The sequence below is a fragment of the Macaca fascicularis genome, chromosome 18, assembly GCF_037993035.2.
Source record: "Macaca fascicularis isolate 582-1 chromosome 18, T2T-MFA8v1.1".
In the NCBI taxonomy this organism is placed as follows: Eukaryota; Metazoa; Chordata; class Mammalia; order Primates; family Cercopithecidae; genus Macaca; species Macaca fascicularis.
The window spans coordinates 19,300,708-19,444,886 of record NC_088392.1 but is presented as its reverse complement, the minus strand read 5'-3'; the positions used below and the strand labels follow the sequence as shown (position 1 = coordinate 19,444,886).

General features: G+C 39.4%; 1 protein-coding gene across 3 annotated transcripts; it reads left to right on the top strand.

Annotated features, from left to right (window-relative positions):
- The first annotated feature begins 56,876 nt into the window (after positions 1 to 56,876).
- On the top strand, positions 56,877 to 139,041 carry CDH20 (cadherin 20). 3 transcript variants are annotated; one of them, XM_045377969.3, is made up of 13 exons: positions 56,877 to 57,192; positions 74,819 to 74,868; positions 74,989 to 75,217; positions 83,650 to 83,944; positions 84,832 to 84,951; positions 87,391 to 87,558; positions 91,767 to 91,954; positions 111,524 to 111,777; positions 120,020 to 120,156; positions 122,196 to 122,317; positions 128,131 to 128,248; positions 133,268 to 133,519; positions 137,462 to 139,041. In XM_045377969.3, the coding sequence occupies exons 3-13, from the start codon at positions 74,990 to 74,992 to the stop codon at positions 137,965 to 137,967; spliced, it is 2,388 nt and encodes a 795-aa protein (XP_045233904.1). In that variant the 5' UTR covers positions 56,877 to 57,192; positions 74,819 to 74,868; position 74,989; the 3' UTR covers positions 137,968 to 139,041. The 3 variants fall into 3 exon arrangements, with proteins under 3 accessions (XP_045233904.1, XP_073878623.1, XP_073878622.1); XM_074022522.1 differs by lacking the exon at positions 56,877 to 57,192 and having other exon boundaries at positions 74,838 to 75,217; positions 111,620 to 111,777; XM_074022521.1 differs by lacking the exon at positions 56,877 to 57,192 and having other exon boundaries at positions 74,838 to 75,217.
- Positions 139,042 to 144,179: the final 5,138 nt, after the last annotated feature.

Genomic DNA, 144,179 nt, shown 5'->3' with positions numbered 1-144,179 from the left:
TTTTGATGTAGACATAATTTTATTTCTCACTCTGTTCTGTTGTTTTCATGCTTTCTGGTCTTAATCAAAATTGTCTTTTATTTGAATTCTTATGAATGAGTCTTCTTGTAGACTGCATGGTCCCTCCATTGTATTTTAGAAACTAAAAAATAAAGAATTACCAAATGTTGATGTGGCTGGCACTACAGATAGCAAGAAATGAAATAAAACCAGTGGGAAGCCAGACAAGTAAGGGACAGATGCAAAGTGTGGACTCCAAGGGGTCTTGGATACTGAATATTCAAGTATAAGATCTCAGAGTCTCGTGACATGCAGCTTGATTCAGAAATGAGAGAAGAACAAGAGAAGCTACTCAGCAAAACAAATTCATCTCAGCCACGTGAATGTATTCGTCTCCTATGACCCTCACATTGTGCAAGACAGTAGCTTCAAAAGAACTCAATGAATTAGGGCACTTCATCATTTTCTAGTTTAATTAGATTTTTCATAGATATTAATTGAAAACAGTATACTATAGTGTGCTCAAATTAATGTAGCCTCCATTGTATACAAGTGTCAAAATGAGTAATTTGGGATTCTCTATGCAAGCATTTGCTTTATTATATGAGCATATCTGTATAGTATAATAATCCATATAGTATAGTAATTCTGTCTAAAAATGTGGAGAACACCTAAAATAAAGGCATGAATGAGACAAATCTTTAATGAAAGCATTTTATAGAAACCAATTTAAGTTTTAAGTTGATTAATGTACATGATTGTCAGAGAAGGCAAGAATTTTTTTCAGTTTATTTTAAAAATTATTAAGAATTTTAAATATTCATAATTGGATAGAATATAAATAATACAAAATTAACTATTTTAATTATTTTCAAGTGTACAATTTTGTGGCATTAAGTACATTTTTACTGTTGGGCAAACATCACCACCATCCATCTCCAGAACTTTGTTATTTCCGAACTGAAACTCCATATCCATTAAATAACAACTCCCTACAGTAAGAAATTCTAAATGCAGGAATAATATCAACATGTATACAATGACATCATGTGCAAGTCAAAGTTAAAATAATAAGAAAAGGTTTTGATGTGATGTGTTTCCCCAACTACATATGTAACCTCTTTTGTGATATTTTCCTATATTCTAGCATTTTTATTCACTGGTACTATCATTCACTGTATATTTATCATCTAATTAGCTCCCTATTTTCAATTAACCCCCAACATACATACCAGAAAATATCATCGTCATTTATCATCTGAGTCCAACGGCTCCTTTTTTTAAATATATATTTTAAGGCATTTTACAAATAATTTATGGAACAATAAAGAGATAATGAAAAGCTTATTTAAAATTTCATAAGAAGTTAAACATAGCAAACCTCACTGGGTCAAGTAAATGCTGGAGCACAGGCAATGTAAAGGATGAAATAGCACTGTCACACACTTTGTGTGAGTCCCATCACAAAATATTGGTGGACTGGATCGAATCCTTCCTGACTGAATGACAAACTGAATGAAAACACCACATTTTCTTTTGTGCCCCTAGAAATGTATTGTTCACTCACCTTTTCTTGGAGAAAATTCATGCAGAATATCACCCTCTGAAAAATCATCTCAAATTTTGCACATATGATTAATTTCCACATCATCACTCAAAAGTAGAATGCTACTGTCCGCCTCTTTGCATGTATGCTTTGATTCATCTTAAATTTTGAACCAGATTTATCTATCTCTTTCCTTTATCATTTTGGGCAGAAAATATAAACTCTGAAATTCTTCACTGTTTTTAATGGAAGCTAAAAGCAGACCACAAAGATGGTGTCTTCCATCTCCTCTTATACTATTCTTAAAAGATGATATAATACTTTGGGCAGTATAATTAGAAAGCTGAAGAATTAATAATATATTATTCTTCAGCCTCAAATTTAGGGAATTCCATGATTCTTATGTCTTATTATTTTAGTCTGCTTAGCCTAATTGTTAATAATTGATGAGCAATGATGAAATAATTCCTAAGATCATGTACTAGCACAATGTTCCAAGATGTAAAAAATAATAATATTAAGATCGCTGTAAGAACTCATTATGTATCTTGGATTTTCAAAAGAGTTTAATGGGCCTATATAGTAAGTGCAAGATTTAATTTTTTTTGTTTAAAGTAATAGTAAATTTTCTCTTTGTTCTTTGGAAGGCTTTGAAGAAATAATAAAGTATCAGTCCTTACAAATAGTTAAAGCCATTTTTAAAAATTTCAAATGCAAATCAGATCCAATGGGCCTTAATGGCATACCAATGACATAGATTGATTTTAGAACTAAATTTTGTATCACTAACATGGGAAAACCAATAACATTTGCCATTTCGGTTAGGATTATGTCCGTTTATATACTCCACCTAAAGTGACAATGGTTTTAACAGATATATTTCTCACAGAAAAGTAGTCCAGAGAGAGACAGTCGAACCTTAGAAATGGCAGCATCATGGCCACTAGGGACAAGTATCCTTCTACTTTTCTGCTCTGTCATTCTTAGCATGAGTCTTTTTTTTCTCAAGATTGCCTCATTATCCAATTCAGCTTTTGTTGCTCCAGCCATCTCATCTACATGACAGGCAGGAAGGAAAAATGGGCCTAGGGAAGAAAGTGTGCACGTCCGAGATTAAGCAGCGTCCTGTGAGCATTTTTACCAGGTGTCACCTATGGCATTTCTGCTTATCTCACTGGCCAGGACAAAGACACATGACCACACCTAGGTACAAGGAAGGCTAGGCCTTACAGTGTTTTAGCTGGTACACTGCCACTACCAATAATAAAGAGATTCTTTAGGAAAGAAGCAGCAAATAATGGATATTGGGTGGCAAAAATAGTTTATGCTACAACTACCAAAAACAGAAGATGACTACAAACACATACAAGAAAAACAAACTATTATTAAACTATAGATATATATAGTTAATAACTAAAGTTCAAAGCCTAAAATCTTCTCACATTCAGTTTAAAAGGGAAAATATAAAGCACCAGAAAAATATTAAAAATCTTCTCTTTGACCTCAATCAAAAGCACTGAAGGAGAAAATAATTCTTTTCCTTCAGTGATTTGATAATTTAGTGATTTAGTATTATTTAATGTCATATTCATGTAACATGTAAAAATCACTTTCTAAATGACCAGTGGTAGGCAGCTCGCATTTGGGGAAAGTCTGGCTTTCACAAATAAATCACGAAAGGAGGTAAGATTATAGAGGTAAAATGAGGGTAAGGGATGATAAAAGAATTAGGTGCTAAATCAAAAAATTCTAAATTAAAATTTTGGAATTTTTACCTGTAAGGGTATTTAGACATTATCCAGCCATAGAATCATAATCTCACTGTTTACTGCAGCACTATTCACAATAGCCAAGATAGGGAATGAACCTAAGTGTCCATCAATGAATGAATGAAGAAAATATGTGCATATATACAACAGAATAGTATTCAGTCATAAAAAAAGAGTGAAATCTTGTAATTTGCAACAACACGGATGGAACTGGAGGACATTGTGTTAAATGAAATAAGCCCGGCACAAAAAGAAACATACTGTATGTTCTTACTCAGATGTGGGAGCTAATTAAAAAAAAAAAATTGAATTCATGGAGATAGGGAGTAGAATGATGGTTACCAGTGGCTGGGAAGGGTAGTGTGGAGGGGGCAGATAGATTGGCTAATGGGTACAAAATACAGTTAGATAGAAGGAGTAAGATCTACTGTTTGGTAGCAAAATAGTGTGACTATAGTCAACAATAATTTTATTGTATATTTCAAAATAACTAAGAGTAGAATTGCGATGTTCCTAACACAAATAAATTATAAATACTTGAGGTGGATGGGTACCTCAGTTACACACACATGCAGTTACACGGCATATGCTTGTATCAAAATATCACATGTACCTCATGAATATGTATAACTATTATATATCCATAACTAAAAATTAAAAATCTAAAACAGCTGTTCTGATTTTCTTAAAATTATGTCAGGTTGACTTGAAATAATCATAATAAAAATGACAAAAATTAAGACAATAAAGAATATCATAAGTTAAAAAGCAACAACAAAAAGTATCATAACCTTATAAAGTTGAAATTTATTTTACAGGTAATGTTGTCCATTGAATAGAACAATTCTTTGGAACCTAGTTATTTAAGCACTGTTTCAACCTTTTCCATGAGAATAAAATCAGTAACAGGCAACCAATTCCATTTTAAAACATTTCTAATCCTAAAAATGCTTCCTTATATGCATTTAAATAAATTTTCTAACACAATTCACTATTTCCCCTCTGGACCAATAATAAAGTAATTTAACAAGTTGTCCAGGTATAAAGGCTATATAAATTCTATTCACTCAGTTTTATTTGTAACTTCCACTTATTGGTTCTTATAGAGACCTGAATACATTTTTATGCAAAACATAAAATTTACACAAATAAGGAGCCCTTTGACTCATCCTTAATCCTACTGAGTGAGCCATTATTGTCAGTTTGTTATGAATTATTCCAGATATTTATCTCTTTATGCTCATAGGGAAATATTTTGTTTTATGGATTTTTTTCCATGAACCATAATAGATATATATTATATGCAATATGCTTTTATTTGAATTTGATAAATCTTGATCTCTATACATCAGAACCCATATATTTTCTTTCACTTTAACTGCTGCATGGTATTCCATAGCTATGCCATGTATACAACATAATTGCAATACACCCTTAGGATATCTTCTTTTTAAGACATGATCTTGCTCTGTCACCCAGACTGGAGTGCAGTGGTGCAATCATAGCTCACTGTACTCCGGAACACCTGAGCTCAAGTGATCCTCCTGCCTCAGCCTCTTGAGAAGCTGAGACTGCAGGTGTGCACCCCCATGGCCTGGCTAATTATTAAATTTTTTTGTAGAGACAGGGTCTTGCTGTATTGCCCAGGCTGGTCTTAAACACTCGGCCTCAAGCAATCCTACTGCCTCAGCCTCTCAAACTGCTGGGATTACAGGTGGGTATTTTCAGTGAAGGGCAATTAATAAAACTGCCAGAGTAAACATCCTTGTAAATGTTTTTGTGTGTGTGTGTCTGTACCTTTGTGTATATTCATTTGTATACAAAAGTTTTCAAAATTACATATAAACAAATGTGCCTTTTTAAAGCATTGATCATACCAAATTACTCTGCAATAACAACCAAGCAATTTTACACCCACTAGCAGATTATGAGAATCTCCATTTCCTCACATTCTCACCAATATTTTATATATCAGTATTTGTATCTTTTCCCAATCTGAAACAATTACTTTTTTGAAGTCATATGGAATATTTCTGTAAAACCTTTTCTTCTTCAATACTCTCCGGTTCCTTTAATTCCATCTTTACAGGTCCTGATTTTCAGACCTTTCACTATCCCAGCTTGCCTCCTAGAGATGCTTCAATTTATCAATGTCTGTCTTACAACGTATTTCCAATAACTGATTATAATGATATAAGTGTACTTTGACCTGACCTGTGTACAAAATAGAACTATTACCTACCTTGTTCTGAGCTAGTAGATCTTAATATTTTGTGAGTCACTGTTCTCATTGAGAATCTAACAAAAGATAGGAGCTTTTCTGCCCCCCATCCCCCACCAAAATACACAGGCATGCAATACGTACACAAGGTCAAAGATTTTGTGAACCACAGATCCAACATTAATCATTTATTAATGCAGTCCCATATCACATTTATATTTTGGTAGTGACCTCACAATATTGTTGATTCATATTGAGTTTGCAATCAACTACATCTCAAGTCTTGTTTACATTAACTACTGAAACATTACATCTTTCTCAGCCTATATTTTTTATACTTTTTAAAGCTGGCTACTGAGTGTTTGTATTATTCCTTTTAATTTTGCCTGTTCCATCAGCCCACTGAGCTGTTTGTTAACTGTAAGTCTGCTACTAACCTAACTGATGAATGTCTTCTTTCATGTCAATGAAAATGATTTAAGTAGGAGCACAACAATATGTCATTCAGCCTGTCTTCACAGGCTTTTTTTTTTTTTTCCAACAAATATTTTTTGAGTGACTTCCATGGGCCAGGCTCTGGAGTAACTATACTGTGACCTAACACACTTTTCTTCCCTGCAAAGAAACCATATGCAAATTGTTCAATATACTTGCTGAAATTCAGCTCTAATTTATGCGTAGTACTCACAGTCTACCAAATTAGTAACCTAAACATTAGAATAGGAATTGATATTAGTTTTCATTTCCTGACTGGTTTATCCTTTCAAAAAAAATTTTGACTGGTTTCCAGGGGAGAGGTGCTGTGCCTGGGGCTGGAACTGCAGTGGTGCACAGGACAGAATGAGGCCTCCCTTGCAGCCTGTACTCTGGCAAGGAATTGCAATGCTGAGACTGACTCCTACTCATCACCACATTCCTTGCTGATTCTGCAAAAAAAACCCTATTAAAAAGTCCGGCTGGGCACGGTGGCTCACTCCTGTAATCCCAGCACTTTGGGAGGCTGAGGCGGGCAGATCACCTGAGGTCAGGAGTTCAAGGCCAGCCTGGCCAACATGCAAAACCCTGTCTCTACTAAATATACAACAATAAGTTGGGCGTGGTGGCGTGCCTGTAATCCCAGCTACTTGGGAGGCTGAGGCAGGAGAATCACTTGAATCTGGGAGGCAGAGGTTGCAGGGAGCTGAGATTGTACCACCGCACTCCAGCCTGGGTGACAGAGTGTTACTGTCTCCAAAAGAATAATAATAGTACATACTAAAATTTTGTCAACTATAAAGAACAAAGGGAGAGGGTCATGACCTTGCTCTTTCCAAACTTAAATAACTAACGATTACACTTGACATTATTTGATCAACAGTTAGAGTGGTAAAATTAATGAAATGGTGTCTAAAATAATGTTCGAGAAATTTTTTGTAAATAAATGAAGCAGAGAAGTAAAACAAAGAGATAGCAAAAATATTGCAACATTAAAAACTAGTGTAATCTAATCCATGGACCATGAAGATAAATGTCACTTAATGAAATTCATAATATTCTTATTATCTTTGCAAATTCACTGTTATCACCAGAGGCATAACTCCTACTTTATATTCCAAAAAACGAAGTCCCAGATCTAAATCTCCGAGCCTCTGGCAATCAGGCTTAAAGGTTTCACTATCTAATCATGTCATTGATAATTATAAAGTGTACAGCTCTATTCCTGGATTTGTGGGTCTCTCACAAATATAAACTATCACCTGGTATTCAATAGATCAGTAGAGCGATTATAGTTAATATGATTCAATTATACATTTCAAAATAGCCGGAAGATAATATTTTGAATGTCTATAGCATAAAAAAAGAATAAATACTTGGCGTGGTAGATATATATACCAGTTGACCTGATTTGATTATATGAATGCATGAAATTATCACATGTACCTCAAAAATATATATACCTAATATGTATCAATAATAAACCAGAGAGAGAGAGAGAGAGATGGAGAGAGAGAGAGAGATAGATAGATAGATAGACAGATAATCGTGAGTCTTGCTTCTCCAGAGGGGCACATAACATAGAATTAATTCCAATTCTACTGGAAAAATTTTGTTTGATCTGATTAGTGTCAATGAGGGGGGGGAAATCAGGAGTTTTCATCTAAATAGTCACAAATTCCATTTTCAATAACATTCATATCATACAATGAGCTCATTTTTCAAGCAACTTTTCAAAAATCTGTACAGTACCATGCTTACTGTACTTAATATGTAAAATAACAAAAGAAGCATATTGATTTGGGATTAATATGGCTTCAGGTCCATGCATTCATGGACCTTAATGAGGATGGTAATATTTAAAAAAAACACGAAATTCACTATTAAATTAACATGAGTGGTTTTTTAGCTCCACGGGACAGAAAAGTGATTTCCTACATAAGCTTAAAGACATAATTAAACATATATTTCATTTCTCTTTCAAGAATATTCTTCTGAGCTTATCTAACTCAGCTGCAGGGAAAGCAACCGGCAGTTTCCAGGCAAAAGGAAAACTATCAGTTCTTTATAAGCTGCTTTATGGGTTGTCAATTTCTCTTTTTGTCTTTCCACACTGTCCTCCTCTGTCTTGATATTGTTAAATTAGAAATTAGTGTTTTACTGGGAAAAATAATATTGCTACAAGTAAAATAAATAAATAAATAGCCAAATTATGAGAATTGTTCTAATTACTTTCTAGTTAGCCAGGCAGTTCTGTTGACCTTTACTCTGTGTTTTAAGGAGAAGCTGTTACCAGAAGAAAACTCCACAGTTATAACTGCGCATTACATTTTCTAAAAAACCTCAAACTATTCCTATGTTCAGGGAAGTATTTTTACTCAGCATGGGAGCCAAGACTCTGAAAAACATTATCATACTGTGAGCTTTTGATTACATGACATTTAATAAGAAATTATTCACAGTACACAATATAAAAAGAGAACAAAAAATATTTTTGTTAAATGTTTTAAGTATATAAAATATATTTATATATACTTTTTCTACACAATAGTTACCAAGTGTGAACGAGCCTATAATTCATAAATAAAACTGTCCAGGACTCAGCTAATGTAAATTTTATGAAAGAGGAGGAGAAAATAGTTCCAATGATTGTATTTTGCTTTTGACTATGTTTATAAGGGAATTCTCTTTTACACAGATAGCACAATTGTTATTTTTGTAATTTAGGATAAGTCTTGTGGGTAGGCAAATTATTTAGCTACTAAATAAAAATACAACTTTATCATAGTTGGTTTTTATTTCTTTCTGTTCTTTTTATCAAGAATATTCAACGGCTGGTCCAATGGGAGAAGGAACAGGGTAAATCCTGGGGAGGTCCAGAATCACGTGAAGTGCAGACCAGTAAGAATGTGGTCAGCAGCCTCAGATCAGCATCAAAGATGCAGACGAATGAGGTATACAGAGTGCAGGGAGAATGATTTCGGGAGGGCGCCCTGCCTTCTCAGGGTCTGTCTTGTCAGCCCAGGTAGGGTAGCCCCCATCAGAGTACTTAGTGTTACAGAGACACAGCCTGGACCCTCTTCCATCTTGAGCTCCTGTAAGTGTTTCTGAGGATTCATGCCTTCTTGTGAAGAACTCACTTATCTGAGAGTCATAGTTTCATAGTACAATCCCACTCACTTGTTTGTCAATAATCTCTGCATCATCCACCAGGGCCTTCCTATCTTACCTCTACCCTAACTCCCCTGAATATGCTATACTACAAGATTAAGCATCTATTAAGTCCAGGCTGACTCTCTGGAAATTTCTTTTTTTTTCTTTTTAATTTAATAGATCTATGCTACATTTTATAACATCTAGCAGTAAAAGCCACTGTTTAATCATGACGCATATCAGACTCCCTGTTCCTGCTTCTCCTCAGCCTTCTCCCCATTAAAAAAAAAAATTGCTAAATTCAAAGTTTTTTTTATCTCATTCTATAAATCTAAAGTTCCGGAAAATTATTTTACTTAATATAAGTTGTCTATATTTCACTTCCAAATGCTAGATTAAATTCTTTCAATGTGACAGTGTTTTATAGTTTTCTAAAATACAAAAATTAATTAAAGAGTATAGCATATGCACAGAGACAATCATATCATTTTCAAAGATGTTAATCCTTTCTAAATGTTTATACTGTTTTCTAATTTTATCTTCCTTCATTCTCTGGCAAGTATACCCTTCTTTGCCTCCTACGCTCATCAAAAAAATGGCAGCGAGACAACCTCCAGCACTGCATTCTATGCAGACTTGAGTATGCGTGACGGTGTCTTCAACTATGTTTGTTTGTTTTACTAATACATAATTGTACATATTTATGGGTTACACATATTTTGATACATGCATATTATGTGTAATGATCCAACCAGAGCAATTATGATATCTATCACCTCAAACATTTATGACTTTTTTTGTGTTGGAAACATTTCAAGTCCTCTCTTCTAGTTCGTCTATTTTGAAATATACAATAGATTATTGTTAGCTACAGTGAGCATTTCATCAGCAGACTTAATCAACTCGTGTTTACAAGCAGTGTGCTACAAGCACTGAAGACTTGCCTGCCATCTTGTGCAATGTTTACTAAATGGGAGGCCAACAGAAACGAAAATGTGTCTCTCTGAGCATTGGAAAGCATGGCAGTGTTAGCACTGATTATTATTTGTGTCTAAATTAGACTTAATTTGCTGTAGGTTAGAGACTATGCCCTTCTCAATCAATACAATATTCATCATGCTACGGAAAACTGTAAAATATACAGTGATTACTGAGATCTCATGCATCTAGAATTTGTATGTACCAATTTTATTTAATGTCAAATAGCATTGATTTAGAATTAGTCAATGTAGTATGTGAAAAAACATTTCTCAAAATGCATATTCTTTTGCATATTTACTTTGAAGTAGACTTCTTAGTATCATTGGAATAATACTGGAATCCAACCTGATAAAAGAACCTACCCTTGGCTAATACAATTTTAACTCACGTTATTTCTTCTTCTTCTTTCATATTTTTGTTTTCTAACAATAAAAGATATGAAATAAGAACCTAGCCCTGGGCCACAAACCATTTTGGGAAATTCCTCAGTATTCTCATCTCAAATTTTTAACCAGAGAGAAAACAAATCAATAATTGGATTAATAATTCATTTCTTGAGCTTCTAAAATGTCTTTCATTACTTGATGGGTTCTTTATTTTTTTCTCCTTCTTCCAGTGCCTCTCCCTCTCTCTCCCCCTTTCCTCCTCCTCTCTCTCTCTCTCTCTCTCTCTCCCCCCCCCCAACTCTCTCTCTCTCTCTCTCTCTCACTCACTCCGGCTCTAGGTCTAGGTCTATCTCAACTCCTTCCCTCCCTGCCCACCTCCTGAAAACGTCTTACTGAAGACGCAAGACAAAGCTGAGGTATGTTGAGGGGAACTAAAGTCCCAGAGTGGCTTATGTCAGATCATAGGGTCTGTATTTACAGTTCAGTTTCCCTGACCCTCCTGTTTAGGTTTGTTCTCCAGCACAGGAAGACGGACAGGGAAGTGATGGGAACTTCCAGTAATGAGCCTGTCATAGCCCCATGGAAAGGAAAGTATCCTCTATCCTCAGAGAAGCTCTGAAGGAGACAGAGATACAGAAGAAGGGGTATAAAGAGCCGCCAATGGGGCAGAGGCATGAGTAAGGCCCAGTGCCTCTCTCACTGCCCCTCAGATGGTGGTGCCCAGGTAACCACAGCAAAGGCCTGCCCAGAGCATGTTTTTCCCAACTCACTGCAGCATTCGGTGACCCAAATTTTTCAGCAACTTGGATGGAGTTGGAGGTCATTATTCTAAGTGAAGTAACTCAGGAATGGAAAACCAAATATTGGATGTTCTCACTTATAAGTGGGAGCTAAGCTATGAGGATGCAAAGGCACAAGAATAATATAATGGACTTTGAGGACTCAGGGGAAAGGAGAGGGGAGTGAGTAATAAAACATTACACATTGGGTATATAGTGTATACTGCTCAGGTGACGGATACACCAAAAACCTCAGAAATAACCACTAAAGAACTTATCCATGTAAACAAAAACCACCTGTTCCCCAAAAATTATTGAAATAATTTTTCTTTAAAAATAACTAATTAAGGACCTAAATAAATGGAAACATGTTCCATGTTCGTGGATTGGAGACTTAATATTGTTAAGACAGCAACACTCCCAGTACTTCATTCTTTTTGATGCTATTACAAATGGAATTTAATCTGCAAATAGTTCATTGCAAGTGTACAGAAACACAACTGATTTTCATTTGTTCATCTCGTATCTGAACATATGAAAACACAACTGATTTCATATGTTCATCCTGCAACTTTGTTGAACTCATTCATTACCTCTCATAGCTTTTGTTTTGTTTTGTTTTGTTTTGTGTTAATTCTTTGGGATTTTCTATATATACTATTGTGTCATCTGGAAATAAAGTCATTTTACTTCTTCCTTTCCAAAAAATAAAATAAAATAAAATGGGCAAAAAGGGAGCCCCTTTTCTAGGTTGTTATGAGGATCAAATGAGTTAACAAACGTAAAGCTCTAGAACAGGGCCTAGTATACAACCAGCTCTCCCTCAATCATTTTATAAGAAATACAATATGGCGTACAAGAGGGCTAAGGACATAAAATTTAGAAGGGCTTTGAAAATGGCTCTTCAAAGCCTTAGGGGAGGAGAAGGATTATAGGAGGAAAATGGCGTTCTTTATCTTCTCAAAATACAGAATTTTTTAATAGACCTAGCAAACTGGTAAGGGAGCCGTTTTTCAGTTTATTTGCTTGTTTTGCTTTCCAACAAAACCTTAGTAAGGCTCCCTAACTGCAGCCTTACGGTTAAATCGGTTCCTTTGCATGGATGGAGACTGAGTAGAATTCATACATCTGCCCATTGACTCCCAGTGTTCTCTCCATGACAGGTCACTATTGCTTGTCCCACAAGGACTGACTTAATGGCCTGCATCAGCAGCATATTGTATGATTCATTTGCTTTGCAGGGAAGTCAGTCATAATTTTCATAAACATTTGCAGTCACTGCTCATCTTTGCTGCAGTGTTCCTGGGACACGTCCTCGTGGTTTTGTTAAGCAGCAGAGCCTCTGTGCTCTGTCAGGACATCACACATCCCTGGTAATCTCTGTGATGACTCCAGCAAGGAAATTAGAGCCCCAAACGAGGGGGCGCAGTCGTTGGGTCTGTGATCAGTTAATTGGGGACCTGACTGAGACTGCAATGACTGAAGCATGTTTTAAGAAGCAACAGTGTGAAGGGGACGCAGAGCAAATCAGGGGTCAGAACAGAATGAGAGGCAAGAACAGAATAATTAAGAAAATATTATTACTGTTGGTAAGGGGAGATTCGGGATAAAGAGAGGAAATAGGATCAAGAAAGAAGAGTCTACTGAGAAGTATGGGAATGTAGATTTCTGTTCACTTCCCTAAGTCTAGTTTTTCACCTGTGTAATTAATATCGACCAATAATTGTAAGGCATTTGCTATGTGGAAGGCCCCATTCTGTTTTAAATGTTTCAACCCATTTTACCTTCATGACAACCCAGTGAAGTACATACTAACATGTTTGTATTTATCATAACCCATTTTATAGCAAAGTGAGGAACAGAGATTTAAATCATTTGCCCAAGGTCACCCACCTAGAAAGCAGAGGAATCATGATTCCCACCTTTATAGCCTTGCTTCAGGGCCTATGTGCTTAACCATTATGCTGTACTGAAAAGGTAGAGAACTAACTAGAAACGTGGTCTCAAACTTTTGTCTGAGACTACCAAAAAGTCAGTACCTTCGTTCTTTTCATTTCCTATCCTTCATAAAGCAAGACGACTTTAGTAACACTGCAAAGATGAAATACTAAAAAAAGATTGCATGATTGGCTGTTGCAGCAGTGTCAAATCACAATAAAATTTCTAAATGTTTTCTATTTCTGTGCTTCTCTTATCACAAACTGATAAACAGTTCACAGCACTAGCTGGTTGATCACGCTGTATGTAGTGCTAAACTGCATGATCTCTAAAATCCCCTCCAGCTCTGTGGTTCTAAGAAAAACTTTTGAAAAGCTGGCCAGGTTTCCCTCTTCTCTACAAAAGCGAAATTCCAAAGGAGGTTAAAATTAAGCCTAAATAAAGCTTCTAAAACAATGCCAGCGTTGTTAGACATCTTCCATTCACCTACAAGATTTGCTGAGCACATACTTGGTTTCTGGTGTTGTCTTGGGTGTTAAAGATAGAAAGATAAAGATACAGCCCCCTCCACAAACTTACACTCTAGATAGGAGGATAAAAATACATCAAATGCTGTAAGATTGGCACAAGCTGATGACATTTAAAGCTAAAAAAGCAAAAAGAAGAGACATTATTTCCTCCCTCCCTTGAGTCCCTTTCAAGGAATAAAAGGAACGAATCCTGTGTTTCCCAAGTAATCCTTTTTACCTGCTGAGTATAGGGTGGGGAGGTGTCAGGGTGGTATAAAAATGGAATCTGCAATCAAGTAAGAGATTTCTCGGGCCCTGTTCTTACCCATGGTACAGCAACTCTGACCTACTATCACCTTAACATTACTACCAAAGAAGTGTAGGCGGCCCCAATGTCTCATGTGTGCTCCATAATGAATGCTTTTGAAACCCCTGGGACATCATGGGCCATTTTCCTCCTCCTCCAATCTGGTTCATTGTGGTGATGGCTCCTGCAGTGCATGTGCGTAAGTGGTAGCACAGCCACAGATGGCTGCTGGGGTCTCCTGTGCCTGATAATGAGGGTCTTGCTATTGGGTCAAGAGCTCCATTTCCCGTCACTGTAGATGATCCCCATCAACACTGACACCTTGCATCTCAATATCTCAGCTCTCTTAGCTTCCATTGGTTCTTACATTGTGCCTGCCTCATTTACTTTGGATAGAACTCAAATATCAGTTCACAGTGGTTGGGAAGACACAGATGGACTCTGCACAGAATCACCACATCTCTCAGACACTAGCCCGTGGTTCCTGAAACAGACTTTTTCCTCTGAAATGTGCATTTCACCTCTTCCTCTGAGATAAAATTATCCAAATTCTCTTAGATCTTTCCAACAAAACAGACCCATAAGGGGCCCACCCACCAGTCCTCCAGCCATTCCTGATACAAGTTTACGCTAGAACACCTATTTAAGAATATGCCAAGGCTCAACCTTATGCCCCCTCTTCTTTTCTTTATTTTTAATGAGTACCACTTCTCTATGCCACAGTAGTTCCCAGCTTCAGTTAGCCTCCACAGCACCACACCCTGTAACATATCTTAGGGCACACATCAGTGGAGAGCGTTATGTAGGAATTTCTGGGTGGTGAAGGGGGTTTTATCGAATTTCTGAGAAGTGTGGGAGTATGCAAAAAATCACAAGTTTTTGACTCCATTGCTACAGTCACGGTTCTTTTTCATTTCAAACAAGGAGAAATTTTAGGAAAACCATAATGTGCTGGATTTTTAAAATGCTAATTCACATGTCTTTAGACTTTGTTTAACTGTCCTCATCCCAAACACAGACCATTGTACTGAGTATTGATTCTGTGACTACATTTGGGAATTTTGCAAGAAACCTACTTCTGAGAGTTGCATTTCCTCTCACAGTTGTTCCAACCTGACTAAAAGTTGGCTTTAGGATGAGATTGTGTGTGTGTGTTTTCTGACCTTTCTGTTTTTTACAACCCCCAAAACAATCACAATTATTATGTATGTTGTTCAAGTACATAGCAAGCCAACTCAACTTCTCCCAGGACTTCAGCTCCAAAGAGAAATCATGTTTTTCTACTGTAGCCACAATTTATTTTTTTTAGGTTTTGTCAAATTTGGCTTATCTTCTCCAAACTACCTGGAGGAAGTCCAGAACACTCTACCCACCTCTTCTCCCCAGCACACCTGGACAGCCTCATCTCCCCCGATTCTCTCCACAAGAAAGAGTTACATCACTTCGGCAATTCTGTCCAATTCCCAATAAAATGCCTTCAAATCAAGAGCATAGAGATGCTTTGGGGAGTCCATTTGAGAAGCTGTCCCTTCTCAGATAAACAGTGATGATTTACAATTATTATTTCTTCGCTGAAATAATACTTTCTCAGATTTCAACAAACTATATTCCTTTGTAGTGGATACTCTGCAAAGAGGACTGTAAGCATCCTGATACTTCGGCTCCTATATATTGTGTCACATATACATGTAACTTCAAGGGAGCTATAACTTCAGAGGCAAACCACGGGGGTCATTCTGACAGCACATGGCTCTATGGAGGGGCTCAGCAACCAGAGTCGAATATCCACTCCTGGTTTTTTTATTGTCCCCTTACTCCTAGGCATCTTATTTTATTATATTTTATTTTATTTTATTCTACTTTGAAAAAAAAAGTCTGAATTGTTTGCAGTTTGGTTTTGGTCACGCTTGCAAGCATTTTATCTCACAGTATCTGGATTACACAGTATCTAGATTATAAACTCTCTGAGAATAGGAATACATCCCTCTACTTTTTTTCGTTCAAACAGTGATGGGTCTACATAGGATCCTCAGTAACTACCAGTCAGTTGATTTCAGAGGTAAGCCATGAAAGGAGAAGACCACAGAGGTAACTTACTATTCTCATCACATCATATCAGGATACATGTTGATAGTATCAACATGGCATCCTGTTGATGTTAACCTTGCTCACCTTGCTGACACACTGTTGTCAGGTTTCTCCACTATAAAATTACTATTTTTCCATACTGTACTCTTTCGAAGGAAGTTACTCTGAAGCCCACATTTAAGGACTTAGAAGTTATGCTCCACATCTTTGAAAGCAAAGTATATACACACATTATTTGGAATTATTTTGCAATGAGATTTGTCCCTTCTCTCCCATTTAATTTATTAAGAATTTTTTTCAGTATGAACTAATGGATATTCATTGTATACTTTGGGTTATAATCCAATACTATATCATTTATTTTACTATTCAAATTGTTCCAGCTTTGGCCATTGGGAGCTCTTCCAGATTGGCTCTTGTGACCCTTTGGCATGCATTTTTCAAGCACTTTCTTACTTTCTTGAAGTACAAGACCTTCCAGGTCCATCCTGGGTGTTTCTTGCCCCAATCCTAGAATCAGCCATTTCTTCGAGGAGCCCTAGTTCCTTTTCCTGGAGAACAGTGCTGGAAACCAAGATCTGAGCCCTAGGTGTGCTTGTGTCTGCAAGGGTTTTGTTACTTCTAGGCTCTCTCAAGCAACAGATAGGAAATATATGTATGTATGTGAACTTGTAGACTTATGTATCTATACTTCTCTGTTTCTATCCATCTGTATCTGTGTTAAGCTAAATATGAGTTCATACTTCTGTCTTGGACTCATCCAGCACCACATAGTTCTTTCTAGCATTCCATGTTGCCTTCCTGCAACCTCCCCTTCCACAGTGAGAAATCTCTCTGTAACTCCTGCGTAACTGCAAGAAAAACATCAGACAAACCCAAACTGAAGGACATCCTACAAAATATCATCATAATTGCCAAAGTCATCAAAGACAATGAAAGTCTGAGAAATGAAGGAAATATCATGACTAAATACAGCCTGGATGGGATCCTGGGACAGACAAAGGACGTTAGGTAAACACTAAGCAAACCCAAATAAAGTATGGGCGTTAGTTAATAATGATGTATCAATATTGATTCATTAACTAATTAAGTCCATTAAAGTATGGACTAGTTAATAACAACGTATTGATATTTGTTCATTAGTACAAATGTACCATAGTAATATAAGACAAAACTAAGAATAGGGTATATGAGAACTCTGTAACATCCTTGCAACTTTTCTGTAAATCTAAAATGACTCTAAAATGAAAAGTGTATATCTTAAAGATAGACTTAAGATCTTCTTGATTTGGCTATGTGACCTTGAATGAGTTAACTCTCTAGACCTCAGTTTTCACATCTGTAAAATGGGGATAAACAGTGTGTTATTATTATTAAAAAAAATTATAATGTCAGGATTAAACAAGATAATGTATATATATATCACTGATCACCGTGCCAAACACAGAATAGGTGCAAAATAAATGGCAGGTGTTATTATTAATATATGTCTAGTCAAACATTCCAGTATGGGCACCCTGTGTTTTGTTCAACAAAATACAAAACAGTTTGTGATGAAGTCTAGATCTGTATTATCATTTTTGGTGTTTATTTCTTTGTATCACGTTTTTTATTTTGAAATATAATCAAGACAAACATATGTTAAAACATAATTAATAAACATCACGTATTGCCTCTACTTTAGACACACTCTGGGAATTATTTCCCTAGGATTTTTAAACTTCAGTCTCACGCATGAAAATATGTGGGGCCACTTCAAAGTAGAAACATGAGGCCAGTGATATCCTTGGATGCCCTTGCTTTCATAAACACCAGCTCTTCACCCACATGTACCTTCTGGGTCCCGGTTTGATCTTGAAAACTAATGAGCTCCAAGGAATAATCTAAGCTGAATATAGTATTTATCACCAAAATATGAATAGAAGGTGGTTTCTGAATTTTATCTGGGCACTTGTCCCTCCTGGTGTTTGCTGTTCTATTTGGGAAAATGTCGTTTGCTGTTGTCACTGTGTTGTTCAAGAGCGGGGTTTAGGCTTGTATTGGCTTTCCCAACTGAGAAATAATAACCCAGGAAACAGTATAGAAAATGTCACTTCTGTTTACTCTTAGAAAACAGAACCTTCAAAACAAATTGAGAGGTAGAATCAATACAACACAGAGAAGGTATTCAGTTCATGGGTGTTTGACCAGATTTTCACTGAAGAAAGGTCTGGGACGGCTGATTATTTGGGGACTACATACGTGTATGTGCTCTTTTAGGCCCCCAACTCTGAGCAGTAACAGCCCTTTATACTGTGACATATGACACAGGACATAAGCAGCCTCTGTGTTTCTAGATGTATTTTCACATAGCATTCTATATGAAAAGAAAACCATGATGTGTGTAAAATCAGTGAAAGGAGGCTTGATGACGTAAATCTTGTCAGTTAATTAGCCCATTTCATCTATTAGAAGAAGTCCCCGATAGGGCCAGCTAGCATAGCCCCTGGCATTACAGGCAATGATAGATACTCGTTGAACTGATGTGAAGGTAAGTTGTTAGAAAATGTGGTATGGAATTCTGTATTTATTGTACAGGTTATGTGGTGGCAAACCACCATATAACATCCTTCAGAATTCGGCACAATTATTAAATGCTAACTAAGTGCCAGACACTGTAATAAGTATTTTGCATGGTAACCTCACTTTATCACCTCAGGCCCTGTAAGGGAGCTATTAGAATTACCTGATTCTTACCGATAGGGAAACTGAGGACTCAAGAGGCCTCACAACTGACAGGAGGCAGAGTGAGGCAGACACTTACCCACTTCTCCCTGCTGCAAAATTTGTCCTGGGAGGTCTGGTGGTCCATGAGGTCTGTGGGCTGGTCACTGTGCCTGCACCCCAAGCTCCCTGAGCCAGAACTTTCTTCCTGAGTCTTAATTTGTCATGAAGTTTTCCCCCTACAGCTTATTAATTATTGAGCTAACGATGATGAGAAGTATTATTATAACACAAATGAAAATCATGATGCAGCAGGACATTTTGACCCATAAAGTGAATGTTAATTGAATTTATTTCTAATTTTTATACATCTTCACAGTTCCTTCAGAATATTTTCTCTTAGGTGTGTAACATAAGGACTGAGACAGAAAACACACAGTTCCTAGAGTTCCTGTGTTTACCCTTTTATTATGACAGTGTCTGGGGACAGAACTAAAAGTCAAAATAATAATATAAAGACAACAGTGACAAAATATTTTCCCCCATATTACAGATAACTTTATGTGCATTCTCATTAAATCTTCACAATTCCTATACATAAGACTTACTGTCCTTTTTCTACAGATCAGGAAATTGATCTGTAGGAAATTTCAGGGGAAAGAGTTATTCAGGTCACCCAGCTGGGTTCACATCCTGGCCCCATCATTTACTATCTCCGTGATCTTGAGCAAGGCTGATATTCTGTCCATTACAAAATACTTCCTCTATATACTACACACAGGACCAATCCCAGGCAAAATTGTGATGTAGGCAGGATGTTGTCAATACCTAGCATATCCCATACTCTGCCCTTTTCTCTCCTTTCAATGTGCCCTCCTCTCCTAGGTTCTCAGGACTCTCCGACTGTCCAGGATCTCCATGGCACAGAGAAAAATGCTTCTGCCCTTCCCAGGACAGTTTGCATCATAAAGAGAACCTAACACAGGCCAGGCATAATGCTAGATACAGGTAGATAAACGGAAATAAGAAGTTGGCCCTTATAAAGAACACACAATACAGCCAGGAAATGCAGGAGGGATGCCATTATCCCAGAAAGAGGAAATATCAGAAGCAGCAGATTCACAGGTAGACATAGGACAAGTAAATTCAAGTTTTAATATATATATTAAAAAAACAGCTTTAAATTATATATTTTATGTATTATATTAAAATATAACAAATATAAAATACATATGTATATATATAAAAGCTTTGTTGAGACAGAATTCAAACACTATATAAATCACCCATTTAAAGTGTACAATTCAATGGTTTTAATATATTCACAAAGTTGTGCAACAATCACCACAATTACTTTTGGGACATTTTCAATACCCCAAAAAGAAACCCAGCACACATTAACAGTCACTCCCCCATTTCTACACACTCACCACCACAGCCCTAAGAAACCACTAATCTACCTTCTGCATCTGTCAAGTTGCCTATTCTGGGCATTTCATATAAACGAAATCATATATAGTATGTGGTCACTCTAATTCTTTTACTTAGCATAACATTTTCAAGGTCCATCTGTTTTGTAGCACATTTTAGGACTTCGTTTCATTTCTGAATAATATTCAACTATACGGCTATACCACATTTTATGTATCCAATCATCAGTTGACAAATATTTCGGTTGTTTCCACCTTTTGGCTATTATGAATAGCACTGCCATAAACATTCATGTACAAGATTTTATATAGACATAATGTTTTCAGTTCTCTTACATAAATACCTAGGAGTGAAACTGCTGGGTAACTGTATGTGTAACCTTCTGAGAAACCACCATACTGTTTTTCAAAGCAGCATTTTACATTTGCACCAGCAGAGCATGAGGGTTCCAACTTCTCCACATCCTCACCAACACTTGTTATTATGTCTTTTTATTCTAGCTATCCTAGTGGATGTAAAGTGCTATCTCATTGTAGTGTTCATTTCCGGATGACTAATGAAGTTCAGTTTTAGATACCTGGGTTTGACATGCCTGTGAAACACCTAGGAAGCTTGTGGTAATTCAGCTTTAAGTATACAGCAAGTCTAAACTGGGGATAGAGCCTGTGTTTACATTTGAGAGTCATTAGCGTAATAATATCAAATAAAGTATTTCTATTTGTGGGATTTTTAGGCACTGTGGCATTAGGTAGAAACCATTTGGGACATGAGATTCTCCCCAGAACCTCAGATTGTACCATGTGGGTACCTACCATCTCCATTCACATTCAAGAAGGCCTTGGCCAAGAAAATCAGGCTTTTCCTGTTCTGTGTTGAGTCTGGAGACTTTCTGAGGACCAGAGAGGCTATATAATTGGTAGTTAAAAGCACAGCCTGGGATAATAAATAGCCGTGTGAATTAGGGACACAGAATTTCACTTAACCTCTCTAGTCTCAGTTTCCTTTGCATGTAAATGAAGAATAAAAAATGTGTTCCTATATCATAAAGCTAACATGAGGAATAAAAAACAAGTAGAACTGGTCCTGGAACATAGTAGGCACTCAATAAATAATGGTTGAATGAATGTACTTAGCACAGTGTCCTGCACTTGGTAATTGTTCAACAGCCACAGTTAATATTCAATACACTCAAGCAGTAAAGAATAATGTGTGGCAAGGGCAAACATTCCATTGCCACCATCAGCCTTTGAGCAGAACAAAACATAAACGGCAGATGTCTTTATATGTTCTGCCCACTTGTCAGGTAGCTCCCTGGGGCCTGTCAGACAAGAAGGGTTCATGTCCACAGTCTCTCAGCTCTTTGAGCCAAGCAAATGTAATTTGTGAGCTGCCATGCTCATCATCCTCTTCCATCAGGCCATTTATGGCCCTTACAATTTCACTCTTGATGAGAATACATAAAATATTATTGGCCCTGTGTGCTTACTGTATAATATATGGAACTTACAATAGACATTATTAAATATTGTTAAATGAAAGGCTGAATAGGCACCCTAAAACGCTTTCACGTTGAAAGGATTTGTTAACCCCGCTGGTGCCATAGGAAGTAACTTCAACATTTCCCTGATTCCTCCTTGCACAAAAGTCACTGGCAAACGGTTCAAAGAGGTTATGCAGAAATGAAGTTCTGGGTTAAGAATAATATCCTGGAGACAGGAGCCTCGGTTCAAATATTGGCTCTGGCATTCACATTACCTTGAGCAAGGTACTTTACCTCTCTGGACATCAGCTCATGTATAAAATGAGAGGTTGACCATTACAGTGACTAGGTTCCTTTCTAGTCCTCGAATTCTATGATTCCATAAAACTATTCAGTGTAGATTTTATTTCTTCTACTCTTTCCCCCATGTGAGTTTCCTGTTCATTCTGTCCACATATGCTTTCACGTTGGGTTAAATGACTAATACAGGGAATCTCAAAGTGGAATTGCCTAAATTGCTTTCATTTAACAATTTATTAAATTGCTCCAACCAAAAAGAGAGGATTTGAGCAGCAGAGCAAAATCCTGTGGATGACCAAGAATCAATATTTTGAGGCTAGAAAGTGAGATCAATGGTATCAAACAGGTGCATTTCAGCTTGGCTGGCTGGTTTCCACCTCTGCTACATTCGAACTTACTATGTCTCAGTTTCCACCTATGGCTAGTCCACCTAGTCCTACTCTGCATTAGTTCTCTATTCTTTATTGCTTTTCTGCCCATTTATTTTGTTTTCTTTCCCCTTGACTCCCCTGACAATGAATGTTTCTAAAGAACACAACAAATTTCTTCTCTGGCATCATGTGTGCTCGGGTATGTGGGCTGTGACAGCAAAAAGAGAGGAGTGAATTCGGAGATGCAGAGAAGGTGGAGAAAGGTTCCTGGAGAGGGCGTAACTCTCCCCCAAGCACCTGTGCTCCTGCCAGAGGTGCTCTGACACTTTTGATACAGGAAGACAGGCAGAGGTTACCTTTAAAGAATAAATCCACAGAATAAACTGATCCAAAATATTTACAGTACTTACATTTTTTTGAAAATGTTATTAATGATGAAAATCAAAACCACAATGAGATATCTCACACCAGTCAGAATGGCTACTATTAAAAAGTCAAAAAACAACAGATGCTGGTGAGGCTATGGAGAAAAGGGAACGCTTATACATTGTTAGTGGGAATGTTAATTAATTCAGCCACTGTGGTAAGGAGTTTGGAGATGTCCCAAAGAACTTAAAACAGAGCTACCATTCAACCCAGCAATCCCACTACTGGATATATATTCAAAAGAAAATAAATCATTCTACCAAAAAGACACATGCACTTGTATGTTCATCACAGCACCATTCGCAACACCAAAGACATGGAATCAGCCCAGGTACCCATCAATGGAGGACTGGATAAAGAAAATGTGGTACATATATGCCATGGAATACTACCCAGCCATAAATAGGAATGAAATCATGTCCTTTGCAGCAATATGGATGCAGCTAGAGGCCATTATCTTAAGTGAATTAATGCAGGCACAGAAAACCAAATACTGCATGTTCTCACTTACAAGTGGGGGCAAAACATTGGGTAATCACAAACATAAAGATGGGAACAATAGAAACTGGGGACTACTAGACGGGGGAATCAAGGGAGTGGAGCAAGGGTTGAAAAGCTAAGTATTGAGTGCTATGCTTACTACCTGGATGACGAGATCAACTGTACCCCAAACCTCAGCATCACGCAATATATCCATGTAACAAACCCACACATGTATATCCTAATCTAAAATAAAAGTTGAAATTATTTTTAACTGTTATTTCAAATCAGTTCTTTTGATAAACGGTTGACATTGAGACACTAGTATATATTCGTTTTTAACAAAGAAAAATGGTTATCTGACTGTCACACTTTCCAAATAATAAATGGACACTGTTCAAGAAAAGACCTGTCAATGAAAGAAGCAATATTGAGAATCAACCACAAAAAACAATGTCTAGATTCTGAAACTCTCAGCTGAAGAAGATTCCAATATACCATATATAATAGGTGTTAGAGCACTTTTTTGTGTAGCATGTTATGTACAAGGTAAAGTCCTACATTTCTATAATAATATTAATTTAGTCTCTGATTTACCTGTTTCAATTCCATTTTCAATTCAGACTAAAAATCATTTTATAATTAGAGTGCATATTAGCCTACAGTAGCATATACAACTTTTTCTGGCTCCACAATTTTTTAGAGTAGAAGAAATATATTCCTATTTTTATTATACTGCAAACCTAAGGAAACCTCACTAAATGTGGGGTAGATAAATTATAAAACCAAGAGAAAAAGCATCACATAACTCCCATATGTGGAGAACATCAAGAAAAACTAGAGCCAGATAGGTGAGTTGACTAAGGAAAATGAAAACATTTTTGGCATATTCCTATTTCAAAGAATTTATGATTCAGGAAAACAATATACCACATTCACACTAGCATATTAATTGTTATAGGTCTTTGATGGGTTCTTTTGGCTTTTTCTATGGCAAACTCTTACTGCATTAATGAGTTTCATCAAGTACTTCAGAAAGCAGTTTCCCCATTTTGCCTTCTGAAGAGTTCTCCCTGTAGCCAATCATTGTTATTAATTCACTGTATCTTTCCTTAATACAATTACACCTCACTCCTTTGCCTATGACTTTGCAGAGCCTCGAGTAGTACAGATAAAGTATGCATAGTCACATTGGCTTTTGCCTTAGCCATGTGACTTTCCTTTCCCAATAGGATGTAAGTAGACATGACACAAAGACTTCATATTTGCTTGCATAATTTAACTTGACTCTGGTGTTTCTGCTATCATGAGAGACATGAGGAACAGTCCTGGACCCTACCCACAGCCTGAATTAAAGGTATCACAGCTAACCTCAATGCTATCAGAGAAATAAAAAAGGAAAAGAAATAGTAAAAACTACTACTATTTAGGAGTTGTTTCATAGCTTTATTGCAGCCATAGCTGACTAATACTCTTCTTCTGTGTCAGTTATCTACTGCCACAATAATGGTGTATAACAAAGCAACAGACTTATGACTTAAAACAACACCCACTTATAATCACTCACAAGACTAAAATCAACTTGACAGTTCTGGCCTCAGCTGGGTTCAATGAAACTCACTCATGAACCTGTAAGTCAGCTTCAAGCCAGCCAGGAACAGTTTCTGGTCTTGGGCGTCTCAACCTCTGGGAGTTTGCCTGGGGCAAATGGGCTGATTTGGCTCTGCCCCACAAGGTCTCTCCCCCTTCCACAGGCCAGGCGTATTCTCATGGTGTGAGTTCTGAGATGGGGAAGAGGGAATATGGGATGCAGGAAGAGCACAAGTCTCTTGAGATCTAAGCTTGGAACTTCTGCTTGAGGCCACTGTCACTTCTGCAGCATTCTACTGGCCACATCAGGCCATACGGCCAACCCAAATTCAAAGAGTCAAGGGAGCAGACTCTCTACCTCTTGATGGATGGAGCTGCAGTCACATTGCAGAGTACGTGGATATAAGAAACGGTAAGAAATTGCAGCTACTTTTGCAATCAATCTAACAAGTCTCAAAGCACACGGATAAATAGCAAACTGAGAAGCCCAAACAGAATATAGTGAACATTTACAGCAAATGACTGTTATTAATAGTTCTTGATCTAAGATCTTCCTACCTTCAAAAACCGATTGATCATGGGATCAGGTATAAGCTCTCTGAAATATAATAGCCTTCTAAGGTGCCATCCTCTCACCTTTGCATAACTCACTTTTCTTAAAATTCACCTCCTTAATTTCCCAGGTGGGAAAATGCATGATGATTTTGTATACAGTTGTGTTTGGGTTTACAACTCCAATCTACTCAGTGGTGGTATTCTAATTATTATAATTTTCTAAATCCTTTTCATAATTTTACCTTTTAAATTCCCTCCCTATATTCATCTTGTAAAGTATTGACTAAGTGAAACATATTTATGTCTCATGTGTGTTAAACATTCTGATGAATCAATTTTACTGAACTTCAGAAAGCACCAAATTAAGGGACTGGAGCTAATCCAGATACTGTCTGTTCTTTTTATTAGGTGAACCAAATAAGCAATAAATATAGACTTTACACACACAAGATTTCCAATAAATTACATTGAAGATGGTGAGACAAACAAAAAAAAAATGAATAGTTTTGTGCCTGTAAAATAGTCATGTGGATAGGGGCCCCATACCTTTGCAAAGGCAACTTAAGTATTTGATAGTACTCAGCTTTCGTCATTCCTTTATGGGGCATCCCTTTCAACAATTTTATATTGTTTATCCTATAGAGTATTTTCTATTTAGTAAAAGTACTTTATTTTTTATTTATACAATGTGTGTCTAAAAGTATGTGATCTAGATTAATTATAATGCAGTTTTTAAGACTTTCCTGTACACAATTCCACATTCTCTGCCAAGCCACCTCCCTACCTGTGTTACGAAACTTACAAACTATATTCTTTTTGTGTTCTCTACCCACATGTCTTGCTTCATATCCTGAATCAGTTGGCTTCAGACTGAGGAAAAGACGACCCCAGTACCTGATTCTCTTCCCATCTCTCTCAGTGTAGGACCCACAAAATATTATACTATTTTATAGCAAGTAAATAAATAAAAACAAGGAAAATGCAAAATAAAACCCAAATGGGCATGGTGGCTCATGCCTTTAATCCTAGCACTTTGCGAGGTCAAGGCAGGAAGACTGCAGGAGGCCAGGAGCTCCAGACCAGCCTGGGCAACATGGCAAGACTCTGTCTCTACGAAAAAAACCTAAAAATTGGCCAGACATGGTGGCATGTGCCTGTAGTCCCAGCTACTTGAGAGGCTGAGGCAGGAGGATCTCCTGAACCTAGGAGCTCAAGGCTGCACTGAACTACGATCTCACCACTGTACTCCAGCCTGGGCAACAGAGTGAGACCCTGTCTTTAAAAAAAAAAAAAAAAAAAAAAACAGAAGCAAAAGCTGGTCATGAGGACTTGCCAGGCAAGACATCTGTCTTAGAACATCAGTCGTTTTCCAGAACTTTACCTAAGTCTGGCCAAATAAGGGCTGCCCAAAATCCAGTCTGCTGCATCATAACAAGTACTCACTTATAATCTTCAGTTTCAATTAGCATACTTCATACAGCACAGAAAAATACAATTAAGGCTTCAAACCAATGGGAAAATGGCATCAAAAAGACTCTAACTAAAACCGGAGACTATTATGTGCTTTCACAGAAGTCAGATCAAACACCATTTTGTAAAATTCGTAAGGATTAGAGGGAGCAGTGAAAGGAGAATCTTTGTAACAAGATCATTGAACCATTAGAAACCAAAAGGCACTTTCTAAAGCAATACTTTGATTTGACCTGCTCTCTTGGGAAGGTTAGCAGTAATTCATCTCTGAGCAGTTAGCAATGGTACACAGATCTGGCCTTCTGAAGCCCTCACTGATTTGCCCTCAGATTTAAAGATCTAATTCCCCAGGATCCTGGAAAAACAGTGCTTGCCAGATTGGAACTACTTACTAGTGATTTTGCTGTGAGTGAAAGCGCGTATGCATATTCATCTTTCCCAGTCTCATCACTGAGCAGCTTCCACGCGATAAGGTTTGAGTACTTTTATGATGGAAAGGGTAGGAGAGAAGACCTACTGAACGGGTGAAAGAAGAAAGGAAGGAAGAAAAGGGACATTCTTAATCACACCCCTACCAGGTTTTTCCTCCCAGGGCTGAGTAACAATTGTGCTTGTTCAGTGAGCCCACTGATCCTTAGGGGTTTTGAAATCAAATGCCTCTTAAGGGCCAGCAGATGGCATAAATGAACAAATTGGGCCAAACATGACCCTTGTGTTCTTTAAAGGTATAGGCCCCATATAAAAGGGATGGTCACTTCTCAGTTCCATCTTTCTATTGCTATGTAGGAATATGGAATCTCTACATATCAGCTGTTGGAGGGACACAAAATAACGACATGATGAAGAGCTATTGAAAATGTCGAATTTTATTTAAAGTATTTACATTTTCAAATGTTGACAACAGTAAGCAGGCCAAAGAAAACATGACTGCGGGCTGGATGCAGCCACATGGATCCCAGAGGTACAGTCTACGCTCCAGAGCTGTGCTACTCAGAGTGTGGCCCACAGATTAGCACCTGTCCACAAACTATTTGTTCCCAGTCTGCAACAAGACAGGGAGCCCACAATAGAATGCAAATCAGCTGCACGCCCTGTCGTTCAGATGACATTTTTTTTCCATAGCAAGACTTTCTTTTATAGAGGATGCAGGGCACTGATTTACATTCTGGCATAAGCTCCTTATCCCATTGTGGATTGCTGTTTGGACAGCCTTGCTCTCTAGAGATACTTTCAGGGTCCCTCTCCCCATGGTGCTCTATTAGGAATTTGAATGGCCCAACAGACCATGTTGGGGACAGAAATGGAAAAGGAGAGAGTACAACACCAGTTATTGGGACCTGGGAAACTGCAGATGGCCCTAGACAGCCAGGGGATGGGGAGTCCACCACTGGGAATCTCCAGTAGCTCCCAGTGCACAGTGTCAGCAGGAAGTCAGCCATCTGGACCTGTTACTCTTTCCCCTTAACATACCCGATACCTGGACACTCTCAGGCCCTTTAGAGTTTGGGGCTTATAGCTAGTCAAGGTATATTGAATGTCTTGTACATTCTTTCTGGTGGTACTTGTCTATTAATTTACGTATGGTCCATCTCTCTGTCACTGCCACCTCCCTCCCCATTCTCCACCATAGGTTTCAACCTCCAAAAGGGTAGGGTATCCAGACTGGTGTCTAATACATAGTAGATACTCAGTAAATGTTAGATGAATGGGTGATGTTATATCAAAGGTATGGGTATATAAGACAGGTGTATACATGCTTATTAGACAGATAAAACAATTTTTTAAAACGTTTCCAGATGCTGACATATATCTTTCTTGGGTATACCTTGGTTTTTGAGTATACCTTGGGTATACCTTGTTTTTATGTCCAGACCAAAAGGGATGTTCAGTTGGCTATTAAATATGCTATGGGATATGCTTGAAGGCTAATATCCTTGTAAAAACAGACTGAAGTTAGCAGCTATGGGAAAAGTTGGTAAATGAAGGTTCTCAGGCGTTGAGATAGTCAATTACTTGCTGGTAGTCTTTTAAAGGAAAATAGATTAATCTGTCTCAGGAAGTTCAAGAGAGATTTGACCCAAAGGTGGAGGGCTGCCAGAAAGGTGCAAGTCCTGTGCAAGGCTACAACATGGGTGGCTAATGTTAGAGGACATAGCAAACTACGGCTACGAGCTGTCTGTTGAATGAGGCAGAGCTTTAAACCTTCCTCTTTTTTACTAAAATTCCTCAAAATAATCCTGCTTATCAATCATATTACTTTCCTGCCAGTCTCCTGACCTCTCTTGTTCTCCATAATTTCAAATTCATTATGTTGGAGTTTTGTGGCCTTTTCTAATATTTAGAAACTCATTACTTTTTTAATCTCCTTAGCCTATTTCCTCCCATTCCCAGTACTAGTTGAAGAAAGGGGTTGCTCTAAATGCTATTCTAAGTCTATTCTGTTCTCATCATTCAAAAGTTTCTTCTTTGAAAATTCATATCATTTATTAATATCATCCTTTCTGGAACTTCATTACCATCTTCTACTAATGCCTACCACCTTCTTATAATTCCTTCAAAGGTTTTAAAGCTTGGCTCTGAATTTTCTCATCCACCCTATTCCTGCCAGCAGCCATAATAAGTTCAGAGTTAAAATAGTAATTATTATATTTATAATTATATCTACTATTTATTTAGTGCCTACCGTGTGTTGGTCACTATATGGTGTCTTACAGGCACTGTTTCTAATCTGTAACAACCCTGCAAGGTATGTTTTATCCTCCATTTACACACACACAAAATGTACAAATCAGAAAAGTTCTGTAACCTGCCCTAAGCCACAGGGTTGTTAGCAATGTAATCAGAAAGAAAACACAAATCTAAATGATGCTAAAGCCTAACCTCATTCTAAGTTTCCCTAATAATAAAAAGAATAGTCACCATTTTTTTAAATGGCAGCCATTAGCTTTATATTAATTACTTCCAAATGTCACAACAATCCCACAAGGTGCCATTATTCTCATTTTAAAGATAGGAAAAATGAAGTTCAGAATGTTAAGTAATCTATTCTAAGTCACATAAGTGGTCAAAGATTTGAACTCAGATTATTCAAAGTCCAACATCTTGTTCTTTGGACAACTACACTGACAGATACAGAAATGTCTGTTTAGTACACTGCTAAAACCCTATTCCAATTTTCTATTGCTACAAACAAACCACTCAGACTTAATGGCTTAAGACAACTATAATCATTAATCTTTCTCACAAATCTCCACTGTGGGAAGGGCTTGGGAGGGAGGGTTCCTCTGTGCTCCGCATGGCCTCAGCTGGGGCTGGTCAACCCAAGATTTGAGGGTCTGCTTTCCAGACTGTTCACTTCCAGGATTGCTAAGCTAGTGCTGGATTTGTCCAGGAGCTCAGCCTAGGCTGAGGATCCCAGGCTTAAGTGCCCCTCTATATAGATCTCTCCATGTAGCCTGGGCTTCCTCAAAGCATAGCAGCTGTCCCAATGTCAAGCATCCCGAGAGAGAGAGACAGAAGCCGCATCACCTCTTAGGGCCTAGTCTCAGAACCCACACAGCATCATATGCATTGCATTTTATTTGTTAGAAACATGTGACTAAGGCTAGTCATACCTAAGGAGAAGGAAATTATACTATACTTCATAAGGGAAAAATGTCAAAGAATTTACAGACATGTTGTAAAACTACACACACACTGCTTCACACTTTCTCACCCACTTCACCTCCATTCCACTTAACTATTCATAAAAATAACACTCGTCAATGGCATCAGCATCACTGAAGAAACCATCAAACACAAGATTTTCACTCCAGAGCTCTCCTTCTTTAACCGTTTCCTGCTCTCACCTCTCTCACTACCTTACTTGCTTCTGAACATGATCTTCTCCGTCAAGAACTTGGATCTTTTTCTCCATATCCTTCAAGTCTGTCATCTCTCAGTTTAGGTTCCATGGTCAGGAATTTCACGGCTGCCCTTTCCAGTACCTTGTAGGTTTTTACACCCTCTACATTATCTACTCTCTTTTTCAACACCTTGTTATCTTTCTTTTCCACAATTTCCCTCATTAGTACCAAGCACCTCCTAATCCCCCTAATTACCTTTTCTCATTTCTCATTATTTTTGTTTCTGTATCATTTGATATAGTTGCTTACTCTGTCCTTCTTTAAAGTTTTCTCTGTTTGATATCCTTGGATAGGTCTGTCCTTGTCTCAATTCATTTCCATTTAACAGAGGAGTCCATACCAAACTGTCAGGAAGGCTCATCCTAAAGGCAGAACTAGGTGTAAACACCCAAGGATTGGTAGCACAGCAAAGCAGGCTGCCACATGCGGAAACCAAGAAATTGTGTTACATCCATGAGAGGCATGAGATTTAGATGAGAAATCTTGCAATATCCAACATTTTTAAATCCCAACCACTGGGATTGTGGTTCATGGGAAAGAGTTTTCTCCTAGGAAGAATGCAAAGTAGTTCTACATTTTTCTTGGGCCATGGAACTTTTAAAGTAGCGAATGAAAGTTCTAGACCTTCCCCTTGAGGGAAAAATTTACACGGAGAGCGAAACACAAATGTTTGAATATGGGGACCTAGTGAGTTCAGTTGGGACATATTAGATGTACTGATGTTGAGATGCCTGTGGGAATCCAAAGTGGAGTTTACAAGGAGACAGTTGGACACACAGCTGTGTTGCTCAGGAGAGAAATTTAAACTGAACTCACAATACTGGAGGCATTATACAGGATAGCTAAGGCCACTGGAGTTTATAACCCCCCTAAAACATAAGTATGGTTATGGGGGGAAGATATAGACACTTAACATGTGTGGTAAGGGAGGACTCTTGAAACATCACAAGATCTAAGAGAAAATACAACACACAAAGACATTGGTGAGGAGCAGCCAGGCAGTTGGGAGGACAATCTGGAGTGTGTGGTTTCCTAGATGTTAGAGAATTTCAAGAGGAAAGGGAATTGTAACATTCAATAAACATTTATTAACTGTCTTTGTATTAAAGCTTAAGGATGCAGCAATGAAAAAGTTGAGCAAAGTCTATGATTTATGCGGTAAGCAGACATTTATTCATTATGACTTTGAAGGGCTAAGCCAACAATTCTCCTTGGGGAGAGTTTAAATTTAATTTCACATCCTGACTTGAGTCACTGTCCTCTGCTCCCCTGGATGGCCAGTCTGAATCCGTGCTGCCGAACCTCACATATATGTAAGGTTACTCCTTCACTCCCAGCCTCCTCTTTTCAGTAACATTCTACCTCTCCAACTAATGCTCGCTCCTACCACTGCAACAGATGTCCTGGGCAGCCAATTTCTACCCACGCAAGAGCTGCTCTCGGCAGTCCTCTGTTACTCTATACCAGACAAGGACTCAATGCTGGTTTTGAACTCAGGTTTCACCACCTAACTAGCTATATAAACCTGAGCAACCCCCACTATGAACTTCAGTTTTCTCACCTGTAAAAAGAAGGTGAAGCTACCAAATACTGGCATTGCTGGACACTGAATCAGATAACATGTCTAAGGCAGAGAACACAATGCCTGGCCTAGTAGTGCTCATTAAATATCAAAAATGGAAAAAACAGACATGTTCAGGACAGTTCGACTCCTCTCGATTTTGAGGAGAAGCTATAGAAAGCCCAGCCCTCACCCAATTACAGCATGTATGGGAATAATGTGATTCCATGTATTTCAGAATACTTGTAAGTGCTTTCCCCATCTATCAGATACATTAGAGAGGTCAAGTAATTTAAGTCTAAACAGAGTCTGGGGACTGGGCACAAACACCTTGAGTTTTAAAACCACTTCAATTGATGCAAAAAGGCAAAAGCCAGGTCTCACCAGGTGATATAGAAAGCGATGAATAAGAAGTGAGGAAGTGAAAATTATGTAAACTGCCCTTTCAGGAAGTGCGACTGTGGCAGAGGAAGTTAAACTAGTTATTATTTAATTAATAATTAGCTCATGCTCTTCTACAGTCAGTCACCTGAGCCTTCCCTGAATCGAGGTGAATTGGTCTTATTTGCCTTATTTGAACAAAACTCCTTTGTTTTCATGAAGACATGGGACATGTTAAGGTTGTTTTAAATATTCTGTCCCAATCATCACCTTTCTAGCCTGCCAATTTGATGACATTTCCATATTAAGAGAAGTGACTAAATCTCTCTCTGGAGGCATTTTAAGAAATGGACAGACATTGTTGAAAGGATTCAACTTTGGTTTAAACAACGTGACCTCCGAAGTTCCTTTCTCAACAGCAGAGGTCAACACTCTTCAGGTTCCTCTACATAAAATCAATTCTAAGTGGCCATAGCAATCTCTTGACTGAGAAAGGAAAGCATATATTCCTACGCTACCTTCCCTTGCTGATGATATCAGATGTACACCCGACTCCAGGCACTCACAGAAGTTACTGATGGCTTTCAACCTCATTGCCCCATTTACATTTTGCTTTCAGTGCCAAAAAAGTTGAGAGGACCATATTCACACAGCACTTTTCTCATTAAAGTCAAACATGAACCCAAACTCTCCACCTTTACCACTCAAACCTATAACGACCTCATTTAATTCCAGCACAGAACAATGTCTTTCACTTAAAATTAATGTCTTGTCCACATAAAATTGAAATACAGGATGCAGCCTTCCTGATAAGTAGAAAGCACAAAGGTGACTTTTAAGGAGATAAATTTATTCTGTCAGGGAAGGAATAAAAACCTTCTGCTATTCACCTGTGACTTGAACACTCTAAACAATGAGTTCTTCCCTTATTTGTAGCTAAATATGATCTGTCACTCAGCCTTACCTTGCTGTCATGTGTTAAATTAAAATATATCATTTATATATACATTGTCTCTGATTCTCACATGGTTAATGGCTCCTCATTAATAGACCAGGCAGCATGTTGGCATCTGATAGTCATGTACACAGAATAATATATTGTCCAAGCGAATAGGTGGTAGGGAACACGGCACTTTAAATTATTTAAAATAGCATAATTGTATGGCTTCCATTTACAGAGAATATCAAGTAAGGCACTACAAATTGTTTTTAGTTAATGGAATCACAAAGAATTAGGATGATCCAACAGAGATTTCTGGAAATAAAATTATACAATATTATTTGTGTTGCTTAATAAGACAGCCCAGATTTTAAAATAGAAATATAAATAAATATATATATGTGTATATATATACACACACACACACACATATGCACACTGGATAACTGGACAGGGAGGGGGTATTTTCTTTAATAAATGAAAATCAAGAGTCTTGCATTCAATCTTTTATTATTTAGATTCTGGATATGACATGGGATGAATTATATTGGCTATTCTCTAGAAATAAAGAAAACTTAGGTTATGTTTTTATTCCATTACTTTCAGTGTAGATGCAACTTGTATTTGTTGAATACTTACTAGGTGTCAGATTTTAGTAAATGCAATCCCCACAACAAATCGTTGAGGCATATTTTAGTAGCAGCAGCAGCAGCATCCTATTCCGTATGTAATAAGAATAATCAAAACCTCTTCAATACCAGGCACATTATTTTACTCCATTTAATACAATAACCCTATTAAATAGGTACCACTATTACCATTATCCCCATTTCCCACAGGGAAACTAAACAGCAGAACATTTAAATAACTGGTTCAAAGTCATCAGTGAGAGAGTAAATAGTATGGATGAGAACACAGTCTACCTCCCTCTCAGATAAGGAAAATAAGGCTCAGAGTAGGTAATTATCCCAATCAAGGTCACACAGCCAGAGGAAAATGAAGATGAAAGGAAAACTCCTTTTAAAAAAAAAAACTTTTTACTTTTTACTATGAGAATTTTCAAAGAGATACCCGACTAAAGGGAATGATAACGATATTACAACCCCAAAGACTTAGTTTCAAGTCTAAAGCTCCTTTTCTAGAACATCCTTCAACTACGAGATAGAAGTACTTATCACAGCAATTTTTAATAAAAAGAACTTTTTTTTATTAGAGGTAATACATGTTCACTATAAACCATTCATTCAAAATAGAAAGGTTTGCCTTTTTAACAGTTCCAGATTTTCTCTACACATATATATGTATGTATAGAGATATAATTTTTTACAAAATGAGATTATACTATATGTACTCTTAAAGCCTAATGGTTTTGCTTTTAAGTATACCATGGCCATATTTCCATTACCATAAACATTGGTCTCCAGCTTTATTTTTAATGTTCACTTTGTATTCCATTATATCAATGAACCATCATTTACTTAGCCAATCCTGTGCTGGTGAACACTTACGTTTTTTTGACTTTTTTGTTATAATAAAAACATTGTGGCAAGCCTCCTCCTTATACATCTTTATACACTTGTGAAATTAATTCTTAGAACTTGCTGGCCCATAATACACTCTCAATAAATGTGTTGAATTAATGGATAAAATGAGACTTGGTCAAAGAATTGGTAAAGTTTATATTTTCATATATATTGCTAAATTGCCTTTCAGAAAGGTAACTAATCAATTTTCTGTTATTTGCATCTTTTTTTAACTTTATGATTTAAATATTTCAGGAAATTTAAAATCTTTTACTCTGTGGTTCTGCCTCAGGGACAGTGATATGTTGGAGTAAAAGCACAACAGCTTACGAAAGTCAATTGTCAAATTTTCAGAAATTTTGAACTACTTGTAAAATGCAGCCATTATTTAAAAATTATGGAAACTTATTAAATTATATAAAAAACAAAGGTAATAAATATAGCATAGTGGTTCCTAATTATTTTGCTATTATCTATGCTCTTGAAGTCAGTTATGACTATCACATCTGGATAGTGGGAATACCTGGCAGATGCAGGTGTACTGACCTGCATCTCTTCCCAATTCCACACTCAGTGACTACATCGATAGCTTAACATTGGTCATAGTGGAGGTATTTATTCTACGGCAATCAGCAAGTGCTAGAAATCAGGGCCTGATTTAGTGCTGAAGCTGAAAGGGTTTTTAATTAATTAATAATTTATACAAGGGTGAGAAATAGTTTAACAATAAGCCACATATCAGATTTAATGGCAATAAATTTATTGGGGAAAGAGTCAGCAGACTGGAATAAGCTCCATTTGTCAAATCATGGCTGAATGTTGACTACAGAGTCAAAGAAAAAAAAAATCAAGAGAAGCATTCTTGGTGAATCAATTAACTATATGGAATTATATTTATTTATAATAAAGAGTATTGTGTATATTTTATTATTTGTAAGTTGTGTGCTACGTATCCTTTGTATCAGTAAAATTTATAATAAATGTATTTGTATATATTTACATGCTTTTTCAGAGAGCTGATAGTTAAACATCTAATAGCACACTACGGCTTAGGGACGCTTTGGGAAGCTTTCCCTTAATAAAAACTGAAATATCACATGCACTGAATTCTAAGTTCCTACTTGTGGTCAGCTATTTCTGAAATTTGTGTTCCGTTCCATTGATCTGTCTGTTGTAGTCTTAGTACCATAATGATTAAATTACTACAGCTTTAAAATACATTTAGTATCTGGAAGGACAAAGACCACTCACTATTTTCCACAGTGCCGGCTATTCCAGATGAACTAAAAAAAAAAAAAACCCTGCCCACAGTTCTCCAGTGATATCTCCTCCTTCCATTCAGTTCTTATATTGTTAAATTCTTACCATTTTCTTCATCTATGTCCTATACGTGTCCAGCCTTCATAACTCTAGGTATTTGATACTTTTGTTTTTGATGTACTGTACATGTGAAATTTTATGTTTTTAAAAAATTATTTATCACAGCTGTTTTATCACCACTTAGAATTATCAAAAAACTCTTGCACCAAAAACTAAGTTAAAAAGAGCAGTTACAAACCAATTCCAACAAGAATAATGGCTGGATCTTTCTACGTTTGTTATCATCCTTCCAGTAATTCAGTTTTTTCCACCTACAAATTGATTGTGTTTATTTTCTTTAAATTTTCTGTTTTATAGGAAGAAAAGTATGGGCCATTTGTTGTCTTAGAAAGTGAGTTCTTAAATCCCAAAGTTTTATAATACCAATAAAAGCATCAATGTATTTGTCTACCAGGAATCGCCATATACAAACAGGTATAAATAAGGCATTTCTAATATATTTTTTACACTGTATAATATGAAAATAATCTTGGTTCCAAATATGCACCAGTCTTTGAATTACTTGTATTTTTCCGTCTACATAACAGCTATGTAACACTTTTATGTTTCCCTCTTGGCTGTGACTGAAGGGAAGCAATGAGCCAAGTTCTGTGTCTTAACAGTTCCTTAATTAAGACTCACAACTGTTTTACATTCTCCTTTTCTCTCCTATTTGATATTTTTATTGCACCAATAATTCGTGAATATCTGATCATTTAAAAAATTCAAACAAAGCTATTTTCAATAAAAAGTAGGCCCCCTTTCTTTCTAAACTCTTTGTTTTGAGGAAATTTTAAGTTCACATAAGGTTATTAAGAAATAATACAGTGAGATCCTGACTACCCTTTACCCAGTGCACCCCACCGCTAACTTCTTGGTAACTAAAGTCCAACATCACAGCCAGGATATCGAGATTGATATAGTCCAGATACAAAACATTTCCATCACCACAGGACCCTTTATGTTACCCTTTTATAGCCACACCCACTTCCCTCCCACCTCCACTCACTCCTTAATCCTTGGCAACCATTAATCTGACCTCCATTTCTGTAATTTTGTCATTCCAAAAATGTTATACAAAAGGAACCATATGAGGCCTTTTATTTTGGGACAGAGTCCCACTCTGTTGCCCAGGCTGGAATGCAGTGGCGCAATCTCAGCCCACTGCAACCTCCACCTCCTGGGTTCAAGTGATTCTCCTGCCTCAGCCTCCCAAATAGCTGGGATTATAGGCGTGTGCCACTGTGCCCAGCTAATTTTTTGTGTGCTTTTAGGAGAGACGGGGTTTCACCATGTTGACCAGGCTGGTCTCGAACTCCTGACCTCATGATCCACCTGCCTCGGCCTCCCAAAGTGCTGGGATTACAGGCGTGAGCTACCATGTCCAGCCAGTCTAACCTTTTCAGATTTTTTTCACTCAGCAATTTATCCAAGGCATTGCATGTGTCAATGACTTCCTTTATGGCTGAGTATTTTCTACTTTGTGGAGGTGCCCCAATGTGTTTATCCTTTCACTCACCAAAGGACAACTGGGTTGTTTCTAGTTTGGGGGCATTATCAGTAAAACTGATATAAACATTCATGTACATATTTTTGCGTAAACATGTCTTCATTTCTCTGGGATAAATGCCCAAGAGTGCAACTGTTGAATGGTATGGCAGTTGCATGTTTAATTTTTTTTTTAAGAAACTGCCAAAGTATTTTCCAGAGTGTTTGTACCATTTTACATTCTCTTCAGCAATGTATGAGTAACACAGCTCCTCCACTTCCTCACCAGCATTTGGTGTTGGCACTGTTTTATGTCAGCCATTCTGATTGGTATGTGGCACTATGTCACAGTGGCTTTAATCTGCATTTCTCTAATGACTAACGATGTTTAACATCTTTTCATGTGTTTATTGGCCATCTGGATATCTTCTTTGGTGATACGTTTCTTCATGTCTTTTACCCACCTCCTAATTAGACTGTTTGCTTTTTCCACTGCTGAGTTTTGAGAGTTCTTTATGTGTTCTAAATGCTAGTTTTTTGTTAGATATGTGGTGTGCAAATCTTTTATCCCACTCTGTTAGCTTACATCTCTTATTTTGGTAACTATAGCAAAACTCCACTTTAACACAGAAAGTAGACATACAGGAAGTTCTATTACATAAAATACGAAGTTATGAATTACAAGATTAATGAAAACAGTGTTTGAGTTTTTGTTTTGGTTTGGATTTGGTCAGCCTTCCAGTACCTGTCTGTAATAGAGAGGGAAGAATAAAAACTTATTTTCATTTATTTGACATGTAAGGAAAAAATATTATTGCAAGGAAAACACACACCACACACTGAAATAGAAAGGAGGAGTCACTTCCTACCTCAGTCCCTTGCCAAAAAAGATAAAAATTTCTGCCTTTCAGCCACCCTCTTCTAAAAATAAGGTCTGGGTAGAAGACTAGGACCACTTGCCAATCACATTATATCCAAATAACCTGCAGGATCTGGCTATATGTTTGTTTCACTCTCTTTTATTATAAGCCACCTCCAATCATCTTACATATAGTTCAAGTAGACATAGCACCACCTGACTCTGTAACTGCATTCACAAGACATTCTATGTGAACAATGCCCTTGCAGCATAAAACAGCATCCTTAGGGTGTGTAGGTCCCCACTGTGGTAACAGCATCCTTAGGGTGTGTAGGTCCCCACTGTGGTAACGTGTTTATTGGGTAGAGACAGATGCATTATTTGCATGGTGCCTTGGAAAAGCATCATGTGTGACGCAAAAGAACTGAGTGCTGATCCTGGCCCAGCTTCACCAGGCATCTGACTACAGGGAAGCCATTTAAACCATAGAGGCCTTGCTTTCCAAGGCAGTAAAACCAGGAATCTGGACTCATCAATAAAATGATTTCTGAAGTCACTTCCAGCTCATAAATTCTATGATTTATATTTTTAAGGTATGAAAATTTTACTAAATGGTATGATAGGCATTCTACAAAATACCTATCCAGTACTCTTCAAAAGTGTCAATATCATCAAAGAGAAGGAAAACTTAAGAAATCTAAGTCACAGATTAGAGGAGACTAAAGAGCTGTGACAACTAAATACAATGTGGGATCCTGGATTGAATCTTGGAATAGAAAACAGATATTAGTGAGAAAATTGGGGAAATCCAAATAAAGTCTGTAGTTTAATTAAAACATATGATTGATAGGTAAAATTTTTAATAGACCAGTTTGTAAGACAAAGATTCCGAAGCTATTAGTGAAATTATTTTTTGGAAAAGAGGGCAGCTCTTCTCTTTTAATATGAATACGCAAATTTAAATAACCATAAGGAGGCACACGATTTGAGTCATTTATTCTGGTTTGGGTTTCTTCAATATGGCAATTTATAAAACCACTGGAAGGTCATATTCCCCTAACAATATTTTTGACTACATAATCATCTTCTAAGAGATTATATGAGTTTAAAACTATTTGCCAGATGTGGGAATATAAAGATATGAGAACTCAAGTTGGAGAAGCAAGCAAAAGAACATGATTTATCAAAAAGAATAAGAACCTTATAATTCTGTTCTAAATGACATCGAAATGATGAACTTTCAATTTTATGTCAAATTAATATTTGTTATCTAAATTGTATAGGTAACAGCATCTTCATGTTGAGCATTGCTTTTGTAAGGAACTTTTCATAAATTACTGCAAAACATTTATATAGAGACATTTAAGTTTAAATTCTGGACCCCTTCACTGTAGAATTTACCCTACAGAGTTCTAAAAAATGAACTCTCGTAACCCTATCATTTAACAAGCTTCACCGTTTGGGGTGGCCCCATTCCACAGTCTATTGCTAACCTCAATCCTCTAGCCTATGGTTTGGGTGCCCCCATTCCTTTATTTGCTCCTAGGTGGGTATAGAAACCAAGTGGCTGCTACATAATAAACTTCAATGCATTTGAAGTAGTAGGCTTGAATTTTTTCTTTCCTTCTTTCAGTTATCAAATGCAAAGCGTGACCTGGCCTGGATAGTCTATGTTCTCTATAGGATTTGGGAGTTACCCCTCTGAGGTTTTCCCATACCTAGGATTGTCTTTTTTTTTTTTTTTTTTGTCATTTGTTCATGGGTAAGACCACAAGATGATGTACTTTTTATATTTGGCAGTTAAAACCTACGAACCAAATCTGCCTCCAATGCTTAAAGGACTTCTAATCTTAATAGAGCTGCTTTCATGTTTAAAAATTAAAACTATGCATGGTTAAACAGATAGTATAATTACACAACTTTTTAAAAACAAAAAGTTTGGAGAGAGTTGTCTTGGGAGCAAAACATTTTTAGCCACAAAAACCTAGCTTTGGATGGGAGACATTTTGGTTTTGGAATGGAAACACTTTTTTTTTTTTTTTGAGACAGAGTCTCGCTCTGTCTCCCAGGCTGGAGTGCAGTGGCCGGATCTCAGCTCACTGCAAGCTCTGCCTCGTGGGTTCACGCCATTCTCCCGCCTCAGCCTCCCAAGTAGCTGGGACTACAGGCGCCCGCCCCCTCGCCCAGCTAGTTTTTTGTATTTTTTAGTAGAGACGGGGTTTCACCGTGGTAGCCAGGATGGTCTCGATCTCCTGACCTCGTGATCCGCCCGTCTCGGCCTCCCAAAGTGCTGGGATTACAGGCTTGAGCCACCGCGCCTGGCCAGAAACACTTTATCTTAAAAAAACTTCTTGATTAATGAGTCTGTTTCAGGCAGTTCAGGCTTCTAACAGAATACCACAGATTAAGTGGCTGAAACAACAAACATTTATTTCTCACAGTTCTGAAAATTGGGAAGTCCAAGATCAAGGTGCTGGCAGATCTGGTGTCTGGCGAGGGCTCTCTTCCTGGTGTACAGATGGCTGTCTCATGGTTGTATCCTCAAATGGCTGAGAGAGAAATCATCTCCCTTGTATCTCCTTTCATTAGGCCACTAATCCCATTCCTTAAGGCTCCACCTTTAAGACCTAAGTACCTCCCAAAGGCCCCACCTTCTAGGGAGTTAGAATTGCATATGAATTTTAGGGCGGAGACAAACATTCAGAGCATGAATGCATTTCCAGGAGAACTTTTTCCAGTCAGAAACCTTCTAAACAGACCTTGTGTTCTGCTTGAAACCTCTGTGTTTTCTTCCATTGTAGAGCATCAGTGTGTGTTTGACACATTCCCTGACTCTGAAAACAGGTAGTAATCTCTGATTTCTCGCTGATTCCTCAGTGGTCGTCTAATTATAGTTTATTAAAATGAGCTCTGGGATGTGAATCTACAACACCTGGTCTGAATAGCTTAATCTCTCTTAATAATTAAGTCATACCGAGCATTTATTTAGCACTTAAGAGTTTTGCCAAACACTGTTCAAAGTGCTTGTTGTATTATCTCATTTAATGCTAACTACCACCCTAAAAATCAGGTATTCTTATTATCATTTTCATTTTCCTTGTAGATGAGGAAACTGAAGCACAGAAAAGTTAAATTACTTGCCCAAAATATCCTGGTGGCAGAGCCACTCCTTATTTAACCACTATGAATATGACTACTTCTTCCTAGCTAGGTAATTTTCTCCAAGAAATTCAATGCCAGGTCTGTTTCCTCATCTGCCTTTTGACTGGATGACAGTGGTATGAATACCTGTTCATTCTACTTCTCAGACTTGTTGGAAGGATCAAATATGATGGTGGGGTAATATGTTTGGAGGTTTTCCCTCATCTTTGGGTTTTTTTTTATTTAATATGGAAAATATGTGGCAAGACCTTAGCTCTTTGGGAATTGAGGAAAACCAAAACTTAAAACAGAGGAAGCTGAGAATTCTCCAGCCTCTACCCCACCCCGTTTTTCATCCAGGCAATCCATAGCTGGCTGTGTCCCAGGTGACCTCACACAGCTGCTACCCTCTTCTCTTATGTTCTAATTTTAAAATGCAGATTATCAGTGAATAATCTGGGTTCTCAGTCAACTCTTTTTATGAGTAAAGGAGCTAGTCGTCCTTCAAACACTCTTAAATAAGACCCATCTACAGCATAACGTGAGTGTTTAAACAAATATGGCTGTCTTTCTGCTCATGGCATTTCCTCTGCATCCTGCCTCTTCTCTCCAGCTCTGTTTCTCTTTTGTTGTCTGCCTGAATGTTGGCATGAGACCTTCTGCATCTGGTTGCCTTCTCATTCCCTACAACCTCCTTCTTTTGTCCCTCCATCCTCTTATTTTACTGTGATAATATTGAAACATTTTGTAGTATTTATTCTTTTTCAGAATAGGGTCTTCCTTACTGAAGAGGAATAGTAGAACATTCTAAATATCCTGTTTTAAAAAGAACTCCAAAACACCAAAAGTTGTTAATGATGTATTTGACCCTCAGTCATAATTTATTAGGACCATTCTTTGCCATATATGGGGAAAAGCAGGGTCAGGAAAGTTGCCCATTAAAAAGGCATCTTGGAAAATCTCTCTTCCCACTTGAGGCCACCACAGTCCTCTCCCTTTCAGAGCCAAGCAGCTGGGTGAGTTCTGCCAGACAACTGGCAAGCAATTGTTCTCCACAAACGCATTTGATTCTGTATACAGCATTAGAGCCTCCCTCAGGGTTGGGGAATCAGGCTTAAAGCTTAAGATGTGTATAACCTGTGATTCCTTCAGGATCTGAACAGAGGCTAAAGAGCCCTTATATGCAGTAATTTAACTTGAAGCTAGATTGCACATAAGCATCTGAAAGCAGAAATCAGCCCTGCAACTGCATGTGAATTAACGAAGGCAAATTAGCCCGGGATTTGTGTTTGTTGTGTGGGAAGGTGATGGCAGAGTAAATCTTCCAAATTTAAGTATATTTTATGTTAATTGCATAAAGTAGCATAGATTTGTTACTTTAAATCTCATCCATGGGGAGCTGGAGTTGGCTTGTTGATTTCTTTTATTATCCACTAAAATGACTTCAGTCCTTGTTTGTATTTACTTGAGAAGCACAGATCTATTTCTGAACAGCTTTACAACTTTAAGTGTGTTAAGAAACTTCTTTTTAGTACCATCTAGTTAATCGTACGGTAATAGCTCCTAAGTGGAACATTATATCTATCAGTCTTAAGTGCTGCTGTGGATATAATAGCTTTGGTCATATTATTATCATCTTTTTTATTTAGAGCTTTTGGAAAGCTGAAAATTAAATATGTCTCAATCAGCTATCATTGTGGCTATTACTTACCTTAGTGCTAAATACATAAAGAGGACACTCTATCACCTCTGGTAAAATTATATTCTGAATTCTCTGATGACGGAATATAGGTTCAATATAGATAAACCTCTTACCTTGTTTTCTCACGCTGTCCTCAATTAAAAATGTTCTGCAATGACAAGTTTCTGTGCACACTGATTTTTAAAATATCAGTTAGTGCATCTTGTGGGGAGAAATTTGGGATGAAGGAGAAAGAGGAAGTGGTGGAATTACATCCATGTATGGTAGATATTAATGCTAAGTCCTATATGCACACCACCATACTAAGCCCAGAAATGGCCAGGTGTTGGAAGAAAGTCTGGACCAAAAAAGTTGACCTAAACTAGATGTTCTCAAAGTGTGCCACTCCTTGCTACTCAAGATGTGGTCCACCAACTAGCAGTTGTTGGTACCACCTAGGAGCTTTTCAGAAATGCAAAAGCTTAGGCCCCACCCCAGGGTGACCTAAGAAAAATGTGCAGGCTGGCACGACCCTCAGAGGATTCCTATGCACTTTCAAGTCTGAGAAGCCCTGTCTACACCACTCCAGGAGCCTCCCCTGGGAAGATGGAAAAGTGTTGTTCCCCTCTGCTTAACCTCAGGTTATTAACTAGGAATACTCCAATCATTCCTCTTAGGAGAGAATGGTGCTATACTGACAACTGAGAGTGAAAGGCTGTAACTCTTTAAAAATTTAAATCAGGCATTGAGATTTGGTGTCTGGGGAAGGAGAGATAGGGAACAGGGAAAGTGTCCCATACTCAATTCCAACCAACTGTTGAAAAGAAAAGCTCCTGTTGGAACAATTTGACCTTCTTCTCTGTGAGATGTTATTGGATTTGAGTTCCTTCCTTTCTTCTAGAGGAGGACACACTGGTTTTCTTTCTTTTTTTTTTTTTTAAATGACCTAAATTCAGTATTCCATCCAGATGCTTTCAATTTGGCAGGCGGGAAGCAAGTTTTGCATAGAGACTGAGCTCACTGAAAGGGATTAGAATTTTGAGTTTAAAATTCCAAAGGCATTTTAAAGTCAAGAAACTGTTTAGGGGGAGAAAATAAATACAAGTGACCTTGATATGATTCTGCAATGATATTCACATCTCAGAGTCATCTTGGAATTAACTCCTTTGGGTACCTTTGCAACTAGTCTTCCTGGCACTGAATTCAAAACAACAGACTTTATGATAAATTTCACTTAGGCAAATGACAAGAAAAGTAAGAAGCTGAGTACGATCCAAAACACATCTAATTTAACAAGAGGAACAACTCACAGAAGCCTTATATGCAGGGCAGGGAGGCAGTGGCATAAACAGGCAACCACCACTACAAAGGCTGTACTTAGCTAATCACATCTCAGAATTGGCTGCCTTCTTTGCTGTTTAAAACAGTCCTGGAAGTCACGCTCATGACAGACACCCATGGGAGTGACTAGGGTAGCACCACCATCTTTCCCTGAAGGTAATTTGCAGGATCAGATGGACTCTGGTCTCAAAATAAATTTGAGACTTTGGATATCCCTTGACCATATGGTTTATTTATTGCATAAGCTGTTTTGCAGAGGCTTTTTATTTAGCCATTTGTGATTTTCTCTTGTTTTTGCTATCGTTTTCAATAATTAGATGTCCTAGACATAAATAGTGACCAATGTCAGGCAATATTTAAAAACTTTCTTAAAAGTATTTGTTCTGAAGTAATTTTTTGATTTAGGAGTAAATATATCTTTTGGTATTTTTAAGTCAGAATCTTATTTAGAATATTTCAGGTAAAAAGTACTAAAAAATTATATGATATTGTTATTTATATTTTCTGTTCACTAAGGATAATAACATTAATTTTTTAGTTTTAAAAGGAAAATAGCAATTTTGCATTTTGTGAAAAGGTAAATTTGAGTCATCACATATATAAATGATATAAAAATCATATACATGGCCTATACAAGTAGGGTATTTGAATTTAATATTAATTGGGAAAATATTTTGGATTTTTATTACTCTAACAAGTATTCTATCTCAAGCAGGAGTATATAAAATTAAAGAACTCATTCAAAATAGGATCAAAATGATTACTAACTATAGAAAAATAGTTATGCATGGTGTATTAGTCCCCTAAGTTGAGGGAACAAAGTACCACAACCTGGGTGACTTAAAAAAAAAAAATTATTTTCTTAGTTCTGGAAGGTAGAAGTTTAAAATTAAGATCTTGGGAGGGCCATGCTTCCTCCAAAGCCATTAGGGGAGGAGCTGCCTTGGCTCCTCCAGCTTCTCATGGCCCCACGCATCCCTTGGTGTGTAGCAGCATAAGCCCAATCTCTGTCTCTCCCATCTTCTCATGACCTCCTTCCCTGTGTGTCTGCTCCTATTCTTAGAAGGACATCAGTCATATTGTTACCAGTGGAGGGTGTCCAGGTTCTTGGCATTTTGAACAAAGTCTTGGACAAAATGCACAAACAAAGCAAGGAAAGAATGAAGCAACAAAGCAGAGATTTATTGAAAATGAAAGCACACTCTACAGGGTGGGAGCAGGCCAAGCATAGCGGCTCAAGAGCCCTGTTACAGAATTTTCTGGGGTCCAAATACCTTCAAAGTTTCCCATTGGCCATTTGGTATATGCCCCATGCAAATAAAGTAGTGGCCCTCAATCAGACGCTGAAGTGAAGTTATAAAGGTTATACTCCTATGCGCACGTCTGATTGGTTGCTTTCCACAATCAATCAGAAGCTAAATAGTTACAAGTTGCACTCCTATGCAAATGAAGACTTGGCCCACATTCAGAGGCTGCAGTGAAGTTACAAAGTTACACTGCTATGCAAACATCTGATTGGTACTCTCAATCTTCCATCTGCCAGGCAAAAAAGGGAGGGGAGTGCAAAAGGAGTAGCCTCTGGTCCTTTTGTTACTTAGGCGTGAAAAGTTGGGGTTTTCCTTTTCCTTTTGATTGCTAAGAGAGTAAATTTCAAATGTTCTCACCATTAAAAATAGTAAGAGTGTGAGGTGATGGATATATTAGCTTGCTTTAGTCATTCCACAATGTATACATATATCAAAACATCACCTCGTACCTTTAGTCATTCCACAATGTATACATATATCAAAACATCACCTTGTACCCCATAAATATATTACAATTATAATTTGTCAATTAAAAATAACGAAGTCGGCATGAATCTGCCTTAGGTTCTCTGCCTTCAGACCCTATTCTCCTGCCTCAATATTGGATTAAGGACCCATTCTAATAGCCTCATCTTAACTTGATTGTATCTGCAAAGACCCTATTTCCAAGTAAGACCACATTCATAGGTACCAGAGGTAATAAGGACTTCAACATATCTTCCAGGAGGGACACAATTCAACCCATCCCATATGGCTAGCATTTTCTCAGTGATGGAATATAGCCAGTAACTTTACCAAAATGATATATTATCCTCTCTCTGCTCCAAAAATTAAAAGATTTTTTCACTTTGCTTCACAAAAAGGAAACAGAAATCAAACAATAGCTGTTAATGTAAGATGCCCAACAAGTATTCAATATTAATCTCTTAGCAAAAAAAAAGGGGGGGGGCATCTAGGGCATGTCAATGGTGGCGGCACCAATAACAAGGGCTAATAACTCAAGATCCTTGAAGTTTTCCAGTAACACACCTGCCTGGATGGCACAGGGTTCAAGAAAACGAAGTTCAAAAGGTTCCTCAGAGGAAGAGATAAAAGCCTGAGTGCCTAAAGTCATTTGCTCCACAAATATAAATAATTTAGCATGGCAATTATTCTCGGATAGCAGTTGAATGTTTAGAAAGCATAATTCACACTAAGTTATATACCATTCAGGATTTCACATATTATAGTAAACAACTTCTTGTTATTACAATTCTGTGTTTGTATCTAAATACCTCGCTTTCTTCCCTGACTTAATTGTCTTCCTGGACTTACAATTTCCCATGTCCCCCTTGGAGTACCATTTCAAGGGCCCTTTCTGTTGTCTCTTTTCCCTTTTCCCCTCCAGGCTCCTTCTCTCTTTCTTGTAGGCACCTTCATGAGTGCTCTCAGCACTGCTCTCGTACTCCTTGTTTCTTCTAATCTCAGCCCCAGCTCCTCACCCCATCCCAGTATCATCCTCAAGAGAATCAATGGCTGATAGACTCTCAACTACCCTCCCTCATCCTCCCAGAGCTTTTTCTTGGTGGTCTGTGTGAATCTCTAAATCAAGGAATGTTAACCTGAAGTGTAAATATTGGTACATTTTTCTGAAGAGTGTAAAGATTGTTGTCAGACTTTCAAAGAATTCCCTAATCCCAAAAGATGAGAGAGCCAGACTCTAAATAGCGAAATGCTATTGTCAATGAACATGTTTAGAAGGGCATAAGAGGGATGAAGGTGGTGGGGCCTTCTCTGAAACGCACCCTTTGACTTCCTTCTCTTTGGGAGGCTGCGCATTGGGAGAGAAAGAGGAGAGCACTGCTGGGGGCTGCAGTGAGTCTCCTGTTCACATTCTCCTCAAAAACTATTGAGTTACTCTGAGTTCTGCTTCCTGGTATTCAAGCAGAAATCCCATCTGAAGGTAGGTTCGGTCAACTCCCAACTCCGGGCACTGTGTCCTCACTCTGTCCAGGGGTGACTAAGATTCCAGGACTCAGGAAGCACAAATTCCTAGATCAAGGAGATGTGACAGACACCTGGACCATTGGGAAAATGTGTGCCCCTGACAAGGAAAAGAGAATTCTGCATCTTTAGAAGGGTCCAGAAGTGTCATTTCTCCCTCCTCTGCCCACACTGAGTCTGGAAACACCTTGTTAGCGATACACTAAATGAGGTAACATATGTAGAGCACCCAGCAAGGAGCCCAGCAGATATTAGGGATTCAATAAATATTAGTTACCTTCCCTATTAAAAGTAACATCAGCTACAGTGTTTATGTGATTCGCTTGCTATTATTACTATATAGCACAGTAAGAAGTATGTGCATAATTAAATACATACCACTCTGGTAATTTTGTTTTTAAATTTTATTGATAACATCATTATACGCTTTATATAAGCTCAGAGTTTTTGTGCTTATCCAGCATGGTTATGCTTCTAACTTTCAAAAAAAATCAAGGGCACATCTGAGGGAAAAAGAGTTTGGTGGTTTAACAAGGTGTAAAAAAAGAAAAAAAAAAAGTTAACATACTGTGCAATTCTAATTTTTTTTCTGTCCAAACCTAGTCTCACCCCTTCCCCTAATATCTCCACCAACCCACTGTCCTCTCTGCCCATCACACAATGCTCCCTTCCCTTTGCCTCCATTAAAAAAATCAATAGCAACATAGATAAGCCAAAAAGCTTAACATGTCACTGATAGCAAAGACCAGGCTATCTCCAGGAATATCCCCTCCCATCTGTTTTCTGGATGCTTTGATTCACTTTGCTGGTCAACTTAGTTGACCAGCTGGGAACCCCAGCAGGATAGAGCTTGCTACAGTAGCTGACAGTTCCCTGCCAAAACTATCCTCACTACAGAATCACTGATCAAAACACTGGCTAGAAATGAATGTGGGCTGTGACTCGAAGCCACAGGGAGCTGAAAGCAACCACACCCATTTATCAATATCTAGGACTAGAAAGAAACATTAGCATCACATTGAGTAACAGCCAGACCTCTCAGACTTGAAAGCAGACATTAATGAACCAAGCCCAGAGCTGATGTTGAAGTCAAGGTTGTGGCAAAACCAGTTAGAATCCTCCATCATGGTCTAGATGTGAATGATGAGTACTAAAATAAAATGTAGGAAGCCACTGGACATATTTAGAAAATCCTCAACAGGATCTATCAATGTTTAACAATAATCTTGACTCACAACTAACTTCAGGAAATGACAGTATCCACAAATGGAATCAATCATTTCAAAATAAGCCTTGTAATATCAAACAACTTCAGCTCCCAAGTAAACCCTGGAGAGTATTTTAAACATGCTCTTCACAGAGCTCACTAGAAATAAACCAGTTGGCCTGGCTGCCCAAGAATATGCCCTAGATATTGTTTTCAATTGAAATTGAAAATAGTGTCACTGTCTGCAGGAACTGGAACACATTACTTTCTACACATATACCCCTTCAGCTACTGAAAAGAAAACCAAAAAAAGCAAAGAACAGCACCAAATCTATTAACTCTAGTCATTCTCTAGCCCCCTGGCCTCTCTCAAGCATTGCTTTGGATCCGTTAGTTACAATTGTCATTTTTTATAAAGAATGGCATGTTGGCTCATCTTGTAACTGCATGGACCTTTTGCTAGTAGCATACATACTTCCCACTGCACTAAATAAAATAAAAGTAGCAATAAGAATCTCAGAGTTTTTAGAGTTACCAGATTTGCAAAACTGAATTGACATTTTGATCTCCAAAACATTTTTAAATTTTGATAGCTTGGAAATAAATTCTTAACTCTCAGAATTACATGTAAAAAAAAAAAAAGAAAAGAACTACATGGGCTGGAATTTTGTTTTGTTTTCAAATCAAGTGAATTGTAATGGTCCATTTTGAAACAACATTGAAATGAAGCAAGAAGATCAACAGCATAGAGGATCAAAGCATCCAGAAAACATATGGAAAGGAATATTTATGCGTTTCGAAATCTATATATAATTCTACAGAGAAACTTAGTGACCCACCGAGATACAGAATCTGCTCTGGGAAGGAGGCATACTAGTCACGTAAACCATATAAAGCTCCGACCTGAGCAACCTGGAGGAACTTTGTCTCTACAAAAAAAATTTACAAATGAGCCAGGCATGGTGATGCGGGCCTGTAGTGTCAGCTACTCAGGAGGCTGAGGCAGGAGGATGACTTGAGCCCAGGTGGTTGAGCCTGCAGTGAGCCATGATTGTGCCACTGCACTCCAGCCTAGGCAATAGAGCAAGACCCTGTCAATTAAAATATATATTTTTTTCTCATTAAGCTATATATACATGCGGCTTAATGAAGACATACTTCTCAAGAGAAGCAAATAGCTTCTTTTTACTGTGTGAATAGTAACTCATTACTTTTTTTGAAATAAATGGTAATTTACAAAAGGTAAATAATTCTGATAGTGATTCTCTTTACCTTTTTACGAACAATTCTTGTTAGTATTTCATAAATTTTCAAACTCACAACATTTACAATACGAACTTACTATTTCACTTAAATGCTATATCATACTGCATTTCCTTAAAAATGAGTATTCAAAAATCCTTTTATGACATGATGTTCTAGTCACGCAGAGTTACGGGACAAGAATTCATGATGTCACCGCCATTTCTTCAAAGGCCATCTTGTTATGACTTTACCTTCCACAGTTTACCTAATTAATAAAGGTGCTGGAAACATTCTAGAGGACAGAGAAGAGGATTAAGTCCATGGAAATCTCTAAATGGTTTATACCCTGGATCCACAACTTGAGGCCAGTTTCCCATGAGATATCTATCTAGGGACTAACCTAGCAAAGTTTTGGGAACTCCTCCTAGTAAAGTTTAGGTCTGAGGGAAGCAACATTCCCTCAAGATGGCTTTAAGGCAAAGAGAGAAATTAGTGCACAATTACAGAGGTAACTCATAGAATCCACACGCAGGAGTTTGGGCTCAGCCTCCAGAGGGACTGAAACAAGGAGCAAGAGCCTGCCCTCTTCCCGTGCCCTCCCCACCTCCCTCTTCTCGTCCCACTTCCTCTGCTCTGCTTCTGCAGGGCGCAGCGCCCCAGCCATGCCTGCAGGTTCCTTCCATACTCCCAGCAAACAATGTGCTTGGCCTGTCTTGGCTAAGTGTCCATCCTGTTCCAGTTTCGGCCTGGGGGATGGGCAAGTTCTTTGTTACAAACAAGGCTGCAGGGGCCAGTCCTTCAAGGATGGAAGTCAGTTCTAAGACAGAAATATGCTAGACAGACACTCCGAAAGCTGACTGGTACCATCTCTAATGAGAGTACATATATATAATGATCAGCTGCCACTGGGGAGACATATTGCCACGATATCCCTTCAGATTTTCTCATTAGAATCATGTGCAAATTATAGTATTGGAAAATCAGTTTCCTACTCTCTCTGTGTTTGGAGAGGCTTGGGAGGCCTAATTTGCCTTCTTCTCTGCTTGAGAATCTGACAATTTCCACATCATCACAATGAAGAAGCACATTTATGGTGTTTGGGGGGGTTTTTTCCCAAAAAATGTCAGGTATAGAGTGTCTTTTCGACAAGCCAGGTACAATTTTATGTCTCATTACTAACAAGCTTCCATTTCTCACTATCCATCAAATGCAGGGTTTGCAACTTCAATCACTTTGAGGAACCACCACTCCTGGCCAATAACTAACATGAAATCCCAAGTTAGAAAAATTCACTCCCTCCAAAAATAATGAAGGAAAAGATCCAAACAATTATGAGGAAAGATGAACATGATAGTTTATACCATAGGGGTATTTTCTTCTCTACTTTTGGAAAGACAAACTTTTACTTAGCATCTCTTATGTTCCACACACTGGGCCTTCCTGTGGCACATGAGAGGATTTCATGCTTATAGCAACCCTGCAATTCTATGTATTAGAAACTCTCTGGGCCTCAGAAATATTAAATCTTTGCCAAAAAACACAGAAGTAGAATCTAAAGCTGATTCTGCCTGACCCCAAGGCTTATGTTCTCTTACTAGTACTAATAACTAGTATCTATTGAGCATTTGCTGTGTGCGAAGGCTCTGCCCCATTGCCTCACATATAGTGACTTATGTAGTAGACGTAGGAACTACTATTAGCTCCAATTTACAGGTGTGGAAGGGGATGCACAAAGAGGTTAAGTACTTGCCCAAGTTTACACATCCTGTATACAGTGGAGCAGAGGTTAGAACCCAGGCAGCCACACTTCCCATCAAGTTGCCTCCCCTGGAGAATGTGATTCTGTACATATCACGGGTCCTTTTGTAATCACTCTCAAGTTAATAGGCCTCAACTGTACCTACAAGAATAGTCATGATCCAATCACCAGTGTCAACATGAAACTAAGTCAAAATTGCATGGTTTGCCTTTTCACTGCAATGTGTGGAGAACAGAAACGATAATCTTGATAGCCAAGATTCTCAAATCCTTATTTCTCCCTAAAACAATTATTTTTCCTTATGGCCCCAAAAGATTCAAGGCATCAAGATATGCTAAGGATGTTCTCAGTGAGGGAAATCCCTTTTCACTTCTGTCTGTAGGGATGTGTAGGGGTGTGTGTGTGTGTGTGTATGTGTGTGTGTGTTTGGGGAGGGGAAGGACATAGTACTAAAGAATAATGGTAAATCTTTTCTAAGAATATTCTTTTTCTTATCTTTCCTAAGCATATTTAATGCTGAGAGACTTTTAATGCACTGTGTTTTTCTAGTATCCCCTTTTCCCCCCACTTGCTCCATTAAGTGCCTTCCAATTTCAACTCACTACAGTGCAACTGGCTTAGATAATGTACTGTCATCCATACCTCATACATCGTGTCCAGGGGACTCGCCTTACTGTAAGCCTCACTTTAATTGCAGCAAGCTGGCTATGGGCCATGACCTGTTGGGGCCCCAGTGCCCATTTATTGTAAACTATGGCTTGTGGGTGATGCTAACGAAGTTCCTCAAAAAGCCTCATTTGCATGACTTTACATTTTGCTGTGTTTCCTTAAAAATTGCCAGTAAAAGACTGGCAAAGGTGTTTTTTATTACGAATTTGTTTCCCCATTTCTTGATCTCTCCTGTATGGGGGAAACCAGTTCCATTCATCCCACAAATCTCAAAAAATCCCTTCATAACCACTAAAAATCAAACCCCTCCCCTCAAAAATCCTAAAACACAAATGTGGTCATTACCTCCAGATTTGGAGCTTTATATGTAAATTGTTTATGACATTCACAAAGCTGGGAAGGAACTGCAACAGCACTGTGATTCTGGAAAGATGAAGCCAACTTCAGAATTCAATTTTCAAAAGGAAATGCCATGTTTGTTTCATGTCAGCCTCTGCTTCAGATCACAATAACAACAACACATGAATAAAGCTAAAACCGTTGCTTTGGCTGGTTATTTCCAAGCAAAGCAGAGGCAGATGGAAAGCCACTCAGTTGGCTTTAGCTCCTCATGTTGTCTACTTCCAGTCACTTTGGAAGCAGCTGAGCAAAGCTTAACCCCAGTTGGATGAGAATACACACACACACACACACACACACACACACACACACGCACACACACACACCCCTATATAAATAACACTATTTTAGAAATACAGACTGGGTTGTCACACGCACAGGTGATCTGGCTGCTTTAGCAGTTCTGAAACAACAGTCTGGCTGTCCAGTTAGGGTAAAGTCTTGTCTCCTCTCTCCTCTCAACCATCCTATAATGGGCAACACCGTATATAACCTTGGTTGTGTATGTGACCCTCAAGCAAATCCAACACAATCTCTCATTAAGGAAAGATTTCTAGTAGGGAGTCTGTGGCATTTAGTAGAGTTAGAATCAACCTTTGGAGCATAAACATACGTATGTATGTAAGGAGAAAATCACCCATGCCATTGCATGTTTGCATTTACATTTATGTATATACATTATCATATCCAGCTACCTATATACATATAAAACAAAATAAAAAATGTTAGTTACACATACACATACATACACACACATTTGCTACGCCGAACATGGGGAGAGGGATGTAGGTACATGAAATATATCAGTGATTCATAGAGATTCTGATAAAGACTTGCGCAGGGAAAAAAGGAAAGTGTAACATGATTTTTAAATGAGTTTCTCTCCCCTATGTTCAGATTTCTTACCAAAGACTATTTTTCTCATTGCAATCTGGTGAAAACAGTTTGAGAGTTGCCTCTGCTGGTCTTCACCAGATGCAAAAAGAACGCAAGCACCGACCCATCACATCTTTTGTTTTCACCTCTGCCGGCGGTCTGTGTGTCAGTTCCAATAACTCCCCTGCCAACGGCTATATATGCATATCATACACACCAGAGCACCCTGGGGGCTGTGGGGAAATCAGGGCTCAGTTAGCTGTGTGATTACAGGGTCGCATCTTATCATCCTTGTACACAATCTATCCCATGACTGTTTGCAACATGACTGGGCACTGGCTGTATCCAATCTATTTCTACGCTGTATTGTTAATGGTCAAAACTGGCCTTGTTCCCCTATTCCCTCCATTTTCCAACGGAAAAAGGAAAGGAACTGATAAGCCTGAGCTCAATTTGTTCTGGCAATTATTGCAAAGTTCCTACTGTGAGGGAGGCCCTGCCCGTTGGTGCGGAATGACACGCAGCCATCCAAGGTCCAGACAAAAGGAGACCCTGCTTTTCACCAAGTGTATTCAGCCATGTATAGACATATTGGCGGAGATGCCTGCTTATTCACGCCTTAACGGAAAAAAGAGAGAGACAAGAAGCTGGAAAGAAAAATAAAAGAATGAAAGATTATCAAGTGATGCCAGATAGACAAAGGATAAAAATAAGATGTGAACTTGGTGAAGAGGAAGGAAGGAAAGAATTTTGACCATGGAACAGTAAATCACTGATATAATATGGGTATATATGTTTTAGTACTATTCACCTAAATTATGCTTTTATTACAGATAGAGGTTTCTATAACGATACTGAAACGTGAAATTGAGGAAAGTTATGCTTGGAGGTTGGATTATATGAGCCTTCTTCTATCTTCTCCTCTTTCTCTCCCTCCCTCCCTCTCTCTTCCCTCCACTAAGCCACAGCTGCACATTAATTCAACCAAATGAAACTTGGAATGAAATACCACCAAGATGCATTCTAAAGTGTAATTTTTCTGAAACAAGTATGTAACTTGATTAAAAAACCAAAGTACCAGTCAAAAGGTGAAAGAAATATATTACATTATGATGGAAAAGAGGTCATTTAAGAAAAGGCTGAAATAGCACTTCTTTTTGAAATGACATATGGAGACTTTTCTAACTCTAAAAAAATGGTGACTTCTTCTTAATACTTGTCCTTATTCTCTGCTCATGAACAGAAGGAAAATGTTTGTAGATAAGGTCACTTTAAATTCTAGGCCATAGCACATGGTGCTCTCTGCAGCCAAATGCCCTCATCTGTCTCCCTTTCAACTCCATCTAATGATAATTGTTCCACCTACCTAACTCTCCAGTCTACTAGGAAAACAGTTGACAAGAGATAATGTCAGAGTTAGGTCCATGACATACCAGAAATTATATCTCCCAGCAAAAGTCATTTATTTCAAAGGATAACTAATATAATGAACTGGAGGAAATTAAGTCAATTTTAAAATCTGTTACCAGTTGCTTCTCTTTAGTCATAACGGAACTGGGGGGAAATTACAGATTCAATGGCAACATGCATTTTTTCCATTATGAAGAATGGCTTATTCAATGGATGAATCATTAGAGAATGATCCCTGTGGCCCTGTGGAACTCCACACGTAGAAGCAAAAAGCAAAAGTTTATGATCTAAAACATACTACAAAATTGTTGGAAAAAGTGAACTACAATCCCCAATGAAATTACCTCTTATGTCAATTAAGAGCCGGTTTGTCAGAGCATTTATAGCCTCAGGCAAACTCAACAAACCCATTCCTGGCTGCCGGTAATGACAGATTTCTTAGGGAGTATTATTTAATTAACAATAATTTGAAAGAGCAGCTCAGCTGAGATACTGCATTTACTTACTGGAAACACTAAGCAATGGTAAGTGAAAAAGACGTGAGATTTGTTAGCCTTCCCATTATCTTTTGTTTCTGAAATGCATCAGTAGCTGATAGGTATTTGCCACTAGATATTTTCAGCTGTCTGTGAGGACAACATGTCCAAAGAACTTTAGCTCTTACCGTACAAGGCTGCACATAGTTCTCTGCTGTTTGATTCCATTAAGAAATCCCCCAGGGCCTCAAATGTTCAGGGCCAGCATTCTTTGTCCTTCCCCCTCCAGACAAGGGCAACTGCCAGCTCCCCTTCCTTGTATACCAGGCTCCCTCCCACCCCCATACATCATTTGCTGCTAATCACCTAACTTAAGAGATGCCTTTTGTTCCCGCTCCCTTTCCAAGTCGCTTTAGGCTGCATCAGCAACTTGGGAGCTGGCTGGGTCTTACTTCCCCCCAAGAGACATGCTCAAACCCCAGGGCATAGGAAGCAGGGGAAGGAAAGCCTTCTTCCCCCAAAGTTACTGAGCTGATGTCCTCGCATCCGATGGATGGCCTCTTTTATCACTGATTCTAATTTAAAGACTAATCCGGAACTGGCAAGAGGAGGGCCACTTTAAGTTGTCCTGACATACAGCAGGAGCTGGCAGCAGGAAGGGAACTCCACCACTCAGTGGCAAGCTCGGAAAATGCAAAAATAGCGCACTCTGAGAAAGGAGAAAAGTAAGTTATAAAACTTTGTCTTGTCTGTTATTTCTTTGCCGTATCTTCACAAAATGTTCAAGATTGGTCAATGAAATAGAAAGATTGTCTTGGGAAATGAATGTGTCAATTTAGTTCCTGTGGGAGCCAAACAAAGTGATCTGAGATAGTCATTTTAAATTATTATTGGGTGGCTGTTAATTGTAGTCACTAGTGTCCATTAAAATTCCTGCCAACAGAAAATCTTTATCTCGACTTGATTTGTGATAAACTTAGAAATGAGCAGTCGGTGTGGAACACGGTTATTGAGCAAAGCAAATTTCTTTCATGGTTTCTGAAAAAGACAAATCTGAAATCCCAACCAGTCAGGTCGCGCTTATGTTTGTGAGTAGATTAGGACGGGATGTGTACAGAGCACTAGTTTCCACCATGGGTTAAGACTGATTGCAGGAGCAAAAGATTTTTCTCTTTGATTCTTTTGAGTCTAAAGTAGTTTTCGCTCAAATAATATCAAAGGCATCTGATTAAACACATCTCCCAGCAGGATTCTATCATAGGGCATACTTTATTATGAACAGTATAATCAGATTGATGTAATATGGCATCAGCAAGTGAAGGTCTTGTTTTGAAATAAGTTGTGGAAATAGATTTTTATCTCTTTCTTTAATCCTAATTTGATGTTATTAACCAATTCTATCATTTAAATTGACTATTAAGATTGGAATCAGTTTATCAGAATGTATTTCCCATTAATAAGGCTTTCTTTTTAGCCTCCTTCTTTAACCTTCATTTACTTTTAATACTGTGAAGAGAAACGTTTGCAAAATCTTTTTTCCTTATTATGGATTAAAGCATGTGGTTTGGTTCCTGTTAAACTATTCTTAGCCTTACAGTATAAGAACAAAAACTGGTAAAGTTTATATGGGTTTCTTTTAATAATTAGTTACTATATGGGAAAGATAAAAGGGATTATAGGGAAAGAAATAATAAACTTCGCAAAAGATACATAAGAGCATTTTCCATTCCAAGGAAACCTAAATTCTCTTACCAACATAGAAAAGAAACATACGGCAATTTTAACTGATAATGCAGTTTCCACTAGAAACATCTGAACATCTTTGTGGCTTCCTTACATGGTATTTAAATATCAGAAAGGGGAGAAAAATGTCAGCATAAAAGCAGTGGAAGCTGACTTGTAATTCTCAAATAACAATGATTTTTTCAGACAGCAGAGCTAACAATTTTGCCTTGCTGCAAGTACTACCTGGGATCAATCAGCAGGTCGTAAAAAATATTTTTTTAACTGATGCTTTATAGCCAATAAGAGTAGAAATAGCTAGAATCAAGCATCATCATCAATTGATTGCACTCGGAAAGGGCAACTCGTTCTGTTCACTATACGCTTGTAAATTCAACATTTCTCCTAGGCAAAAATGAGTGAAATGTTATAAATGCTTGCTACTATGTAAAATCAGCATTTTAAAACAACATTGATTCCTAGTGTTTGTAAAAGACCCTAAAATCCCTTGCTTCCATGTCCCACCCCTGGCAGATCTCCCAGCCAAAGTCAGTGTCACACTTCCTCCCCTGCAGTCTCTTGTCCCTATCATCACTCTCCACCCAAGGAAGGGCAGAAGATTTCTTAATCTCCCTAAGCAACTTGTCCTAGTTTATAAGCTTCAAGAAACCTGACGTTGTTTAAGTCTCTTTTGCCACTGATTAATGCTGTGTTCCCTGTTCCTCATTCCTAAAGAGATGCTCATCTTCTGTGAAGATGAATTTTTAAAATGTGGATATCATTATTAAGCACACTGTGACCTTTTCTCCCCTTGCCTTAAAGATTTCCTGTTTTCAGACACTTAGATTTCATCTTTAGGGCTCCATGGATTTCTTTGAACCTGCTCCAAGTTTCAAGCCATCCTCACTCTCCAAACCTCTTTTCGTTGTATAGCTCTCAGAAACTGACAACTTCTGGAGAGGATCCCAGTCCCACCTGCTGGTTCCTCGGGATTCTACTCTTTTAATATCGCCGTACAAGTGCCAAGATTCTCTTCAAGATGAGAATGTTATATTGCTGAACCGTTGTTCACTTTTTATTTAAATAATTCAACTCCAAGTTTTATTAAATTCCTGTTGGTGCCGACACCATGCTAATGCTGAGAATACAGAGGTGACAGCCACTGTCCTCAGAGAATTTGCAGGCTAGCATGAAAAGCAACCATGTGGGCTGTGCTGGCATCATGGCCAGAGTGGCAGGGGGCACAGAAGACAGGCCTGGGGATTAATAGATGTTCCCTGGAAGAGAGATTGCTTAGCAAAGAAGGGCCAGGGAAAGGCATCTGTCTTCGAGCAAAAATATGAAGGTATTAAAACACAGCATCTATAGTTTTTCGGAGGGACTCCAAAACATTGAGGAACAGGGAAAGATGAGAGAGAATGGTAGAGGTAGAGCCAGATCGTGTAGGTCCTTAATGTCCTGTCAAGGAGTATAGATTTTATCAGTTAAAAAATGAGGATCCATTAGAGAACTTTTAGCAGGTGAGTGGTCCGATAAGATCACTCTGGCAGATAACAGGATAGATGAGAACAGGAATACCAGCCAGAGGGCTACTGAAGGGATAGAATTTACAACACCAGAACTATGGCAATGGCAGCAGGAATGGAGAGGAAAGATAGATTTGAGAAAGACTTACAAGGCAGAACTGGCAGAACTTGACAGGTCTAAGTAACTAGATATGGGGATGTGAAGGTGGGGAGAGAAGAAATCTTACCCTGACTTCTGGATTTTGACTTGGATGGCTAGAAGTGCCCATCTTTGGGCTAGAATAAACAGAACAAGGGAAGCCCTAAATAAAATCAGGAGTCAAACTGGAAATAAATGATATCCACTGTGACTCACTAATCTTACATTGTTCGATGAGTTTCTCACTTCCAGAAGTTACTAGGTTTTATTTTATTCATCATCACTCTGTTTATCTCCTAATACTTCTCCAGTGATCCATGTGTCTAAAGCCAAGCCACAGATTTTACCATCTCTTTTACTTGTTGCATATTTGGAAAAATCTCAATGCTTAGCGATCACGACTTTAGACATCCTTAAAAGTATGAATGGATATTAAATTATTGATCTAGAACCTACTGTATAATAGTACGTGTTATTGCACTGAAGTTGAAAATGATCCATTGATGATAATTCTCCACTCAGTACTGAACCATCAGAATGTTCTCTCTTTTGTTATGCCTGAACAGACATAATCAAAAGTTGTGTACATATAGCCTGCATAGAATTCTCTTCTTTAGAGACATCTATCTCTGTCACATCATGAATGAAAATTAGACCAGTCTGACTAAACTTGTTCTGTTTTTTAAACAGAAAAATAACTTTTTCTCACCCCCTTCTAAATGCAAGAACTTGCCTTTTCATCCTTGACGGGGATTGGCTCTTCGTATTCTGAGATTGCTAAAGTTCTTCAACAATGAACTCAGTGGTCCTGGATGCCTGTCCAGGATTCCAGGTGGCAGACTGCATTTTCTAAAGAGAGCCACAATACCATCTCCCACCCTGCAGGCTCTTCTGGAGTCTCGCCACGTTCCCGTTAAGATGCATGTGGACTTGCTGTGACTCATAACCAAAAGAATGCAGCAGAAGACATAGCTTCTGCTTTGAGAACAGCAGCATTCACACCAGAGCCTTGATTGCAACTGCCATCCCCAGAGTCACCACGCTGTGACAAAGCCCAAATCAGTGCACGTGGAAATCACATGTAAAGGTGCTAAATGAGACCATATGGAGAGACAAAGATGCCCGGCAGCCCCCAGTGGCATCAGATCCAGCTGTCCAAGATCTAGCCACCATCTGATTGCAAATGCCTGACAAAACCCACACTACAACCCACATAGCCAAGATATATCCAAATTCCTGATCCATAGAAAACTGTGAAAATTAATAAAATGATGGCTGTATTAACTACATTTTGAGGGGATTTATTTTATAACAAGAGCTAGCCAGAAAATGTGATTTAGTGTCAAAATGATCCAGTACAAGATCAAATGATAAAGGACCACTGGATGAAATCTCTCTTCCCTCATTACAGGAGAATACAACTGTGTCCCTTAATTCAGGCCTCGATCTAGTTGGTTACCTTGATACGAAAAATAGCCTGGTTTCTGAAGCACCTGAAATGGCTGAGAAGATTCTGACTTAAACAGTTCTCACTCCTGATGGTGCCAGTCACTTCTGGGATTCACGATGGCTTCACTCTGCATTAAAGTATATCTAATTGCAGATCAATTTGTCTTGGGCCATTTGGGAATCTCTCTTTTTAAATAAGTCCTTTGTTAACATAGAACTTCCCAAGAAAAATTAAAATGTAAGTATATATTCAATAATCTTCTCAGAGGCTAATTGGACTGGACTTTGGGGAGGCACAAGCACTCGGGATGTGCTGAGAGTCCTCATTGAGAACACCTCGCACACTTGCTTGAAAGGTGGTTCCAGATACTAAACTAGAGAACACTACTGAAGAACCATCAGGGAATTAAAAAAACAGCCTAGAAAAATGAGGACATTGAGCCAATCCTTGCCCCATGATTTTATTACTATGATATAATTAGAGGCAGGTTGCTACTGCAGTCTCTAGGTCAAATAACAACTCTTATCATATACACGCGGCTGGGCATGGTCTGTTGGAGAGATCCAAGACCCAGTGGTACCAAGGAGAAGAGAATGTTGCATCTCAGGTTGATAAACAACGCCTCCTACAATTACCTTCCATAAAGGTAACTGGGATCTGTAGATAATGGATACTGTCACACTACCAGTCCAGTTAGCTAATTCGAACATAACTTGACTCACTGTACTAGTTTATTCTGAAGTATTTCTATAGAATAGATTTTGTACTTAGATTCTATACTGCAAAGTGGCTAAATTCTCTGTTTTCTGCAGTTAAAAGGTGTGTGGCAACAATGTGAGAAATTGATAATAAACAGTGTTCTTGAGAACAGCTTTAAAACCAATTCTCGATTTTCCTTCAAAGACAGTTGAATGGTATTCCTTTGCATGAGTATGTCATAAAGTTTAGAATCATCTATTGTTGCAAATATGGATTACACTAATTTTCTGCTCTAATAATGCTAATAAATAAAAATTAAAATATATATTATAATTAGCTCAAGATCCATCAGTAATTTTAAAGACATGGCACATCATGCAAAACTGTCTTCCAGAAAGCTTTTACCAACCCACACTCCCATCCATATGTATATGATGAACAACATACGCTCAGAAACATTGGTTAGCTTAGTTCTTTTTTAATGTTTGCCAATTTAATAGGTTGAAATATTTTATTATTTGTATTTTTAAGCTGATTGTGAAACTAAAATGTTTTCTGAGGCCAGGCGCAGTGGCTCACTCCTATAATCCCAGCACTTTGGGAGGTCGAGATAGGCAGATCACTTGAGGTCAGGAGTTCAAGACCAGCCTGGCCAACATGGTGAAACCCTGTCTCGACTAAAAATAAAAAAAGTAGTCAGACACAGTGGCACATGCCTGTACTCCCAACTATTTGGGAGGCTGAGGGAGGAGAATCGCTTGAACCCAAAAGGCAGAGGTTACAGTGAGCTGACATCGTGCCACTGCACTCCAGCCTGGGCAACAGAGTGAGACTCGGTCCCAAAAAAAGTAAAATGGTTTTCATATATTTATTGATCATTTTATTTCTGCCTTTATGAATTTTTCTTATTGTCATTTGATCACTCTCTTTTGGAATGATCGCCTTTTAAATGTTGAGCATACAGATTTCTAAATATGTTAAGGACAATAAGCCCTCGTTTTCTCATGCATGTTGCCTATTTTTAATATATATTTTTAACATATAAATATAACAATTTCTAATAACTATTTAATTCAATCTGTCAACATTTGTCTTTTCTAACTTTGATAAAGGTAGAAAGGTAGGGAAAGATTCTCTGGGAACCTTTCCTTACCTTTCTTATAATACTGGGAATTATAAAAATGGTATTCACCTGCATGTTTTCTCAGTAGCTTGTTTTTGTTTTTGTTTTTCCATGTATTCTACTAACCCACATCTTGTAATTGTTCCCATTTAACTATTCAACGCATGAGAAGTAAACTGTGGATAATGAAGAATAGAGATGTAGCCTCTTCTTTACCCCCAGTTAACCAACTTAGTGAAGAAATCTTTCTTGCCAAATATGTAACACAGATTAAGGTGGAGCTTAGTAAAAGGGAAAGTGGTAATAAAGAAAGCGGGAAATAAGAAGACAGCTAAGCCTAGCAGTTTCATAACAGATCTTGAAAAAGCTTTAGAATTTCTAAGGTCTAGAAGAGCATAGTTCTGAAAATCTCTGTCCTAAAGTATTTCCACTTCCTTGATCCTGTGAAACTGCAATTGAAAGACACCATAAATATAATAGTCGCCAATTTTGGAGGAATAAAGACACTAAGTGTGAACATCGATATATCCATTCTGCTCTCAGAAACACTTAACAGGTGGAAAAAAATTGTTCTGAAGTATATACAATATATTCACTACATCTGTTTCAAACCTTTCTTTTCTATTCAATTCCTTAATATTTATTTTGCTTATTTGAATATGTTCTTTTAAATTTTTGAGTCAGTTTTTATTTTATTGCAAGTAGAATATTTGCATGGGCCAAAAACAAAAAACAAAAAAAAAAACCCAAGAAGGCTCTGAAAGACTTATAATAAAAGGAAAAGCCATCCCCTGCTCCAACCTCAAAACCCAATCTCAAAACGTAAACCCCAAAGTTATGTATTCAAGTATTTGCCAATACATTTCTAAGTCATATGCTTATATACATTTATTGAAATACCTATTCTAGATATTAGCAGTTGGTGTTCCAGTAGGGTAATTGAGCTCTTAGTTCTTTTTACACATATTCCCAACCACTCTCTCCTCCTTCGCCCTTCAACATAGTTATATTTCAGTACTCACTAAAAGAATAGCCAATGTTTATTCAGTATGGATAAATGTTGTTTTTTACTGAGCAAAGTTATACCTGAAGATTTAATGCCTTTCTTACAGAACTTTGTGTTTTTCTTGGTCAACAATTGCCTAGGGTTTTCTTTTCTTGTCTTCTCTATGTCTATGTCACTATTTTTTCCCCCAAATGCTCAAAAAATCTGTCCTGTGCCTATCAATAATTTATCCAAATCCTGGAAGCTTCTCAGTCACTCCGACACTTTGTTTCTTTCCTGGAGCCCTCCCTCCCCTCACCTGGCTGCTGTACTCACAGCCTGGGATGCAACTGCTATCCTGGGCCTTCTCCTTGCCAGTCTCCTATGTTGGATCCCCTTTCTCTTGGGTCCCATATCTTTGTAGTTTACAATTTTGCTAAAATACATGGAATTTCTCATTAGTAATACTAGGTGCTAGAAGACAGTGGAGCAATTTTCATCACAGACTTCCATGGTGAAAGTCTATCTTGGAAAATCTGTCATTGAAATGTAAGGGTAGAATAAAAACACTCTAAAAGGAGATGTAAATATAGTCTTATACTGAGGATTGGACTAATGAAGAGATTATAGGTTCAAGAAAAAGGGAATTACCAAAGAACAGGTGGAGGCTGACCTTGAAAAGAATTAGAGGAAAAAAGATCTTCTCATATCACCCTCCCTCCCCCAAATTAAGAAAGTTAAAATCTAAGCCATCAGAGATAACTTTGATGGTCACATCCCTTTAACTTAACAATATTATATATTATTAGGTGTGAACCTCGAATATCTGAGACAGGTCTTGGTTAATTTAGAAAGTTGATTTTGCCAAGGTTGAGGACGCGTGCTGTGACATAGCCTCAGGAGGTCCTGACAACATGTGCCCGAGATGGTCAGGGCACGGCTTGATTTTATACATTTTAGGGAGATATAAGACATCAATAAATATATGTAAGATGAACGTTGGTTCTGTTCAGAAAGGCAGGACAACTCGAAGCAGGGAGGGGACTTCCAGGTCACAGACAGGTGAGAGACAAATGGCTGCACTCTTTTGAGTTTCTCATTAGTCTTTTCAAAGGAGGAAATCATATATGCATTTATCTCAGTGATCAGAGGGATGACTTCGAATAGGATGGGAGGCAAGTTTGCCCTAAGTAGTTTCTAGATTTACTTTTCCCTTTAACTTAGAGATCTTGGATCCCAAGATTTATTTTCCTTTCAAATAGGTCACTGTAATTTTTCAATCCCAATTTCCTCATAAGATTTCCAAGTATTTCTGCAAATGATGCTTTAACTTTACAAGTGATGCCACAGTTCTAGAAGACTTCTGACACATAAGGATTATGTTTTCTGTTCAAGAACAAAAATAGCATTTGTGAAAACTCACTGCTTTCTTGACTTTTCTTGACTTTGTATTGTCTTTATCTCTGCCTCTTAATATGTTCACTAATGTGCTGCAGGTGTGAACAGACATTAAACTCAGTATGGGAATACATTGATTAAATCAAAGTAAAAGCTTAAAGGCAGAAAGAATAACATTAAACTGTTAAATACTTTTTTGCCATTTAAAAATACATTGACAGTTAATATTTACTGAGCACCTAGTATGTGCCAAGTACTGCCCATAGACACATGGATAAAAGGCATTACCTATGTCTTCAAAGAGCTTACAATATAGAGGAAAAACAAACAAGTATATAATTACAATACAGAATACTGAAGTGCCAGGAAAAAAAATGCACAAACTGCTTTGAGAAGATAGATAAAAAGGGAAACACATAAGAAGTTAAATATATATACACACACACACACACACACACACACACAAAACTTAATCTATAGTATTAGGTCACGATAATCTGCAATACTCCTTTAAAGAAGATTCTTCTTCTCATATTTGAGGCTCAAAAGGATTAAGCAATATACTGGATGTCACACATCGAGTGGCAGAGCTGGAACTGGTCTTAAACCACGATGTCCTGATTCCAAATGATACACTATGCTCCAAAAGAGATTTCTTTTCCTGAAAGCATGTATTAGAAGACAAGATTTTACTTTCCTTCAACAAGATACATAATAAACATCAGTAAGATTTTTGGTTTGTTTTGTTAGGGCATTAAAAGGTAAATTTTTCTTTTTCTTGAACAGACTGCCCTTTTATTTTGTTTTCTTTACATTTATATGGCATCAGATGCCATTGCCCATATACATTAGTATCATATTAATTTTTTTACATATATATTTTTTAAAGAGAGACAGGGTTTTGCCCTGTTGCCCAGGCTGGTCTTGAACTCCTAGCCTCCAACAATTCTCCCTATACCCAGCCTTCCAAAGTGCTAAGATTACAAGTATGAACCCACCATGCCTGGCCCAACATTACTTTGGCATGCTCAAAAACCTTCATTTGTTCACTATGAACTATCAAGCTTATTTCAAAGGCTTCAATCCAATATCCCCAGCTCCTAGCTAGTGGTCTTCTAGGTGTTCATTTCGTACACATTAGAAGAATGAAAAATAACACACCCACTATTCTAGTGTTACAGGAGATTGTGTAAAGTAAATAAGATCCAAGAAATGGACAAATCAAAAAAATCCTAGCTAAGTTGAAGTTAAAGATAAATTTTACCAGGTTAGCCACAGAGAAGTCATATCCAGGTACAGCACCAGGACAGGGAGGCTGGATTCAGAGCTGTATCTCAGGGAGGGGTGAGATGTGCTCTAAGAGAAAGAAGCTCACATTCGTTATGCCCCAAGCCACTTTGAAGTGTTGGACTAAAAAGAGAAAGTTCCTGCCTCTTTAACTAATCAGACGTAGAATGATGAATTTTTTATTCCTGCATATAAAACCAAATTTCTCACCTTGGCTCTAACTAGCACCTCCTCCCAACTTCCTGCCCCATCCCAGGCACAGAAGTTTAAGTCATGATTGCTTCATCTTGTCCAGTTCCCACTTTTCTTCTTATCCAGTTAGTTTGCAAGTGTTAGAGACTCTGCCTCCTTGATGTTTCAGACATCTGGCCAATTCTTCCCTCCCCTGGATCCTTGGTTGAAGTTCTCCTTACCAATTTTCCCTGAATTCTCAACTGATTTTCCCACCTTCTCTCCAGAAACACTACTAAACAGAGATTTATCAACATGACTTTGTTCCCCTTTTTCTTCTTTTTTTTTTCCTTTACATTTATATGGCCTCGGATGCCATTGCCCGTATACATTAGTATCATACTAACTTTACTTTTTTTTACATATATATTTTTTAAATAGAGACGGGGTCTTGCACTGTTGCCCAGGCTGGTCTTGAACTCCTAGCCTCAAGCAATCTTCCCCACACCCAGGCTTCCAAAGTGCTATCATTACAAGTGTCAACCACCACGCCTGGCCCAACATTACTTTGGCACGCTCAAAAACCTTCAGTTGCTCACTATGAACTATCAAGTATATTCCAAATACTTCAATCCAGTATCTCCAGCTCCTAGCTAGTGGTTTTTGTCTGGATTTCCTGCCTCTTTCATCCCTCCTCAGTCTCCTGAAGTGACCCTATTCTCTAAGCAAATTAAATTATTATTATTCTCCCAGACAGGTCCTTTGCATCCTGTATCTGCACCATGGTATCTGCGTTTTCTTTAACTTGGAACGCCCTTTTATTTTTCGGGGTCTAGTTCATAGGTTCCCTTAAGCCCTTATCCTCCTGATGGAAATCATTTCTCCCTTTTCTGATCTGGCCTAGCATTTTGTTTTTACGGGGTCCTGTAAACCCTCATCACCAACAGATCTGTGCCACAGTCAGTCACGTACTAAGCACATCTTGTACAGTCGCTCTGAGGAAGAATTACAGTTCATCCTCTTCCTATGTAGCATTTGCCAATACCCGTGGTATAAATACACCATGGCCAATTTCAAGGCATTGAGAGGCCTTGAAAGTGAGAGGCTTTGAGGCATTGAGAGGCTGTGGTGAAAGGTGATAGGAGCTGACCCCAGCACACTACTGTTTGTTTCTTTGTAAAATGAGGAAATAAAACATTTCATGTGGAATTCTTATAAAGATTAAATGACAAAGTAAATGTAAATTACCTGATACAGCCTGGCATAAACACTCCATGTCATTACCTCTGCTGTTATTGCTTCTGTTATTGCTGCTGCTGCTACACTATTATTGTTAATAATGGTATTTATACCTATGCCTATTCCTATTATTATTTCTATCACTAGGATTAATGGTAATATCTCCCTCCTAAACTGTAAACTCCTTGAAGGAAGAAAAGGAAACCAGTATCTATTGAGCATCTACTATTGTTCAGGCACAAGACTTTAACCATCTCTCAAATGTCTAAGAGTTTCATATATATTTTTTTCTCAGTTAATTACAATCACCCTGTGAGACAGAGTCTATAATTACCTCCAGTTTGTAAATGACAAACAGAGACCTAAAGAGTTTAAGTCACTTGTTCAAGATTACACAGATAGTAAGTAGCAGGGCTGAAACTCACTAAAGTTTGTCTGGCTTTGCAATCCATTCTTTGATCAAACATATTGATACTCAAGATTTAAGTCTGACGTTTAGGTAGCAAACTTACCTTTGCCAAAAAATCTTCTTCCTGTGAATTATATTTTTATGGGTCCAGGGAAAACTACAGGATTTTCCTAACTTCCTAAAACGCTGTACAAAGGCAAAGTCATAAGAAAAAACACTGAGTAGCAATTACCTGCAACTTCTTATCAAAGAATGTTAGCTACATAATTTCATTTTAAATACAAGCTTTTTATGAAGAACGAGCACAGATTTAATGCAATTATAAATGTCACATAAAACGAGAAATTAGTAGGCATGTGGAACAAGTCTCAGAAATCAAAATTGATCATTCTTGTCTAACTGTAGTCAGAGAAACTGCCCACAGACTGGGCTATAGTTTCATTAGCTTGATTAAAAGTGAAAACTGGAGGAAGGGTAAAGTAGGTCAAAAACTTCCTGACTCCTTGAGGATTAAAACATTTACCAGATACTAAGTATGGGTGAAAGGATCAGTAAGAAACTATCTGCCAGCCTTGGCGGATAGGGAAAGAAAGACAGGGCACCCTGAACTGCAAAAATTGATTATAACAAGAATGAAAAGCACAGAGGAATTGGGCATGAACTCTAGAGCAAGGATTTCTAAAGTGAAAATGCCTTTATTTATGACCCAAGCTAGGGAATTCATAGCTAGAGGGTCAGCATGTATATAGGCAACATACGGCAAGTTTTATTATGGGACTGACCAAGTTTTTCAAACCCAGGGCTCTTAATTATATAATTCAAGCTTACTACCAATTTTTTTTTGCTCTACTACACACACACACACACACATACACACACATACGCACATCCCTACCATTATACAAAATGAGATATTGTTCCTAAACTTCAATTAAGCTACTGTGTACCTTCCCCTCACCCACATCCACCCCATACTTCCATTTATGGCTCCCAGTTTCATTTAGAAAACAGCACTCTCACATAAACTGGTACGGTGGCGGGAAGGAGAGGGAAAATAAGTAGGAGTGGTGGGAAAGGGAAGATTTCAGAGAACTGGCAATGGCCTGAGTGAACATGATAACAGCTGAACCTTTAGGCTCAGGAGTGCCACCATTTTTGAGGAACTTGGTGGAGAAGGAATTCATAGAAAGATAAATAATGAAAATTAGAATAAGCAAGAGTGGTGACTATCTTTTCTAAGAAATCTCCATGGAAATTAAGTATTATTTTTCTTCTTCTGTTCAATTTCTTAAAAATGTAATACTGTAATCCCTCAGTTCTGCATACACCATCAACATATTAACAGCTTCTCTGAGGAGTGAGGGAGGCCTACTATGAGAACATTAAATAAGTAAACATTAATGTTTAAGATATATCTTACTTCAGAAAGGTTAAGTTGGGAGGAGGGGTGTGGTGAGGCAGGTGAGGATTAGGTAGGGGAGTGGAAGTGAGAGTACAACTTAAAATTCAGCAAATCTAGTACCTGGACTACCTCTTCTGGCCCTGCTGAGAGTTGGCTGCCTCCACAGATGGGTGGCTTTGGGTGGGCTGGTGAGTTGATGACCACAAAAGGGCCATGGAGCTTCCATTCACCTAATGACTGTCCCAGAAGAAACTGTGATGGATAGAACCTCTGTAGTAAATGTAAATTAAGCTATCACTGTTACTTATGGAAAAAGCTTCAAAAATGCACTTAGAAGAGAGACTTTATGGAGATCTTAGCTATTACAACAAAACATGACAGTGTATCATAAGGTGCATCAACATTCAATCAGAATACAGCTCAATGTCATGGGGCTATTCCACCTCCCAATCAAGGTTCTCTCTTGAGAAACAGAAACAAACCCACTTAGATTAGGAGTTAAAATCCTTATGTATAGAGTACAGAAGAAATATAATAAAAACTTAGTAAATGAAAACAACTTCCGTTCAGAGAACTGTGTCCCCTTTCAGCATATAAAACCATACTACCCACCCTGTCCAAGACAGACCCCTAGTGATGGACTTTGGTCAGTAGCACAAACATACACAAACAAATCCAGGAATGTTGAAAGTGTATTTACAGAAGCACTAAAACTTTTTTCTTTATGGGATTCTGCAATGGGAATATTGTTGTTTGTGAACCATACACATTGAAATACACGAACAACTTTTTACTCCAATTTACACCCGTGACCACCTGTGTCACTCTCTGGGGTTTTGCACTGTTTACAAAAGGATTTCAATTCCTAAGTAAAATGGGTTTGTTGCTATTTCCCAAGCGAGAACCTTGATTGGGAGGTGGAATAGCATTATGACATTAAGTTGCATTCTGATTTAATGTTGATGCACTTTACGGTACACTGTCATGTTTCACTGTACTATCTAAGATCTCTACAAAGTCTCTCTTTTCTTTTAAGTGCATTTTTGAGGCTCTTTCTATAAGTAAAAATGAAAGTTTAAGAAGTTTAGCTCTTAAAACCATGACACTACTGTCTGCATTTACCTCTCTTAAAGGCATTAGGCCAAATCAGAACATTAAAACACCCCATCGTTGTCTTATATGGAGTCACAAACAGAGTCGATTGACTGCTTCTATAGAGATGTCATTTGAGCTTTGCTAAGTAGTACTTGCATTAACCATGAAAAGCTCAGGAAAACTGGAATAATGAGGAAAGAAATCAGAGCAAGACCATAAAAGCCCAGTTCATTTCAAGGAAAAAGCAGTAACCATCCCTCTCCACTACATTTTAAATATCACAATGAATTTAAGTAACAAAATAAACAATTCACTGAGAGCACACTTTATGTACAACATTAATTTCTTCCTACTGTGTTCATTACCAAGCTGTTTTCTTTCTTTAGGGAGGATGAGGGGGAAACTTTTAAAAGACTCATTTAACGCAGAAGTCAATTTCCACTAATGTATTCTTCATGTGGCATATGTAGTCTTCCAAAGCAGATCTACATATACAAATACACATGTATCAGTATCTTCTTTTATAAGAACAACAGCAATTAGCCCACCCCAAACACATTATTGCTATTCATATCCTGTAGGGAAAAAACATGAATATGAGAACCACCTCACTTAAAATAAATGCAAACTGAGTAGTATTTCTGATAGAACTGTTTTGTAAAAAACACCTCTAATTGTGAAAAGAATAATGCAACTATTGTATAACCCAGCTTCCACCTTCTAGAAAGTTAGGCAGGGAGTCTTTTTCATGCATTCATCCCCGAGGAAGCAGAAATAAAGTGCTTTGCATCAACTGTTGCTATCAAGTTATGTAAGACAGAAAGAGTTGGTATGACACTGTGGTCTTTGTGACTTTGGGTGTGTGAAGGTACCAGTGGCTTTCAGAGAATCACCAAGGGTTCCCCAGGTCAAGATCCCACAGCCACCTTTGTACGTGTTCAGTGGAGGGGAGGAAAGTAAGAATTTGCACTACTGTGTAGGAGGCCAAAGTAGAAAAAAGAGGGAGATGAAAACAGAGGCAACCTGACCGCCTAGAAAATATTCATCACAGATTTCAAAGAAGGCTCTTCTCCTTGAGCTCTTCAGATCATGCCTCAGGTAGGGGGATAGGGGGTTTTAATTGGCAGGAACACATGCCTAGTTTGTTAGAAATTGGGAATATAAAAGACACTACTTAAAATTCCTCAAATCTCATTTTGTACATAAAATGTAGCCAGTGGAAGCAGGAGAGGAGACATCTGCAGTACCACACATGCATGCACACGCACTCTTAGATTCAAAGCAAGTTACTACAACTAGCCAGAGAAAATAACAGACATGTGTGCTTAGGCAAAATATAGGTAAGAAACAAAGATATTAAAGGGAACACACACACACACACACACACACACACACACACACATATATATAGAGAGAGAGTGTGAGTGAGTTCTAGCTTTAATCAACGCAACCCACAAAATAATTTTCTCTACCATTGAAGAGTTTTCTAATAACTAGCCCTTCATTAAATCTCCTCAGATGGAATGCCAATGTTTGGTTATTACAGAATTAGACTGAGCCAGAATCTGGTACCAGACGGTACTTATCACAGATGTAGAGATCTGAAAAATAGCAGATATACATTATAAGCCCTTTCAGAATTCTGGCCCCAAAGGTGCCCATAAAATAGATATTTCTGGCTTAGCTACATGATTTTTACTGACCTAGGTACTTGATCTGACTGTTCAAGTTCGGTTGGTACCTTAGTCATTTACAGGGCACTTTTGCCTGCATGATCCCATCAGATTCTTGTGATGGTCCAGTGAGGTATGTGGAAGTATTACTGTCCCTGCTTAATAGATGAGGAAACTGAAATTCATACAAGTAAATAAGTCAGAGGTAATGAAGATAGAACCAGTAGCCAAACTGCCTCTTAAGTCTAATGCACTTTGAGGAATTATAGATATGTTTGTGTCTTACAATATACAGAATGTTGCTTTTATGGTTTACTAATGACAGTATTCTGGCAGTGGCTTTTTTTTTTTTTTTTTTTTTTTTTTTTTTTTTTGGCAATGTCCTTTAGTCTGCCTTCTAGGTCTCTAAAACAGCACAGCTATGTCTCACTAATCCTTCTCATCAATTCATTTCCTGGGTTAAGTTCCTTCTTCCAGAACATCTCCCTGTAGACAGGGATCAGAGAAACATGAACCGGGTTTCTCTGTTCCCAAGGGAAGATGTCCACCATCCAAAGAGAGAGAAAACAGCGAATATTTGGTAACTCACCTGCTAGCAGCACCGTTGTTCTTTATTAGCAAACACATTGCCCTCAATAAGGGGCACCTGGCTTGCTTTTTCTTAACAATCAATCTGCCTTCAGAGCTGGAGCTCGTAAGAGGCACAGCCTCCCATTCTGTTACAAAAATTCTACGGTCTCCTCAGCTACTTTCTCCTTATCACTTCTCATTAAAGTGATTTCTTATACAGAAATGAAATGGCATATTGTATTAAATAATTATAAAATATTTTAAAATTTCAATCATGAGTATTTGAGAGGAAGCTGAAACCAGTTCTGATGACGACAGGTGGAAGGTAGTAATTGAGTTAGCATCAATGCATTCACTTCAAACCACTTGTAGAAATGAAGTGTTATTTAGTTGCATGGAGCCGCAATCTCCAAATACACACATTTGTTCTCAGATGACAGCAGTTCTTCAAATTAACAGTGAAAATATTAAGCCAACGGAAGACATTTTGGTTGTTTTGACAGGTTGACTTGAGTGTTATGCCATCTCATTAAACCAAGCCAAATAAGGGAAGAAAAGATAGATGAGGCCAAAGCCCAGGAGTGAGGTCACGAGCTAAATGTGACTGCATAGCAACAAAAGTTTGACTGAGAAAGATGTGTCCCCAGGGTAGAAGTCCCTTTGCCTAAATGAGTCCTTCAGGTCAAGAAAGGAAATTTGTTGACTACATTCTCTTAGCTTGCTCCCATAGGCAGGAGACTAATAGCACTTTAAAGTCTGCTGTGAAGGATACAATGATTAACTGACCATTTAAATCCTAGAAAGGTCACATTAGCAGCCCCTATCAGTGCTTCGGAGCCAAAGCAGCAGGGTGTGAAACTTAAAATCCACTACGAGCTCAGAAAATGATTAAACTGAGAAGTGATCCATGGCTGCTTATAAATGAAGCCCAAGATTCCTAGCATTATCAATAAGAGCGTAGGCACAAGATCATTGTGGGTGACAAAAAAAAAAAAAAAAAAAAAAGGGGTAGTTGGATTATCCTATTTTTTTAATAAGCAAAGAAGAGCAGTTGGGCTAATGGAAATATTAGTTATTAGCTCTATATTTGGTAAATGAATGCTGCTTTTAAGAGTTTAAGAGGCTGTCTGATCATAAATACTTCAAAAAGCACACTATTAATTCAAACCAATCAATAATACAGCATAACCCTCCAGCTAAGTTACTAGTGAGAAGAAATTTATTTATCAGTTTTATTCCCACCAAATCTATATCCAAAGGTTTGGGATTGATTATAGCAAGATGTGTTGTCTTATTATCAAAATAGTATTTATTACTCACACATTTCTAAAGCAATAACCTGTTATGACTTTTTAACTCATTGAGTAGAAAGCTGAATATTTACTGACATTTCTTGAAAACCTGCAACCCGCCTGCAGGAAAGAATCTGACATCATCACACTGTGTTTTCCTTAACTTGACAGGAAGTCAACTTCAAGCAGATTGACTTGAAGCGGGATCTCATTTGGGAAGCGTAAGTGTCCAATAAAAACTGTGTGTTTTTTTTTAAATTTGGAAAATACTCAAGTTCCAGTTGCTTATAATTCTCCTCCACTTTCTGAAAACCTGGCAATCCCATGTGGACTTCTGGTAGAATGAGCAATGCAAAGAACTGGCTTGGACTTGGCATGTCCTTGTACTTCTGGGGACTGATGGACCTTACAACCACCGTTCTTTCGGGTACCCCAACACCACAAGGTGAATTAGAAGCACTCCTGTCAGACAAGCCACAGTCACATCAGCGGTCCAAAAGGAGCTGGGTTTGGAACCAGTTTTTCGTTCTGGAAGAGTACACTGGGACTGACCCTTTGTATGTCGGCAAGGTAAGAAATGCCAAGTAGAAATGACCCGGGTATTGGATATTGAAATTGAATATGAATTAAATATGAAAGTTCACCTAGCCTGTATCTGAGGCCTGAGAGAAACTGGAACAAGTGGTACATTACTTGACACCTAGCTAAAATGTAACTTCCGCTTTGTCAGATACCAGTCAGAAAGGAAAAATTTATTTCCTTGTCCATGTCTCTCTTATGAATGGGAAAAACTGGGAACTGGGATTTGGAAGAAAAGGCTCAGACCCTGCAAGAGCTATTCAGGTCCTAAAAGAGGCAGCAGTTGTTGTTTGGGATGATAGAATGGGGAAGAGGGAAATTTGGAAATGCAAGAAGAGTACAGGGTTTTTTGCTTTGTGTTTTTGTGGGGTTTTTTCAGAGCATTTCCAGAGGTATTGCCTGAGGTGCAAATTTAATGAAAAAAATAAAAATAAAACTTTTTCATTTCAGAAGATCTTAGCATGTGCTTTAGGATAGCTGGAGACAATAAATATATTTATAAATGTTATATTTGAATTCTCTTGATTTAATCTATCATTATTTCATCTTTAATCCTGAATTCTTCCTATGTTTACTTTATTGGGGTGTTAATTACAGACTATTTTGTGAAAGCAACCAAGTGAGAGAATAGGAGACAAGGAACTAATTAGAAAATAAATAATTCATTCAAATGGTAACTTAAACGCGTGTTTAGCACAGAGGCTGGGAGCATGGGTTTCAGATTCAAACACAGGTGAGTTCAAAGCCCAGTCCTGCAATTATTTCTAGAGTGACTTTGGACAGGTCACCAAGCCCTGCTCACCTCGGCTTCCTCAAATTTGAATGACGAGGATGAGAGAACTGTTCCTTCTCAAGTGTTGTCTACCCAAGCTCTTTCACCAGTGTCCACTTACTTCTTAACCCAGGTATATGGCTTCAGTCCCCACCACTGACCCAAAGCTGTGTTTTCATTATTTCCCAAGACCTCCCTACTGCCCAATCCGATGGCTTCATTTTATGACACCTCTCAGTCACAACCTCAGACACTGATGACCTGTCTCCCCTTGACTCATTGTCCTCTCTGTGCCATGACCTTCACAATCCCGTTTTTCCTTCTTTTGTCTCAGCCGTGTCTGTGGGTCCTCTCCTTCCACCTGACCCCAATTGTTGGTGGGCTTGTCAGCTTTGCCCCAGCCTCTTCTCCACACGCTCATTCCCTGGGTGAACTCGCCACCTCTGCAGTTTTGAATGCCATGTCTATGCCAGTGAATGCAAAACCTCTATCTCTGGCTTAGACCACTTCGGGTTATAAATCCTACTGCATATGTGACATCTCCACAATTTTCACTCATAGGCCTTTCCAGTGCAGTGTGTCCAGTAAGAAACTCTTCTTTTTTTCTCCTAAACACAGTCTGCCCCATCACCCATCCATCACCTAGTTCCTAAAACCAGAGACCCGGGGATCATTCCTCCCTTTCCCCTGCCCGCACATTCTCTCCCTCTGCAAATTCTGCTAGTCCTATGCCAGAATCAACCCCAAATCCTGCATTTCTCTTACCCCTGCTTCCACCATCATCTGTCACCTGGGCAAATATCTAGCCTCCCAACCAGTCTCCTCATGTCCACCTGCACCTCCTTCCAATCTGTTCTCCACCATGGTCTGTTTAAAATTTAAGTCAGATCATGTCACTCCTCTACTTACTCCTCTCCACTGTTTTCCCACTGTGCGTTGAATCCTCCAGACACCTCCCCACAGCTTACAAGACCACTCCTTTCTGGATCAGCCTGCCTCCTGGCACCCACCCACAGCCCATGCTACTCTCTCCCTCATTCTCATGTTGCAGGGGTATGACCTTCGGGACTTCCTGCAACCTGGCAAGCACTGCCTTTATTGCTCCCCCCATAATGAAATGCCCTTCCGCTGGCTTCTCTCATGCCTTCCTTGACCACTCTCTAAGGCAAGCCCCTCTGTTAGACTCTCTTTCACAGCCCTAATCACAACCACCATATTTGATTTGTTTTTTTATTTACATGTTTATTGTCTGAAGCCTCTGACTAAAACTAGAAGCTCAGTGAAAGCAAGAACATTGCTCCTATATTATCCCCAAGGCCTAACACAGCATTTATCTTGTAGAATGTGCTCAAGATGACATTTAATAAATGAAGGTCTCACTGGGTAGTAAGGATTAAGTAAGCTAATGCATGTAAAGCACTTTGCACAGTACTCAATCCAGAGTAAAATTTTAATTATCCTTAACCTGTAGTAGTAAATAGTACTATAGTAGCGATAGTATTAATAGTGATAACAATAACAGTAGTTTAAGGAGTTCATTATGGGAACTCAACAGTTCAGTAATACCTAATGCAGCTGCAAACCCCTTGGCCTCAAAACCTGTGAGTTTTTGTTGACTTCTCCTTTCCTTATCTCCTTTATCCTTCACATGCAATCGGTCCCCATATCTGCCAATATTTCCCTGCCAGTTTCTCTCGGATGCATCTCCTCCTCTCTAGGCTCTGTCATGACCATGATCCTTTGTTCTCCCTGACTAGATTAACTAAGCTGGTGCTGCCTGTCTTCCTGTAGAGAGACTCTTCCCGTCCCTCCTCCAGGGTGCTCAGCACATTCCTCTCCCTGAAGCACCCTTTCCATCATGTTGCTCCTCTGATTCAGAAAGCACTGTAGCTCTTGAATGCTATCAGAGCTCCTAGCATACAGTTCAAGGACTTCCTCCTCCCTCACTCAGCCCTCTCGCACAATTTCGCAAATCAGGGCCCCATCCCAATTGAGCTGGACCTCCTTAACTTGTTCTGCCACACATACCACGTTTGTCCCTGGCCCCACACATGTGCCCATGCTGCTGCTCTGTCCAGGACAGGCCCTGACTTCCGCTCATCAGGCCACATTCAAATTCTCAAAGTTTTAGCTTAAAATCAGACAATTCTATCATGAACACATATTGCACCTACTCAGAATTCCAAAGCCTTCTAGCTTCTCCATGTCTATATAACATTTCTTCCAAATAGACATACATGGCCACTGCTAAGTTCAAGAAAAGAGTATGTTTGTATTCAGCAATTTTCAGTAATTACTTATGTGCACATACAATTTAGGGCTCTATTCCCTCCTCCCAAGGGTAGAATTGAGACGCCACTCCCCAACTTTGTCCATATCTCCCTGACGCTGAGTACTTGGCACAGAACTGGCCACAAAGAGTGCAGAAGAAAAAGGTAGCTAACGTTTTATTGGACTACCACAGTACTATGTGTCGGTCACATTCACATCAAAGCAGATCATTTAATCATTATAACAATGCTGTGAGGTGAGTATAACACAGGGAACTAGGCTCAGAGAGGTTATTCACGTTCATTGCCCAAAGTTACACCAAAGGTAGCAGGGAAAGCCCGGGCTGAAATATACATTGCTCCTACCCCAAAGCCCCGGCTTTCCTTTACCTTGCCTTGTCTGTGGCCAGTGGCTTTAGACTAAGCCCAGAGGATACACACAGGAGTCAGTGGTGTTTAGGAGGGATCAGGAATCTGAGCCAGGCTGCTTCCTGAACCCTTTATCTCTGACGCTGGGTAGTTCTTAGCTGTGTAGCACCCTTGAGTACTCACAATTAGTGCTCGCCCTTTCCAAATAACCTCAACCAAGATACAAGACACCCATTTATCTCAACAGTCATCTGACCCAATCCTCACACCAGCAACCAAGCAAAGATTTTTACCCTGCATGTGTTACCTCTACATGAAGAAGATAATCATATATTCACTTACCCAGACACTTTCCCCTTTACTTTCTTTTGAAAGGGAATATCCACTTTCATTCTCTTTACCCAGGGGCATTCTGCTTGTCACCTTGAGCTCCGGAAGATGTCTGTTTAGAGAGCTTGCCGGAGTTATTTGCTTATTTCAGAAAGGACTATGGCAACAATTATCAGCTGTAATCGGTATGGCCTTACAAAATCCACACTGGGCTTTCCAGGGACAAGGCGGTGTCGAGTTAAAGCTAGATTATATTGACATATGCAAAGAGAGGGATGCTGAGAGCTTGTGCTTGTGCACGAATCTGTGGGTCCAAATCACGCCGAGGTTAACAACTATGCGGAAGCTGCCTGACCACAAACTATAAGCACTCACTGCATTCTGGAAACTATTCAAGGCACTCTGAAAGATGACAAAAGGAGTGAACACCATTCTTGTTTTCGAAATCCTCAATCAGCTAAGATTCTTCAGAACCTGCTTGTACTTCCCATCACTCACTACTCCTTTGGCTGAAGATCTTAAAGACTAAAGAATGGTTAGGATAAATGAGACATTCACTTGTCTTATTCTGCCTAAAATATTTTTTTAGGAAGAAAAAAAATATTTTCCCAAGATGTACGTAACTGTGCTGCTGACTCTGCTCAGAAGCTTCTTACCTTCCTCCAAATAGCTGGTACACAGTCAGTGTTAGTCGAATTAAATATGGATAAATATAAAACATTTTTATTACACTGCCGATTTGCTGAGTGACTTGGAGAAAAGCTGTTAATGTCTGTTCTTTGCAATTTTTGAAACCAAATGTGTATTCTATGGCTGGTAAAGCGGAGTATTAAATGTGCATTACTGCATGGGTTATTAAGCTGGTGTCTCTCAGCCCCACGCTCACCTTTCCACACTCTGCTTTGGGTACTGGGGCTGAAACTCTCCAAGCCATAATTTCTCCTCTTCCAACCAGCTCCTCTCCCAGGTAGGTTCTACCTGCCTGTAGAAAGTACTAGAGGGAGCCCAGGAGGCAGGACGAGGGAAGAGTGACTTGCTCCTCATCACACCTACTTCTAAGAGGTCTGAATCCCAGGGAACAGGGACACCTCCTCCAAGCTCCTGAGGCCCCAGCCCAAGGGGCAGCTCTCCTTCCTCAGGGGTCTCAGGCCCGGCCTCAAGGGGCTCCCCTCCAAACCTGCAGATGCCATAATCCCCACCTCTGTCCTGTATTGCCCCAGCCAGAGGGGCACTGGCTGTTTTTCCTGGAGTTGCGCTCTCTCTCTCTCTGATGCCTCCGGGCTTCCTTTTGGCCTTTCAGTCCTCCACTCCAAATTCTCCCTGCTGAAACCAGGTGTGAGTTTTGTTCCCTGACTGGACCGCGAACTGATAGGCAGGCCTATGGGCCTCAGAAACCACCTCTGTGTAAGCAGATCCTGACATGCTTCAAAGTGGAGAGCTTCCTGCTTCCCTGGGGGTGTTCTCTACCCCGTCCCTCCTCCTTTTCCCTTCCCCCGCCTTCTTCCCTCTCCCCTCCTCCCTTCCTCTCCCTCTCCTGCCCTGCTCATGTCACACTGGCACGTGCAGACCGGCGCTCCGAACCTCCTGGAAAGGTGCTCCTAGCTCTTTTCTTTTTTTTTGAAACGGAGTCTCACTCTGTCACCCAGGCTGGAGTGCAGTGGTGCGATCTCTGCTCACTGCAAGCTCCGCCTCCCGGGTTCTCGTCATTCTGCTGCCTCAGCCTCCCGAGTAGCTGGGACTACAGGCGCCCGCCACCATGCCCGGGTAATTTTTTTGTATTTTTAGTAGAGACGGGGTTTCACCTTGTTAGCCAGGATGGTCTGGATCTCCTGACCTCGTGATCCCCCCACCTCGGCCTCCCAAAGTGCTGGGATTACAGGCTTGAGCCACCGCGGCCGGCGCTCCAGGGCTAGCACCATCCACACGGAACTTCGCCCTCCCCCAGACCCTTCTTCCAAAACAGTTTCATTATGCACTTACAAGACGTCAGGCCACAACAAGATGAATGTCACACGGAAAGCGAAGGCCTCACACCCGAGCCTCAGCCCAGACTCCACGTGGCACCAGCCAGCTCCCAGGAGTCAGGGGCACCCTGCCCTGAGCTCTGCTGCTGTCCTTTCTTAAAATGCTTAAAGCACGCTTACCTGCCGCCTGCTGGGATCACAGGTGTGCTGAGTATTTCAAGGATCACGGAACAAAAGGTTTTATTTGATACATAATGCACCTCGGAACAGTCCTGGGGTGGCCCTTCTGTCAGCTTCTATTTTTCCTTCTCTACACAATCAGCAGTGCCCTAAATTAAACCAATTTTATTAAAACTCCTATGCCACCATGCCATAAAATTACATACATACACTGTTGTATATGTAAACATACACCTATATGCATACGTATACATTTTTTAAATTTAAAACACCTTCTGAAATCCTTGTTCTGCCCACACTTCTGTTCCTCTGCCTGAGAACACAGTTCCGAAGAGAATAGATTTTCATTTCTTTGTACCCAGGTCCAAATGAAATGGCTTTCTATTCTACACAAGAGTTGGGCACCTCTACTGTTTATAACTGCATAAACAGAAGATTTGGATTGAAAAAAAAAAAAAAGAAAGAAAAAAGAAAATACTGTATACAAAATGAGGAAATGTGAGAACTTCATATTCTAAATAAAATAAGTAAAGTCCACAACTATTTTTTCAGTCAGTTTTATTCCCTTAGTTCCCTTTTCCAGATAAGACACAGCTGAGTTCCTCCAGGCAGCAAAACTGTTGCCTGCATGATTTGGCCGTGAGTCAATCTGAGTTCAGCTCAAAGCCAGCCACAGCCTCCAAACCCATCCCCGTCGGAGGCTGTTGTGGATGCATTTGCAGGTGTTTTATTGGTGATCATGCCGTTTAATCCTCAGAGTAACACTGTCTCAGCCATGCTTCAGGCGGCCTTCCGCAGCTTTTACCACGAGACTGTGCATGACAAAAAAGCCAACAGGTTGTTTTTCCTCTCTGCCACCCTCCTGGAGGTCTGCAGGGAGCAGAGAAGAGCTGAGTGTGCTAATACCGTTTTCTCCATTCACGTGTATCATGGCTGGCCCCATTTATGGCCTTCCTATGATGGGAAAAGTACTGTGCTGGGTGTCTCCAGTGCATTAATCTCTAATGATCCCAATGACCCTTCAGAATAAGTATTAGTGTTGTCCTCACATTTCTAAGGAAATTAATGGTTATAAACATAAAATAACTCATCAAGGGCCCTGAATTTATAACTGGCCTAGACAGTGTTCAGGCCAGATACATTGGACTCCCTGCCCCAGGCCTAATGCTGGCTATTTTATGAACTAATCTCATGAACTTCACCCTGGACTATGCAAAGTGCTAACAACCCAGGCAACAACGGAGTGGCTGACTACATTTAACTAATTGTTTTGTTACCACCTTTAGAAAGAGACCATTACCTATAGGGTTACTGAAAATTACAGGGTTCTTGCCACCTATACATACTATCTGCAATTCAGTAGATATTATAGATGCAGAAATACGTTTATAGGCCTGAGATTTTAAAAATATAGTACTCCTGGACTCCTTTTGAGAGTTATTAAAAGTATTTTGGCTGGGTGCAGTGCCTCACACCTATAATCCCAGCACTTTGGGAGGCCGAGGTGGGTAGATCACCTGAGGTCAGGAGTTCGAGACCAGCCTGGCCAATGTGGCAAAACCCCCTCTGTACTAAAAATGTAAAAACTAGCCAGGCATGGTGGTGCATGCCTGTAATCCCAGCTATTTCGGAGCCTGAGGCAGGAGAATCATTTGAACCCGGGAGGTGGAGGTTGCAGTGAGCCAAAATCATGCCACTGCACTCCAGCCTGGGCGATGGAGCGAGACTCTGTCTCAAAAAAAAAAAAAAAAAAAAAAAAGTATTGTGAGAGGGAATATAGCTGCATGGTCAGATAAAAGCATGTCCCTAACTCAACCATCCACATATAGATTTAAGTGACTCAGTTATAAACCCAAGAACCAGTCCCATCTAAAGGAGACACATACTGATGTAAAGAAACATAACCAGCAGTTAAATTCCATTTGATGCCTGAAACACAAGCCCAGTCCTACTGAATGAAACTACAGAACTAGGATCACAGAATGTGAGAAAGAATCCACAGAGGTCATTCACTTTTCCCACTGCAGTGCCCTTAACCTTTTTATAAACTACTTCCATCAGCTTATCAGCCAACTTGAATTGTCATAAAACTGTTTGATACTACAAAAATTATGGCAATTTCTTCTTTTTAACATGTTTAGGCTTATCCATTTTATTTTACTTTTATTTTTCTTAAATGGAAAGGTAGGATTCCTCCTTATGAAACTTGTTCTTATTCTAACATTGGGGATCTTCATTTTCCAGAGTTCCTGTTTTCTATACTTAATGGGGAGAATAATTTCATTTAAATAATGGTAAGTTCAGGATACAGAATGTGTCATGGAAAATTTTACTTATTCATCAACCTACATCCACTCCTTGACACAACCGTGTCCAATGCATACTAGTTCTTTGTAGACAGACTTATTAAACATTTGAGTTAAAAAAAAAATCTCCTTATGTAAAGGGAGGTTATAAGTTTGTAACAAACTGAAAATCAATGTGTTTTCTGACACCTGTTGACATCCATGATGAGAATTAGGTGCTTTCCTCTCCCAGCTTCATTCAGATATGGACAGGGGAGATGGATCCATCAAATACATCCTCTCGGGAGAAGGTGCTGGCATCGTGTTTACCATCGACGACACCACAGGAGACATCCATGCCATTCAGAGACTCGATCGAGAGGAAAGAGCCCAGTATACTTTAAGGGCTCAAGCCCTAGACAGGCGGACGGGCAGGCCCATGGAGCCAGAGTCAGAGTTCATCATCAAAATTCAAGACATCAATGACAACGAGCCCAAGTTCCTGGATGGACCTTATGTCGCCACTGTGCCAGAAATGTCCCCAGTGGGTAAGGTGGTGACTCACTGATTTTCACAAACAGCACCTCCTATACACACATACACACGCACATGCACACACACACACATGTAGGTACACATATATTCAGAACAGGAGAACATGACAGGAGCAGCTCACAAATTATAAAGCAACCAAAAATGACGATCAAGCCCTGTGGCTGGCAGGAAGCTACCTAAACACTGGAATCAAACAGAGCAAGTAACAATAACAATAAGCCTATTATTGTTTTTTAGTTCTGATTCTTTAAAAACAAAATATTAGCTAGATAGATAAATCAATAAATGGTTGAATAATATTTGTTGCATAAGGGAGAAATGTTTTGTTATTATCAAAAGAGCAACAGCGCTGGGCACGGTGTCTCACGCCTGTAATCCCAAAACTTTGGGAGGCCGAGGCAGGTGGATCACAAGGTCAGGAGACCCTGGCCAAAATGGTGAAACCCCATCTCTACTAAATACCCTGTCTCTACTAAAATACCAAAAAATTAGCCTGGTGTGGTGATGCACACCTGTAGTCCCAGCTACTGAGCAGGCTGAGGCGGGGGAATCACTTGAACCCAGGAGGTAGAGATTTCAGTGAGCTCAGATCGTGCGCCACTGCACTCCAGCCTGGTGACAGAGTGAGACTCCATCTAAAAAAAAAAAAAAAGCAATGAAGAGCCCAAAGGCTGTGTTCTTACCAGTCATTCAGAATTAAAGCACAAATAACTCTCATCCCTACTAAACAGGTACAAGGTAAGAGCTATGGAAGCTTGACCTAGAAGGGGACTCTCCCAATGAAGCAAACACATTTGCAAATGCTTTAAGATGGACCGTTCAGGATTGCATCCAGCCTTTAGTTATTACACTTGAACAGGTTTCTAATTCTCTTCCCCAGGTACCTCTGTCATCCAAGTGACAGCCACGGATGCAGATGACCCGACCTACGGCAACAGTGCCCGGGTGGTGTACAGCATTCTTCAGGGCCAGCCATATTTTTCTGTGGACTCTAAAACAGGTATCTGATGCAAGGGTCGACTCAGTGGTGTTTATTCCCTGATAATTTATAACTACTGCTATGACAGACCCAACTCTCCTTTTCAAGGACTCTCCAGGAAGCGTATTAACCAGAGAAGATTGCTATAAGCTTTAGGATTAAGAGAGCAAACTAGCACTGCCCTGATGGGTAAGAGCAGTGCTATGCATAGACAATGGGCAGTGTCTACATGGAGAGGCAAAAAGCCCCTTTGCGTACACACACAAAGTAGCTCCCCACTAGCCTTCAAAAAATCCTATGGTTATATTTATTCCCAGGGACTAAGGTCTTTTATAACCCCAAGAAGACCCAAGAGGATTGACACATTCATCTGGGTCATTAGAGAAATAGAAGCATTGATTGTGAAACTGGAAAGAGCCTTGGGAGAATCATCCAGTCTGTCACCATTTGCTTAACAGATAAAGCAATCGGGAAACAGAGCTACTAAGCTCATCTAGTGTAGAGCGGTCTCTTGACACGTGGTCTGATGTTCTTTCTATTGAACCAACCACTGTGCACTCAGCAGTGAAGTCCAAAATGAATGGTTGCTGGGGTAGACAGGTTTTGATGAGGGAGGAAAGACCATGTGGGATGTGGCCCCCAAAAGGCAGGTCCTGATTGGGAAGCTCTCACAGGGAGGACATCAGAGAGAGCTGAATGGGTGAGGAGCAATGTGGCAGAAAATGACAAACAGAAGTTTGCTGTTTTGTTTGCTTATTTATTTCTGTCTTACCCAAGAGCTTTGGCTACAGAATTTATGTTTGGATGTATGAAAGCTTTCATTTAATATGTTTGAGCTTGGCAAAGTTATTGTGATGTCATTATTTTATACTTGTGCCAAGCTTCCCCTCTTATTACTTTCATAAATGATGCCATATTTGAACTTCCCAATAATCTTGTAAACTAGCAAAAGATATAGGAAGCATTATTACTTCCATTTTATATGAGGTTAAACATGGGACCTAGGAGTAATTAACAAGGAACCTGAGTAAAGAAACAGCCACAGAATAAAGTTAATGGTGAACACTCAAAGACACCTCTTTATTTGAAAAGAAAAAATACATTTCTATCATTAGCAACCTGATCGAATTTTTTTCCCAGAAGTCCTGAGGGAAACCAGACATTCAGAAAACTGTATCATAAAAGTAGTAAGGGAGTGTAAATTAGGAGGAGGAAGGAAAAAAGACTGCAGTTAGGGACTTCTATAAAACAGTAACTTTAACAATTCTACTAAGGGCAAGGGGGAGAATGAAGAGATGAAGGGTGCCCACAGGGAGGAAAAATACAGGGAGGAAGAGGGTAATGTGTCCTTTATATCCTAAGAAGAGTCTTACATTATTTTGACAGCTCCCGGGGGCATCTGTAGTGTTAAGGTCAAAAATACATGAACAGATAGTTATTGCTGTGCCCATGGGGAGCCTTTTAAAAAAGAAAATGCTGCATATACCACTTGAGAATGTTATTACTATAAGGCAATACATACATTATAGGAGTAAACTGGGGTGGATTATTATTCCCAATCCCTTCCATTTTCATGCAAAAGGTCTACCTAGCCAAGAGTCATGTTGTAAAGCTGTAGTAAATAAGTCTTTAATCTTTGCCTAGAGTGTATAGAAGTCAACTTTTTTAAGCTGAAGGGTCAAAGGGGAGATAAAACATTACTGCACAGGCGTGGCAGGATCACAACACATTTCAACGGATTGTGGTGTAGGCCCCTCTTCTTAAGTGAAACCGTATCTGCTGCTTGCTGTCTGGGGAAGTTCATCTCTTATGCATGGTAAAAATAAACAGCTCACAGAGCATCTTTCATGTCCTAGCTCACAGAATTCAGTAAAGCACAGAGGTAAACAGAAGAATATCACAAAACAGAATGAATACGTAACAACAGGAAAATCCAATTAGAATTCCAACCCTGCTTACAGGTAGTAGGGAGGCAAGAAAATGCAGGAATGAGTTACCTAAAGAAGAGCCATTCACACAACAAGGGCTCTAGGGGCTGAAGAAACTGAAGGAGAATTATCTAAATTCACAGATTTGTAGACATATGAGGCTTTGTTTTCTGGACCCAAAGACCCCAGTTTTCCTTGGTGAGACAGAGCTGCCAGAAATCGCCTTGGACTGCAATTTCCCAGATCTGTAAGAGAAACACTGCTGCCACCTCCTGTTCACTTTCAGTAATGCTGCCAGAAGAAACCAGCCCTCTGAGCTCTTCCTTCTGGAATAAAATAGTTTTCATTCACCACTGATTTCAGTACAGCCCATTTTTGAAGTTGAGATTTCTTACCTCAAATTTAAAAGCACAGGTGACTTGCACCTCACTTCTAGGCATTAACAGTGCACCAGGGAGACACCTAGGAACCAATCTTTAAAAACTGGTCCTGTGGTTTTATTTTCAAAAACAAAGTCATTTCTATCCTGCAGGTGTAATTAGGACAGCGCTCATGAACATGGACAGAGAAGCCAAAGAATACTACGAAGTGATTATCCAAGCCAAGGACATGGGAGGGCAGCTTGGAGGATTAGCTGGGACCACAACAGTCAACATCACCCTCTCAGATGTCAATGACAACCCACCCCGCTTTCCTCAGAGTGAGTACCTAACCCAAGAGAGCACAGACCTCGGGCCCAGAGATTACAGAGGTGCGGGAGAAAGGCCAGTTTGAGTTTCCTCATTAAGTTCAATTATCCATAGATTACTTTCTTACATTCATCATGCAATTCTCGCATAACTATTTCCCTTCAGGGTTCCAGCTTCCCATAGTACTAAACCAGGATTTCTCAAACATTTTGTTTCCATTTTCTCCTCCCTGTGAAATCTTTTTACTTTCTTTCCTGATTTCCATGCCCACCCACCCTACATAAAATGCAATACTAAGGAATAAGGTTTGTTGGGGAGAACTGACCTTCAGTGGGCCACAAACTAGCAATAGCTAAGATTTTTTTCATCACACCCCTGCAAACCTATTTTTGCCCCCAGGGGGGCAATACTGATCCATCGAGAATGCATTCACTGATAGCCAAAGCTGTAGATGGACACATCCGCCCATGTGACAATCTTCACCAATCATTCCAGTAGCTACCAAGCACTTGTTTGGTGAGAGCACAGGGCGTGAAGGGCACAAGAGGCTTAGAATTCAGTCCCTGCCCTTGTGAACCTTCAAATCCACTTGGGAGGACACATTCTACACACAGGAAAATTAACCCATAGTAGCACTTGGTGCCACTTGAATAGTGCAAAATGATGCCTTCATATAAACTGAGAAGAATGAAGCCTCCACAGAAGGATGAGATTTCAACAGGGGGCTAAAGAATATAGCAGGTTTATATAGGCAGAAAAGAAAACATTCCAGAAGGGGAAGTCATTCATCTATTCATTCATTCAAAAAACATTGATTCCAGGCCCTATTCTATGAATGAATCACAAAGCCGTGTACAGACAAAACAAGGTCTCTACCATCTTGGAGCTCACTGGAGTAAAAACCTGCATGGAGGAAAAAACATCCTGACTGGAAATAAGTTTTCAATGTCATTTTATGTTCAAAGACTCCTAAAATTAAAACCGGCTCTTGCAAATGTGCTGTATCTTTAGTGGAGGCACATTTTTGAGCGAGAGGGAGACATAAAGAAAGGCTAAATTTGGTAGCCATGTAGCGGAGAGGTTGGCAAGGCAGAGACTAGGAGCAGGGGAGTCGGTTAGGAGACATTTAGAGTGGTCCAGACTTGAACTGCTAAGGACTTAAGGAAGTAGCAGGAGGAGTGGAATGGGACAAATAAGAAAACATGGACTTCTGCCTCTTGATTTCCTGACTAAGGGAACCGTGGCAAAGGGTGGAGTCAAAGATGACAACAATGTTTTCACTCTGGATGACAGGGAGAAGGACTGTACTACTAATAAAAATAGAGGATGCATAATGGAACGAGTGGTAGTGTAGGAGGGAGACAAATTCAGATTTGAATATGAAGTGACAGCAGGACAATCAGGTTGAATGTCCTTAAGGAAAGTGGAAATATAGAGCTATGACCATGGAACAGAGCCCAGGAACGGAGACGTGAGTTTGAGAAGCAGATGCCTGAAGGAAGCAGCAGGAGAAATGAGAGCAGGAAGTACAATTCCAGGTGAAACACTTAGCTAGGGAAATGGAGCTTTAAAAAAAACTAAAAAGAGAAAGAGTCTAGCCAGACTAGCCAGACTGTCAGATGAATAGTTGCATTCTGAATCAGTCAGACCAAGTGAACCTTCCCTTGTATCTATGTAAACACAGGAGAGCTCAAATATTTACAAGCAAACGGAATATACAAAGTCCCATAAGCATTCATGATGGAAAAAGCAGGATATTAGATAAGCATTTCACAAAGGGTGCAAGTGAGTAAGTTCCTAAGTTGCTTGGTCTGACAGTGCAGAATACGAGAGCATCAAAGAACAGTCTGTGAAATGCCACATGGATGGACTTTGTGTTGCTTTAGTGATCCTGTGGGTTCCATCTTCATTACTTCATGAAGGGCTCATATTACTCACACTACAGACTATAAATTCTTAAACACCCTTGAACTATTTGGCTTTTTACATTTGACACTAGACAGGTGTCTCTGATGGAGGCAGAAGGGACAGTACAACCAGCTTATTACATAGCTCAGGTTATTACATAGCTCAAAGGTAGATGGATTCTGACATATTGCCAGGAGTCATGTTACCCCAAACATGGCAGCTTCACAATAGCAGAACACAATACAAGGATTACTGGGGTTTTAGCCTTGCCTCCCAAACCAAGATCTTTTTTTTTGTTTTTCTGAGACAGGGTCTTGCTCTGTCACCCAAGCTGGACTGCAGTGGTGCAATCACAGCTCACTGTAGCCTCAACCCCCAGGATCAAGCAATCCTCCCACCTCAGCTCCTGAATAGCCAGAACGACAGGTGCACACCACCATGCCCAGCTAATTTTTGTATTTTTTGTAGACATGGGATTTTGTCATGTTGCCCAGGCTGGTCTTGAACTCTTGGGCTTAAATCATCTGCCTTCCTCAGGTTCCCAAGGTGCTGATATTACAGGCATGAGCCACCACACCCAGCCCCAAAACAACATGCTAACACCATTCTAAAGCACACATTTTAAGTTGTCACTTTTTCAAAATATAGTTTTAATGGAGACTCTAGGATAGAGTGGAAGTATGGATTATGTTTCATGGAAGACAAAACAGAAATGTAAAAAAATTTAAATCTCTGTGTCTCTATGCATTCTACACACATTATCACTGCTTCCTCCTTTTTAACCTTTTAAAACTTTGCATTCTCTCTTCATTAAATAGTTCCCCATCTATTTGCTAAAACTAAGTTTGGATGACCTTGATATTCCGTAAACCTATCTTGGCTATACTCTTATGCCTAATTAATCTAATGAGTCCTCATTGTAGGAATTCCGTTTTGCTTCTTTTTCACAAATATTACTATAACTGATTATGGAATATTGACAAAATGACATACCTACTATTTTACATTGAACAAGCTCAGTCACCTTTAATAGACCCAAATATAATGAAACATCAAGATCTCAAGCTATTTATTTATAACATAATGTATCATGTTGATGTTTAAACATATAACATAGCTTGATTGGGATGAGGAACATTGTAGGCAGATGCTTGTTTTTCCCAAAAGTTCTGCAACAGCAAAGTGTAATCCATCAACAACTTTGGAAGTAAATGGAAAGAGATCATGAAATCCAATTGCCTGCCAGCTTAATACAAACTTTAAAGATTTCCTGGCTCATGTTTGTAAAGAACAGGCATCATTTCTTCTCCTGTGCAAGGCAGGGTGCTGTGAGCTGGCTGGGTGCTGTCAACCTCCCTGAATCTTTGTGAAACTCAAGCCCTCACACCCGAGGCTATAGCTTACAAAGCATATTAGAATAAAAGGGAACACGTACATATGGAAAATGTGATTGTGTGATTTTTCTTTGTTATTTAGTCAGTCACATTGTGATTGACAAAATAACAAAGAACGTCAAAAAGCTGAGCCCCAGAAAAGGTAAGTTGGTAAAAATACGAATTCATGGAGATGAAAGTGAACTAAATTTAATTGTGAGCTTAGGATGTCATGTCCAAAAGGAGATGACCAACTCTGAGAGTCTTACATATGTGAGAACCTTTTTAGTATTTTATTCTGGAACAAGAAAACAAGAAGCATGAAGGATCTGTCCATGGAGAGGCAGCCCGGGGCAGTCTCGGGTACAAGGACACACTGAGGGGCAGCACATGGAGCTGATGGAGCTTGCTCTCCACGGCTGCTCCCCCTTTATAGATCACTAATCTCCATGACCTCTGAGCAAGTGGTCATAGAGACAGGCACTCAGCACACGGGCCAGGCCCTGAAAGAAAAGGTGGACATTTGAAGTGAAAACAGAGTAAATACGCACTTTGTGACCACAATGTTTATCACTCTCAGAAGGAACTGCAATTTAAGGAAATACTTCAGTTCACCAGGAAGTACTAAAAGATTTGAATGCAAGGTACTTCCTACCACTCAAGCTACAGTCACTAGGACTAAGTCGTTCTGCTTTCACCCTGTTCTACTTAAGCTTTTTTGACTCCTCTTTATTGAACATCCAATACAGGCTATGGCCTGTATGACTGTTTGCTCAGCCTTTCTGGACCTTAGTTTTTATCTGTGAAAACTCAAGTTTTACGTTTTGAACCCAGAAGAAAGATATTTTGCACAGCACCCCTGATAAGATATGATAATGATGAGGCATTTTTTATACTGACGGATTATCAAGAATGCGTGTCCTGGCTTTTCTTTGTAGAACATTACCAGATGAGTGTGTTGGAATCAGCTCCAATTAGCTCCACTGTCGGGAGAGTGTTTGCCAAGGACTTGGATGAAGGCATAAATGCAGAGATGAAATACACTATTGTGGATGGAGATGGTGCAGATGCCTTTGACATTAGCACAGATCCCAATTTCCAAGTTGGTATCATAACTGTGAAGAAGGTAATCCAACTCCTTTTTCTAAACCACTTTCATGGGTGCTTTGAATGTTTATGAAATGCTAGTAAGGACTGTTGTATTATTGATATGCATTGCTTCAAATCCTCTGATAAAAGCGCTTTCCTATTATTTTAAAAAAAAAAAAAGATCAGAAAACCTCTTAATCCTTATGTTTACATGCAAACACTGGCTGTGCCATCATTTTACTGAAAAGGTACCAGGTCATGATAAAAATATATTATAAATATATTTCTAAATACATTCCTTCTACCCAGCCACTTAAAAAACTGTTGTAGCTTAATTTTCTAATGATGTTAATGACTTGATCAATATTTGCACTTGAATAACACATGCATTGTAACATCCCATACATACCAATAAAGCAAGCCATAATATTATTTATGAATCAATAAATAACATGCAGGCATTTTTTAATTGTTTCTCAAAGATCTGTAAATTCTAATTAAACTTGAAAAAGCTTTATCAAACATACCTGCTAAATGGCTGTTATCACTTGAAATTCCTTTGTTTTATAAGGTACCAAGATAAGCTACCGATCCTTTCTGTGACATAAAGCACATATGGATATACTCAGCTAGAAGATAAAACTTTTTAAAAATTGAATCTTTAACTCCCTAGCAAATACATATCTAATGAAATACATTAATTTTAAAACTCATTGACTTAATTTTCCTTCTCTATGTTGAATGCATTTTAAAACCCAATATATTTTAAATGATATACTCAACAAATATTTATTGAGTGCCGCCTATGTGCCAGATATTGTTATAGGCATTTAACATAGAGTAAGTAAAACAACCAAAAATCTCTGCCCTCATGGAGTTTACATTCTAGCAAGGGAAGAAGACAATCAAAACATCAAGTCACTAAAGTAGTTTATTAGAAGGCAATAATTAGGCCGGGCGTGGTGGCTCAAGCCTGTAATCCCAGCACTTTGGGAAACCGAGACGGGTGGATCACGAGGTCAGGAGATCGAGACCATCCTGGCTAACATGGTGAAACCCCATCACTACTGAAAAGTACAAAAAACTAGCTGGGCGAGGTGGCGGGCGCCTGTAGTCCCAGCTACTCGGAAGGCTGAGGCAGGAGAATGGCGTGAACCCGGGAGGCGGAGCTTGCAGTGAGCCGAGATTGTGCCACTGCACTCCAGCCTGGGCGACAGAGCAAGACTCCGTCTCAAAAAAAAATAAAATAAAATAAAATAAAAATAAAAATAAAAAAGAAGGTAATAATTGATATGGGGGGGGGCAGAATAGAACAAAATAAGTGAGGCCAGGAAACCTAAGATGGTTTCCAATTTAAACTGAATGGTTGGCTAAATGCCCATCAATCAAAGAGTGGATTAAAAAAACTGTGGTAAATATATATGATGGAATACTACATAGCCATAAAAAGGAATGGACTAACAGCATTTTCAGTGACCTGGATGAGATTGGAGACTATTTTTTTTTCTCCTTTTTTGAGATGCAGTCTTGCTTTGTCACCTAGGGTGGAGTACAGTAGCGCAATCTCGGCTCACTGCAACCTCCGCCTCCCAAGTTCAAGTAATTCTCCTGCCTCAGCCTCCCAAGTAGCTGGGACTATGGGCACACACTGCCATGCACGGCTAACTTTTTCTATTTTAGTAGAGACAGGGTTTCACCATGTTGCCCAGGCTGGTCGAGAACTCCTGAGCTCAGGTAATCTGCCTGCCTCAGCCTCCCAAAGTGCTGGGATTACAGGCATGAGCCACTGCGCCCGGCCAATTGGAGACTATTATTCTAAGTGATGTAACTCAGGAATGGAAAACCAAACATCATATGTTCTCACTGATAGGTAGGAACTAAGCTTTGAGGGCACAAAGGCATAAGAATGATACGATGGACTTTGGGGACTTGGAGGGAAGAGTGGCAGGGGGTGATGGATAAAAGACTACAAATATGGTGCAGCGTATACTGCTCAGGTGATGGGTGCACCAAAATCTCACAAATCAGCACTAAACAACTTACTCATGTAACCAAATGCCACCTGTACCCCAATAACCTATGGAAAAATAAAATTAAATAAATTGGGTGGTTGGGACTGGTATCACAGAGAAGTGGCATTTATGCAAAGACTTACAGTGAGCAGAGTCACACCACTGAGTTAAGCAGGTTGACAGTGTGGGAGGTTCACTATCAGTGACTCTTTGTGAAAAGCGCACATGGCAGTCCTAAAGAGAAGAGAATGGGCATAAACTATTGAGGAAAGTGTTCCAAGCAAAAGGACCGCCATTGCAAAGGCTCTGAGGTGGGACCATGCCTGCTGTATTTCAACAACAGCAACGGCGGGGTCATAAGGCTGAGTGGAGTGGGGGACTCTTAGGAGATGAGGTCTGAAAAGTAACAAAGGAACCAAATCATTTAGGACCATATAGGCTAACTATAAGGACTTTGGTTTTTACTCTGAAGGATTTTTAACAGATGTATGACATGGCTGGGTTTTCATTATAAAATACTCAGTAGGCTGTGTTGAGGTGGGGGGAGTTTAAGGAGAGAAGGATGGAAAGAGGGAGACCAACCGAGAAGCTACTGCAATAATCCAGGTAAGAAATGATGACAGTTTCACCTAAGTAATGGGAATGGAGGTGATAAGAAGTGGTCAGAATCTGTACATAATTTGAAAGTAGAGCCAACAGGATTTCCTAAAAATGTGGATGAGGATATGGAAGAAAGAGAAGAGTCAACCGAGCAACAAGAAGAATGGAGTTGCCATTAACTGAGACAGGGAAGTCTGCAGGTAGAGCAGGTGGCAGGGGTGACAAGTATTGGAATTCAGTTCTGGACATACATGTGACACTTGCAGAGTCTATTAGACATCAAGTAAAGACATGTCATGGCTTTGGTTTTAAGAGTGAGGAGTTTGTAGAAGGGTTCTGGGCTGGAAATATGAATTTGGGAGTCATAAGCATATAGATGGTACTTAAAGCAAATAAAACAAATGAGATTGCAAGGGACTGAGCATAGACAGAAAGAGGACAGTGCAACGAGCCCTGAGGCACCCCAACATGAAGAGGTCAGGAGGAGTGTAAGGACAGGCAAGGAGACTGAGGTGCGACCAGGGAGGCAGGAGGAAAATGGAGGAAGTGCAGTGTTCTGAAGGCATGAAGAATGCACTTCCAAGGGATAGAGTGATCACCTGTGACAAATGCTGCTACAGGTCAAATAAGAACATCAGGAATTCACCACAGACTTTAGGAACATGGAGGCCACTGACAACCTTGACAAAACCCACAGTTATAACATTAAAATGTAACTCAAGTTAACATGCGTTTATAATAACTTTTTTCTATGCTATTTGACAGAACTGAATTAATACTGCTTGAGAAGGGAATAAGGGACGAGTTCATATGTTTGTTCTGTATTTATTTAAGATGCAATCCATCACAGCAAAGGAACAGAATCACAGCAAAGGATCGAGAATTCCACCAACCAGAAATCTTTCTATCCTGTACACAATGATCTTGAAACAATGCAAAAGGCTGAGATTAACTTCTAAATTATCAACTAAATCTAGATGTCATGAAAATACTGTAATTTCTTATTCTCATTCTTTGAGAATATCACGTTAGAATTATAATAGGTGATTAAAATAACAATACTATTTTGGTATACGTCACAGGTTCCCCTACTATGTCGTATGCCTCAAGTAAACAATAATACGTTGCTAACCATAACTAGTAACTGTAAATAAGGGAAATGCTCAAATTTTTGAATTACTGGGTTTTCCTTCTTCTTTTTTTTTTTTTTTTTTTGTTTGTTTGTTTGAGACAGGGTCTCACTCTGTCACCCAAGCTGGGGTGCACTGGCACAATCATGGCTCACTGCAGGCTTGACTTCTTGGGCTCAAGCAATCCTTCCACCTCACCATCCTAACTAGCTGGGACTATAGGTATGTGCCACCACAGCCACCTAATTTTTGCATTGTTGTTTGTTTGAGACAGGGTCTCTCTCTGTCGCTCCAGCTGGAGTGCAATGGCATGCTCATGGCTCACTGCAGCCTGTAGTCCCAGCTACTCAGGAGCATGAGGTGGAAGGACAGCTTGAGCCCAGGAGGTCGAGGCTGCAGTGAGCCATGATCGTGCCGCAGCCACCTATTTTTGCTGCTGTTGTTGTTTTGCTTTGTTGTTGTAGAGACAAGGTCTCCCTATGTTTTCCAGGCTGGTCTCAAACTCCTGAGCTCAAGCGATACTCCCACCTCAGCCTCCCAAAGGCCTAGGATTACAGGTGTGAGCCACCGCAACCAGCTTTATTGTTTCTTTAGTACGAAAACTCTATTCAAACAAGCAACCAGAAAAAGAACTTTGGGGGTTCTCAATATTTTAATGTTATCTTATGTCTTAAAATAATGTGAGATAATTCTAAATAATAAAATAATATTTACGTCAGATTATCACAATATAGTTTAGACTTTATTACAAGCCATATGTTTTAAAAAGTCTATTAACAACTCTGTCTCTGAAAGAAATCTCAAAATGTGTTTTCTTCAGCTCCCTTACCTGCAGAAGAGATGAAGCCTCTTAAGACAGAGTACTGTTTTTCACTGTCATTACTAAAACGATATCCATGTTTAATCAAAATACATATCAATTTTGCCAAGGTCACTCTGATTTCTCTTCTGAACTTATAAGCTGCCAGAAAATGGAATTAAGAAAAGGGTCAATAAGTTGGGTAGATGGACAAATCACATATAATAAATACTTTAGAGGCTACTGACTGCTCAGTCTATGGCTTTGGAATAACATTCACTCAGATATCTGCTCCACGCCCATCTTCCCACTTTGTCATTAATAATGTCATATAAAATTGAAACAAAAGTTATGCTTTTAATTTATTTCCCTTAGGCCTATTATTTGTCTAAGAAGCACATACTTTTTCAAAAAGAGAAATTGAGCTGAATTGATAGAATTGGGTCTTTAGGAAACCACACTGATTACTACCCAGTACCTTGGGTCTTTTTAGCTTTTAAGTAATCAATCAATCAATTTTCAGTCCCTTAACTTAGATGCTTGAAGTATAATTTGAAATATATAATTTTCAGGATGTTCTTTATTCTGAGTGAGCATGATGTGCCATTTTCTAGTCTTCTGCATATCTTCTGTCTTACAACAAGAAGAAGCAATTGTTTAGAGTCCATTCTCTTCTTAGGCAGGTCACAAAGAACAAAAATTCTGTATTTCGTCAAATCTGAGATGTCATGAATTATAAATCTCATCATTGTTTTATGGGTTATTGAAGAAAAGTTCTTGCCAATTTAAATAATACAATGCTTTCTTATTTCTTAGTGTCTATAAAGCACTCTTGTAGGCACAGTTAGACAAATTTGTTTCACCAGTGTTAGATTCACTCCATGCTGCTGTTTCCATGCAGTTCTCCCTATACAATAACTCTTGTTTCAATGCCAAATCATAATATAATATTTTAAAAGACATTTTAGAAGGCAATAAAGCTCAACACGTGCAGTACCAACAATGTGCAGAACTCCACTGAAGTACAACATGAACAGCTTGGACTAGGTCTGCCTTGCATGGGCAGTAATGCCTGCTGCTTATCAAGATCCCTTTGCCTCCCATTGACACTAGAGCAACTGTAAGGTATTATCAATTGGAGAAGCAATGCTATTTCTAAAATATTAAAATATCTAAAACTGTGCATCTTAAACTACTGAAATACATTAATAAAATCTGTATATACTATCACTCAATCAGTAAATGTTAATACTCACATTGAGAAACGTTTTGTACTGTTCAATGTAACAATTTATTTTAGGTTTTTGCTACCCTTTGAGTTTCTGGTTTTGCTAGGCACCGGGGAATAAAAATCTGACTAAGTCATAGCTTTTGCCCTTGAGTATGGGGAGTGGGATCAACACAGAAAGAAATATCTGTAATACGAAAGAAAAGCTATAAAGGAAGTATAATAATGTACTGTGAGAACAAAGAAGGGAATATTTAATTCTTCTTAATTAGTAATTAAAGTTGCATTACCATTTTGTGCCATAATTGTCATGATTCAATTTTTTACGATATAATGGCTTTTTGTTTTTGTATCCTCTAACTTGAAGAAATTTCTTGAATTTGGAAACTGGGTTCTCAGATATTATTGGTTTTTTATTTTCTATTATGAATACAGAAACAAATAATTATTTGATATTTAAAATAAAAAACACAAACTATTCAAGAGGGAAAAGCCAAAACTCTCATTATCAAGTGTGGGCAATTTAAATTTTAAGAGTTGAGCATAGTGGTTGCAGCTTCTTGGGAGGGAGGTGGGAGCATCTCTTAAGCCTAGGAGTTTGAGACCAGTCTGGGCAACATAAGCCAGAGTTTGTCTCAGTAAATAAATAAATAATGAACTTTAGAGTATTGAGGGCAATGTTTCATTTCCAACAATGTGGAAGTGAGGGAGACAATAATCTTAAATAGTTTAGAAGTCTTAAGTAACTTACTTTAAAAGAACTTCAATAATAATTAAAAACTCACTCTAGTGCTTTCAACAGATGCTGGAACAATCGAATACCATTTGCAAAAAAATAAAGAAATAAGCCTCAGTTATACACCCACAAAAAAACCTCAAAATGAATCATGCACCTAAATGTGAAAACCTAAAACTATAAAATTTGTAAAAGGAAACATAGGAGAAAATCTTTGTAATCCTGATTGGACAAAGATTTCTTCCATGTTACACCAGAATCCCAACCCACGAAAGAAAAAGTAAGACTTCACTGAAGTTAAGAATTTCTGCTCTTCAAAGGACACTGTTGTGGCCAGATGGCTGAATAGGAAAAACTCTGGTCTGCAGCTACCAGCGAGATCAACGCAGAAGGCAGGTGATATCTGCATCTCCAACTGAGGTACCCGGCTCATCTCAATGGGACTGGTTAGACAGTGGGTGCAGCCCACAGAGGGTGAACTGAAGCAGGGTGGGGTGTCGCCTCACCTGGGAAGCGCGGAGGGTGAGGGAACTCCCTCTACTAGCCAAGGGAAGCTATGGGGGACTGTGCTGTGAAGAAAAGTGCACTCCAGCCCAGATATTACGTTCTTCCCCATGGTCTTTGCAACTGGCAGACCAGGAGACTCCCTAGGGTGCCTACGCCTCCAGGGCCCTGGATTTCAAGCATAAAACCAGGCGGCAATTTGGGCAGACCCTGAGCTAGCTGCAGGTTTTTGTTTTTGTTTTTGTTTTTCTTTTTTGGAAAGAAACCCCAGTGGTGCCTGGAATGCCAGTGAGACAGAACTATTCACTTCCGTTTCCAGTGGATCCCACCCCCATGGAGCCCAGCAAGCTGAAATCCACTGGCTTGAAATTCTCGCTGCCAGCTCAGCAGTCTGCAGTCGACCTGGAATGCTGGAGCTTGGTGGAGGGAGGGAGGTCCGCCATTACTGAGGATTGCAGAGGCAGTTTTCCCCTCACAGTGTAAACAAAGCCACCAGGAAGTTCAAACTGGGCAGCGCCCACTACAGCTCTGCAAAGCCACTGTAGCCAGACTGCCTCTCCAGATTTCTCCTCTCTGGGCAGGGCATCTCTGAAAGAAAGGCAGCAGCCCTAGTCAGGGACTTATAGATAAAACTCCCATCTCCCTGGGAAAGAACACCTCGGGGAAGGGGCAGCTATGGGTGCAGCTTCAGCAGACTTAAAACATTCTGCCTGCTGGCTCTGAAGAGAGCAGCAGATCTCCCAGCACAGCACTCAAGCTCTAAGGGGCAGACTGCCTCCTCTAGTGGGTCCTTGACCCCCATGCCTCCTGACTGGGAGACACCTCTGAGCAGAGGTCAACAGACACCTCATACAGGAGATCTCCAACTGGCATCCAGCAGGTGCCCCTCTGGGAAGAAGCTTCCAGAGGAAGGATCAGATAGCAATCTTTGCTGTTCTGCAGCCTCTGCTGGTGATACCCAGGCAAACAGGGTCTGGAGTGGACCTCCAGCAAACTCCAACAGACCCGCAGCAGAGGGAACTGACTGTCAGAAGGAAAACTAACAAACAGAAAAGAATAGCATCAATATCAACAAAAAGGACGTCCACACAGAAACCCCATCCAAAGGTCACCAACATCAAGGACCAAAGGTAGATAAATCCATGAAGATGAGGAAAAACCAGCACAAAAAGGCAGAAAATCCCAAAAACCAGAACATCTCTTCTCCAAAGGATTACAACTCCTCACCAGCAAGGGAACAAAACTGGACACAGAATGAGTTTGCAAATTGACAGAAGTGGACTTCAGAAGGTGGGTAATAACAAACTATTCCAAGCTAAAGGAGCATGTTCTAACCCAATGTAAGAAAGTTAAAACCTTGGAAAAAAAAAAAGAGGAACTGCTAACTAGAATAAATAGTTTAGAGAAGAACATAAATGACCTGATGAAGCTGAAAAACACAGCGTGAGAACTTTGTGAAGCATATACAAGTATCAACAGCCAAATCGATCAAGCAGAAGAAAGGATATCAGAGATTGAAGATCAACTTAATGAAAAAAGCATAAAGACAAGATTACAGAAAAAAGAATTAAAAGGAATGAACAAAAGCCTCCCAGAAATATGGGACTATGTGAAAAAACCAAACCTACATTTGATTGGTGTACCTGAAAGTGACAGGCAGAAAGGAACCACGTTGAAAACACTCTTCAGGGTATTATCCAGGACCAACCCAGCAAGACAGGTCAATATTCAAATTCAGGAAATACAGAGACCACCACAAAGATCCTCCTCAAGAAGAGCAACCCCAGGACACATAATCATCAGATTCACCAAGGTTGAAATGAATGAAAAAATGTTAAGGGCAGCCAGAGAGAAAGATCAGGTTACCCACAAAGAGAAGCCCATCAGACTAACAGCAGATCTCTTTGCAGAAACCCTACAAGCCAGAAGACAGTGGGAGCCAACATTCAACATTCTTAAAAAAAAGAATTTTCAACCTAGAATTTCATATCCAGCCAAACTAAGCTTCATAAGCAAAGGAGAAATAAAATCCTTTATAGACAAGCAAATGCTAAGAGATTTTGTCACTACCAGGCCTGCCTTACAAGAACTCCTGAAGGAAGCACAAAATACAGAAGGGAAAAACCCATAACAGCCACTGCAAAAACATACCAAATTGTAAAAACCATTGACACTATGAAGAAACTGCATCAACTAACAGGCAAAATACTCAGCTGGCATCATAATGACAGGATCAAACTCACACATAACAATATAAACCTTAAATGTAAATGGGCTAAATGCCCCAATTAAAAGACACAGACCAGCAAATTGGACAAAGAATCAAGACCTATCAGTGTGCTGTATTCAGGAGACCCATCTCATATGCAAAGACACACATAGGCTCAAAATAAATGGATGGAGAAATATTCACCAAGCAAATGGAAAGCGAAAAATAATAAAAACAGGAGTTGCATTCCTAGTCTCTGATAAAACAGACTTTAAACCAACAAAGATCAAAAAAAAGACAAAGAAGGGCATTACATAATGGTAAAGGTATCAATGCAACAAGAAGAGCTAACTATCCTAAATGTATACGCACCCAATACAGGAACACCCAGATTCATAAAGCAAGTTCTTAGAGACTTACAAAGAGACTTAGACTCCCACACAATAATAGCGGGAGACTTTAACACCCAGTCAACATTAGACAAATCAACGAGATAGAAAATTAACAGGAATATTCAGGACCTGAACTCAGCTCTGGACCAAGCAGACCTAATAAACATCTACAGAACTCTCCACCCCAAATCAACAGAACATACATTCTTCTCAGCACCACATCGACAATCTAAAATTGACCACATAACTGGAAGTAAAACACTCCTCAGCAAATGCAAAAGAATGGAAATCATAACAAACAGTCTCTCAGACCACAGTGCAATCAAATTAGAACTCAGGATTAAGAAACTCACTCAACACACACACAACTACATGGAAACTGAACAATCTGCTCCTGAATGACTACTGGGTAAATAACAAAATTAAGGCATAAATATAGTTCTTTGAAACCAGAACAACATACCAGAATCTCGTGTTTAGAGGGAAATTTATAGCACTAAATGCCCACAGGAGAAATTGAGAAAGATCTAAAATCAACACCCTAACATGACAATTAAAAAAACTAGAGAAGCAAGAGCAAACAAATTCAAAAGCTAGCAGAAGACAAGAAGTAACTAAGATCAGACCAGAACTGAAGAGATAGAAAATTCTTCAAAAAATCAGTGAATCCAGGGGCTTGTTTTTTGAAAAGATTAACAAAATAGACAGACTGCTAGCAAGACTAATAAAGAAGAAAAGAGAGAAGAATCAAATAGACGCAATAAAAAATGATAAAGGGGATATCACCACTGATCCCACAGAAATACAAACTACCATCAGAGAATACTATACACACCAATATGCAAATTAAATAGAAAATCTAGAAGAAATTGATAAATTCCTGGACATATACACCCTCCCAAGACTAAACCAGGAAGAAGTCGAATCCCTGAATAGATCAACAAGTTATGAAATTGAGGCAGTAATTAATAGTCTACCAACCAAAAAAACCCCAGGACCAGATAGATTCACAGCCGAATTCTACCAGAGGTACAATGAGGAGGTGGTAGCATTCCTTCCAAAACTATTCCAAACAGTAGAAAAAGAGGAACTCCACCCTAACTCATTTTATGAGGTCAGGATCATCCTGATACCAAAGCCTGGCACAGACACAGCAAAAAAAGAAAATTTCCAGCCAATAACCCTGATGAACATCGATGTGAAAATCCTCAATAAAATACTGGCAAACCGAATCCAGCAGCACATCAAAAACCTTATCCTCCACGATCAAGTTGGCTTCATCCCTGGGATGCAAGGCTGGTTCAACATACACAAATCAACAAATGTAATCCATCACATAAACACAACCCATGACGAAAACCACATGACTATCTCAATAGATGCAGAAAAGACCTTCAACAAAATTCAACACCCCTTCATGCTAAAAACTCTCAATAAGCTAGGTATTGATGGAACCTATCTCAAAATAGTAAGAGTCATTTATGACAAACCCACAGCCAATATCAAACTGAATGGGCAAAAACTGGAAGCATTCTCTTTGAAAACTGGCCCAAGACAAGGATGCCCTCTCTCACCACTCCTATTCAACATATTGGAAGTTCTGGACAGGGCAATCAGGCAAGAGGAAGAAATAAAGGGTATTCGAACAGGAAAAGAGGAAGTCAAACTGTCCTTGTTTGCAGATGACATGATTGTATATTTAGAAAGCCCCATCATCTCAGCCCAAAATCTCCTTAAGCTGACACGCAACTTCAGCAAAGTCTCGGGATACAAAATCAATGTGCAAAAATCAGAAGAATTCCTATACACCAATAATAGATAAAACAGAGAGCCAAATCATGAGTGAACTCTCATTCACAATCGCTACAAAGAGAATAAAATAGCTAGGAAGCCAACTTACAAGGGATGTGAAGGACCTCTTCAAGGAGAACTGCAAACCACTGCTCAAGGAAATGAGAGGACACAAACAAATGAAAAAACATTCCATGCTCATGGATAGGAAGAATCAATATCGTGAAAATGGCCATACTGCCCAAAGTAACTTACAGATTCAATGCTATCCCCATCAAGCTACCATTGGCTTTCTTCACAAAATTAGAAAAAACTACTTTAAATTTCATATGGAATCAAAAAAGAGCCTATATAGCCAAAACAAGCCTAAGCAAAAAGAACAAAGCTGGAGGCATCACAGTACCTGACTTCAAACTACACTACAAGGCTACAGTAACCAAAACAACATGGTGCTGGTACCAAAATATAGACCAATGGGACAGAACAGAAGCCTCAGAAATAATGCCACTCATCTACAACCATCTGATCTTTGACAAACCTGACAAAAACAATCAATGGGGAAAGGATTTCCTATTTAATAAATGGTATTGGGAAAACTGGCTACCCATAGGCAGAAAACTGATACTGGACCCCTTCCTTATACCTTATACAACATTAACTCAAGATGGATTAAAAACTTAAATATAAGACCTAAAACCATAACAACTCTAGAAGAAAACCTAGGCAATACCATTCAGGACATAGGCATGGGCAAAGACTTCATGACTAAAACACCAAATGCAATGGCAACAAAAGCGAAAATTGACAAATGGGATTGAATTAAACTAAACAGCTTCTGCACAGCAAAAGAAACAATCATCAGAGTCAACAGGCAACCTACAGAATGGGAGAAAATTTCTGCAATCTATCCATCTGACAAAGATCTAATATCAAGAATCTACAAGGAACTTAAACAACTTTACAAGAAAAGAAAACAACCCAATCAAAAAGTGGGTGAAGGATATGAACAGACACTTCTCAAAAGAAGACATTTATGCAGCCAACAGACATACGAAAAAAAGCTCATCATCACTGGTTATTAGAGAAATGCAAATCAAAACCATATTAAGGTACCATCTCATGCCAGTTAGAATGGCGATCATTAAAAAAGTCAGGAAACTATAGATGCTGGAAAGGATGTGGAGAAATAGGAATGCTTTTTTACACTGTTGGTGGGAGTGTAAATTACTTCAACCATTGTGGAAAACAGTGTGGTGATTCCTCAAGGATCTAGAACCAGAATTACCATATGACCCAGCAATCTCACTACTGGATATATACCCAAAGGATTATAAATCATTCTACTATAAAGACACATGCACACGTATGTTTATTGCAGCACTGTTCACAATAGCAAAGACTTGGCAAAGGAGCGCAGCTCATCGCCAGCAACGGATCAAAGCTTGACGGAGAATGACTTTGACGAGATGAGAGAAGAAGGCTTCAGTCCATCAAACTTCTCAGAGCTAAAGGAGGAATTATGTACCCAGCGCAAAGAAACTAAAAATCTTGAAAAAAATGTGGAAGAATTGATGGCTAGAGTAATTATTGCTAGAAGGTCATAAACAAAATGAAAGAGATGAAAACCATGACACGAGAAATACGTGACAAATGCACAAGCTTCAGTAACCGACTCGATCAACTGGAAGAAAGAGTATCAGCGATTGAAGATCAAATGAACGAAATGAAGTGAGAAGAGAAACCAAAGGAAAAAAGAAGAAAAAGAAATGAACAAAGCCTGCAAGAAGTATGGGATTATGTAAAAAGACCAAATCTACGTCTGATTGGGGTGCCTGAAAGTGAGGGGGAAAATGGAGCCAAGTTGGAAAACACTCTTCAGGATATCATCCAGGAGAACTTCCCCAACCTAGTAGGGCAGGCCAACATTCAAATCCAGGAAATACAGAGAACGCCACAAAGATACTCCTCGAGAAGAGCAACTCCAAGACACATAATTGCCAGATTCACCAAAGTTGAAATGAAGGAAAAAATCTTAAGGGCAGCCAGAGAGAAAGGTTGGGTTACCCACAAAGGGAAGCCCATCAGACTAACAGCAGATCTCTCGGCAGAAACTCTACAAGCCAGAAGAGAGTGGGGGCCAATATTCAACATTCAAAAATCACAAGCATTCTTATACACCAGTAACAGACAAACAGAGAGCCAAATCAGGAATGAACTTCCATTCACAATTGCTTCAAAGAGAATAAAATACCTAGGAATCCAACTTACAAGGGATGTAAAGGACCTCTTCAAGGAGAACTACAAACCACTGCTCAGTGAAATAAAAGAGGACACAAACAAATGGAAGAACATACCATGCTCATGGATAGGAAGAATCAATATCGTGAAAATGGCCATACTGCCCAAGGTTATTTATAGATTCAATGCCATCCCCATCAAGCTACCAATGAGTTTCTTCACAGAATTGGAAAAAACTGCTTTAAAGTTCATATGGAACCAAAAAAGAGCCCGCATCTCCAAGACAATCCTAAGTCAAAAGAACAAAGCTGGAGGCATCACGCTACCTGACTTCAAACTATATATACTACAAGGCTACAGTAACCAAAACAGCATGGTACTGGTACCAAAACAGAGATATAGACCAATGGAACAGAACAGAGTCCTCAGAAATAATACCACACATCTACAGCCATCTGATCTTTGACAAACCTGAGAGAAACAAGAAATGGGGAAAGGATTCCCTATTTAATAAATGGTGCTGGGAAAATTGGCTAGCCATAAGTAGAAAGCTGAAACTGGATCCTTTCCTTACTCCTTATACGAAAATTAATTCAAGATGGATTAGAGACTTAAATGTTAGACCTAATACCATAAAAATCCTAGAGGAAAACCTAGGTAGTACCATTCAGGACATAGGCATGGGCAAAGACTTCATGTCTAAAACACCAAAAGCAACGGCAGCAAAAGCCAAAATTGACAAATGGGATCTCATTAAACTAAAGAGCTTCTGCACAGCAAAAGAAACTACCATCAGAGTGAACAGGCAACCTACAGAATGGGAGAAAATTTTTGCAATCTACTCATCTGACAAAGGGCTAATATCCAGAATCTACAAAGAACTCAAACAAATTTACAAGAAAAAATCAAACAACCCCATCAAAAAGTGGGCAAAGGATATGAATAGACATTTCTCAAAAGAAGACATTCATACAGCCAACAGACACATGAAAAAATGCTCATCATCACTGGCCATCAGAGAAATGCAAATCAAAACCACAATGAGATACCATCTCACACCAGTTAGAATGGTGATCATTAAAAAGTCAGGAAACAACAGGTGCTGGAGAGGATGTGGAGAAATAGGAACACTTTTACACTGTTGGTGGGATTGTAAACTAGTTCAACCATTATGGAAAACAGTATGGCGATTCCTCAAGGATCTAGAACTAGATGTACCATATGACCCAGCCATCCCATTACTGGGTATATACCCAAAGGATTATAAATCATGCTGCTATAAAGACACATGCACACGGATGTTTACTGTGGCACTATTCACAATAGCAAAGACTTGGAATCAACCCAAATGTCCATCAGTGACAGACTGGATTAAGAAAATGTGGCACATATACACCATGGAATACTATGCAGCCATAAAAAAGGATGAGTTTGTGTCCTTTGTAGGGACATGGATGCAGCTGGAAACCATCATTCTTAGCAAACTATCACAAGAACAGAAAACCAAACACCGCATGTTCTCACTCATAGGTGGGAACTGAACAATGAGATCAGTTGCACTTGGGAAGGGGAACATCACACACCGGGGCCTATCATGGGGAGGGGGAGGGGGAGGGATTGCATTGGGAGTTATACCTGATGTAAATGACGAGTTGATGGGTGCTGACGAGTTGATGGGTGCAGCACAGCAACATGGCACAAGTATACATATGTAACAAACCTGCACGTTATGCACATGTACCCCAGAACTTAAAGTATAATAATAAAAAATAATTAAAAAAAAAAAGAAAAAGAAAATATGGCACATACACAATATGGAATACTGTGCAGCCATAAAAAAGGATGTGTTCATGTCCTTTCAGGGACATGGATGAAACCATCATTCTCAGCAAGCTAACATATGAACAGAAAACTAAACACTGCATGTTCTCACTTATAAGTGGGAGGTGAACAATGAGAACACATGGACCCAGGGAGGGGAACATCACACACCAGGGCCTGTCGCGGGGTGGGGGGTTAGGAGAGGGACAGCATTAGGAGAAATACCTAATGTAGACGACAGGTTGATAGGTGCAGCAAACCACCATGGCACGTGTATATCTATGTAACAAACCTGCACGTTCTGCACATGTATCACAGAACTTAATGTATAATAATAATTTTTAAAAAGGACACTGTTAAGAGAATGAAAAGACAAATCACAGATTAGGAGAAAATATTTGCAAATCATATGTCTGATAATGGACTTGAATAAAGAATATACAAAGACCTCTTCAAGAAGACATAGAAAGATGCATCACGAGGCAGTAAGGAAGTGCAAATCAGAACCACAATGAGATACCACTTTACACATACTAGGATACATAAAAATTTTTAAACTGGCAAAACCAAGTGCTGACAAAGATGTGGAGAAACTAGAGCTTTCATACACTCCTGGTGGGAATTCAAACTGGTACTGCCTTTCTGAAAATTCATCTGGAAGTTTCTTGTAAAGTTAAAAATATATTTACAATCCTACAACTCCACTCCTGGGTATTTACCCCAGTGGAATGAAATTTTATGCTCACACAAAAACCCTGTATGCAAATATTTATAGCAGGTTTATTCATAACTGTCAGAAATTGGAAAAAAACACAAATGTTATCTCTAGTGAAGAATGAATAAATCAACTGTTGTATATCCATACAATAGAATACTACTTGGAAATAAAAAAGAACAAACTCACCGGGCATAGTGGCTCACGCCAGTAATCCCAGCACTTTGGGAGGCCAAGGCCAAGGTGGGCCTATCACCTGAGGTCAAGAGTTCAAGACCAGCCTGGCCAACATAGTGAAACTCTGCCTCCACTAAAAATATAAAAATTAGCCAGGCGTGGTGGCACACACCTGTAGTCCCAGCTACTTGGGAGGCTGAGGCAAGAGAATCGCTTGAACCTGGGAGGCAGAGGTTGTAGTGAGCCCAGATCACGCCACTGCACTGCAGCCTGGGTGACAGAGTGAGACTGTCTCAAAAAACAAAAACAAAAACAAAAAAAAAAAAAAAAGACTCCTCACTCATGCAACATGGATGAATCTCAAATGCTAAGTGAAAGAAACCTAACTCAAAAGATTACATACTGAATGTAATTTATATGACATTATATGACATTCTTGCAATAAAAACAGAACATAAATCAGTGTTTGCCAGGGGCTGGGTGGCAGGGGAGAGGTTGACTACAAAGGGGCACAGAGTGAGGGTCACGGGGGTGATGAAACAGCTCTACAGCTTGATTATTGCTGTAGACACATGATTCAATACACTACTCAAAACCTGCAAATTTTATACTAAAAACAAAATTTTAATGTATGTATGTAAATATATAAATGTATGTAAATATCTTATTTTTTAAAACATACAAATTTCACACAAAATTAGAAAAATGATTTAAAATTAAAAGGAAAACAAGTTTTGCCTAGCTCAAACCTAACATGAACAATATTGTCCACAACTGTGTTACAAATACATAAAGAATTTTAAGAGCGTATAAATGTAATTTATCAGGAAAGAAAAATGTTTCGATTTAGGGAGCAAGCATTAAGTGAACTGGTAAAATAGTCCTTCAAACATATCATTAATATGACTGGCAGATTTCCCTGTTTGCGAAAACCTTGCCTTTTCAATGACAACTAGGGAGGCAGGCTGGCTGGTGGAGATGGCTTCGTTTTGAATGGGGCTTCTTGGTTTGGATGGAAATGGCTGGCGACCCATAAAACAAGAAGCACTATGTCTGGCACTAAGTAAATAGTAAATAAGCAGTAACCCAGCAACAGTAACAAAACAAAAAAAACCTTATTAAAATTTGAAAATAACAATTATTATGAATGTATTATTACATGTACCCTGAAAATACATAAATCTATTAAGTATCCATTTTTAATGTAATGTTTTTGAGACAGGGTGTCTCTCCGTCACTCAGGCTAGAGTGCAGTGGTGCCATCATAGCTCACTCTAAACTGAGCTCAAACCATCCTCCTGCCTCTGCCTCCCAAATAGCTGGGATTACAGGCACATGCCACCATGCCCAGCTAATTTTTTGTATTTTTGGTAGAGATGTGGGTCTTGGCTGGTCTCCAAATCCTAACCTCAAGAGATCCTCCCACCTCTGCTTCCTACAATGTTGGGTTTACAGGCATGAACTACTGCTCCTGGCCAAAAAGTTGATTTTTTTTTTTTTAAGAAAGAAAAGAACAAATCTAGTTAAAGCAACACCAGAGATACTTTTTTCTGAAAAGCAAAGCAGTTGTTTAAATGGGTATATGCCTCTCTCTAACATGAAATGTGCTGCCATTCAACATATTTTATGAAAAAAAGTGATGTTTAGCTAGAAAAATGTAAGTTATTACTTAAAAGTTGACATACAACTTTTAAGTTCTAGTAACTGCTTTGCTATCCACTGTTATTTTGTAGGACTTAACATTCTGAGATTTTTTAAAAATATTGATGTTCTGAAATACTTGTTGCTTGAAACACACATGTTCATCAGCTTTAAACAAAAATAGATTATTCTTCAGAAATGGCATTTTAAGTTCATGCTCTGCCCTGGAGCACTATATTTATTTTGAAAATTATAAAAAAAAATTCTGAAGACAGGAATAAACCAAAAAAGAGAACAACCAAAAAATTATATTTTATGCGATGGAATTTTATAGACAAAATTAAAGTCCTTGATGATGAGCTGTAACCACATCAGCGTACACCAGGCTTCTGAGCTTTCTGAGTCTTGGGTTCTTCAACTCTAAAAGGTCAAATAAGGATTTTAAAAGGGATTGTTGGTCAGGTGTGGTGGCTCATGTCTGTAAACCCAGCACTTTGGAAGGTTGACCTTGAGGGTGGATCATCTGAGGTCAGGAGTTCGAGAATGGCCTGACCAACATGGCAAAACCCCATCTCCACTAAAAATACAAAATTAGGAAGGTATGGTGGCACATGCCTGTAATCCCAGCTATTTGGGAGGCTGAGGCAGGAGAATCACTTGAACTTGGGAAGTGGAGGCTGCAGTGAGCTGAGATCGCGCCATTGCACTCTAGCCTGAGACTCCATCTCAAAAAGTAATAGTAACAATAAAAGGGACCGTGTATGATGAACTAAATATACAAACATTGATCTGACACAGCACCTCAGAACCTTATGTGACAGTTTCTTGTAAATAATCAATATTGCGTTTGTACTCAAGAATAATTTTTTTAAGGAAAAAAACAAAAGCCTAGGCCTCAGTTGCATGAATATTCTAGAAGAAAGAAAGAAAGAGGAAGGAAGGAAGGAAGGAAGGAAGGAAGGAAGGAAGGAAGGAAGGAAGGAAGGAAGGAAGGAAGGAAGGAAGGAAGGAAGGAAGGAAGGAAGGGAGGGAGGGAGGGAGAGAAAGAAAGAGAGAGAAAGAATAAATATATGGAATATATACAGAAGTTTGTGTTTGGAAAACAAACTTGCTCTTAATTGTTGTCAAGTCTTTTCAAATGAGCAAGTACCTCTAAAGATAAGGTGACCAACTGTCCTGGTTTGTCTGGAACAGAATAGAGTCCTAGGAAATGAAACTCTTCATTTTATAACTGAGACAGTCCCAGGCAAATTGGGCCCACGACTGAGGGCATTCTTAGGATCTCTCTAAAGACCAGGCTGATTGAAGAGTAGACAAGTTAAAGCCAAGTTTGCCCAGAATAATAGGGCAAACTATTATCAAACTGGCTTCCTTAACTGTATCTGCAGTGACTGACATCTTACCTTCTTTACCCAAAGTGTTGAAACTGACATTAAGACCAAGAACTACAGAAAAAGACAAAGATTTCCCTTCTTTCCCCTTTACCTTTTTCCCACTTAATGAATTGGAGAATTTTCCCACCGACCATCAATACTGGGCATCCTTTAGAACCTTGACATATTTTGAATCTTGAACCTCAGTGGCAAATCAACTTTCCTGTCATTACTTTTCAGCCCCTGAGTTTTGAAAGCAAGAAAAGCTACACCTTAAAGGTGGAGGGAGCCAATCCTCACCTAGAGATGCGTTTTCTGAACTTGGGCCCATTTCAGGACACAACAACAGTGCACATCAGTGTGGAAGACGTGGACGAGCCCCCCGTGTTTGAACCTGGCTTTTACTTTGTGGAGGTGCCTGAGGATGTGGCGATTGGAACAACCATACAGATCATTTCTGCCAAGGACCCAGATGTGACCAACAACTCAATCAGGTTTTCCAACAGATTTCACCTTTTCCTTATATGCTGGACTCTTCCCTTCCCCTGTATGTAATTTTCTAGCACTTTTCCCTTTGTGTCTTTCTTCTCTAACCCATTTCTGGAGACTCTTCTCTTTGAGTTTTTTGTGTGTGGTTTTTTTTTTTTTTTTTTTTTTTCTTTAAATAACATGGCCTTGTCAGGTTATTTAGAAGTAAAGTGTAATTATGTCTACAACTCACTTTCAATTGGTTCAGACACACACACACACACACACACACACACCCTTTAGTTCTCAATCATGGTCCTGTTGACATTTGGGGGTGGATAATTCTGTGTTGTTGTGGAAGGGTTCTCCTGTGCACTGAACCATGTTTAGCAGCATCTCTGGCCTTTACCCGCGAAATGCAGTAGCACTCTCTGAGTTGTAACCACCTAAAATGTCCCCAGGTATTGCCAAATGTCCAGGGAAGTGATGCAAAATCACCCCAGGTTGAGAACTAGTGATTCAGATAAAGTATAATCAGACACACAGATGTCAAAATGTTAAAATCCGTTGACTCTCAGTGGTAAACAAAAAGGAAATCATTATGCATTCTTCCATCTTTTATGAATCTTTGACATGTTTTACTTTTTAAAACTGGGGAAAATAATATATACTATATATATTCCACATACTATAGAAAGAGCAGACATAGAAACTACTACTGTTGTCAGTGACTTCAATGCCTTGTAGACTGGCCAGATAGACGGGTCTTTGTATGGCAATACCACATATCTCTCTCTCCAAAGCATGTTTTGGAATTAAAGATTCTAACCAAGATGCTTCCTTTCAAGAAGATAAGAACTACTCTTACAGTCATGGCCATCTCTCATCAACTGGAACCAAAGTACAAATAGCTGATGGACAGGTTGACACCACAACCTTCCAGAGCAGCTGCCAAACTTATCAAGTTTGACACAAAAGATCAGAATTCCAATGCTGCTGGAAGCCATCTGTCACATTAATTGTTGAAAGCCACACAGTAAATTGAATATGGGGCTATAGTGCAGGTAACATATTTTAAACATACCGCAGTTTATCAAATGCCTTTTCTGTCAGCTGGCTACTGCTCTCACCTACTGCTGTTTTGTATTTAATGAAAACGTGCTTCTGCAGTTTAACAGGAATGGCTTTCTCCAGAGAATAACTGTACTAGGGCAAATTCACTTCCTCTAACCAACCAGTAAACATTTTACATGTTCAGGCATTAAAATGGCAAAAACGATTTTGTTTGAATTCTGGTATTTGATTTTTTCAAAGGCAACTAATGTATTACATAACAACTTTAAAGATGTTATATTTCAACCTGAAGCTTTTTAAATATAAACTAGGATGGGGAGAGATTAGTGCAACCATATTATCCCCAAAGCAATCACAATGAAAACAAAACAGATTCTATTGTAAATGTGTATTTGCAGAAGCCAAGAGTATATACCTTCTGATCCTAATTTATTAATTATATATGTATTAATCCACCATAGGCTAATTAATCTATTCCTGTAACAGAAAACTGTATGAGAGAAACTTTAAAGAATAAAACTTTCACTACTGGCATGAAGTAAAATGAGGTAGACAAAATGAAGAAATCTTGTCTGACTAACAGAAAATGCTGCTTCAGATGATGGCCAATTGAAAACTAACAGTTGGCCAGCAGATGTGTTAGTATCAGGGAGGTTCATATTGGAGTGTCTGGCTACTCCACTAGAACCCAGGCAGGATGAATGCAAGAGCGAACAGGCCAGAGGCACAGGGCAGGGTCCACTGGGCTGTTCTGGGGCAGGACTGCAGATCCTGAGATAAAAATTGGTGAGAACAAGGCCACAAGGCCAGAGGTAACAAGACATGGCTCAGGCACAGGGGGCAACGCGAAATTCCAATGATCAGATGTAGGGAAAATTCTCCCTCTGCATTTTGGTTGCAAAGAAAGAGAGGAATTCCTATTGCTATGTATGAGGTTCCTGACTCTCTGTACTATCCAGCGGCAACAAAGAATGGTCTCTGGACCCAAGAAGAACACTGGGGGTCCTAGACTCCGAGAGAGAAAAGCACCCAAAACTTAACTCTCTGGCTCTCATTTAAAAACCCATTTGGGAATTCCTTTCTTCTGTTATCTTTCACCAAACTGCTCTTCTTATCTTTATTTTTCAAATTAAAGTTACTGTTTTAAAAATAATGTGTATAGTTATATGCTGCATGGCTAATTCATCATCTGCATTTTTATTATAAAGAATGAGATTTACATTCCTAAAGAGAAAATATCTATTACATAATTCAAAAAATCAACACATCATCTGAAATTAAAATGTTACAGATAAAAGGCCATTTAACAAATTATTAGGACTTTTATGATCTCCTTTCTAGAAAGGTGATGGTGTGTTCAGGAATACATGCTGGTCCCCATTTACTTATAAGCCCCAAAACAAAATCTCCCGATTCAGTGACACGTACATGAAAAGACAATGTTTGGATCTGCTGAATTTTTAATATGTGCTCAAGGACTTTCCGGCAAGCAGGCTACTGAGCCATTTGGCAACTGAAAGAGGCTTCTGCTGATGTGGAAACTGCCTGCCCCCCAGTTCCTTCCTAGAATGTGTGTGGATTTAGCCAGCCTGCTCCTGACACCCCACCTCCAAATTGCTCCCAAATTCAGAGGATGTCCTCAGCTAAGCAACAAGCAGGGAGCCCAGAAAGCACCAGCTACTGCCGGCTCTGGGTAGCTTTGTACCTGCATGATGCCGATTCAGCTCATAGGAGGTTAGAATGTAATGGTTAAGAAAAGAAAACCGCCTACATAATTCACGAGTGTGTCCCAATTTCCTCATTTTCCATCTGTATCTACACCTTTAATTTTTCTCCTGCCTCCTGAAAACTGACCCAGCATCCCATTCAGGGAAATAAAGGCTATCATTCCCTCAATTCAGGCCCCGTTGGGGAAATCGGAGAGGGATTACCCTCGATGAGGGAGGCTTCTCTGAGGAAGGCTCCTGGTGTGTCGCCCGGCAGTGCTGTCAGGGGTCCTGTGGGTTAGTTATTTCTATCACTCCCTCTCCCATGCCATCTGTGACATTTGCTATGGTGCCGTAGGTCTGAGTATAGAAAGCTGTTTTCTCATAGGCTGCCTCTCCCCTCGGCATCATGCCTGTAACCGGGAGAGTTGCCATTAGGGAGATAGCTCCAAGGACCACATGGCTGGCTCTCTGCATGTGTAGGAGCTGAAAGAGAAGACTGTCATGAGCCACTCAGTGTTTTTTTTTTTTTTAATTTTAGAGAAAATTCAATTCTTAAAATAGTAAACTTTAAAGTTAAATAACAATTTATGCTTAAAAAGTCAATTTTAAATGAACTCTGAAGCATGTGTTTTTCTTTATTAAAAAGGCAACTATTCGCTGTCACTCTGATATGGTTTAGCTCTGTGTCCCCCCCACCAAACCTCACCTTGAATTGTAATAATCCCCATGTGTCAAGGGCAGGACCAGGTAGAGATAACTGAATCATGGGGGCAGTTTCCCCCATGCTGTTCTCATGATAGTGAGTTCTCACGAGATCTGATGGTTTTATAAGGGGCTTCCCCCTTCCCTTGCACTCATTCTCTCTCCTACCACCATGTAACGGACATGTTTGCGTCCCTTTCCACTACACTTATAAGTTTGCTGAGGCCTTCCCAGCCATGCTGAACCGTGAGTCAAATAAACCTCTTTCCCTATAAATACCCTGTCTTTGGTATGTCTTTATTAGCAGTGTGAGAACTGACTAATACACACTCTTACCTTTAAAAGACAAAGTCTTGTTTCCTTAGACAATCTCTTATAGACCATGTATCAGTAAGTAAGCCTGGTGGCTGGGAGCAGAAGCCTGCAGCCAGACTGCCTGGGCTTGATTGCCAGCACTGTGACCTCGGTCAACGGACCTAACCTCTCTACTCCTCACACTTCTTACCTGTAAAATGAGGACCATAATGGTGCCTACCTCGTGGTGTTATTGTAAAGATTAAATGAGTCCATATAGGTGGTGTGTGCTGAGCAGTGCCTGGCATACAGTGAATGTTCCTTAAATAGGGTCACAGGCCGAGAGAAACATTAATTTTCTTCCTTAAATTTCCTAAGTCTTAGGGAGTCATAGCATAAATGATTCTGATTTCTCTAGCCTTTACTCATCAGCTTTCTCTTTAATTCCTAATTCCTAAATAGCCATCCTGAATCTCTGCAGAAAAAAATACATTATATTTGATACATTTTACCAATAGATATATATGCACAACTGTATACATGTATATGTGTATATATATACACACACACACACACATATATAAAACAAAAGCTTTACATCAATACTTACCCGTATTGCATGTGATAGTCTGGCATGCATATGTTCTATTCTATTTCATTTTCTTTCTATGCTAATCATAACCCACCAAACTGATTTCACAATCCACTAACCTGCATCTGAAAAACAATGCACTATAGTAAAGAAACTGTTTATTTCCTCCAAAATTGCTGCTTCTCCATCTCCACAATGTTTAGATATGGATTGCAATAGCTGGCAACTTTAAAACAAATTTTGAACCCAATAAATTCCCCAGTCCCTATTTAAATAATTTGTAAGAACACAGTAGTTACAACTTTGAATATATGGCTTCAAATCAAACACAATAGTTATAACTCCATAAGGATGGCTATAAGTCTTAAACCCTGCAAATTATTCCTTGTGTAATTGCACAAAAGTGTCTTCAGCTGGTTGCAGTGGCTCATTCCTATAATCCCAGCTACTTGGAAGACTGAGGCAGGAAAATCACTTGAGGGTAGGAGTTTGAGGAGTTTGAGGCCAGCCTGGGAAATACAGCAAGACTCTGTCTTTTAAAATCCAAAAATACATATTTTAATTATCCAGGTGGGGTGGGACCTGCCTCTAGTCCCAACTACTCAGGAGGCTGAGATGGAAGGATTACTAGAGTCGAGGAGTTTGAGGCTGCAGTTAGTTTTTGGTCATGCCACTGCACCACTCCAGCCTGGGTGACAAGGAGAGAACCCATTTCTAAAGAAAGGAAGAAAAAAGTGACTTCTTTAAGCCTCAGTTTCCTTATCTGTTGATTGAGATAATAACTACCTCCCAGAGATGTTGGAAAAATTTTAAAAGAAGCTGTATATTAAGTACATAGTAAAGTTTCTGATATTCAGCAAGTGGCAGCTATTATAATTACTGGTCTTTTAAAAATAGGGTTGTTTTCTTGTTATTGAGTTATTTATATATTTTGGATATTAACCCTTTATTCTATGAAAAGAATATTTTCTCCCAATCTGTGGGTTGTCTCTTCACTCTGTTAGATTGTTTTCTTTGTTGTGCACACGTTTTTAGTTTGATACAATCCCATTTGTCTATTTTTGCTTTTGTATGTGCTTGTGGGGTCATATCCAAGAAACCATTGCCCAGACCAACACTGTGGAGCTTTTCCCATAAGGTTTCTTCTAGTAGTTTGATGGTTTCAGGTCTTAACATTTAAGTCTTTAATCCATTTTAAGTTGATTCCTGTATAAGGTGTCAGATAAGGGTCCATTTCCATTCTTCTGCATGTGGATATCTAGTTTTTTCAACACTTTATTGGAGAGACTGTCCTTTCCCCATTATGTGTTCTTGGAACCTTTGTCAAAAATCAGTTAATTGACTGCAGACCTATGAGTTTATTTCTGAGCTCTCTATTTAGTTGGTTGATGGGTCTGTTTTAATTCCAGCTGTTGTAGTTACTATAGCTTTGTAATATTATTTCAAAATTAGGACAAATGACCCTGTTTAAAAAACGTGCAAAATGCCTGAACAGACATTTCTCAAAAGAAGACATACAAATGACCAACAGATACATGAAAAAATGCTCAACATCACTAATCATCAGGAAAACGCTAATTAAAACCTCAATATGATATATCACCTCACACGTTAGAATGTCTGTTGTCAAAAACACGAAACATAAGTGTTGGCTGCGGTGTGTAGAAAAATGGAACCCTTGTACACTGTTGGTGAGAATGTTAGTACGGCCATTTTAGAAAACAGTATGGAGGTTCCTCAAAAAACTAAAAAGAGAATTACCATGTCATCCAACAATCCCATTTCTGGGTATATATCCAAAGGAACTGAAATTCGTATGTCAAAGAATGTCTCCACTTTCATATTCACTGCAGTATTATTCACAATAGCCAAGATACAGAAACAACCTCAGTGCCCATCAACAGATGAATGGGTAAAAATAATGTGGTATACATACATAATAGAATATTCATTTCAGCCTTAAATACTCAATTCAGCTTTAAAAAATAAAGAAATTCTGTCATTTGCAACATGGATGAGTCTAGATGACATTATGCTAAATTAGTCAAGCACAGAAAGACAAATACCACGTGATCTCAGTTATATGTAGAATGTAAGAAAGTCAAACTCATAGAAGTAGAGAGCCCAGTGCTGATTGCCAGAGGCTGGTGGGTAAACAGGGAAAAGAGTCAAAAGGTTCAATGCTACAGTAAGGGGTAGTAAGTTCCTGTGATCTACTGCACAGCATGGTAACTATAGTTCATAATAATGTATTGTATATTTCAAAATAGCTAAAAGATTTTAAATGGTATCACTGCAAAAAATAAATACATATGTGAGGTAATAGACATGTTAATTAGCCTGATTTGATCATTCTACAATGTATACATGTATCAAAATACCACACTGTACCCCATAAATATATATAATTATTACTTGTCAATTAAAAAAATAAAAATGACCGGACATGGTGGCTCACACCTGTAATCCCAGCACTTTGGGAGGCCGAGGCAGGCAGATCACTTTAGGTCAGGAGTTTGAGACCTGACTGGCCAATGTGGGAAAACCCTGTCTCTACTAAAAATATAAAAATTAGCCGGGGATGGTGGCAGGCACCTGTAATCCCAGTTACTCGGGAGGCTGAGGCAGGAGAATCCCTCGAACCCAGTAGGTGGAGGCTACAGTGAGCTGAGATCATGCCACTGCACTCCAGCCTGGGCAAGAGAGCAAGACTCCACCTCAGAAGAAAAAAAGAATTAAAAAATAAAAATGATAAATATTACTTAGCCTTTACCAAGGACTACATAAGGTTCTCACTGATGGTTCTCAATCATGGCCACATATCAAAATCCCTTATAGAGGGTTTTTAACATCCACATGCCTAAGCCTCCCTCCGTATTTGTTGAATCTTCCAGGATGGAGACCAGACGAGATAACACAGGTGAAATAACACAACAGAATTGGATTGCCAAATCAGGTTCAACAGGAAATATAGATCTTACCCAGGACCTAGTTAACTAATGGCTGATATGATACAGACAACAGCAAAATATGAGTCATTCTCCCCTTGGAGAGCTCTGAAACTGTCAGGCACAGGTGCCCATAAATGTCCTTTGTTTGCATAAAGATGCATGTTGGTCCAGACTGAACATGAAAGGTAGAAGCAATAGACAAAGTGCCTTGCTTGAACACAAAGATCCATTTTTGTGATGGAACATTTGCTTGTTATACAACATCAATTACATAGCTTATATGACATTTTCCGGCAGGCTGTACCCCACAAATTCATAAACTCTAGTTTATTTACAGGAAACAACCTAGCCAGATCCGGTCCATCCTGCTAAAAGCATACCATAGTTTAGGGATCTCCAGCTAGTAAATACACTACTATTATTGTGTTTGCCAGAAGGTTGGTCATTAGCATGTTAAGAAAGGTTGTGGTACAAAGCTTTTCTTCTTAATAGTTGATACAAATTATAAGGACTGGAACCACTAAACTATAACCTTTCTCCTTTTCTAGTTTCCGATTAGCATTTGAGAACTCATTTGAATACAATTCCTTTTAAACAAATATATACAGGAGTTGATACTCAGGATGTCCCAAAATTATTGGGGTAATTCCAAGCATTACATAGCATAAACCATATTTAAATAGCTTAAAACTTCCCCAAGACTGTGGGCACCCTGCTTATTTCATTTTTTGAATGAGAAAATTGAAGCAATATTTGTTTTGTTCATTGGAGGAGGAGATGACTTTTGTTTTTGAACAAATAAAACCATGAATGCAGTCTTCCAGTAGCCGTTAACTCAGAAGTGGTAGAGCCATGCTTCATATGGTAGGCACTCAGTTGTCTCATGTGGTATGCTGTCATATGCTTATCCAAATGCAAATGATGTATATAATCCATGTTTCTGCAGATACTCCATTGATAGAAGCAGTGACTCTGGAAGATTTTTCTATGTTGACATTACAACAGGTGCCCTAATGACAGCAAGACCCCTAGACCGGGAAGAATTTTCTTGGCATAATATCACTGTCCTTGCTATGGAAATGAGTAAGTAGCACAATAAATTGGTCTCCATGCAGTGACAAAATGTAGGTGTTATAGAAAGTGGAAGTTTCTAGAACTTGTAACAAAATTATATCTTTTAAGGGAAGAAATGTAAATCATGCTTTATGCAAGTAAGTAAATGCATTCAGTTCAAATACTTTTTTGAGGCTCTCTTGTATACTTAGTCCTGTGCTACAGATAAAAGCAAACAAAACATGGAAAAGCAGTGAAAGACAGCATTCTTATCCCAAGTAGCCATGAGGAAAAGGGAAGACTCCTGAGAAATCTAACAGGCTTTCAATCTTTAATATGATTGTGAATGTACAAAGAGTATAAAATATTACTGTATGAAAGGAAGCATTTATAACATATCACTCTTATTATGCAAACATATATCTATCCATGCCCACAAGAATTTGAGACATCTCACAATAAAAAGCAAATTGATTAACATAATAAACTTATAAATGGCATAGAAGATTAATTACAACTAGATTAATATATATTACATAAATAATAAAAATTAAGATTATATACCACTACATTCCTTTTTTTTCATACTGGTGATAGTAAAGCTTAGAGAAATGACAGTCCCTAACCTATTGGCTATATAATAAACAGCCATTCAGGAGGGCAGTTTGGCAATATGTATTGAGATTCTCCAAAATATTCACACTCTTTCAGGAATTCTACTGCTGGTCATCATATTAAGGAAATAATGACAGATATCAACAAAGATTTATATGTGAAAATTTCCACTGCCATGTTATTTTAAAATAGGGAGAAAATGGAAATTACTTACATGTCTAATAATAGGAGATTCAATAAATTTTGGTATAACCTATAGTAAAATGACAATATAATACAGACATCAAGAGCCACGCTTTCAAAACATATTCAATGACAAAGGATAACCTTACCCTAAAATATTAATGTTCTGAATTCAATTTTTCTATTTTGCTTAACTATAACTTGTGTATCAGGGGAAGGTGTATAACTCCAATTTTGGACACCCACGCTGTATAATGTCATATATCTAATAGATATCTCTGGTGGTAGGATTGTGGATCATATTCATGGATTCATCTATGCTTTTCTGGAATTTTCATTATTCCTTAGACAAACACCACTGTTATAATGAAGAAATAAATCTTAATTTTGCTAGCACATTCTGGTAACCAAGCAATAGAAGTATTTAGGGGGGAAACAGTAGAGCATAGACATGTTTGGGAAAGAGAGGAAGAAAAATATGATTCAGAAGAACAATGCATTTTGGGATTTAGTAAAGTTATTAACCAAGAATAATTTCTGTGTCTTGCAATTTGTGTTTTGGGGTGGTGACCAAAACAGGAAAAGACAGGAGGAGCACTACCAGATCTATGAAATTGTCTCTGCATGGCAGTGCCAAGCAAAAGACACAGATCACAAAGACACAGTTTCCCATGAGAGACTATGACCCCAGCCAAAGATATGGATTTGGTGTGTGTTTGATCCTATAATATCCTGTTAGTCCCTAAGCAGAAATAAATGTGCAGTGTTATCTTTATTCCAGCGAATAACTGGAAATAAACCTTTGGAAATGTAATTCAAAGAACTGATGATTCCACAGGAATAAAGCCAAGCAGTGCCACACAGTATGCATCCGATTGGCAATGGACTCTTTTGAAGTCCAGAATATAGAACTGACCTGCCTTTAATTCCAGAACTTGAAGTCTGAGCCAAATGGGAGATTGAAAACCTCTTTTTAAGATTCGTTTTGTGACACTTGCTCCCTTTTTCTCACCCTTCCCTTCATACTGCTGATAGCAAACGGTCACCAACACACACCTTGTTCTGCGCAAACTTCTCATATCCGGCCACACTCTTAGTAGGCAACACACGGATCCTATGCTCTCGCTACCATTTCCATGTACTTTATCCACTTCTTTCAAACCCAGACTCACCAGGTAAATACCTACTTCTAGCAAAGACAATTATTGTTTTTTCTTTTTCTTTTGGCATTACTAATCTCTCAGATTTGGTATTCCTTGTGTTCCCTTTAGACAATCCCTCCCAGGTTGGAAGTGTTCCTGTCACAATCAAAGTCTTAGATGTGAATGACAATGCTCCGGAGTTCCCCAGATTCTACGAAGCTTTTGTCTGTGAGAACGCCAAGGCAGGACAGGTAAGGCAGCCTGTAGGTGGTGCACTCTGCTTAACCCCTAACATATAGAAACAATTGTTACAGATAACCAAATTCACCATCAAAGCGATTTTGACTCCAGAAACGAACAGTTCACAAAACAGAGTCCCCAATTTCCGTATATCAGTTTTCAACCATTTATTGGTAAGACAACTATTTGAGGCTAGATGTGGTGGCTCATGCCTGTAATCCCAGCATTTCTGGAGGCCAACGCAGGAAGATAGCTTGAGCCAAGGAGTTTGAGACCAGCCTGGGCAACATCGTGAGACCCTGTCTCTAAAAAAATTAAAAAAACAAAAAGACAATGATTTGGAACCTACATTACCTTTTATGGCCTAAACAGCACTTTGAGGGTCATGTATAAGGTATGTGTCCACCTGGAAACGGAATTATGTAGCACCAATGGCAGTAACACCTGCTCTGGGGCCTGGAAGTGAGGGACCAAGAAGACCAGGAAAAGGAGGAAGAAGCTGCTCTTTTCCCAAGTGTGGTACCAATTCCTCAAATATTCTGCAGTAGGACAAGTTTATTTTCTATATCTTTCTACCTCCCTTTCTTAACTTCTGGCAAGAAGTACCTTATTTAGGGACTGCCTGGCCTATCTCAGAATGCTGCCACCTAGAATGACCTACCCTCTCTCCTCCGTCAATTAAAACATCCATTTTCTTAGCGCTGCTCATGTCAGGTAAGTTTTGAGAGGAAAGTAATCCAAAAGGACAAAGATCTACTTATTTGAAATCTAGTTCCATAATCTTCAGATATATTCATATATTTTTTAAAGTATGCCCTTAAGCCTAACTGAATATTTAGTTGATCACATTCTAAGTGGTATAACTGAGAAACATCTGGAACTCCGTTTGGAGTGCCCATGTAGCAATGCATGTGTCAGGCTGTTGCCCGTCCTATAATTTGTCCATCTCCTCTATTCTCTTCCTGCTTTTGTAAAATGCTTTCCTCCCCTGCCTATGACCCAGCAACCCAACAGATCCCCTAACAGCCCTCATTTGCTCCCCTTCTCCACCTCAGAATATCCTGTGGTCCTGTGGATGCTGGTGCTAGATCAAATGGGCTGAAATGGTTTTAACATGAAAGCCGGGGAAGTGCATATTGGTAAGGCAGGGGCTCATGCATTGGTAATTCAGGCCTCTGACTGTAATCTAACTTTGCCTTCATGTATTAGTCCATTTTCATGCTGCTGATAAAGACATACCCAAGCCTGGGTAATTTATGTTCCATGTGGCTGGGGAAGCCTCACAATCACGGTGGAAGGCAAAAGGCATGTCTTACATGGCAGCAGGCAAGACAAAGAGCCACGTGAAAAGGCAAACCCCTTATAGAACTATCAGACCTTGTGAGACTTACTCACTACCACAAACACAGTATGGGGGAAACTGCCCCCATGATTCAATTATCTCCCATCAGGTCCCTCCCACAACATGTGGGAATTATGGGAGCTACAATTCAAGATGAGATTTGGGTGGGGACACAGACAAACCATATCACTTCACTTCTCACACTCCCTCGTAGTAGTACCTCCAGCATCTTTTTGCACAGACAGACTAGGTCTGCATAACCAAAACTTACGTTAGCTCCCTGAGCTCACCAAAGAGGGACTCAACACATCTTTACCATTTACTCAGCCAAAGCAAAAAGTGATTTACATCCCTCAGGGGAAGAAAGATGTTCCATCATGATTCTGATCTAGATTTATCTATCAATCCTTGAAATTTGGTGTAATGGTCGATAGCTCTCCTAAAAAAAAATTCTTCTCAACAAGTCTAGGATAATTCTCTTTTCACATCTAGTGAATTTCTAGTCTAGTAAGACCTGAAATATTATACAGCTAATAAAAGTTACGATGCAGAATTTACAGCACAAAAAATGATCCGTGTTATTATAAGAAGGAAGGTATACAAACTACACATACACGCTTACAGTCATGTAAAATTATGACTGCAAGTAAACAATGAGAGGGAAGATGCAAAAATAGTATAGTTACTGTGCCAAGGTAGTTGAGTTTAAGTGAGGAGGTTTGGGTCTTTATTTTAATAATTTTTGTTTTATGTCATAAAATTTATATATGTAATATAAACTTTTATGTTATAAAATTATATGAATATTTTGTTATGACAAAATAAGCTAATTTTAATCTATAATACAAAGAGGGTGATAAGCAGCAGAGTAAATTAAACCTCCTTCCCCCCAAAATAAAGCACCCTCTTTTAAAGGGCTTCAGAGTAGGTGAGGTTGCATTCTGACAAGTGAAGAACATTTTAACTACCTCTCCTGTTTCTGTAGTCAAACAAACATAGTCCCCATTTCTAAATGCATCTTTTAATAGTCTGTTATATACTGATCTGAAGTACAGATCCGCCACTTCAAGTTCAGTCTGTCCCACTGTCACCTTTAGGCCAAGATACTGAAAATCTTACCCTTTGATTTGGGCTCTGGGAAATGTTTTGAAGATTGTTCAAAAGCATGCGGCTCAGAGATATATCTGGTTTATAAAGAATCAGTCCTCCTTGTGTTTACTTGTTGGACACTGTCGTCGGCTTCATGTCTGACAAGTCCACATACATGCTTTCCTCTTGGTAAGCATCCTTGAAGGAAGCCCATAAAGAAATCAGATAACATACTTGGTGATGGCCAAGGGCGGAATGAAACCAGCTGAGCAGAATACTGCATGACAAGCGGGGCTGAGGAAGAAATCTGACCTGCCGGGAGAACAGAGAGCAGGAGAGCAGGACATGCACTCCCAATCCAGACTCAGCGATTTGTGTCTTCACTCACTCGTGCTTTGAAGCCCTGCAAGCAACCAGCTCTGTGCCTCGGGCCCCAATCTCAACAATATATTCACAATACGCAGGCCAGATATTCTGAAATGACTTTCCCAACGATGTTTATCAAGTTATGTAGAATCACCTATGTGTACATGCCTCAAGAAATATGTTACCTCTATATGTGTTTGGCGCTACAAGCAAGCTGAAAAGTGCCGGCTCTGTCTCCAGGCAGGGACAGGACAAGAGGGTAATCCTTATGAGCAGCACTGATACGAGGATTGGCTGTGGGCAAGCTGATCTCCATTACTCTCCTGACCCTTACCTTCCTGGCAACTCCATTCCCCCTACTTTCAGGTTCAACAGTTGGGGTCTCCAGGAGGCACACCCTGAGATGGAGTTCCAGGATAAGGTGTTTATTAAGGAGGGCCCTTAGGGCCAGCAGCTGTGTGAGGGAAGCAAAGGAAGCAGGACTGGGCAAAAGAAGTCCAGCTGCCATGCGGACTCACTAACTGCCTCAGCTGACTTCTCAGAGAGTTCCAGAACTAGAGTTTCCCCAAGTTGAGATGGGATAGCCAGACCTGTATACTACCACATTAATTAGTCACTGGATGTCTGTCGCCCTGGAAGGATGTGCTGACCATGGGCATCTTAGTCAGTTTGTACTGCTATACAGGATTACCTGAGGCTGGGTAATTTATAAAGAAAAAAGGTTCATTTGGCTCATGGTTCTGCAGGCTGTACAAGAAGCATGGTGCCAGCATGTGCATCTAAGGAGGGCCTCAAGCTGCTTCCCCACTTGGAGGAAGGGGAAAGGAAGCTGACATGTGCAGATCACATGGTGAGAGGAAGCAAGGCAGGAGGGGAAGGTGCCAGGCTCTTTTTAACAACCAGCTATCACAGGAACAAATAGAGTAAGAACTCAACTCATTACGAGGAAGACGGCACCAAGACGATGACTCCAACACCTCCCACCAGGCCCCACCTCCAACAATGGGGATCAGATTTCAACATGAGATTCAGTGGGGTCAAATATCCAAACCATAGGAGTGGGTAGGTGGCTGTCTGCAATCAGCAATCCCCAAAGGGACTGGTAGGTGATAACTAAGGGAAAAGTCCTTCATTGAAGGAGGATCTGAGCAACACTGTCCAAAAGGCCCCCTGATGGGAGTTCCCCCAACTACCACCCCCAGTCATTTAATCTTCAGCATATTGTGAGGGTAGCTTTACCTCCTCTAATTTACAGATGAAGAAACACAAACTAAGCAAGCCCACCTGGGCCCTCAAACTGACCTTTGACGTCCTGGTTTCCTATGGTGGTAGAAGCATTGCTGGCTTTTAAACAGCAGGAGTGGCAAGTCTACAGGGCTGGGCCCAAGATGGGTAGGAGTAGTCTGTGCTGTTGCGTGGTAGGAGAGGAAACACATATGAAGGAGGCTGCCGTTCAATGCCTCTTCTCTATCCCCCTCAGCCTGCCAGCTCCCATTTCAGTAGTCTGTTTCGCACAGATTTCTTTAACAGCTTTTAGATCATGGTCTCCATAGACTTCATGCAACTTACTCCTTTGAAAAACATTATGGAAAAGGCAAAACTTGGCCAGTGAATCCAACAGGAAGCCACCTGACCTCCTGCTCTCCCCACCCCCAAGTTCTGCTTCTGACTCCTGTCTATTCTGCATCTCCACTCTGGGGATCCTGTGCTATCTCTGCTAGCTCTCCCTCCTGCCAACAAAATGTGACTCCCTGTGACCCATTCCCTCAGGTCTGTTTTCTGTTAACCCGACATGGCCAATGCCAACGTGTCACTCACTTCTCTTCAGGTCATGGTCATTCTTAAACAGGGGCTTCTCAAAGACAGCAATTTAGCCCTGAAATATTGGGTCAGTGATGAGGTTAAGTAGACGAGGTGAGAAGAAAATATGGGGTCAAGCAGGACTTTGCGGCACCCGAGCCCTTTGACTCAAAGTCTCTTACTTTTTAGACTGCCTAGAAACGGCTGCCCATGGTGGAAGAATATATGTTATATTGATGTCTAACATCTGAAGTATTTAGGTAACATTTATCCTATGCCTACTAACATACTCAAGCCCAACCCTAAAGCAAAATCAAATCCTGAGGTGTGTGATGGCATAGAGACTGTGCAGGGAAGTTTCACGTGGAATGGGAGAGTTCCCTTACCCCCGTTGCAGGACAGGAGTGTGCCCCGCTGCTCAAACCCCTAGGGGGAGCATGTAGACGGGCAGGTGCAGAAGTCATGGGGAGCGCTTTGGGCTCTAGCCCCACAGCAGCGTCTAGGACTCCTGAAGCCCAAGTGGGCGTGTGTTACAGTGTGCTCTCTCTCAGCTATGCCTTCTGCAGATGGCCTGTATTAGCTCAACAGACCCTGTGCCCTATCACAAGGACAGAGGGCCAGTGTGACAGCCTGAGTTCTTGCCCAGTGAACTGGAAGAATCAGATCACACATGGGCTGGAAGGTTGAGTGCAACATTTATTGAGTGGTGAAGGTGACTCTTAGTGAGATGGATGGGAAGCCGGAAGCGGGGGATGGAGTGAGAAGGTGTTCTTCCCCTGGACTCAGGCTGCCCAGTGGCCAGACTCTTCTCCGACTGTCCTGGGCTGAACTCCCCTTGTCATCCACATCATTCCACCATCGCTAGTCTGCCAGCGTCTGCTGGTGTGCTCCTCTTCTCCTCTCAACACCCAGCTGCTTGTATCTGTGGCTGCTAAGGTCTCGGGTTTTTAAGGGTACAGAATGGGGGGAGTGGCAGGCCAGAGCGGTCTTGGAAAATGCAACATTTGGGCCCAAAAACAGGAGTTCCTATTCTCACTTAGGTCCATGGAGCCCTTGCCAGGGACCCTGCCCTTCTCTACCCAGCATTTCCCTGCCCCCTCCCATATCAATGATATCCTTCCATTAGGTAAAACAACCCACCATCGCATTTCCAGGTTTGGGATTTAACTGGGCCCTGGTGCTTTTTCCTTTGGCTCCAGCTCACCTGATTTCATGTCCCTCCCTCAGCTGATCCAGACAGTGAGTGCAGTGGACCAAGATGACCCACGCAATGGTCAGCATTTCTACTACAGCTTGGCTCCTGAGGCTGCTAACAACCCCAACTTTACCATAAGGGACAACCAAGGTAATCAGGTGGATGGCTGGCTATCTATGCTTTTCTACAGCATAGACCAGCTACTTTGGGTTATGGTCTTATGCAAATAGTGTCAAAGCCTACCTGCTCTTTATCAGCAATCCTCAAGCAATTCTCCCATCTCAGCCTCCCAAAGTGCTAGGATTACAGGCATCAGCCACTACACCCAGCTTCACAGAGTCTTTTAAAGTTTTGTTTCAGAACAACAAACTCGGAGAACCCTTTGCCAACTCTAAAACTCCTTCAGTCAGTAAGTCGACAGATGTTTACTGAGTACCTGTCCTGTGCCAGAAACACTGCAAAGCACAGAGGCGAAATTCTTCATTTCCACTGGTAGCAGCCCTGTTCATATGTTCTGTAACAATGGGAAAAATCTGAGAAAGACAGAAAGTGACCTAGATTTAAAAAAAAGAAAGAAAAGAAAAAAAAAAAAAACCCTAGGGGAACATTTCTAGGCAGAGATCAAAGCAGGAAACAGTAAAAAGCTCTCCAAACAAAAAGGAGACAAAGGATAAGTAATAGAGATAAGAAAGGGCAAATACAGAACCATAAACACAGTTTCGGCACTGAAACACAGCAAGATCATTTTAGGATGATTTAGAGACACACTTTCAGGTAGGGTTCCCTATCCAGAAACTGCTCCCCGCTATAGCTTTGATGGAACAGAATTCTAGGCCCCTCTTTTCCAACGAGCATTCACAACAGCTAAGGCGCTCACAGACCCAGCACACTCTTCTTTGGGAACAGATGGGAAAAGGAAGGATTTCTGTTCTCTAGCCAGATGATTTGCTTCAAAAGAAAAGAAAAGGTCAGGGCAATGGAAAAAATAAGTTAAACTGTCAAATGAACCTCATCTGTTGCTAACTCTACTGCCAGCTAGCCATCTGACCCTGGGAAGGTTATCACTTCTCCAGACTGCAACAGCCTCATTTTCATTCCAATTCTAAACTATTTATTGCCACTGTGTAAAAATCTAAGCAAAGGGTAACAAAAACTCATGATCAGGTTAGGCACACCTGGTTTTAGTTTCAAATATCAATTATTTGAGATTAAAAGTATTACTTCAACCCCATATGACAGTTTTCTGCTGTAAAACTTGAGAATCTCAAACCTAATTTCTTCTAAATGGGAAAGCATTCTTCTAAGTCATCCCTTCAACCTCCTACACGTCATCATAAAACTACTATAATAATTCTGGAAGGAATGGCAATATGAATTATAAAGACAGAAATACTTCGATTAAATATCCTGAAGTTTTTATTGGGTCAAAATTTTGAACTATTCATTTATCTGCTTCATAGGGAAAGTATTCCAGCAAAAAGTGGTTTCAGCCTAGGACTGGCTTTAAAAAGGCAACCCTGGGGGGAAAGAATAACACATTGTAACACATTATATTTTTTCTTCAACTGTTCAGCTAAGCTGTCATTCTAATGAGTGAAACAAAATGCAGCAAAATGCTGCAAATTTCTTAAAGATGACTTTGGGCACCAATTTATGGAACCAATTCCTTAAAAAGATGGGCCACCGGCACTGGATGACTATAATAAGATGTGACTCATCTCTTGGAAGGTTTCCCAAAACAGAAGTCAGCACATCTTCAACAGAAAGCATGAACTCTTAATCTCCAAATGACAATTTATACCACAAGTATCCTTTACTGAGGCTCATTTTAAAACTGACCAAGTCTAGGCACGGTGGCTCATGCCTGTTACTCCAACACTTTGGGAGGCTAAGGCAGGAGAACTGCTTGATACCAAGAGTTCAAGACCAGCCTGGGCAACACAGCAAGACCCTATCTCTGCAAAACATTTTTTAAAAATTAGCCAGGGACGGTGGCACACACCTGTAGTCCCAGCTAGTTGGGAGCCTGAGGCAGGAGGATCACTTGAGGCCAGGAGTTTGAGACCAGCCTGGGCAATACATTAAGACCTCACCTCTACAAATTTTTTTAAATTAGCCAGACATGGTGGCATGCACCTGTAGTCCCAGCTACTTGGGAGGCTAAGGTGGGAGGATCACTTGAGCCCAGGAGTTCAAGGCTGCAGTGAGCTATGATCAGACCACTGTACACCAGCTTGGGTGACAGAGTAAGATACTGTCTCTAAAAAAACCCAACACAGCAAAAACTGACTAATATAGGGCAGATCTACTGTCAACTACCTCTGTTCCCGTGCCTGAAACATAAAGTCCTTTTATGAACACAACAGGGCACTATCTCCAGTAAAGCCTTTTTTCACTTTTCAGCTCCAAAACATTATGAAAAGAATTACGTATATATAGTACTTTACAGTTTCAAAAGTATTTTCCCATAACTTATTTGATATTTACAATAATTCTGTGAAACTTTAAGGAAGTTATTAATCCTTCTGATTCTTATTATCCCATCTGATAGATGAGGAAAGTAAGCAAATGGCCCAAGACCAGAGAATCAATAAGCATTAAAATTGGGGCCAGAAATCGGGTCCTGTTTTACCATGCCCACCCACCACACCCCACCCCCACACACAGTGTTCTCTGTCACCTTAGGAAAGAATGCTGTTTCCAAATAAGTTACTAAAGGCCTAATTATCACATTCAACAAAAATTTTCCAAGTGGCTACTATATGCCAGGCCCCTTCTAGCACTGGATTCAGCAATGTGATGCTCTGATATTTTTCTTTAATCTTAAATAACTCTTAGATCAAGAAACATATATGTCATAGATATAATACTTATATGAATTTCAGCTCTAGTCAGACTTTCTAAAAGTCTTACGACCTCACCTGGACTAAACCAAAAAAATAAAAGTTCTGATTAGAGAAAAACCTGCTTTCTGAAAAAACAAACAATTAAAACTACAAAGTGGAATTGACACTACTTAGCTATTAAGTCTGGAAAACAGAAAGGTTCATGGGTTGTGTGGTAGGTGGAAATATGAATATAATCCTCAGGTTGGCATCCCTTCTCCATTGAGAAGAAAATAAGAAGTAGCCTGTATCAAAGCAGGAAGAGATTATGCTTATCTGAATTTTTTTTGACAGTTAACATTACTAAATAAGCAGTTATATAGCATAATCGAAGGTGTGCATGTTTTGGAGATAGAGAGACGAGAGTTCAAATCCCAGCTCTGCTACTAACTAGGTTAGTGGCTTCAAACAAATTATAAAATCACTCTAGGCCTTACTTCTATTTCTGAAAAGGAGTGAGATTATTACTATCTCCAAATTGTGAAGATTCAGTGAGATACTGTACACAAAGTGCAGGTACGTGGCACATGAGCCTTTAGTAATAATAGCCGTTAGCATCAAAAGCAGGTGGAAAAGGGAAAGTTAATTAAGGGGTAATGTGTCACTCAGAATAGCCCAAGTTATGCTACAGGAACAACTACCACGAAAATCTCAGTGGCTTAGCACAACTACAGTTAATTTCTTGCTCACATTCAGCCTACTGTGGGTCTGAGCTCAGTGTCCCAGGCTGCCCCACTCTGCATCTCACACCTTGTGGTTCTTTCTCAGTAACTACAGCAAGGAAAAAGCATGGAGACTCATACATCAGCTCATACAGACTTCTGCCTAGAAGTAACACAAATCACTATTGCTCATCAACTAAAGCAAATCACACAGACATATCCACATTTAAGAGGACAGAAAAGTATAATCCTTTATCATGTCCAAAAAGAGAAGAAGAACCAGAAATATTGATGATCACTAATAATGTTTTCTTAGGTCAGGCTGTCAGAATTTTTTGTGATGTTCTCGACTCTTTCCTATGAAATATGAAACACATCCATGGGACCTCTGTGTTGGTGGTATTAGCTTTAAGAATCACTTCTTCTGTAATCCCAGCACTTTGGGAGGCCGAGACGGGCGGATCACGAGGTCAAGAGATTGAGACCATCCTGGCTAACACGGTGAAACCCTGTCTCTACTAAAAAATACAAAAAACTAGCCGGGTAAGGTGGTCGGCGCCTGTAGTCCCAGCTACTCAGGAGGCTGAGGCAGGAGAATGGCGTAAATCCAGGAGGCGGAGCTTGCAGTGAGCCGAGATCCAGCCACTGCACTCCAGCCCGGGCGACAGAGCGAGACTCCATCTCAAAAAAAAAAGAATCACTTCTTGTATGTCCTACCACATCTCTCAAATTTTTCCTCTGCTGAAAATAAACTGAGCTTTGCAAAAGTATTTCTACTTCAGAATTCAAACCTACTCCAGGAAACCTGAGAATGCAGATTTTAAAAATGAACATTCCCACAACACAGTATGTGAATATAAATGTAAACACACACATGTACACATCCCAACTTTGTAGAAAATATCTAATAATTTGACTAATCCCCTTTAAAACTGGAGGAAAGATTTCTAGTATTGATCAGGAACAAATTTTCAACAAGTTCATATTAACTGCTTAAAGTTAGACCACCAACTCAGGAGAAATAACAAGGTGTGTCATATGATTAGGAGATTTCAAATAAGCTTCTACTAAATAAGCAGGTTCTTTAGGAAGCACAGGAGTTGGTGACTGCATTTCAGAGGCATAAAAGAAAATAGTAAAAGACATGAATTCCAGTCAAAGTGGCAAAAATAAGCAATCTGCCAGAGCCACATGGGCTCCTCAGCATTCTTTTGCTGGAGGCACAAAGCAGCACTGGGGCCTTGGCAAGCTGCTGAGCAGGAACAAACAGGGACCACAAGTCACCAGTGATTGTTCTTTTCTGTCAAGCTTTCCCAGGGACATTTTTGTTAGATCTGAAGTCTGACAGTTTGCCTTGGGCACTTTATGTCACAAAGGATAAGACAGACTCAAAAAAAGGCTTTCTCTTCCAAGACTCAGGGTTTTACCTAAAAGCAAGCCAAAAGCCTGGTTTCTGAATCCAAATGCTGATGCAGGCAAACCCGTCCATGGCTGACCACTACCAGGGAATATCTGACTACCCTCTTTCCTTCTTACTCCCTGCCCCTGCCCCCTTGCTTTCCTCAATCCAAGAAATTAATTCATCTTCCCTTTTCCAATCCTGGAACCCCTCCTTCTTTCAGATAACACAGCACGGATTCTAACCAGGAGGTCTGGTTTCCGGCAGCAGGAGCAGAGTGTCTTTTACCTGCCTATCCTGATAGCAGACAGCGGGCAGCCCGTGCTGAGCAGCACAGGCACACTGACCATCCAAGTGTGCAGCTGTGATGACAATGGCCACGTCATGTCCTGCAGCCCAGAGGCCTACATGCTCCCAGTCAGTTTGAGCCGGGGTGCCCTCATTGCCATCCTGGCCTGCATCTTCGTCCTCTTAGGTGAGTAAGGGGCTGCTTTCCCTTCTGTGGAGTCCTGCCAGTGCTCACTCAGACATCCATTCATTACCTTCCTGACACAGCTATTTAGAACTGATCCTCCACACCTTGCTTACTCAAAAGGTGGTAGAGTGAGGTTGCAAAAATACAGTAAAGAAACTGAGGACAGTCCCTTCTTCAAGGTGTCTGTGGTAAGATCAAAGCACATATACTTACGAAGTATCTACTATGAGCTGGGGCACCATACAAGGTGCTAGGATTAATAAAACAGACACATCCTGGCCTTCCTGAGTTTACTTCAGAACAAAGCAGGCTTGTTTTGACATCATAGAATCAAAATTACAATTTAGACAGGATTTGATGATCACCTCTTCTAACCCCTTCATTTAAGTAATAGCTAAGTCACAAAGGGGTAAGTGACAGGCTCAAAACCAAAGTCAGAGGCAGAGCCAGGGCTGAAATGCAGGCAGGTCATACACACTGGGCACCCCTGTGGCTCAACAGCGCTGCCTTTCTCCTAAACGCTCATCCCGATTCTGGAGGTGGTATTACAGGGAAGGGAAGAGGGATAAGGTATCCTGGTTGGACAAGTGACAGGGATAGATGCCATTTCAAACAGGGTAGTCAGGGAATCCCTCACTGATAAGACCTTTGAGCAGAAAGCTAAAGGAAGTGATGGTGTGAACCACACATATTTCTGGAGAATAAGCTGTTTGGGGTGATTAGTACCCCTCCCAGGCACCATGGCCATCTAACCAGGAACGGCAACTAAACAGGGTCAGTTTTCCTCTACTGATGAAATAAGGGCATTACAGGCCAGTAGTGGGAGAGCACTACTGGGGTTAAGGAACCCTTCCTTCCTCCTCTCAAGTCATACTGCAAGGCGGCTCCCCAACTCCCTGGTATGTAAGGCCATCCTTGCAATTGTTTTCTAATTCCACACTCAAAAACAGAGAAACAAAAACACTTAAACCAACTCTTGCAAAAAAGAAAATATCTGTACGTATATCCTTGCTCTTCTTATTGAACCAATCTATAGCAAATATATCTTGCTTAGAGAAAAACAGATTTAGTAGATACTAGTATTATTCAATATAAAAGAAATCTGAGTTTTCTGAGAGAAAAAGCCCTGAGGATTGAAATTAGAATAGAGGTACAGATATTCACATACACCCTTGATCCCAAGTTCACTTCTATACCAAGAGACAGATCAAAGAAGTTCCTGTGAAAAATGTCGGCACTTGATTTTCTAGGTAGGTCTGTGGAATGTGCTTCTTAAAATACATAGGAAAATACAACATGTGGTTTAATTTTGTTTTTTTGGTTCAGCCCTATGCAAAGAGAGAAAGAGTATAAATAAGTAACCTTTCTAAGTTCTTGGATCCCTGCGTCAGACAAAATTGTTACGGTTTCTGGACCCTGACTGCATTGACAAGTAAAACCTCCCTGCAATTCCTTGAGTTTCCATAAGGTGGCATTGGGGGTCCTTGAGTGCAGAACTGGACAACCTGTAAGAGGCCTTTGAAGAAACTTGTTCCTGGGAGAAATTTCCAGACTGGCTGTCCTTACTTCTATCTTTGGAAAATGTCGAAGTTAAAAGTTCACTCTGGCCCACAAAAAGCCATCATTACAGAAATACTGATTTAAAGAGACTGGCTTGGAGAGGCTCTCAAGTTAAAAATGGTGTGCAAGGGACAATTTATTTTATCCCTCCCCACCCATGATGATGTCTTGTCTTTTGAACTGTACAGAAAAAGTAAACTGTTTTCAGGAGCTAAATTGAGCAGAGCTGTCATAAAATCCTCACAGTTTTAAGTACTCTTACTTCTAAGAGTACGCATCCCACATTAAGAATAATTCATGAAACTTTAAGATTTGAGTTGCATTAGTCAACAAAATACTACATTTTATGGACAACTAAATTAATTCTGACTTCGTGGGGTTTTTATTTCATGTCTCACATATTTATGTAGTTCCTAGAAAATCTCATAAGCTCTATGCACCATGCCTACAGTACCCAAAGAATAAACCATCCCTAGAACTAATTCTCTTCGGTCAGAGAAGCCTTTCAGCTAAATAAGACCATTTTCCTCAAAATCTGATTTTCAGGGCATTATATAATATTTGTTATTTAAATTAGATTACCCAAAAAAAAAGAAAAAGAAAAGACATGTAGCAATCTTTATTTTTCAAGAAACGGACTAGTTCTATACAAACGGCCCACTTCTCCATGACCATCAGAATTCTCTCCAGCAAGGTACTCAAAAGACTTCCAATTTTGCTTCCTAGCATTTTCCGAAATACCACCCCTACCACTTCAAGGTCACCTCTGTGAAGCCCTTCTCAGTCTCCCAAGTAAAATTCACTGGCCCTGCCTCTGTACTCTCCTGGTGACACTTGTGGCTCTAATAGCCCTTATCACTGTCTGACTTGCATTAATTATCAGCATCCATAATCTCCTTAGATTACAAGCTCGCAAGAGCAGAATCCATGTCACACTCAATATTGTTTCCCCATTGCTTAGCATAGAGCCTTAAAAATATGTGGCTTTAATAACTTTACTGAAACACAGCATGCTCACTTCGAACCTCAGGTCTCCAGCTTGCATCAATCCAAATCACACTCCAACCTTTCATGCTCGATTCAAGCCCTCACTTCCTTAAAGTCCTATTAGTCTCTTTTTCTCTAGGAATCCCACCATCCTTTTAGTCTACGCCTCGTATTTTTGCACACAGAGAAAATATACACAAGCATATCATCGTTTCCTGTGTATGTTTTGTCACCAAAGCTATCCGGGAAAATATTACATATTAATGTCATTAATCGCAATTTATAAAAAAGCACATCTACATTCAAAAAAATTTTTAAATCACTGTTGTGAGTTTTATTAGTCTGTAATCCTTTACTGCATGTACGAATGTACTCCACTTTTTCCCCTTGGATGAACTGGGGTCTTATTCTGCAGTGCTGTCAAACGGTCACTGTTCACTAGCTGTAACAAAGTACACCAGAAAAAAAAAATCAATAGCAGTTCTACAGCTAAAACCTCAACACTCTTCCTGGAAAACGTTTTCAGTCAGAGAGATAAATAGCTCAATGGGATTATCTCTATCTCTCCTTTAAACCCCGGCGAACACATTCTAGGCGGGGGGGAAATGCATTTGCTGGGATAAAATTTTATCCAAACCTGCAAGGGCACATCTAACAGTGTGGTGTTTCTTTAATAACATGATGAATTATATAAAATGCCACTGCTCATTCTCTCCCTTCCATAAACACCCTTGGGTCCAGAAAGCCACAACCGCCTAATGAAAGGCTTCTCTGAAGAACCTGAGTTTACTGGACCCCAGGGATCACTTACGTTCTGTTGTTTTTTAGAGGTATAAAAAGACTACAACTTTGGCGCATACTTAGTATTTGTATCTCTACGCATATTAAGATATGATTATATACAGAGTAGAATCCTATTAAGATGTTAATATAAGGAAGCAGCATTCCCCCTACATAAGACTTCCACATTCCACATTATAAGAAGAGAAAAGTATATTTACCATCATATAAACAGAGCACATGATCTAGTCCTTAGAGTATGTTGGTCCATAACAGGCCTTTGTGCTTTGTTAATTGGATTTTAAATCGGGTGTTAGGTGTAGAGACACACACAATTTCAAAACAGCACGCCGCTGTTAAGAGACTATATGCAATTTTTTCTAATTAAACCATTTAAAGAAATACAGGGCTTCACTGTCCACAACCTGACTTACAGAAAGAGAACAAGGTGGACTTAAATTAGAATTCCCCGAAGTTTCAGATATCCAAAAGCTATCTGAGCTCTCTCCACTCGGTAGCTCTTCCCCTAACCGTGGTCAATCAAGACTATTTCTACTCACCGCGCACACAGCCACATCTCCTCGGTAAACAGACTCTCTTTTTTCTTCCTCGCAGTGCTAGTGTTGCTCATTTTGTCCATGAGGCGGCACCGGAAACAACCATACATCATCGACGACGAGGAAAACATCCACGAGAACATCGTCCGCTATGACGACGAGGGCGGCGGCGAAGAGGACACCGAGGCCTTCGACATCGCGGCCATGTGGAACCCCCGGGAGGCGCAGGCGGGGACCGCCCCCAAGACGCGGCAGGACATGCTGCCCGAGATCGAGAGCCTCTCCCGCTACGTGCCTCAGACGTGCGCAGTGAACAGCACTGTCCACAGCTACGTGCTGGCCAAGCTCTACGAGGCCGACATGGACCTGTGGGCGCCGCCCTTCGACTCCCTTCAGACGTACATGTTCGAGGGCGAAGGCTCTGTGGCGGGGTCGCTGAGCTCCCTGCAGTCGGCCACGTCGGACTCGGAACAGAACTTCGACTTCCTGACGGACTGGGGGCCGCGCTTCCGGAAGCTGGCCGAGCTCTACGGGGCGTCGGAGGGCCCCGCGCCGCTGTGGTGACGGAAGCGAGGAGGCAGGCGCGCGTCCAAATCCAGACGTTCTCCGCAGGTGCTTCGCGGACAAGGTGCAGCCGACCACACGAGCAATGCTGTGCTGGAGAGTGAGAATGGGGGAGAGAGGGCGAACAGAGCTCTCTCTGGATCAGCTTTACTTGGGTAGATTAAGTTAAATAAGCAAAAGGAAACCCAGGAAGTAGAGGGCAGAATCTTCAATTACCTTTTTTTCTTTTCTTTTTGATTTTTCTCACACTGTGCGAAGGCCTGGAGTCCAACGTGTTATGACAAGGGTGACTTTGCCATTCGCTAAGGCGTTTGTCGCTTTTCCACCACAGAAAGGCTCTGGCCTTGGATACAGAGATGCCAGTTGAAAGCAGAAAGTTCTACTCTCATATCTGTTTTTTATCTTATTCTCCATTTAAGAGTTTTGCTGGCTCATCAAACCAGAGATACCAACCCACAAGAAAGAACAGAAAACTTGTTACTCAGTAAAATTAACCTACTTGTTCTGGGATGGATGGAATTTATCGTAACCCTTTTGAGACAAGGTTAAAACTGAATCAGCCTTGCATGGGGGTGGATGGGTGGGAGGGTGGGTGAAGGAAGAGACATTGACTTTATGCTCAAGTTTAGTGGCTGAACCAAGAGATGTTGGCATTACAGCTCATCCAACGCCATCAAGTTAGAGTGCTCGCGTCTCCTCTCAGCTCTTTAACTGTGCCCCTGCAAAATTGTTCGGAATGAAACCAGAAAGACCTGCCTCTTTTGCACTGTAGATGTCTCTTCCATGTGCCAAATGTGGAGATTAGATGCTACAAATGAAAGCCAAATAAAAAGAAGTATCTGATAAAAGCATGGGTTAGAGGGCTTTCCTAATCTGTGTGAGGTCAATCCAAGGGATGTTTACATACTGTAGATAACCTACTTGAACAAAAATCAGTATTATAGAGAATAAATGGATGTAAGAAAATTACATGTACAAGTTTTGTATATTTGTTAATAATTTTGGTAATAAATATGATGTACTGCATCTCAGTACCTTAGCACTTCTTTTAATAAAAGTTAAATAGAAGGAAAAGTCTATTGCGAATTTGTTTAATTGCTGAACAGGTAGAAGATGGCTTTGTAATCCGGATCTACCTCAGGGTCCCAGGGTTGGGGCTAATGTGTAAGGCAAAAGCAGTGGCAAAGAAGTGTGAGGCTGCATTCTATTTCAGTCGCTAACCATATGAACATTATGGTTGAAACTGTTAAGCTTTTAATGAACACCCTCCATTTCTTCATCCCTGAAGAGAGCAAAGGGTGGTTTGGTAAGATCAATGATACAATGGTGAATTTAGCACATATTTTTCATTTTGCAAAAGGGTATTACCCATAGCCGCCAATGAGGCAGGCTGCTGTGCTACTTACATCTCTATTTCATTGGCAAATTGAGCTCACAGATGGTTGCAACCATATTTTATTCATCTTTCCTTTTGCTACAGTAGCTAGCGTACTCTTCTGCATACAGTAGGTGCTTAACACATACTTCATGGCTACACGATGGGAAGGATCTCTTTGTTTGACATTCTATTACTAAAAAATATTTTACACAACAATCTTCACGAGGACAAATTGTGAACAAAATCATTGCCTGAGAGCCTTGATTGTAGCAACAGTTCTCAAATTTTAATTCATCAGAATTACCTGAAGAAATTGTTAAACTACCTCACCCCTAGATTTTCTGATTCAGTCTATTTGGGGCAGTTTGTATTTCTAACATGTTCCCAGGAGATGCTGATGCTGCTGGTCCAGGAACCACATTTTGAAAACCTCTGGTATGCAGTTACTCACTCTCCAACACATGAAGATTAAACTATATCCCATCTGCATTGGGTCCCATCTTCCCACAGAGTGGTGTTGTGAACTGTTTTCCCAGTACAACATGAAGAGTTTACAGAAATGTATGAGAAAGCTGATGAGGGTCTGGTATGCAGTAGGATGTGCTTTTTTGCATATTACACATTACATGGTACCATTACATGGTACATTAACAGCCACCAAATTCTCTTCAGCCTTCAGCATACTAACACTTTCTTCTCATGAAAGGCAGGCAGCTCTCACACATCCTCCTCAAGGATAGAGTGCAATGTAAAAATAAATACACTTAACAAAGCAAAAGAAAAAGCATGGACTTGAGTCCAAACTAGGCTTTACAATATACCAATTATATGGATGTAGGAAAATCAACCTCTATAACATTCTTCCTTCCTACCACAGCCCTGAGGATAATTTTGTGAGTATTTCACTTTGTATTGCTTGTGTTACAACTGAGAACAGCTGTTATCCTAACCACAGGGGGTTATCATGCCCCACATCCTGCAAATGTGGTCCCCATGATATTGGGCATGAAGTGATTAAACAAAATCTCCTGAATCTTCTGGTCCCTGGGAGGATGTTTAATGGTGTAATATAGGAAGTGTGAATGAAGCACAAAATAGATCTATTTCAGCTTCGTACTCTAAGCTAAAAGAGATTCCCACTCCAAATGAATTTTAAAATTCCCTTACTACTGCCACAATGTAATACAAATGCTGATCCCTCTGGGAATAAAGAAAAAGAAAACCATCATCATCTCCATACAGACAATGTGATCAGGTTAAGCTGGAGAGCTGTAAAATCATTCAGCCATTTCTTTGTCAACAGGTACAACAGCTAGCCTGTAATTTACATGTTGGAAACAGGAGAATCTGTAGAAACCAATTGATAAGACTCAATCTGAAACTGTATACTGAATAAGAGCACAAGCAAAGATAAAAATTAGCAATGAATTTTCCGCATCTAAAAAAGAGAATATTCAAGCACGGCATATAGCAAAGACAAAGATGGGGTGGTTCACACAAGAAAGAATCTATGAATCCTGAAAATGGAATTCGACAAGTTAAAAATCAGTGCAGGCACATTGATTAAAAGTTGTCATTAGTTCACTAATAATGCAGAACTAGGCCTTGATGACAGAATTCACAGTATTTCCATGTAGTGCTAGGACTATATGAATGTAAGACAGACACACTTTACAAGTAGTTCCCATTGCAGATTGACTCACTGTCATATCCATTTGTCATTTTTACAATAAAGAACCTTCAACATATTATTATACATAAATACCTAGATTAGGGAAGCTTCTGCTTTATTCGTAAAGATCAAGTTTCTGATAGAGGAAGTGGATAAAATTAGGCTAAGTGGTCCTCTTTTTTATTTTTTTAAATTATATTTTAAATTCTACGGTACATGTGCACAACGTGCAGGTTTGTTACGTAGGTATACATGTGCCATGTTGGTGTACTGCACCCATTAACTCGTCATTTACATCAGGTATTTCTCCTAGTACTATCCCTTCCCCCTCCCCCGACCCCATGACAGACCCCGGTGTGTGATGTTCCCCACCCTGTGTCCAAGTGTTCTCCTTGTTCAATTCCCACCTATGAGTCAGAACACGCAGTGTTTGGTTTTCTGTCCTTCCGCAACATTGCTCAGAATGGTTTCCAGCTTCATCCACATCCCTACAAATGACATAAACTCATCCTTTTTCTATGGCTGCATAGTATTTTATGGTGTATATGTTTCACATTTTCTTAATCCATTCTATCATTGATGGACATTTGGGTTGGTTCCAAGTCTTTGCTCTTGTGAATCGTGCCACAATAAACATATGTGTGCATGTGTCTATATGGTAGCATGATTTGTAATCCTTTGGGTATATATCCAGTAATGGAATTGCTGGGTCAAATGGCATTTCTAGTTCCAGATCCTTGAGGAATCGCCACACTGTCTTCCACAATGGTTGAATTAGTTTACAGTCCCACCAACAGTGTAAAAGTGTTCCTATTTCTCCACATTCTCTCCAGCACCTGTTGTTTCCTGACTCCTTAATGATCACCATTCTAACTGGTGAGAGATGGTATCTTCATTGTGGTTTCGATTTGCATTTCTCCGAGCATTTTTTCATGTGTCTGTTGCCTGCATAAATGTCTTCTTTTGAGAAATATCTGTCCACATCCTTTGCCCACTTTTTGATGGGGTTGATTTTTTCTTGTAAATTTTTTAAGTTATTTGTAGATTTTGGGTATTACCCTTTGCCAGATAGGTAGATTGCAAAAATTTTCTCCCATTCTGTAGGTTGCCTGTTCACTCTGATGGTAGTTTATTTTGCTGTGCTCTTTAGTTTAATTAGATCCCATTTGTCTATTTTGGCTTTTGTTGCCATTGCTTTTGGTGTTTTAGTCATGACATCCTTGCCCATGCCTATGTCCTGAATGGTATTGCCTAGGTTTTCTTCTAGGATTTTTATGGTTTTAGGTCTAACATTTAAGTCTTTAATCCATCTTGAATCAATTTTTATACAAGGTGTAAGGAAGGGATCCAGTTTCAGCTTTCTACGTATGTCTAGCCAGTTTTCCTAGCACCATTTATTAAATAAGGAAACCTTTCCCCATTTCTTGTTTTTGTCCAGTTTGTCAAAGATCAGATGGTTGTAAATGTGTGGTGTTATTTCTGAGGGCTCTGTTCTGTTCCATTGGTCTAAATCTCTGTTTTGGTACCAGTACCATGCTGTTTCAGTTACTGTAGCCTTGTAGTATAGTTTGAAGTCAGGTACTGTGATGTCTCCAGTTTTGTTCTTTTGGCTTAGGATTGTCTTGGTAATGTAGGCCCTTTTTTGGTTCCATATGAACTTTAAAGTAGTTTTTTCCAATTCTATGAAGAAAGTCATTGGTAGCTTGATGGGGATGGCATAGAATCTATAAATTACCTTGGGCAGTATGGCCATTTTCACGATAATGATTCTTCCTATCCATGAGCATGGTATGTTCTTCCATTTGTTTATGTCCTCTTTTATTTTGTTGAGCAGTGGTTTGTAGTTCTCCTTGAAGAGGTCCTTCACGTCCCTTGTAAGTTGGCTTCCTAGGTATCTTATTCTCTTTGAAGCAATTGTGAATGGGAGTTCACTCATGATTTCATTCTCTGTTTGTCTGGTGTATAGGAATTGGTGTATAGGAATACTTCTGATTTTTGCACATTGACTTTGTATCCTGAGACTTTGCTGAAGTTGCTTGTCAGTTTAAGGAGATTTGGGGCTGAGATGATGGGATTTTCTAAATACACAGTCATGTCATCTGCAAACAAGGACAATTTGACTTCCTGTTTTCGTAATTGAACATGCTTTATTTCTTTCTCTTGCCTGATTGCCCTGGCCAGAACTTCTAACACTACATTGAATAGGAGTGGTGAGAGAGGGTATCCCTGTCTTAACGCCAGTTTTCAAAGGGAATGTCTCCAGTTTTTGCCAGTTCAGTATGGTATTGGCTGGGGGCTTGTCATAAATAGCTCTTATTATTTTGAGATACATCCCATCAGCACCTAGCTTATTGAAAGTTTTTAGCATGAAGAGCTGTTGAATTTTGTTGAAGGCCTTTTCTGCATTTATTGAGATAATCATGTGGTTCTTGTCTTTGATTCTGTTTATATGATGGATTACGTTTATTGATTTGCGTATGTTGAACCAGCCTTGCATCCCAGGGATGAACCAACTTGATCGTTGTGGATAAGCTTTTTGATGTGCTGCTGGATTTGGTTTGCCCGTATTTTATTGAGGATTTTTGCATCAATGTTCATCAGAGATATTGGTCTAAAATTCTCTTCTTTTGTTGTGTCTCTGCCAGGCTTTGATACCAGGGTGATGCTAGCCTCACAAAATGAGTTAGGGAAGATTCCCTCTTTTTCTATTGGTTGGAATAGTTTCAGAAGGAATGGTACCAGCTCCTCTTTGTACCTCTGGTAGAATTTGGTTGTGAATCTGTCTGGTCCTGGACATTTTTTGGTTGGTAGGCTATCAATTATTGCCTCAATTTCAGAGCCTGTTATTGGTCTATTCAGGGATTCAACTTCTTCCTGGTTTAGTCTTGGGAGGGTGTATGTGTCTAGGAATTTATCCATTTCTTCTAGATTTTCTAGTTTATTTGCGTAGAGGTGTTTATAGTCTGTGGGGTCAGTGGTGATATCCCCTTTATCACTTTTTATTGCATCTATTTGATTCTTCTCTCTTTTCTTATTAGTCTTGCTAGCAGTCTATTTTGTTGATCTTTTAAAAAAAACCAGCTCCTGGAATCATTGGTTTTTTGAAGGGTTTTTCATGTCTCTCTCTCCTTCAGTTCCGCTCTGATCTTAGTTATTTCTTGT

Coding starts and splice junctions, on each gene's coding strand:
- CDH20 (XM_074022521.1), top strand. CDS start 74,972: ATGTGGACTTCTGGTAGAATGAGCAATGCAAAGAACTGGCTTGGACTT. Junction 87,559..91,766: donor CCCACCCCGCTTTCCTCAGA/GTGAGTACCTAA, acceptor TTTTCTTTGTAG/AACATTACCAGATGAGTGTG. Junction 111,778..120,019: donor GTGACCAACAACTCAATCAG/GTTTTCCAACAG, acceptor ATGTTTCTGCAG/ATACTCCATTGATAGAAGCA.